This window comes from Hyla sarda, chromosome 3 (genome assembly GCF_029499605.1).
Source record: "Hyla sarda isolate aHylSar1 chromosome 3, aHylSar1.hap1, whole genome shotgun sequence".
Classification (NCBI taxonomy): domain Eukaryota; kingdom Metazoa; phylum Chordata; class Amphibia; order Anura; family Hylidae; genus Hyla; species Hyla sarda.
Genome location: NC_079191.1, coordinates 400,307,369 through 400,443,121, shown reverse-complemented (window position 1 = coordinate 400,443,121; position 135,753 = coordinate 400,307,369). Strand labels below are relative to the sequence as shown.

The 135,753-nt window shown below is 44.9% G+C and overlaps 1 protein-coding gene across 1 annotated transcript; it reads right to left on the bottom strand.

The window, feature by feature from the left end:
- Positions 1–26,090: 26,090 nt before the first annotated feature.
- On the bottom strand, positions 26,091–130,005 carry LOC130362923 (fibrillin-3-like). Its single transcript, XM_056568082.1, has 26 exons — positions 129,946–130,005; positions 115,975–116,142; positions 114,323–114,378; positions 110,350–112,425; positions 109,257–109,379; positions 100,830–102,539; positions 95,375–95,508; positions 83,444–83,611; positions 82,356–82,535; positions 80,919–81,525; positions 80,713–80,823; positions 78,157–78,371; positions 77,997–78,072; positions 76,155–76,442; positions 67,382–67,627; positions 65,659–65,811; positions 55,619–55,794; positions 54,299–54,491; positions 54,015–54,134; positions 53,698–53,814; positions 50,708–50,728; positions 50,171–50,256; positions 41,313–41,496; positions 35,896–36,021; positions 34,636–34,789; positions 26,091–26,537 (listed from the first exon to the last, which is right to left on the bottom strand). Exons 2-26 carry the CDS (start codon positions 115,983–115,985, stop codon positions 26,405–26,407), a joined length of 7,464 nt encoding a protein of 2,487 aa, XP_056424057.1. The 5' UTR covers positions 115,986–116,142; positions 129,946–130,005; the 3' UTR covers positions 26,091–26,404.
- Positions 130,006–135,753: the final 5,748 nt, after the last annotated feature.

The window sequence follows — 135,753 nt, the reverse complement described above, 5'->3', positions numbered from 1 at the left end:
ATGATTCAGGCAGTATAAAGTGATAACAGGTTCTTGTTAAACCTGTACTAAAAAATGGGATAGTGCTTTCTGGTTCAAAGTCTCCAATGAGCTTTAAAGAGTTCCTCTCATGATTTTGATAAATTTTTTAATCCTCCCAGTTCACTGCCCCCATCATGATAAACCACCCCCTGACTTTATTTTTATTATTTTTTAGTTTTCTACCTTGATATTGCACTTTATTTGCTGCTCAGTCTTAGGAAGGGGCATTCCCCAGCAGGTGTGACATCATCTGAAGCCATACAGGGGATAACTTCCTCTCTCATTATGCTACACACAGCCCAGAGCAGTTCAGTGTGAGATGAGCTATGATTGGCTAAGGCTGCACACACACCCCTCAGCAATCCAGACTGCATTTCCTGATTTGCGACTTCTGCCAGGTCAGCAGGAGTCCAATGTCCGTGCAAGAGGTGGGGGGAAATGTGCTCTGGACAAGTAGGGAGACACCTAGTGGCAGCTTTTTAATACACAAATAAAACATAGAAAACTTCACTCTTTTTAAACAAAGTATTTTAGGAAGATTTTTTTTTTTATTTACCATAGGGAGTACAGTAGCAAACATTAGTTTTAATGACAGTGCCCATTTAATTTATTCTAATGCCGGCTAGATCCAAATGGGGCTATGTTCACACCTTTGTTATGTCATCCGTTTACTGCGGATCTTTAAAAATTGATGACTAAAGGATGGCAAATGAAAAATCTGTTCATGACATGCTATTTTTCCATTAAAAAAAACGGAAAGCTATCGGAACACTAATACAGATTATAACCCACTAAATCCAATGGTGATTTAAATGTATCAGTTTTTTACTGTTTCCCTGATGGCCAAATGGATCATAGAAACAGAAAACTGCCTACCTTGTAGTATCACATCAGACTTTGCTTTCCTGGTTCCATTGCTGTCCTCTAGTAGCCATATAAGCAAATGTCCCATTTATCTCACATAAAAACCCACAAGACTCTACAAAAACATCAGACCAGTTACTTTACTTGCATGGAATATTTTCACTTTTCATGCTGCACATTCGGCCTCCTCACTTTCTTCAGCCACCTCTACTGAGGCCTCTCCTGCGAGGAGAGTCTGGGTGAGGCCCGTGGGGCGATGGACAAGAAAGATGCATTAGAATGAAACTCTGTAAATGAAGATGCCCAAGGCTGATATTTTAGCCACAGAAAATGGCTTCTACCCGGCAAATCACTAACAGCAGATATCGTGCTGTAAATGTGATGGAGCTGAAATCCACAATGTAATTATCATATTAGTCCAGTGTTTTTCAACCAGGATGAGTCCAGGTGTTGCAAAACTACAACTCCCAGCATGCCTGGACAGCCAGAGGCTGTTTTGCAACAGCCGAGGGCACCCTGTTTGGAAAGTACTGTATTACCCCCGGTCAAATATAAATTTGACATTTTATAAAGCACCAGCAGAGTACCTGGTGTTGCCCGATCATCCTACCTCAACCTTGGGGGAGAGGAAAAACAACTGTGATGCTCTTGTCCTCATATCTCGTCCTCATATCCCGTCCCCATATCCCGTCCTCATATCCCGTCCTCATATCCCGTCCTTATATCCCGTCCTCATATCCCGTCCCCATATCCCGTCCCCATATCCTGTCCTCATATCCCATCCCCATATCCCGTCCTCATATCCCGTCCTCATATTCCGTCCTCATATTCCATCCTCCTAGTCCATCCTCATATTCTGACCTCATATCCCATCCTCATATCAGGAAAAGTCATCAACTGCCGAGCCGAGAAGTTCGTGATGACCTAATATCCCGTCATCATATCCCGTCCTCATATTCCATCCTCATATTTTGACCTCATATCCCATCCTCATATTCCGACCTCATATCCTGTCCTCATATCTTTTTCCTCATATCCCATCCTTATATCATGTTGTTATATCATGTCCTCAAATCCCAGACAGTCAGCAGGATGTTTAAAAGTCCTGGACAATCTCTGCAGCCTCAGAGTAACGCGATCCTGAGATGTACCAGAGGTTCCATAGAATTGCATGGGACTACAGACAACCCTTCCCCCACTCTCGCAAAGGGGGTAGGTCAGGTTTTTTTTTTTTTTTAACTCCTCTATATTTTTACTTGACACATAAGTAAATGAGTTCCAAGTTTTTATTGAAATATCTCCAGTCAGTTAGAAGTTATGCTAGAATACACACACACACACACACACACACATTGTTTTATATATATAGATTTTGAATTAATTGTGTCTAGAGAAAACGCATGGTTAATAGGGGCACCCATAAGCAGCAAACGCTATAGGACCCTGGGTTTCCTTTCTTTGTACAGTTGCTATGGCTGCGACACAGAAGAGATTCCTGACTGGCGCGAGTTTACCGTGACTACAGAGATTGTTACTAGGGAGACTCCAGAATATGTGCAAAAACCAACTCATGGTACGCACTGAAAATGCTAAAAATACTTGTCTAAAATGACAAACTCCGCCCATTAAAGTTAATTAGAATATCCTATAAATGACTGTGCAATGCATATACTTAGAAACCAATTAAAGCCTACCTGTCATATCACAGAAAAGAAATAATGCTTCTGTATGTTACTCACTAGGTCAAGCACATGCTTTACATCTTTTTTAAGTGTCTAGCTTCTGTATTTGGCTCACAAATCCCTCTGTTCTGCTGCTCACTCATTCTGACAGCCACTGCTCAGGAAGGGGCGTGTCCGAGGTAAGCACTGAGCCCGCCCTCACTCACCATTCACTTCCTCCCTGAGTCTACTGAGCTGCGCTGGCCAGTGACACAGGGAGAAGAAGTCGGGAACCATCCCAATGACTTATGGTTCGGGCAGCATGAAAGCGATGGCAGGTTCCCTTGGAAATGTATTGGTCAATTCATTTACTGCTTTCTTACCTGTAATACACAAATGTGAATGGCAAGGAAACCCCATGGGCTATGAACTGTATAGTCCAGTGTTTCCCAACCAGGGAGCTTCCAGCTGTTGCAAAACTACAAATCCCAGCATGCCCGGACAGCCTTCGGCTGTCCGGGCATGCTGGGATTTGTAGTTTTTCAACATCTGGAGTCACCCTGGCTGGGAAACACTGGTATAGTCAATAGTGATAAATGGCTGTACTAGCTTCTGTTTTCCACTATCACATAGAAATTCGGTGAGCTGACAAGCATGTTGACATTTTATTAATGTTCCTAAACCTAATGGTGTGTCTGGGGCTAAAATGGTCAATGACAAATTGAAGAAAGAAAGAGCCTACGAGCCTACACTTCCCAAGTGCTTCCCAGACCCCAGCTGCGGAGACAACGGAGTTTAATATATCTATTTTAATATATTATAGATGGTAGGTAAATATGCAGTTTTTATAGCACGTTTTATATGACATATACAATGCTTCCTCAAGTTACAATAATAATTGGTTCCATTGTATGTTGAAACCATTGTATGTGGAGACCAGAACTCTATGGAAACCTGGTAATTGGTTCTAAAGCCACTAAAATATCATCCAAAAAAATAGGAAAAAAGTCAGGATTAAAGAAAAATAAGTAGATAACTAAAACAAGTCCTTACATATAAAAGTAATAAAGATCTGCTGGGAGCTGTAAATGTAGAGGACAGGAGCTTCTTCAGGGTCCTGTACAGAACACAGTGTCCTAAAAAAGTAACATGGAGCCGCCCTCACCTGGTGTCCAAAAGAGCAGCTAACCCTGGCACAGGGAAAGAGTACAGAACATGTAATACCTCCCTGTACTGTAGGGGGCGCTACCAGACACCAGTCAGTACATGCACTTCAGTAATACAAGGGTTTTACCAGTGATTGCCCATTCTGATTGGTCGGTTCTTCCAGCCATTGACATGTTTTGCAGATTCCAGCATTGTATGTTGAGTCTGGTTTCAAGTTACAATGGTCCAGAAAAGACAATTGTATGTTGAAACTATTGTATGTTGAGGCCATTGTAAGTTGAGGGATCACTGTATAGTCTACCAGATTGAATCGCTTGCTGCAGTGTGTATATATGTGATTAGTACAAGGTGGAGATAGAAAGCTATGCTGCACAAAGCCTACCAAAATTTCTTTCTTTACACGGATGTGCAAAGTTGCTCATTTGCAGAAGGAAAAGAAGTTGCTCTACATTGCCACCTACTGGAGGTAGCTGTCCTTCAAATCAATGTGAGACCCTAGGCCAAGTTTTCACTATGGAATGTCTGCCTGGAAATATCAGTCGGGTCTACAACTGCTCGGACACGTGCTGTCTCCATAGACGGCAACGCATATCCTTGCAGAGTCTGACAAAAAAATGAACAAGATGAATATTTAGGCGGAGAACAGAATTTAAAGTTTCACCGCAGAAATACTGCAGTGTGTATGGTGCAGCAGGATGCCACTAAAAAAAACAATGGGAGGCTGCTGCACCAGAATTTCCAAGCAGAATTTCCCAGTTTGGAACATAGCCTTAGGCCCCCATTCACATGCCGGGAGATAGACAGACATTCTGCAAGCAGCAGGTGGAACAAGCTGGTGCTAGGACCGCTCAGAAATGCGTTGTCTCGATAGACGGCAAAATATTTGCGTGCGGATTTTGCTGAAAGAATTGTGATGTTCCAGTACGGGATATAGTCCCATACAGTACCTAGGCCCTGTCAGGTTGAGTTCCTCTGTGTCCTAGGGGCCCTCCTGCAGTGTCTCCCCATTCTAATATATATTATTTATAGTGTTATGTGTAAAGGACCTTTAAGGACCTTTGAGTTAGTCACATGATAATGTGTTCACATGATGTGTTTGTTACCCAGAGAGCACCAGCTAACCAGGTGACCTGCAGCTTGACTTATGGGCTTCTGGCTCAGTCCAGCTTTATAAGAGGGGCAGCCATTACAATCTCTCTCTTTTACCACACTTCTGGGATACAGTAAAGACTCGATGTCTCAGAGCTAGTGTCCAGCACATCTGGAGGCCTCAAGCCTACCTACAGCCGCATGCCATTAAGTTTGGAGGGGCAAGCTGTGCATGACTAGCTTGCCCCCTGACTGGTGAGCAGTTAAGGGGTTAAGAAATAATACAGGCAAGGTTTTAGCCCCCTCCCCCGCCTGTAAAACTTGTTGGTAACTGTAGTGGCATGTCCCATGGGTGGGGGGGAAGGAGTGCACCAATCAGGGGTTTAATAGTTTCCCGAGCTTTCAGGGGCCCTCCCCTGGGTATTTATAGCTGTGGTGCCTCCCTTCCCCCCTCAATCTGCCCAGGACCCGGAGTTTTGGCTGCTGGTTGGTATGTGTCTGCCCCCTTATGGCCCGGATGGAGCAGGAGGGTGAGGGCTGGCATGCTCGCTTGTGGCTGAGCTGGCCTCCCCTCCTGTTGCGCCCGAGGCGGGTTCGGGAAGCTGGCGGTCCTCTCATCAGTCCCGCTCTCCTTTCCCACTATAGTCCCTGTGAGCCTTGTCCCGCCCGTTCCTTTGGCCCTCTTCCTTGCCCGTGGCCAAGCCCTCTCCCCTGCCTGTGCCTTGAGCCTTTCCTCGGGCATGCTCCTTATGAGCATGCTCTGCTTTCTTCCTTGTCCCCTCCGTCTCCTTTTCCTTTCTGTTGCGGTCCCCTCCTCCCCTCCGTCGCTGGTGGTGGCTGCTGCTGGGTTGCGGCTCCTGGGTGGCTGCGGCTGTTTTAACCCCCTATGCGCAAATGGACGTTTATTAGCGTCCATTTTCGCGTCCCCAGATATAATGCACGCTCACAAGGCGAGCGCGCATTGTCTCCGCTGGGTCCCGGTTGCTCTTAGCAACCAGGACCTATGCTAATGCCGGACATCGCCTATCGGGCAGATGTCCGGCATTACCTCTTTAGACGCGGCGATCAAAGCTGATCGCCGCGTCTGAAAGTGAAGTTACAAGCATCCCGGCTGCTCAGTCGGGCTGATCGGGACCCTCGCGATAAAATCGCGATGTCCCGATCAGCTGGGACGCAGCAGGAGGGTCACTCACCTGCCTCCCGTGCGTCCCGCTCGTTGGTTGATTGCTCTTCGCCTGAAATCCAGGCTTGAGCAATCAATCCTTGATTGCACTGATCGTTGCCATGTTAATACATGGCAAGTGATCGGTGTCAGGATCAGTGTGTGCAGTGTTATAGCTCCTATGGAAGCTATGGCATTCCAAAAAAAAAAAAGTTAAGTTAATAAAGATCATTTAACCCTTTCAATAATAAACATTTGGTTCACCCCCCTTTTCCCCATTCATACAAAAAAATAAATAAAAATAATTCATAAAATACTGTATATTACAAACATACACATATGTGGTATTGCCGCGTGCGTACGTGTCCGAAGTATAAAAATATAGTATCATTTGAAGCGCTCCATCTATGGCGTACGCGCAAAAAAAAAAAAAGATAAATAAATAATAAAAAATAAATAAATAAAAATAAAATAAAAATAAATAAATAATATAAAATAAATACATAAAATACATAAATGAATAATATTAGTAATAATTGAATAAATACATTTCACAGTCCAAATTAGCGTATTTTGATCACTTTTCCTACCGTATATATGAATAAACAGCGATCCCCAAATCCGCTCAAAACGACAAGGGTACTGCAGACAACTTCAGATCACGACGTAAACTATTTGAGCCGTCATACCGTCCCCATTCATTTACCCATGTCCTCACCCCACCACACTAGCACCCCCTCTCCCCCTTATCTCCCCCTGCCCACTGCTGCCGTGGCTGCTGCTGCCGCCCCCCCCTTTTTCCTCATGCTTTTCCAGTGCTCCCCATGGTTCTTGCAGCCACTGCGCCCGCCTTCCCCCTGCCTTCCCATCACCTCTCCGCCCCAAGTTCCCAAACCTCCCCCCTGCTGCCACTGCTGTCCTTCTTCCTCCTGCCTCTCCAATGCCCCCCGTGGAGGGGTAGGGAGTGCGGCGGAGTGCCGCAACCCGGCGGTCTCCAGTGTGCCTTATCCCATGCCTGCGGCGGTGGTGAAGTGGTTCCTCCAGCTGTTGTCCTTCATCTTCTGGAATTGGTGAGTGTTCTGATGTGGAGCTTGGCCCCTTCCCCGGTTAGTGTGCTTATGCCTGCATTCTGTGCAGTGTTAGTCCTTTTTGTTTCTGTGTGTTGAGTTTGGGTCTCGGATATGGGTGTATGTCTGTGTTGGTCTCTGGTTGGGAGTTGGGTACGTCTCTTCTTGACGGGGTGCTTTGGTATGGTATCATTTTCTGCGGTGCGCGCTTGGGTGAGTGGTCTTTTGGCCTTACGCTCTGGGTGGCCGGGGTTTGGCGGAATTAGCTCCTGAGGCTTGTTCCTTATCCTGAATCGGTGGCTGCCACCCAGTTACGGTTTTGTTTCTTTTGGTTTTCTCCCCCTTTGTTTGGTTTATCTCTCCGTCTTTAGTTGTAGTCTCTCTCCGTTGCTCCGTTTGTCCTGGTGTATTTGTCTGATGTTTTTCCTGTTTTGCTCCATATCTCTGGTAGGCATGGGACTCCTGTATGTCGTGCTGAGTGCTTTAGCTGATGTGGCGGTGGGTAGGTTTCGCTTGAGTCTCCGGTGGGTAGGTTTCGCTTGAGTCTCTGTTTGTCTTGCCTTGTGAGTTCTTCTGTTCGTGGTGGTATTCCGGAGGGTGATTCTTCTGTGCTCTACACTTGTTGGGGTGTGGTTTGTTGCTGCAAGGCTGACACGCAACTTCGTGCCGTGTTCCATATTTTGTGCTCGCTTCGGCAGCACATATGTTAAAATTGGAACGATACAGCGAGGGTTAGCATGGCTTCCGCATGCCACGTTGGCGTTGGTCTGCTACTTTCCTGTGGTCAGGGAATGATTGCGTTTTCTCTGTTTTTGGTTTCCTCGGGGCTCGCTAGGTGCCCTGTTTCCGGTCTTTGCTGGTTTACTGAATGTTCCACGTGGAATATGGTTCTGGGCGGAGTTTTTTCCTGTAGGTTGTCTCTGGCTGCTGAGGGTGTGTGGTATCTGTACCCCTGCATATGTGCCCCGGGTGCGCTAAGGGCTGACGTTTCGGTTGGTTGGTGTTTTTCATGAGTCGTGCAGTGGACAGGCCTGCTTTCAGTCCCCCGTTGCGGCTCATGGGGAGCTCGCTCTGTTCTCAGATGTGGCTGGTTGTTGGTGTGGTGTTTGGTTTTCCAGTGGTGCTGCAGGGTGGTTTACCCCTGGGTCTTGGTAGTCGGTGGGTTTCTGCCATGCTTGGGTTTTGTTTGCGCTTTTCCCTTGGTGTTGGTTGTGGGACTTTGAGTGCTTGCTTTGGCAGCTCATGTTCTGGAATTGTAACAGTACTGTGTGGGTTGGTGTGGCCCCTGTGCTTGGTTACGCTCTAATTTGGTGATACTTTTCTTCTTTTCTCTCTTTCGGCTTTCTTCCTGCGCTCGGCTTGTTGCACCTAGTTCTTCGCTGTTTGGAGTTACGATTTATTTTGGGGCTATGGTCCCTGGGGTCGGTATTGGGTGTTGACGCTTTGTCCCGTTTTTCTCTGGCAGTGGTTCCGGAGGTTGCTCCCTCAGGCGGAGTCGGAAGGTTTGCTCGTGTGGCTGGCCCAAGGGTCATCGTGCAGAGTGGTGTATTTCTTGGTCTGCTTTGGTGGCTCCTGCGACTTGGTCGCACTCGCGGTAAGGTACTTCCGAGTGGTTGGTGTTGGTGTGGAGGCCGGGATGTCCACAGCCGAGGAGGGTCCCGGAGGTTCCAAATGTGTCTGTGGATAGGGGTTTGTTTTTCATACATGGAATGCCCCTTGTAGTAACCTTACGAGGCTCTGATGTTTGATTTTCTATTTCGTTTTAATAGGATGTGATAACGGAAGTTATCTGCTGTGTCACCTATCCAAGGAGGTACGAGATTTGGGCTGTGTTCTCCGTGCATCCAAATAACATTCTTAGTATGTGTCGCTGGGTACTCTTCACCTGTTCATGTGAATCACCTACTATTAAAAAAAAAAAAAAAAAAAAGATGGTCGGCTTTCCCGCTGTGCTGCGATCCAGTGGGGTGCGGTTGCCGCACGGTGCATCGCGGGGGGTGATTTTTCTTTTCTGCTCTGCGGTTGGTGGGATGTTGGTGTATACCTAGGTGCTGGGCCCGCGAGTGGGTGGCCTTGCTGTTGGCGACCGTTTTTTCCTGAGTTTTTGGGTCACTTGGTGGGTCGGATTTTTGGGTCGCTTTTGCGTCGTTTTTCTGATCCGAGGTTTTGCGCTGGCTTTTTTCGGGGCTATGTGGATGAGGCACTTCCTTTCTCCTCATCTCTTTCTATGGGACTTGGGTGTCTGATGTGTTTTTGGGTGCCTATTTCGTGCGTTTGCGGGCCCGTCGATCCAAGACTGCTTAGGCGATTCGGGACATGCAGCTTGGGTTTTTTTTTTTCTTTGATAGGATGGGGTGTTGTGAGTTCGGGATTCGCTCTCTTTTTGTGTCGGGCCTGCGGAGGTGCCTGGGTTTCCGGAGAGGGTAGTGCAGCACGTGGGGCGCTGGCGATCTGCATGTTGTGTATTCAATAGCCATAAAGTCAATAGTTCAAAGCACTGGACAGAAGCTCTGCTTCTCAAGTAACTGATGTTAATATTCACGTATATTGTCCAGTATGTCCCACTGGACCATGTACCCAATTGGCCAATGCACAGTATTGGTGCTGCGACCGAAAAGAAGTTAGTAAGTTATCCACGGTACTGCGACCGTACTTATGCAGTGTCTCTAATGCAAAGGTGAAAGAAACAATCAATTGTAAAGTGAAATAAAGTTATGGATATAGCGATACTGCGACAATTGGGACAATCTCGTCCCGTAGAAACACTGTATCCGATAAAGCAATATTGCGGCTGTCATATGAGAAGGATACAAGCCTGTAGTAGGATAGCTGTTGGCGGTGCTGCGACCGTGCTGGGTACAGCAGAGCGGGAAAGCCACAGCATGTGCTGCGGTCCCATGGTGGGACAGACAGAGGAGGCTCCAGCAGTTGCAAATATAGGTAAGCAGATAAGGGGGAGAAGATGTCAGGTACTATGTACCGCTCACCAGGTGCTTCCTGTAGCTTCTGCGGTGTCCGTCCTCTCTGCAGGTGAAGAAATTATGCTGTACCGGCCAACGGTGACCGGAGCTGGTGGTGATGGACGCGTGTGTGGTCCCGTGCTATTTTCGCCCAATTTGTGTTTCCCATATGTGTTTTGTTTTGCGAGAGACTTTCCGCAAGGTGGTGCGAGTGCTGCGGCACTCTTCGGTGTATGGGCGAGTCTGAGAGAAAGTTCACACGAAAGTTATTAAAAAAAAAAAACAGATCCTGGCGGCAGGTACCTCAGATGGAAATGTGTTGGGCGAATTTCCTGGAGAGGAAATGTGTTGGGCGGATTTCCTGGAGAGGAAATGTGTTGGGCGGATTTCCTGGAGAGGAAATGTGTTGGGCGGATTTCCTGGATAGGAAATGTGTTAGGTGTGTCCGAGGGGCTGAGGTGGCCCCAGGTGTTGGCTATCCAGTATCTCTTGGGTGGGGGTCGGAGCCCAGTGTAGGGCTATCTGGTCTCCACCGTGGCGGTAAGAAGACGGTGAAAGCGGGGTCAACCCGGGGTAGACCTCCACACAGGACGGTGTGGCAGCACCTCTGGGGTTGGTAAGAAGCCAATCGGTTTTTGTTACAGTTAAATTGTTATTTATATAAGTAATTTTATAAATAAAGCTGTGGCCGATTCCCACCCACGGAAAAGTTAAATTGTTGTTGTGTCAGTTATTATTTAATTATTTATTGAAGTAAGTGGGAGGCAGGCGCGTACCTATAGCATTTGGCACCCGGGGCGGACCCTTTGTTTGGCACCCCCCCCCCACACACACACACACGCACGCCCCCCCCCCCCTTAATTACACCCCCTCCCCCCAGGGGCGGACTGACAACACTCGGGGCCCTGGACCGGACCAAAAAAAAAAGGCAAGGGCCCCTGCTAGGCTCTACAGCTCTTCAATCTTCTGCCACGCTCCTATTCCACCTAAATCCCACACACAATAAATTTAAATTTATATACCGTATTTATCGGCGTATAACACGCACCCCCATATTAACAGGGAAATTTAAGTAAAAAAAATAAAATGTAAAATAAATGACTTGGACTTAATGCCACATCATCCCCCCAGCTTCGTTTTCTTCTGCACCTGTTTGGTCCCGTCCCCTCCAGTGCCACATCATTCCTTCCCTTTTATCAGTCCCTGTGCCACATTTACCCCTCTCATCGCCACCCCCCATGTCTCATCATCCCCCCATGTCTCATCATTTCCCCCATCATAGACCACCACTAGCCATACAGACATTAAGCATTTAGTGCCTCCCCCACCATCATTTCCCCCTGTCTTATCATGTCCCCCATCATTCCCCCCGCATCATCCCCCCCACCCTGTCTCATCATCCCCTCAATCTGTCTCATCATGTCCCCATCATTCCCCCCTCATCATCCCCCCACCCTGTCTCATCATGTCCCTCATCATTCCCCCCTCATCATCCCCCCACCCTGCCTCATCATCCCCCCTCATCATTTCCCCCTGTCTCACCCCCCCATCATTCCCCCCCCCTCATCATCCCCCCCCTCATCATTTCCCCGTCTCATCATCCCCCCATCATTCCCCCCCCCCCTCATCATTTCCCCATGTCTCATCATCCCCCCATCATGTTCCTCCTATGGCATCCAGTGGTCTTCAACCTGCGGACCTCCAGATGTTGCAAAACTACAACATAGTTTTGCAACATCTGGAGGTCCGCAGGTTGAAGACCACTCTTCCCCTTTCCTTACTTGTCTGCGCTTCGGGTCAGTGAAGCAGATGAGTTACGTCCTCCCCCGGCTTCTCTTTGCTGCATCACGGATGTCGCTTTTCGGCTGCGACTACAGGAAATGAAGTGATGCCGCGCAGAGAAGCCGGCAGAGGACGTAACTCATCTGCTTCACTGACCCCGCAAGACCCTCCGCCTGACCTGACCTGCGGAAGCGCAGCCAGGAAAGGAAAATAAACAAAACTATAAAAAGCAGGAAAAGGGGGAATGATGAGGGAGGGGGCAGGTTCTCCCGCACTATACACAGGCACTGGTGGATAGTGCGGGAGAGGCTGATTAAAAGGTAGGGCAGATCCGGACAAGGTAGGGCTCATTTTAATCAGCGTCTCCCGCACTATCCACCACACCAGTACCTGTGGATAGTGCAGGAGAAAACAAGTGACAGTGCGGGGAGGAGACGCCGCTGGTCACTGATTTAAAGTGGCAGCGGCCGTGCTGTTAATACTTAACAAGCAGACGCTGCTGCGGGCACTTTAAATCAGTGACCAGAAGATTTATTGGCGTATAACACGCAGGCAGACTTTTTGCCTTAAATTTAATTAATTTCAGTATGTAAGAAACACTTTAAAGTAGGTAAATTTCCATGACCAATAATACTGGTATACAAGGAGTAAAAATATACCACCACACAATAACTGGATAATACCGCCATACTGTACTGAATAAAACCCCTATACACAGATCAGTATGCTATAAAGAATCTGTATACAATATAAGTGATTATATACAGGACCATATGGCGGTAGATAACAGCTGTACACAGGATGTGTATACCATATAAGTGATTACAGTTACATTTTGGGACTCACAATTACTTCTTTTCTGATCAGCGGCGTCCTCTTTCCTTTTCTTCTCCGTTCGGATAAGACCCCCATGTGGATCTCTTAACATATGCAGGGAAAACATGTCAGACTCTGCATATATTCAGGGCCCTCCCCTCCTATACACAATCTTTCCATCTATAGGCCCACAAACTGTAATAATGCCCTCCTTGGTGTCCTGCACAGTAAAAGGGCAGGTAGGTAGGTAGCCAGGTAATCCCCTCTTTCTCATAGGTATATGCAGAGTTACACCCCCCCCTCTTTCCCATAGGTATATACAGAGTTACACCCCCCTCTTTCCCATAGGTATATTCAGAGCTACATTCCCCCTCTTCCCCATAGGTATATGCAGAGCTACACCCCCCCTCTTCCCCATAGGTATATGCAAAGCTACACCCCCCTTCCCCATAGGTATATGCAGAGCTATACCCCCCCCCTCTTCCCCATAGGTATATGCAGAGCTACACCCCCCCTCTCCCTCCCTTTCCCATAGGTATATGCAGAGCACCCCCCCTCTCCCTCCCTTTCCCATAGGTATATACAGAGCACCCCCCCCGCTCCCTCCCTTTCCCATAGGTATATACAGAGCACCCCCCTCCCTCCCTTTCCCATAGGTATATGCAGAGCACCCGCCCACCTCTCCCTCCCTTTCCCGTAGGTATATACAGAGCACCCCCCCTCTCCCTCCCTTTCCCATAGGTATATACAGAGCACCCCCCACCTCTCCCTCCCTTTCCCATAGGTATATACAGAGCACCCCCCTCTCCCTCCCTTTCCCATAGGTATATGCAGAGCACCCCCCCTCTCCCTCCCTTTCCCATAGGTATATACAGAGCACCCCCACCTCTCCCTCCCTTTCCCATAGGTATATACAGAGCACCCCCCTCTCCCTCCCTTTCCCATAGGTATATGCAGAGCACCCCCCCTCTCCCTCCCTTTCCCATAAGTATATACAGAGCACCCCCCACCTCTCCCTCCCTTTCCCATAGGTATATACAGAGCACCCCCCTCTCCCTCCCTTTCCCATAGGTATATACAGAGCACCCCCCTTCTCTCTCCGTTTCCCATAGGTATATACAGAGCACCCCCCTCTCCCTCCCTTTCCCATAGATATATACAGAGCACGCACCCCCCACACTCCCTCCCTTTCCCATAGGTATATACAGAGCACCCCACCCTCCTTTTCCCATAGGTATATACAGAGCGCCCCCCCCTCCCTCCCTTTCCCATAGGTATATAAAGAGCACCCCCCCTTCCCCATAGGTATATACAGAGCACCCCCCCTCTCCCTTCCTTTCCCATAGGTATATACAGAGCACCCCCCCCCCCATAGGTATATACAGAGCACCCCCCCTTCTCTATAGGTATAGGCAGGGTTAAAAAATAAATAAAAAGGATGCTCACCTGATATCCCACGCAGCGATCTCCTCAGCTGCAGGGCCCGCGTCTTCTCCCCTCCACAGTACAGGTGCCGGATGAGGGACATCACCGGCGCCTGTACTGCGTGCTGCGTGGGGGTGGAGGTCACGTCTCCTCTGTGTAGATGCAGATGCGGATCACAGAGAGGGGACGCCTTCTCCTGTATGTGCGTGTATCACGCATACAGGAGAATGTAGCGCTGTCTGCTGGGGATCTGGGACGAGCATCCCAGATCCTCAGTAGTTGCCCCTGCCCCCCCCCCTCCTTGGTACGCCACTGGGGGAGGGGTACTTATAGCCTGCTAGGAGCTAATTGGGTCTCAACAGTCAAGTCTTCTGTGTCTGCTATCACTACCTATAGTGGCTAGACAGCGTGGCTGTCCTAAAGTCTGTCAAAGTCACTAAAGTCCCAGAAAGCTGCAAGGTCCTTCTGGGTTACTGGCCACCTCTCTGGGATCCAGGCCTAGCTGTAAAGACTATTTCCATCTTTCTACATCAGGAAAGCTACCGTTAATCCCAACCTGGTCAAGATGCAGCTTTTTGACAACCAGCACCCCAACCGATCAGCTGATCGCCACTGCCTCGGCTTCAGGAATAAATAAGGTATGTTTATTTTAGATTTTACATGTCTGTGTTGGAAGGAACCAAGAAGTACAGGGACCATAAGGAATCATTGGAACAAGCCAGGTAAAGGATCGGCAGGATTAATATGACTTATTATGTCTTATAATTTTTTTACCATTCTGAGATATTTCACATGGCTTTAAGATTTGGACCAAAGTTTTGTGCTATTAAAGGGGTACTCCTGAGGAAAAAACAATGTTTATACATCAACTGGTGTCTGAAAGTTATACACATTTGTGTATTATTTCTATTTAAAATTTTTTATCCTTCTAGTACTTATCAGCTGCTGTATGCTCCAGAGGAAGTTGTGTAGTTCTTTCCAGGCTGACCACAGTGCTCTCTGCCGACACCTCTGTCCATGTCAAGAATTGTCCAGAGTAGGAGAGGTTTGCTATTGGGATTTGCTCATACTCCGGACAGTTCCTGACACACACACAGGTGTCAGCAGAGAGCACTGTGGTCAAACAGGAAAGAACTACGCAATCCTTTGGAGCATAGAGCAGCTGATAAGTACTGGAAGGATTACAATTTTTTAAATAGAAGTAATTTACAAATCTGTATAAATTGTAGGCATCAGTTGATTCGAAAACATTGTTTTTTTTCCTCCACAGTACTCCTTTTATCAGACTAATAATAATAATAAACTAATAATCAAACAAATGTTCTTCTATTATTTTTATCCATTGTTCTGTAACAAAGTTCAGCTCTCATGTGTTTGAAGGGAGAGCTTCAATTGCTCTTTTTTTTTTACTGGCAGCTATAATAAATGAAACAGCTATTAAGACAAATATTAATATTTTCCCTTCCATAAAATGGAAATTCCAGTTTGTGAACTTTCTCCCCGGTGGAACATCTGACCGGTCCAGAAAACAATGACCCCGGCCTGGTGTGACCCATCTACCATCAATAAAGCAGCTGGCTAGGAGTCACCATTGAACACTAGAATACCCTATTATATGTATTATACTGTATCACATTGTTACTTTAGGTTATCATAGTATTTATGACACATCCAGTCTTCTAGAAATCACTTGACTTTATTGGTGGCCACCATCTAAATACATGGGGCCTACAAAATAGACCAGTGGTCCAAACTGCGGACCTCCAGACTGTGAAGGTCTCCAAACTGTGGACCTCCAGCTGTTGCAAAACTACAACTCCCAGCATGTCCGGACAGCCGTTGGCTGTCCGGGCAAGCTGGGAGTTGTAGTTTTGCAACAGCTAGAGGTCCACAGTTTGGAGACCACTGCAATAGACTTTGTCGCCATGTTACACTGGAAGCACTAGAAGATTTGGGAGCAGTATCTAGGATGCACACATCCCAAATTTGGGAGCAGTATCTAGGCATTCCCCTATTTTCCACACTTTATCCTGCTCCAGGATGCGGAAGCTGGACTTCAGCTGCATGGGAGATATACCAGGTCGCTTCCGCAAAACTGGTTCCGGTTAGGTGGCGGCGGGCCAGAACGGCCCAAGTCCAAGCATCAGGGACACAGATGAAGTAGACTGATGTTATAGGTGGAGATAGAGTTGTAGATATGAGTTGGTTGAGTAGCTCAGGTGTAGCCAGGTGGTGCAGGCTGGATGAAGCACAGGCATGGTCAACAGTCCAGGTCATACACTGTAGTATAGCAAGGTACAGGGGATCTGGCAGAGGCAGGGCTGAAATACCAGGCACCGGAACAGAACACAGATCATATACCGTAGCTTTGCTGTAGAAACTACCATTTTTCCCAGGCAACACAGTAAGGGGTTAGTGCTCACATATAGGTGGTGCCTGGCAGGGATTGGAGAAGGGCAGGAATCAGGAATGGGCATGGACCCTTAAAGAGACAGCCCATGCAGGCACCGGTCCCCAATGGGGTGCACCAGAAACTGCCACTGCCTGTGACTCTGGAGGGATTGACAGCCTGGGCACTACCTATCAACGATCTGCTCCAAAATCTTGCATAGGCCCAGAAGCAGCACTATCCCTGTGAAGCTGTTTCTGGAGGTGCCCAAGCTGTCGATCACACTAGAGTAGGAGTGATTACAGCCTGAAGGGCAATGACTACCCGTGGATGCTGCCCCGCCCCGGGGACTACTTAGAACTAATTCACATACAGTATGGGACAACTTTGAAACCTATTTTCAGCGCTATTGACCCTGAGGACATAGTAAGCAAGATGATTTTACTCTATATAACCTGTTGTTAACGAGTAAAATCTGCTAACAGGTTCCCTTTAAGCATATAGTAATGGACAGATGAATGGGCAATATTGATCTACAAGATCAGACTACACAGTGTTTGTAGTCTGTTACCATGGAGACACATTAGTCTCCACAGGAGCTGTTGACATCAAATAGTAGGAGAGTTTTAACAATTTGCAAAGTTGTTTCATTTTATTTTTGTATTGAAACAATAATACTAATCAAAAAAAAAAAAAATAGGTTGTGAATGTGGAAAGGCAGCACGTAGGGAAAGTACTCATGGGGCTATTTCACAATCCAACATTATTGTTGGAACTGTAGCATTGTACGGCTCAAGCCCTAAGGTTAGTAAGGAAACTCTTATCATTGTAATGTTTCAATAAGAAAACAGGATGGGCGGGGAGGGATGCAGTGCAGAGACTGGTTTGGCTCATATTACTGGAAATATATGGTCAGTGGAGCTGGATACATAGGAAACATAATCATGTTGTTATATGGGGCCCGGTACTGCGCTAGTTGCTATGTAGTAATCTGGTTTACAATGTCCACTGTTTGCGACACTATCTTGTCACAGTTACATTTGGGGTGTCGGGGTGTGAGGTGCTGGGAAGTTGCAGGGCAGATGTTATGGCTCAAGGAGCAGATGGTATTAACCCCTTCTTGTCGTGACACCAGGACGTGGTTTAGCCTTAACCACCCGAAGGTAATACTGCTGATCCTGGGTTAGGCAAGGGCAATGAAGACACCAACGCCAGATTAAAGGGGTATTCCAGGCCAAAACTTTTTTTTATATATCAACTGGCTCCGGAAAGTTAAACAGATTTGTAAATTACTTCTATTAAAAAATCTTAATCCTTCCAATAGTTATTAGCTTCTGAAGTTGAGTTGTTGTTTTCTGTCTAACTGATCTCTGATGACTCACGTCCCGGGAGCTGTGCAGCTCCTATGGGGATATTCTCCCTTCATGCACAGCTCCCTGTACGTGACATCATCATTGAGCAGTTAGACAGAAAACTTCAGAAGCTAATAACTATTGTAAGGATTAAGATTTTTTAATAGAAGTAATTTACAAATCTGTTTAAGTTTCCGGAGCCAGTTGATATATATATAAAAAAAAGGTTTGGCTGGAATACCCCTTTAAGGATAACGGCAGCTTTACTGAGGCAAGACAAGTGATTTAGTCTTTGCAGTACAGCCAAATATCCCAGGGAGGGGACCAGTGACACAGAAGGGCCTCGCAGGCTTGCTGGAACTTGCAGTAGTTAGACTGACTTTAGTGCAGGCCACGGTGACTACAGATGGACTTGAGTTGACAGAGATGGTGACTGACAATAAGATGACTTGACTTACTGATGACCGACCGACTACCATCAATAATGCAGCTGGCTAGGAGTCACCATTGAACACCAGAATACCCTATTACAGTGGTCCCTCAACATACGATGGTAATTCGTTCCCAACGAGCCATCGTTTGTCGAATCCATCGTATGTTGAGGGATTCGTGCAATGTAAAGTATAGGAAGCTGTACTCACCTGTGCCCGCCGCTCGAGATGGTGTCCCCGCCGCTCCCGATGGTGATCCCCCGCCTCCGCTGGGCTCTCCGCTGTCTTCTCCGGTCCTCCGCTGTCTTCTCCGGTCCTCTGCTTTCTTCCGCAAGGCCTTACTGGGCCTGCGTAGCGACGTCATTACGCCGCTGCGTACGCCATTCCTATTGGATGACATGCGCAGCAGCGTATTGACGTCATCGGAGGGGGCCGAGAAGACACCGGAAGACCAGCGCTGGACCCGGAGGGCACCCCGGAGCATCGTGGAGGGGTAAGTAATACTTACCGCACCACATGGGGAACATTAAGCTGCTATCCGGCAGCATCTTAAGCATTTGGCGCTGTCGGATAGCACTTAATGCAATGGCCCCGACATAAAAAAGCATCGTATGTCGATGCTGACATCGACATGCGATGGCCTCTGAGAGGCCATCATATGTCGATTTGATCATATGTCGGGGCCATCGTAGGTCGGGGGGGTCACTGTATATGTATTATACTGTATATTAGGATTACAGTTTCTTTCTCTTATTACATTGTTACTTTAGGTTATCATAGTATTTATGACACTTTCAGTCTTCCAGAAATCACTTGACTTTAGTGGTGACCACCATCTAAATACATAGGGCTACACAATAGACCAGTGGTCTCCAAACTGTGGACCTCCAGACTGTGAAGGTCTCCAAATTGTGGGCCTCTAGCTGTTTCAAAACTACAACTCCCAGCATGCCCGGACAGCCGTTGGCTGTCCGGGCATGCTGGGAGTTGTAGTTTTGCAACAGCTAGAGGTCCACAGTTTGGAGACCACTGCAATAAACTTTGTCTCCATGTTACACTGGAATCACTAGAAGATGAGAAGACTGTACAAGAATCCATTCAACTGCACAATACACACAATAACCAACCCCAGATTAAGGATACCGGCAGCTTTACTGAGGTAAGACAGGTGATTTAGTCTTTGCAGTGCAGCCAAATATCCCAGGGAGGTGACCAGTGACACATGGGGACCCCGCAGGTTTGCTGGGACTTGCAGTAGTTAGACTGACTTTAGTGCAGGCCACGGTGACAATAAGACGACTCCAATGCTCTGGACACAGACACTGAGACGACTTCACTGTACCTCAGCATACAGCAGAAGAGAGAGATTGCAGCTCCTCCTCTTGTTATATAGGGGGGCTATGCAAGGAGCCCATAGGTCACTTTGGAGGGGTCACCTGGTAACTGGAGCCCTCTGGGTAACAATTATGAGGTACTAACATTAAAGGCATATTACACACATAATACCCAACCTATATACATGGGGGGGGGGGGGGGGGATACCTCTGCAGGGGGACCCTGAGGACATGCAGGGACTCTGCCTGACAGGGCAGAAGGACAGTATGAGTCCACATCCCGTACTGGGACATCACACATTGCTAATCGTTAAACTGATGTGGAGAGAACAGCGTCTATTATATTAACAGGTTCACATCAGTCAGAGAAGACAGGGCCTTGAGTTTATGATGGCCGTATAATATACTTATAAAAAGCAGATAGGAGCAATGCACTGGGCAAAAGGGGCATAGACAAGGGCTTGTGAATATGAGTGCCAAGCGAATTGTAGCTACCAGTGCCAAGCAGATGCTGCCAAGGCAATCACAAGTGTTACCCTAAGATTAAATGGGCTCCACTATCTATTGGATAGAGCAGGGTTTCCCAACCAGTGGCTCCAGCTGTCGCAAAACCACAACTCCCAGCATGCCCGCACCTCCGTCCCTGGTGACAGCTGATTGCTGGGGATTTAGAATGGAATTAAAGGAGTACAGCAGCCTTAGACTACTTATCCCTTATGCACAGGATAGGGGATAAGTGCCTGATTGCGGGGGTCTAAATGCTGGGACCCCCGTGATCTCCTGTACAGGCCCCGGCTCCCGTGCAGGAGGCGTGCCCCCTCCATGTATCTCTATGGCAGAGGCAGAAATGCAGCGTTTGTGCATCCCCACCTCTCCCATAGAGCTGAATGGAGGGGGCGCGTCTGTCCACCTCATAGTGAGGTCGACGACACAAGCATTAGAAGCACAGAGCCGCAGCACTTCCGGGTCCCCTCACAGGAGATCGCGGACAGGGGGTGGTCCCAGTGGTCAGACCCCCTGCGATCAGACACTTATCCCCTATCCTGCGGATAGGGGATAAGTTGTCTAAGGCTTCAGTACTCTGTTAAGGGAGCCAGTTTTATTTTTTATTTTTGATCACTAGTCATACATCGCAATTTGTTTTATATTAGCACAACCCCATCCATGTGTTTTATTGCTCTAACTTGGTCATGTGATCAACAGGCTGACTTTCACAAAGTTACAGTGTTTAACGTGTGTCAGAGGATGTCGGTCCTGGGTCAGCTGACTTCCTGTCAACTAAAGGATGACATCATCACCTATCAGATCTCCTTCTGCTGGCTCCCAGACCCTATCCCTCTCCAGATCTGTATACTGCTGCTATCTCTATGGGATCAGGATATATAGTAGTGTCTATTCTGTATTCTACATTTCCGTACATATAGTACAGTGCGTGAGCATTATAAAGAGAAAAAAAAAAAGATTACTGAAATGGATCCGTTAGCTAAGAGCTGAAGACATTGCATTTTTTGCCACGTTTTTTCCATTTTTGACGTTATTCTCACAACATCAAAAATTGTGCTATATATTGTGTGATAAAAATGTGTGAAAAATGCAGTAAGAATTAAATGTGTGAATACAGCTTGAAGATATCCGATTTTTCAGACTACGCCTCAACTATGATTATAAGTCAAATCACTTTTGCCTTGTGGCTAAAAAAAAATGCACTATGAAAAAAAAAAAAAGCATCAAAACTAATGTGAACTGACCACAACCCACTAATCAGTTCACCTGCATGTCCTTCAGCCCCAGCAGCCTAATAGAATGACCAGGTGCAGTGATCAAACACAACACCCAAAACCAGAGGATTCCTGGAAAATGTAGGCTGCATTATAGAATCGCTTCAGTGATGGAATTTCAAACCAAAAAGGAGCCAATCTCATACCTGCTACATCAGCTGAAACAGGTAAGTAACAAGGCATACACAAGAACCTTTACATTATTTAATAATAGCCTATGCCTCTTTAAATCAGTAAAAAAAAAGTTGCTGTGATAAAATCACCTTTGTACTATGAAGACAATTATCTTCTGGCGGCCTCAGTCTATTCTTTCTGCGGATTTTGCTCAGAAATGCATTGCCGGAACTTTCAAATGTGCAGAATGCCCGCCCGTGTTTTCCGCTCATTTTTACGCCTTGTGAACACGGCCTAATACACAACTTTGTATGGGAAGGAAAATTCCATAGGCTGTGAACTGTATAGTCCAGTGTTTCCCAATGAGGGTGCCTCCAGCTGTTGCAAAACTACAACTCCCAGCATGTCCGGATGGCCTTTGGCTGTTCAGGCAAAATTTTATGCAACAAATAAACCAGAGAAATTCCTGAAAATGTGTATCTGCACAAAATGTATCAAATGCCCTGCGTCCATTTAATACATCTGGTGCACCTACACCAAACCAGCCAAAAAATAAAAAAAAAATAAAAAAAAAGCTGTAAAAAAAAAAATGCTTCTCCTACATGATTTGACTTTGTGGCCCGCTACTGTTCCACTTTACAGTATACAAAATCTGCACTGTATTCCTCCACTTGCTTTGGACTTGTTCATCGCTGATGGTGTCAGACATGGACTTCTATTTAAAGGAGAGGAATACCTGCTGTGCAAAGTCTCCGATGCAGATGTGAACATATCCCTAGAGAATCCACACCTGGGTATGTGACTGCAACCTACATAAGTGTTTAGAGATCAACATATGGCATTAGAGATTAGCGAACTTACAGTAAATTCGATTCGTCACGAACTTCTCGGCTCGGCAGTGGATGGCTTTTCCTGCGTAAATTAGTTCAGCCTTCAGGTGCTCCGGTGGGCTGGAAAAGGTGGATACATTCCTAGGAAAGAGTCTCCTAGGACTGTATCCACCTTTTCCAGCCCACGGGAGCACCTGAAAGCTGAACTAATTTATGCAGGAAAAGTCATCAACTGCCGAGCCGAGAAGTTCGTGACGAATCGAATTTACTGTAAGTTTGCTCATCTCTATATGGCATGTTAAATAGGCATTGTACTGTATTGTACTTATAGGTAGACTGTATATGGCAGTATTTCCCAAGCAGTGTGCCTCCAGCTGTTGAAAAACTACAACTCCCAGCATGCCCGGACAGCCAAAGGCTGTCCGGGCATGCTGGGAGTTGTAGTTTTTCAACAGCTGGAGGCACACTGGTTGAGAAACACTGGACAAATGGCTGTCCGGGCAAGCTGGGAGTTGTAGTTTTTCAACAGCTGGAGGCACACTGGTTGAGAAACACTAGACAAATGGCTGTCCAGGCATGCTGGGAGTTGTAGTTTTTCAACAGCTGGAGGCACACTGGTTAAGAAACACTGGGCAAATGGTTATGAACTGTATTGTCCAGTGTTTCCCAACCATGGTGCCCCCAGCTGTTGCAAAACTAAAACTCCCAGCATTGGATAAGGCCGGAGTACTCCTTTAAAAAAACGAATAGAAAAGGTGGCTTTATTATGTTGTTGATTTTCAAACCAAGGGCACAAATCTAATGGAAATGTTGTCCATTCTGTATTGTACATCACTGTACATGCAGTACGGTGTGTGAGCTTTAAATAGGAAGAAAAACATGACGAAAGGAAATCTGTCAGCTGGATTTGCTGCTAAGAGCTGCAGACACCATTGGATAGCTGTTACAGTATAAATGCAAACAGTACCTTCCCCGGAGCTGGTTTAAAAAGCGTCAATCAGGCCGAGGGCAGGGCGAGGCTGGGGAAGGGGGTGGCAACAGCTGGAGGCACAAAATGGGTCGGGTCACCAGCGGATCCGCAGCGTAAAATTCACTGCGGATCCGTTACATGTGACCTAGGGCTGGGCGATATACCGGTTCATACCAAATACCTACATTTTTGTGTTGCACGATATGAATTTTAACCCATACCGCAATACCGGTTTGGCTCCTCCCCCTTGGGAATGAATGAATTATCAGCCGCAGCGTGCTGTCCCCACATTGTGGAACTAATCACATGTGACCCGCGAGCGCTCTTCTGCCGCCCCCCCCCCCCCAATTAATTATTAGCCCAGCGCTGCCCTGTCCCCATCGGGGAACTACTCACATATGTCACCCGCAAGCGCTGCCCTCCTCGTCCTCCTGTTTGTTGCGGCCGCCGGCGCTGACACTCTATACAAGTGGTCTTCAAACTCCAGATGTTGCAAAACTACAACTCCCAGCATGCCCGGACAGCCGTTGGCTGTCCGGGCATGCTGGGAGTTGTAGTTTTGCAACATCTGGAGGTCCGCAGATTACAAACCACTGCTCTATAGTGTATCCCTATGCCCGGGCTGCAAAAGGTTAACAAAATAAACTTTAACTCACCTTCCCCGTCGGTCCGGACTTGCTTCCCAGGTAATGGAACATCGGACAGCCATCAGCCTATCACAAGGCCGCAGCGATGTTCTGCCTTGGCCGGTGATAGGTTGAGCCCACTGTCATGTAAGAAGCAGGCTTCTTACATGACAGTGGGCTTAGCCTATCACCGGCCGAGGCGGAACATCGCTGCGGCCTTGTGATAGGCTGCCGGCTGTCCGACATTCACGTCCCCAGCGTAAGGCCGACGTCGGAACATGCTTTAGTTTTATTGCAGGCCGGGCATGAGGGATACCGCACAGTATAGAGAGTGTCAGCGCTGGCGGCCGGAACAAACAGGAGGACGAGGAGGGCAGCGCTTGCGGGTGACATATGTGAGTAGTACCCCGATGGGGACAGTGCAGCGCTGGGCTAATAATTAATTTTTTTTGGGGGGGGGGAATACCGTGATATACCGTGGAACCGCCATAAGTTACAAAAATACAGCGATACACATATTTGGCCATACCGCCCAGCCCTAGTGTGACCCTACCCTAACAGGGTCTGCAGCTTTTAACAGGAAATAGAGCTGACAGATTCCCTTTAAAAAAAAAAAGTTATCTGGCTTAAAGGGGTACTCCGGTGAAAACCTTTTTTCTTTTAAATCAACTGGTGGCAGAAAGTTAAACATATTTGTCAATTACTTCTATAAAAAAAATCTTAATCCTTCCTGTACTTATTAGCTGCTGAATACTACAGAGGAAATTCTTTTCTTTTTGGAATGCTCTCTGATGACATCACGAGCACAGTTCTCTCTGCTGACATTATTATAATAATAATAACGCTTTATTTTTCGTGCTAACCACTGAGCCACCATGCTTCCCTTAGCATACATCTGCTATGCATCTGCTATGCATGGTTGCTAAAATGGACAGAGATGTCAGCAGAGAGCACTGTGCTCGTGATGTCATCAGTGTTCCAAAAAGAAAAGAATTTCCTCTTAAGCATTCAGCAGCTAATAAGTACTGGAAGGATTAAGGTTTTTTAATAGAAGTAATATACAAATATGTTTAACTTTCTGCCACCAGTTGATTTAAAAGAAAAAAGGTTTTCACCGGAGTACCCCTTTAAATGGGCACTGTCAGATTTTAAAACTTTTTAATTTATGTGCATCTTGGCAAAACATTAACCTTTCTAATATACGTCATAAAAAAAATGTTTCTCCTTTTTATAGAAGTCATGTCTTATAAAAAAAAAAGATCACTAGAGGTCCCCATACCATCCAGAACATTATCCTGTCCGGGGACAGCCTCATCTTTGTCCCGGCTGAAGCACAGGTCGGCAACAAAGTCCAGGGAGTGAGAATGGGACTAGAACTCCTCTGTGCTCACTCCTGTCCTGTCTATCAGATTGTAGTATGAAAACATAGAGGATTAGGTTTCAGAGGCGGCTGCAGTGATTGGATGAAGAGACGCTGCACAACAGACTCAGGGAGGAAGTGAATGCATGGTGAGTGAGGGCGGGGTCAGTGCTTGCCTTGGACATGCCCCTTCCTGAGCAGTGGATGTCAGAATGAATGAGCAGCAGAGCATAGAGATTTGTGAGCCAAATACAGAAACTAGACACATAAAAATAGATGTATAGACTCAGCAACAAATATAAATATTATTTTTTTTTTTTTTTTCTGTGATATGACAGATACGCTTTGAATTTAATTTACATATTCCTCACCGAAACCTGCAGTGGAAAATCCACTCCAAAACCCTCACAATTTGGTGTGGTTATGCTGCTGTGGATTTTCAAGGGAAAAGATTTCTGCATCATTTATGATGTGTGTGGACATACTCATAATGCTGCATATTTACCTGCCCGAAAACTCTGTGACTAAAGTATGCTGCAAATACACCATATGTGCGAGCAAAGATCACGAGAACCATGAAGTAGAACAAAGTTTATTAGAAATTGAAGAACTTTTTATTATACAGTGAATAAGCTTTGTTCGATGAAACTGGAAAACCCCTTTAAAGGGGGTACTCCGCTGATCAGCGTTTGGAACAAACTGTTCCGAACGCTGTAGCTGGGAGCTTGTGATGTCATAGCCCCGCCTCCCTCATGATGTTACTCCCCGCCCCCTCAATGCAAGTCTATGGGAGGGGGCGTGACAGCCGTCACGCCCCCTCCCATAGACTCGCATTGAGGGGGCGGGGAGTGACATCATGAGGGAGGCGGGGCTATGATTACACTAGCTCCCGGCGCCGGCTACAGCATTTGGAACAATTTGTTTCAAATGCTGAGCAGCAGTGTACCCCCTTTAAGGGCTGAATTGTGGTATCCGACAAACAAGCCTTTGGCGCAGTTTAGTTATAACATTATTATAATCCCTTTATGTCACTCTAGTGAATGAAGCACTAACATTGATATACTGTATACTGTAGAGAATATGCTCACCCTTAGAATGACTACTCTTCCCTACAGGTGATGCACTGCTGGAGGTATATAATAAAGTTATAGTTGTTTTGTATTCATTCATCACCTGGCGCTCTTCTCTTAACTGTATTGTTCTTCATCATCTATTTGCATATGGTGGAACTGGAGGTAGAGTGTGCACCTTGTAGAAATACATTGGCTCAGGGCAGACAATCGGGGGGCCACAGAAGTTCTGTTGAGGCATCATGCTTTCATCTGGTGCCGAGGCAATGCTGTAAAACAAAGAACATAAGGCTGTTTATGGGTCTTTTCTACCTCGTAGGGTTCCAGCTTTTGGAACCACCATCGATCAGCTGATTGCAGTTGTTGGGGCTATTGTGGGCACTGAAGCCTCTTCACTTCTTACTAGAAACAGATCCACATATTCATAAGCTGCTGTACCTTGTATTACAGCTCATCCCATTTCCTTGGGTCAATCAGCTGATCATCAGGGGTGCCGAGAGTCAGACCCCCACCGATTGAATATTGATGGCCTATCCTAAGAATAAGCCAACAATTTTAAATTTCTGGAAAATGTATTATATTATCATATATATGCAATAAATGTCCCCTGAATGGGGTATAAATCTTAATCTAAAGACCATTAACGTGCAATCAGTGGGAGGCTGAGCTTCCATTTTTAGGCACAGTTATCAGAAGACTTATCAATAATCTACAGTCATTGAGCTTGGACTCCCATATTGTTGAGTGGATTAGGCAGTGGCTGAGTGACAGACAACAGAGGGTTGTAGTCAATGGAGAATATTCAGAGCACGGTCTTGTCACCAGTGGGGACCTCAGGGATCTGTACTGGGACCAATATTGTTTAATATCTTCGTTAGTGATATTACAGAAGGTCTCGATGGTAAGGTATTGGTTTTTTTGCTGATGACACAAAGATATGTAACAGGGTTGATGTTCCTGGAGGGATCCGCCAAATGGAAAAGGATTTAGGTAAACTAGAAGAATGGTCAGAACTCTGGTAACTGAAATTTAATGTGGATAAGTGCAAGATAATGCTCGTGGGGCGTAAAAACCCTCAGGCAGAATATAGATTATTTGACACAGTCCTGACCTCAGTATCTGAGGAGAGGGATTTAGGAGTAATTATTTCAGAAGACTTAAAGGTAGGAAGACAATGTAATAGAGCAGCAGGAAACACTAGCAGAATGCTTGGATGTATAGGGAGAGGTATAAGCAGTAGAAAGAGTGAAGTGCTCATGCCGCTGTACAGAACACTGGTGAGACCTCATTTGGAGTATTGTGCGCAGTACTGGAGGCCGTATCTCCAGAAGGATATAGATACTCTAGAGAGAGTTCAGAGAAGATACTAAACTAATACATGGATTGCAGGATAAAACTTACTAGGAAAGATTAAAGGACCTTAACATGTATAGAAGAAAGAAGAGACAGAGGGGATATGATAGAGACTTTTAAATACATAAAGGGAATCAACATGGTAAAGGAGGAGAGCATATTTAAAAGAAGAAAAACTACCACAAGAGGACATAGTTTTAAATTAGAGGGGCAAAGGTTTAAAAGTAATATCAGGAAGTATTATTTTACTGAGAGAGTAGTGGATGCATGGAATAGCCTTCCTGCAGAAGTGGTCGCTGCAAATGAAGTGAAGGAGTTTAAACATGCATGGGATAGGCATAAGGCTATCCTTCATATAAGATAGGGCCAGGGACTATTGATAGGATTCAGATTATTGGGCAGACTAGATGGGCCAAATGGTTCTTATCTGCCAACACATTCTATGTTTCTATGTTTCTATGTTATATGTACGGACAGGCTGCTGTAGCTGGATGACCCTTAGGCCACAGTTATATGTATGGACATGTTGCTGTCCTGGATGACCATTAGGCCACAGTGCTTGACAAAGTGCTGCAGTTCCTTCACTCTACGGATCGGAGGAAGCTACAAGGGTCTGACTTCCACAGATCACACATTGAACACCGCCAATATTTTTCCCAGAAAACGCATTGGTTGGTGGTTAAATTCTTACTTGAATTGCTCTTTAAAGGTGCATTCACACGCTATTACTAGCAGCGGGTTGCCCCCTGCGGGAATCCCGCTGCGAGTTACGCAACCATTGATTTAAATGGGTCCACAGACAGTCTGCAATAATGTCAGATTTGCGGTCTGTCAAATGAATGGTAGCGTAACTCACAGCAGGTTTCCCGCAGCGGGAAACCCGTTGCGAGTTACTAGCGTGTGAACGCACCCTAAATGGGTCATTCACAGGTGTTATGAGGCCCAAGCATATCCTTACTAAGCTACCAAGCTAATGCTGTGTTTTTTCTTGCCATAGATAATTAGTGTTACGCCGAGCGCTCCGGGTTCCCGCTCCTCCCCGGAGCGCTCGCTACACTCTCGCTTCCGCAGCGCCCCGGTCATATCCACTGACCGTGTGCGCTGCGATACCGCCTCCAGCCGGGATGCGATTCGCGATGCGGGTGGCACCCGCTCGCGATGCGCACCCCGGCTCCCGTACCTGACTCGCTCTCCGTCGCTCCTGTCCCGGCGCGCGCGGCCCCGCTCCCTAGGGCGCGCGCGCGCCGGGTCTCTGCGATTTAAAGGGCCACTGCGCCGCTGATTGGCGCAGTGGTTCTAATCAGTGTGTTCACCTGTGCACTCCCTATGTATACCTCACTTCCCCTGCACTCCCTCGCCGGATCTTGTTGCCATTGTGCCAGTGAAAGCGTTCCCTTGTGTGTTCCTAGCCTGTGTTCCAGACCTCCTGCCGTTGCCCCTGACTACGATCCTTGCTGCCTGCCCCGACCTTCTGCTACGTCCGACCTTGCTTCTGTCTACTCCCTTGTACCGCGCCTATCTTCAGCAGTCAGAGAGGTTGAGCCGTTGCTAGTGGATACGACCTGGTCACTACCGCCGCAGCAAGACCATCCCGCTTTGCGGCGGGCTCTGGTGAATACCAGTAGTGACTTAGAACCGGTCAACTAGCACGGTCCACGCCAATCCCTCTCTGGCACAGAGGATCCACCTCCTGCCAGCCGGCATCGTGACAGTAGATCCGGCCATGGATCCCGCTGAAGTTCCTCTGCCAGTTGTCGCCGACCTCACCACGGTGGTCGCCCAGCAGTCACAACAGATAGCGCAACAAGGCCACCAGCTGTCTCAACTGACCGTGATGCTACAGCAGCTACTACCACAGCTTCAGCAATCATCTCCTCCGCCAGCTCCTGCACCTCCTCCGCAGCGAGTGGCCGCCTCAGGCCTACGACTATCCTTGCCGGATAAATTTGATGGGGACTCTAAGTTTTGCCGTGGCTTTCTTTCACAATGTTCCCTGCACTTGGAGATGATGTCGGACCAGTTTCCTACTGAAAGGTCTAAGGTGGCTTTCGTAGTCAGCCTTCTGTCTGGAAAAGCTCTGTCATGGGCCACACCGCTCTGGGACCGCAATGACCCCGTCACTGCCTCTGTACACTCCTTCTTCTCGGAAATTCGAAGTGTCTTTGAGGAACCTGCCCGAGCCTCTTCTGCTGAGACTGCCCTGCTGAACCTGGTCCAGGGTAATTCTTCCGTTGGCGAGTACGCCGTGCAATTCCGTACTCTTGCTTCAGAACTTTCCTGGAATAATGAGGCCCTCTACGCGACCTTTAAAAAAGGCCTATCCAGCAACATTAAAGATGTTCTGGCCGCACGAGAAATTCCTGCTAACCTACATGAACTCATTCATCTAGCCACTCGCATTGACATGCGTTTTTCCGAAAGGCGTCAGGAGCTCCGCCAGGATATGGACTTTGTTCGCACGAGGCGTTTTTTCTCCCCGGCTCCTCTCTCCTCTGGTCCTCTGCAATCCGTTCCTGTGCCTTCCGCCGTGGAGGCTATGCAAGTTGACCGGTCTCGCCTGACACCTCAAGAGAGGACACGACGCCGCATGGAGAATCTTTGCCTGTACTGTGCCGGTACCGAACACTTCCTGAAGGATTGTCCTATCCGTCCTCCCCGCCTGGAAAGACGTACGCTGACTCCGCACAAAGGTGAGACAGTCCTTGATGTCAACTCTGCTTCTCCACGTCTTACTGTGCCTGTGCGGATATCTGCCTCTACCTTCTCCTTCTCCACTAAGGCCTTCTTGGACTCCGGATCTGCAGGAAACTTTATTTTGGCCTCTCTCATCAACAGGTTCAACATCCCAGTGACCAGTCTCGCCAGACCTCTCTACATCAATTGCGTTAACAATGAAAGATTGGACTGTGCCGTGCGTTACCGCACGGAACCCCTCCTAATGTGCATCGGACCTCACCACGAAAAAATTTAGCTTTTGGTCCTCTCCAATTGCACTTCCGAAATTCTCCTTGGACTACCCTGGCTTCAACACCATTCCCCAACCCTGGATTGGTCCACAGGGGAGATCAAGAGTTGGGGTCCCTCTTGTTTCAAGGACTGCCTTAAACCGGTTACCAGTACTCCTTGCCGTGACCCTGTGGTTCCCCCTGTAACCGGTCTCCCTAAGGCCTATATGGACTTTGCGGATGTTTTTTGCAAAAAACAAGCTGAGACTCTACCTCCTCACAGGCCTTATGACTGTCCTATTGACCTCCTCCCGGGCACTACTCCACCCCGGGGCAGAATTTATCCTCTCTCTGCCCCAGAGACTCTTGCTATGTCTGAGTACATCCAGGAAAATTTAAAAAAGGGCTTTATCCGCAAATCCTCCTCTCCTGCCGGAGCCGGATTTTTCTTTGTGTCCAAAAAAGATGGCTCCCTACGTCCTTGCATTGACTACCGCGGTCTTAATAAAATCACGGTAAAGAACCGCTACCCTCTACCTCTCATCTCTGAACTCTTTGATCGCCTCCAAGGTGCCCACATCTTTACCAAACTGGACTTAAGAGGTGCTTATAATCTCATCCGCATCAGAGAGGGGGATGAATGGAAAACGGCATTTAACACTAGAGATGGACACTTTGAGTATTTGGTCATGCCCTTTGGCCTGTGCAACGCCCCTGCCGTCTTCCAAGACTTTGTTAATGAAATTTTTCGTGATCTCTTATATTCCTGTGTTGTTGTGTATCTGGACGATATCCTGATTTTTTCTGCCAACCTAGAAGAACACCGCCAGCATGTCCGCATGGTTCTTCAGAGACTTCGTGACAATCAACTTTATGCCAAAATGGAGAAATGTCTGTTTGAATGTCAATCTCTTCCTTTCCTAGGATACTTGGTCTCTGGCCAGGGACTACAAATGGATCCAGACAAACTCTCTGCCGTCTTAGATTGGCCACGCCCCTCCGGACTCCGTGCTATCCAACGTTTTTTGGGGTTCGCCAATTATTACAGACAATTTATTCCACATTTTTCCACCATTGTGGCTCCTATCGTGGCTTTAACCAAAAAGAATGCCAATCCTAAGTCATGGCCTCCTCAAGCGGAAGACGCCTTTAAACAGCTCAAGTCTGCCTTTTCTTCAGCTCCCGTGCTCTCCAGACCTGACCCATCTAAACCCTTCCTATTGGAGGTTGATGCCTCCTCAGTAGGAGCTGGAGCGGTCCTTCTACAAAAAAATTCTTCCGGGCATGCTGTTACTTGTGGTTTTTTTTCTAAGACCTTCTCTCCGGCGGAGAGGAACTACTCCATCGGGGATCGAGAGCTACTAGCCATTAAATTAGCACTTGAGGAATGGAGGCATCTGCTGGAGGGATCAAGATTTCCAGTTATTATTTACACCGATCACAAGAACCTCTCCTATCTCCAGTCTGCCCAACGGCTGAATCCTCGCCAGGCCAGGTGGTCTCTGTTCTTTGCCCGATTTAATTTTGAAATTCACTTTCGGCCTGCCGATAAGAACATTAGGGCCGATGCTCTCTCTCGTTCCTCGGATGCCTCGGAAGTAGAGCTCTCTCCGCAACACATCATTCCTCCTGACTGCCTGATCTCCACTTCTCCAGCCTCCATCAGGCAAACTCCTCCAGGGAAGACCTTCGTCTCCCCACGCCAACGCCTCGGAATCCTCAAATGGGGTCACTCCTCCCATCTCGCAGGTCATGCGGGCATCAAGAAATCCGTGCAACTCATCTCTCGTTTCTATTGGTGGCCGACTCTGGAGACGGATGTTGTGAATTTTGTGCGAGCCTGCACTATCTGTGCCCGGGATAAGACTCCTCGCCAGAAGCCCGCTGGTCTTCTTCATCCTCTGCCTGTTCCCGAACAGCCTTGGTCTCTGATTGGTATGGACTTTATTACAGACTTACCCTCATCCCATGGCAACACTGTTGTTTGGGTGGTCGTTGATCGATTCTCCAAGATGGCACATTTCATCCCTCTTCCTGGTCTTCCTTCTGTGCCTCAGTTGGCAAAACAATTTTTTGTACACATTTTTCGTCTTCACGGGTTGCCCACGCAGATCGTCTCGGATAGAGGCATCCAATTCGTGTCTAAATTCTGGAGGGCTCTCTGTAAACAACTCAAGATTAAATTAAACTTTTCTTCTGCTTATCATCCTCAATCCAATGGGCAAGTAGAAAGAATTAACCAGGTCCTGGGTGATTATTTACGGCATTTTGTTTCCTCCCGCCAGGATGACTGGGCAGATCTTCTACCATGGGCCGAATTCTCGTATAACTTCAGAGTTTCTGAATCTTCTTCCAAATCCCCATTTTTCGTGGTGTACGGCCGTCACCCTCTTCCCCCCCTCCCTACTCCCTTGCCCTCTGGTGTACCCGCTGTGGATGAAATATCTCGTGATCTTTCCACCATATGGAAAGAGACCCAAAATTCTCTCTTACAGGCTTCATCACGCATGAAGAAGTTTGCTGATAAGAAAAGAAGAGCTCCCCCCATTTTTTCTCCCGGAGACAAGGTATGGCTCTCCGCTAAATATGTCCGCTTCCGTGTTCCCAGCTACAAATTGGGACCACGCTATCTTGGTCCTTTCAAAATTTTGTGCCAGATTAATCCTGTCTCTTATAAACTTCTTCTCCCTCCTTCTCTTCGTATTCCTAATGCCTTTCACGTTTCTCTTCTTAAATCACTCATCATCAACCGTTTCTCTCCTAAACTTATCTCTCCCACTCCTGTCTCCGGTTCTTCAGACATCTTTCCCGTAAAGGAGATACTGGCCTCCAAAAAGGTCAGAGGAAAAACCTTCTTTTTGGTTGACTGGGAGGGCTGTGGCCCTGAAGAGAGATCCTGGGAACCTGAGGACAATATCCTAGATAAAAATCTGGTCCTCAGGTTCTCAGGCTCCAAGAAGAGGGGTAGACCCAAGGGGGGGGGGGGTACTGTTACGCCGAGCGCTCCGGGTTCCCGCTCCTCCCCGGAGCGCTCGCTACACTCTCGCTCCCGCAGCGCCCCGGTCAGATCCACTGACCGGGTGCGCTGCGATACCGCCTCCAGCCGGGATGCGATTCGCGATGCGGGTGGCGCCCGCTCGCGATGCGCACCCCGGCTCCCGTACCTGACTCGCTCTCCGTCGCTCCTGTCTCGGCGCGCGCGGCCCCGCTCCCTAGGGCGCGCGCGCGCCGGGTCTCTGCGATTTAAAGGGCCACTGCGCCGCTGATTGGCGCAGTGGTTCTAATCAGTGTGTTCACCTGTGCACTCCCTATGTATACCTCACTTCCCCTGCACTCCCTCGCCGGATCTTGTTGCCATTGTGCCAGTGAAAGCGTTCCCTTGTGTGTTCCTAGCCTGTGTTCCAGACCTCCTGCCGTTGCCCCTGACTACGATCCTTGCTGCCTGCCCCGACCTTCTGCTACGTCCGACCTTGCTTCTGTCTACTCCCTTGTACCGCGCCTATCTTCAGCAGTCAGAGAGGTTGAGCCGTTGCTAGTGGATACGACCTGGTCACTACCCGCCGCAGCAAGACCATCCCGCTTTGCGGCGGGCTCTGGTGAATACCAGTAGTGACTTAGAACCGGTCCAATAGCACGGTCCACGCCAATCCCTCTCTGGCACAGCCAGCCGGCATCGTGACAATTAGGCAACACTCAACATATGAGCAGAACAAATTCTAAGATCTTAATGCTTTCCATAGAAAAACCATAGCATCTTATGTTCATCCATGATCAACTTCCAATCTTACAATATAAGTTATAAACAGAAGGAGCACACAGGATGCCATTTGTAAAAAAAAAAAAAGGTTCTAGGTCAAATGGACCCTCTCGAAAGCCATAGGATTATCACCGGTTATGGCAAGAAATGCAGTCACGTGACCAGAGCAGTCAACAAACCCATCATTTTCATGGAGCCCATCCCAACTTTAAGGTTGGGTGTTCCGTTCATCAAAGTTTACCATTCCTAGCAAAGCCCCATCATATACCATCTATACCATGCTTATTTAGAAGTGATGTGACGAGTACATACATGGCTTCTCCACTTTTCTTCTTAAAAAAGAGGCAGTAGATAAAAAGCAGTAAGATCACGACTAGTGGTATTCCGAAGCCCAGCACTAGGCCCAGGATTAGGTTGCTCTTTTCCTCAATATTTATTTCAGTCAACGCCTCTTCAGTCCTAGAAACTTTTCAAGTGAAAAGCAAGAATTTATTAGGATTTATTATAGATATCAAGATACAGATAGAAACACAACTCAGCTCCTTAGAAATGTTAGCTCATTGCTTATTTGTCACTTTGCTGCTATTCCTTCCAGGATCCAACCACATAAGAGGACCCTTACAAATTAACCCCAGAAAGCAAGAGTAAAGTGCTTCATAAATACCCCCCCGCTGTCTTTTCAGATGATGGCCAGTAAGGCTAGTAATATCTCACTGACATTACTAGCATTAAAATACTGCAGGTCTCTGGGCCTTGACCAGTTTGAGGTTTGGGCACTTCGCACTGGTGAAGCGGCCCTCTCATGTACTAGGCCCTGCTAAAAGCAATTGTTGTGCCCCTGACTTCACTCCCTGTCACTGACAACAATGACTAACCCAGAATATAAAACATTAAAGAGTACCTGTCATTATCTTGTCAAATTTTATTATTCACCCAGTTCATCATAATAAACCACCCCCTGCCTTTATTTTTATTATTTTTTAGTTTTCTACCTATATTGTTCTGTATTTTCTGCTCAGTCAGATTCACAGACTGGGAAGGGGAGTTCCCCAGCAGGCGTGACATCATCTGAAGCCATATAGGGGAGAACTTCCTCCCTCACTCTGCTACACACAGCCCAGAGCAGTTCAGTGTGAGATGAGCTATGATTGGACAAGGCTGCACACACTTCTGCCAGGCCAGCAGGAGTCTAAAGTCTGTGCAAGAGATGGGGTGGGGGGGGGGGGGGGGGGGAGTGCTCTGGACAAACAGGGAGACACAAATAAAACATAGAAAACTTCATTTTAGAAATATTTTTTATTTACCATAAGGAGTGCAATAGCAAAAATGTGTTTTAATGACAGTGCCCATTTAAGGCAGTGCTTCCCAACCAGGGGGCCTCCAGCTGTTTCAAAACTACAACTTTCATGATGCCCGGACAAAGGCCGGAGGCACCCTGGTTGCAAAATCCTGCATTAAGGTTTGGAAGAAGCTAGGAGGTAAATGTGATCGGATTCGTCATCTTCGTGAAACAGTTATTAAATTAAAAGTACTTATTTATTTTTATTTTACAATAAAAAAAGAATCTCTTACCAGTTGCACAGTCGTTCCCTTCCAGCTTTATACTAGAATTACAGACACATCTGTGCCCTCCATATGTATTTTCACACAGCGAGGTGTTGCTGCACTTATGTTCATTGGCAGCACATTCATCTACATCTAGATGTAAAGTAAATGTATCAGTAAGGACATTATTATATTACTGCTCAAAAAGCACTATAAAGTAATTCCACCACATATTACAATATTAAAATGACTCAATTATTAGACACACCTTATACGACTAACCAGAAAACCTGCTCAGTTCTGAAAGATATCACTGCTATATTCTACCAAGATGTCTCCTTTTTTAAAGGGGTACTCCGGCCCTAAGACATCTTATGCCCTATCCAAAGGATAGGGGATGTTGTGGGTCAGAGAGTAATAGTAGGATGTCGTCTGCGAAAAGGCTGATTTTATTGATCCCGTGTTCTGATGCTAAACCATATATTGAACTGTTATTTCTAATTTTAATAGCAAGGGGTTCTACGACAAGTACAAGTAGAAGTGGAGAAAGTGGGCAACCTTGCCTAGTCCCATTGGTTATGGGGAAGGGGTCGGAAAAATAGTTGTTTATGAACACCCTAGCAGACCCTGTGACCAGAGAGGGGAGGACTACGGGATCTAGTCATGAAAAATCCTATTCTTCGCTGCAGAGTTATAGGTATGACTATAAAATACTTTAAAACTGCTTATGTGACGTTTCTATTTTTCAAGATGACCTATAATGATCTACCGGATATGTCTATAATATCCGCAACATCCAAAGACCTGATTCTGCAAATTAATATTTCTACATACAGCTGAGTGATTGCTTTAGTAACCTTTATATAACTGTGTTATATTTGTTATGTATTGTTCCTTGGCCACGTTGTTTTCTTTGGCCAATCTTTCCTTTGTTGTACATTTCTAAAAAAAATCCAATAAAAATTATTTAAAGGGTAGCTCCCACCATCACTTTTTTTCTTTTTTCTGTCCCTGCCTATTGCCCATCTATCCCTAACCCCCTCCCTGCCTTTAATTTTTTTTTTTTTACATATTAAAAAATGCCTTTTTGTCTGCCTGGTAGTGTGTGTTACGCCTAGCGCTCCGGGTCCCCGCTCCTCCCCGGAGCGCTTACGGCGTCTCTCTCTCCGCAGCGCCCCGGTCGGTCCCGCTGACCGGGAGCGCTGCACTGTCATGGCCGTCGGGGATGCGATTCGCACAGCGGGACGCGCCCGCTCGCGAATCGCATCCCAGGTCACTTACCCGTTCCCGTCCCCTGCTGTCATGTGCTGGCGCGCGCGGCTCCGCTCTCTAGGGCGCGCGCGCGCCAGCTCCCTGAGACTTAAAGGGCCAGTGCACCAATGATTGGTGCCTGGCCCAATTAGCTTAATTGGCTTCCACCTGCTCCCAGACTATATCTGATCTCTGCCCCTGCACTCCCCTGCCGGATCTTGTTGCCTTAGAGCCTAGTGAAAGCGTTACTGTGTTTGTCCATACTGTGTACTTGACCTCCTGCTATTACCTTATTGACTACGATCCTTGCTGCCTGCCCCGACCTTCTGCTACGTCCGACCTTGCTTCTGTCTACTCCCTTGTACCGTGCCTATCTTCAGCAGTCAGAGAGGTTGAGCCGTTGCTAGTGGATACGACCTGGTCACTACCGCCGCAGCAAGACCATCCCGCTTTGCGGCGGGCTCTGGTGAACACCAGTAGTGACTTAGAACCGGTCCACTAGCACGGTCCACGCCAATCCCTCTCTGGCACAGAGGATCCGCCTCCTGCCAGCCGGCACCGTGACAGTAGATCCGGCCATGGATCCCGCTGAGGTTCCCCTGCCTTCTATCTCTGATCTCACCACGGTGGTCGCCCAGCAATCCCGACAGATCGCCCATCTAACCCACCAGCTGTCGGAAGTGTCCACCATGGTGCAGCAACTTCAGTCGCAACTTCTGCCTCTGCTACAGCAGCAACCATCTCCTCCGCCAGCTCCTGCACCCCTTCCGCAGCGAGTGGCCACTCCTAGCCTCCGCTTGTCCCTGCCGGACAAATTTGATGGGGACTCTAAGTTTTGCCGTGGCTTTCTTTCGCAATGTTCCCTGCACTTGGAGATGATGTCGGACCAGTTTCCTACTGAAAGGTCTAAGGTGGCTTTCGTAGTCAGCCTTCTGTCTGGAAAAGCCCTGTCATGGGCCACACCGCTCTGGGACCGCGATGACCCCGTCACTGCCTCTGTACACTCCTTCTTCTCGGAAATTCGAAGTGTCTTTGAGGAACCTGCCCGAGCCTCTTCTGCTGAGACTGCCCTGCTGAACCTGGTCCAGGGTAATTCTTCCGTTGGCGAGTACGCCATACAATTCCGTACTCTTGCTTCTGAACTATCCTGGAATAATGAGGCCCTCTGCGCGACCTTTAAAAAAGGCCTATCCAGCAACATTAAAGATGTTCTGGCCGCACGAGAAATTCCTGCTAACCTGCATGAACTCATTCATCTAGCCACTCGCATTGACATGCGTTTTTCTGAGAGACATCAAGAGCTCCGCCAGGAAAAAGACTTAGACCTCTGGGCACCTCTCCCACAGTCTCCGTTGCAATCTACGCCTAGGCCTCCCGCCGAGGAGGCCATGCAAGTGGATTGGTCTCGCCTGACCCAGGAGGAGAGGAATCGCCGTAGGGAAGAAAATCTTTGTCTGTACTGTGCCAGTACCGAACATTTCCTGGTGGATTGCCCTATCCGTCCTCCACGTCTGGGAAACGCACGCTCGCACCCAGCTCTCGTAGGTGTGGCGTCTCTTGATTCAAAGTCGGCTTCTCCTCGTCTCACGGTGCCCGTGCGGATTTCTCCTTCAGCCAACTCCTCCCTCTCAGCCGTGGCCTGCCTGGACTCTGGTGCCTCTGGGAATTTTATTCGGGAGTCCTTGGTGAATAAATTCCGCATCCCGGTGACCCGTCTCGTCAAGCCACTCTACATTTCCGCGGTCAACGGAGTCAGGTTGTATTGCACCGTGCGTTACCGCACGGAGCCCCTCCTAATGTGCATCGGACCTCATCACGAAAAAATTGAGTTTTTGGTCCTCTCCAATTGCACTTCCGAAATTCTCCTTGGACTACCCTGGCTTCAACACCATTCCCCAACCCTGGATTGGTCCACAGGGGAGATCAAGAGCTGGGGTACCTCTTGTTTCAAGGACTGCCTTAAACCGGTTCCCAGTACTCCCTGCCGTGACCCTGTGGTTCCTCCTGTATCCGGTCTCCCTAAGGTCTTTATGGACTCTGCCTGCCATAAGAAGTGCCTCTCCCCCCCTCCCAGTCCAGTCAGGCAAGCCTCGGTGCCTCCTCATGGCCCCCGTCCTGGTGTCACACTGCCCCGTGCCAGGCCTCGCCCTCTGCCCTCCCTCCCCATTCCCACTCCTGCTGTACTGCCTGCCGTTGAGGAATCCCTCCATTCTTTCCCGGTGTCCTCATCCCAGGGGAGGCAGTTACCGGACAAAGAGAAGGGGAGACCTAAGGGGGGGGGTACTGTTATGCCTAGCGCTCCGGGTCCCCGCTCCTCCCCGGAGCGCTTACGGCGTCTCTCTCTCCGCAGCGCCCCGGTCGGTCCCGCTGACCGGGAGCGCTGCACTGTCATGGCCGTCGGGGATGCGATTCGCACAGCGGGACGCGCCCGCTCGCGAATCGCATCCCAGGTCACTTACCCGTTCCCGTCCCCTGCTGTCATGTGCTGGCGCGCGCGGCTCCGCTCTCTAGGGCGCGCGCGCGCCAGCTCCCTGAGACTTAAAGGGCCAGTGCACCAATGATTGGTGCCTGGCCCAATTAGCTTAATTGGCTTCCACCTGCTCCCAGACTATATCTGATCTCTGCCCCTGCACTCCCCTGCCGGATCTTGTTGCCTTAGAGCCTAGTGAAAGCGTTACTGTGTTTGTCCATACTGTGTACTTGACCTCCTGCTATTACCTTATTGACTACGATCCTTGCTGCCTGCCCCGACCTTCTGCTACGTCCGACCTTGCTTCTGTCTACTCCCTTGTACCGTGCCTATCTTCAGCAGTCAGAGAGGTTGAGCCGTTGCTAGTGGATACGACCTGGTCACTACCGCCGCAGCAAGACCATCCCGCTTTGCGACGGGCTCTGGTGAACACCAGTAGTGACTTAGAACCGGTCCACTAGCACGGTCCACGCCAATCCCTCTCTGGCACAGAGGATCCACCTCCTGCCAGCCGGCACCGTGACAGTGTGCTCGCTACCAGACAGACTTCCCCAGCAGGCACCACGTCACTGATGCCTGCTGGGGCCAACACTTCCGCCCGTAGTTCACCTATACAGGGTGCCTCCAGCTGTTTCCCCACTACAACTCCCAGCTTGCCCTGACATCTATTGGCTGTCAGGGCATGCTGGGAGTTGTAGTGGGGAAACAACTGGAGGCATAGTGTATAGGTGAATGGCCGCACATCCTGCTCCCGCCGCGCAGCCCGTAACCCCCCTGGCCCCGCTGCGCCGCTCAACCCACTCCCCCACCTCCCCTCCCCCCGCAAAAGCACAAAAACACATTGAGGAGGGCGACCCCTAGTGGCCGAGTTTAAAAGTGATTTTAAACTGTTTTAAAATCACTTTTTTTAATTAAAGTATATTAGAGATATGTTGTAGTACTTAAGTATTACAACATATCAATTTTTTGATTTCATGACAGTGCCCATTTAAACAAAAGGATAGGGGATAAGATACCTAATCTTTCATGCAGCACCCCACTATTATCAGCCTCCGGAGCAAAGAATCGCTCTGGGTCTGATAAATCACGATCACGGGGCCGGAGTATCATGATGTCACGGCTCTGCCCCCGTATGATGTCACACTCCGCCCCTCAATGCAAGCCTATGGGAGGGGGCGTAGCGGCAACATCTTATCCCCTATCAAAAGGATATCTCCTGCAGCCCCCCCCCCCCCGTTTTTCAGCTGCATAGAGCTACGATCGCTCTGTGGCTGATGACGGACGATGCAGGGGATGGTCGTCACGCCCCCTCCCATAGACTTGCATTAAGGGGGTGGCGCATGATGTCATGAGGGGGCGGAGCCGTGATGTCATGATACTCCGGCCCCTGCATCGCCCATCATCAGCCACAGAGCGATCCGCGCTCTGTGCAGCTTAGAAACAGGAGACCCTCGCCGCCCGCTCCAAGCGTTCGGAACAAAATGTTCTGAATGCTGGGGCAGAGGAGTACCCCTTTAAGGTTCTATTCACATCTCTTTCAGAGAAATACATCAGGATGTTTCCGCTACTTCTAATGGAAGGCTCCAAAGTATTTGACTCTCAAATGGCATATGTTGTCTGTGGGCAGCCATGATTTCCAATGTATACCACACTGTGCAAGTTTTTATGCGAGCTTTAGGAGCCATGATCATATCTCATCAATATCAGCAAAACATGAGTTTACCTTCTACCGATGACAAGTTGAACTGATAGTAGGTTTGCACCCGAGCTAAATAATCCTTAAGAAACCAGTGTGGTGTGTCGCTGGAGACATTGATCCTGTATTCATATAATCCTGGCTTGGTTAAATTCTTGAACTGTAGATTGTAGAACTTGTTGTCGAAGCCAAGTGATAAAATATCCTTAAGCTTTTATATATAAATAAAAGAAATAAAGTTATCAGAAAAAAAATGTGACTCATCAAATATAATTGTCTTGCAATTGTATCTCATCTTTCTCTCGGTGTGGATGTAATATACGGGAAGACAATAAGGGAGGCTGATGACACATCAAAGGAACGGGAGTGAGATGAAAGGACACCAAGGAAGAAAAGTAGGGCGAAATTTGGTCTTGAAATGGGCCTCTTCCTTGCTTCACTGACAGCAAATCTCCTACTACAAAGATCATGTTCTCATATAAGACAATGGAGAGTGAGGTGCTGAATCATGAATCCATATTTTAGCCTCCTATGATGATTTTTATGATTCCTTATTAGGAAATGTGCTTGGTAGAAAGCCAACAGATAGGAACAATACTGTGAATTCATTTTCAAGACCAATGGAATTCATTAACTTTTTAAAATAAATAAATAAAATTGTTACATTCTCCTGAGCTGGAATACCCTTATTGACAGGAGTAATGGCCGACATTTATCATTGTCTTTAGACTGTTTTTTGTGTCTAGAAAAAGCGCAAAAAAGGCACAAGCAGGGTTTATTGGCACCTTTTGGTTTACACATTTCTGCTGATTTAGAGTTGCAATCCACTGATTTTGACAATACACATGATATGGAAGAATTTTATGAACTGGGCAAAAAAAGCGCAAAGCCACTGAAAAGTCTCTAAAACTACAACAGCCCAGACTTAGCTTAGCTTTTTGGTGTATGTGAAGAGAGAAATTTCAGAAAATGTGACCTGCACAAAATGTATCAAATGCTCTGCGATCATTTAATAAATTTGTTGTTCCTACACATCACCAGCACACAAAAAAAGGTGTAAAAAATGCTTCACTTACACCTACAATGATAAATGCTTCACTTACACCTACAATGATGAATGCTTCACTTACACCTACAATGATAAATGCTTCACTTACACCTACAATGATAAATGCTTCACTTACACCTACAATGATAAATGCTTCACTTGCACCTACAATGATAAATACTTCACTTACACCTACAATGATAAATGCTTCACTTACACCTACAATGATAAATGCTTCACTTGCACCTACAATGATAAATGCCGGCCAATGTGTCCCGTGCACATGCACAATAAGAAAATTCCGTTCAGAATTTCCATGGGGAAATTTGCTTGCAGCAGCCATTCATTGTTTTCTATAAGATTCTGCTGTTTTGATCACATGTCGGAAGTTCTGTAGTGGAACTTCCAACACAGATCTGGATTCTGCTGAAAGAATCCGCTTGGAATCCACTCGAAAAAGCCCATTTGGCTACATTTACGCTACATCTGAGCAGATACCTCCAAAAGAATAAACATGTTCTCCTGAAGGGAGAGTCAGATAGTAACTCCGGTTTATTAAAAATAGATGACCTCAGGCGCTCCTTCTGAGAGAAAATGGCTATACAATTGTGCCCAAAAAATGCTGCTATCTCCTATAGAGGTCCCTGTTTTCCTCTATAATAGCTACAAAAAGTCCTCAAAAATAATAGCTGTATAGGATAAGCGCTGTATGGGACTTGAGGGACTGTGTGTTTCTAAAATATCCACTATAATTGTTTGGCAAGCTGCTATAAGGTGTACTTAATGATAAGGTTGCTTACCCTGCAAGAGGTTCTGCAGCGTGTGAGGTGCCAATGCAGGGTACTGAGCGGTGTCCTTGGTGAGGTCCTTTAGCGTCCGTACTGTAGATCAAGCGGATATTCGATGATTTCCTTATTGCGATGTGAACTTCTGATGATCACAAATGAAGGGATCAGTGTCGTCCGATGTTATGGTGGGGAAGCGCCGGGAGAAACAGCTCCGGCCGGTAGCGTCTCTACCCCGCGCGTTCCCGCCGGAGTGTAGAAAGTTGTTTTGGGACTGGCAGCGTGACGTCACTACTGGGACCAGTGAGGGACAGATACAATACTATCCGAAGCTTTTCGGAAGCTTAACGGCTTCCTTCCTCAGGGATGCAGTACTTGGTCCTTCACTTCTATACATACACTCCAGGTAAGGACGACTTGATAATTAATTTTGTGAGTGCGAATTATCGGAGGAATCCGAATAATTCAAAATCCGTATTCAAACCATGGGGGACAATAGTATTTAATTCAAAAATCTATTTTCCCTCAGTACGGGACATCTGTGCAATGTAGTCCCCCCCCCTCCAATTTGGAGTAATTTTTTCTACTGCAAAAAACATGGACCCTGAAAAAAGAGATCCATGCTTTTCCTTATAATGTTTGGACAGGGGGTGTCCTTCAAAGCCCCTTTCGATATTATATATATGCTCCCCTGTGCGTTTATTTAATAGTCTTTTCGTCCGGCCAATATACAGTTTTTTGCAAGGGTATTGGATTCCATAAATAATGCCTCTGGATTTACAGTGCATGTGAGTTTTTATTTTATATTTCTCTTCATCTAGTCCCACCCTGTTGGGAATATACAGCACTGGTTTATTATTTATGGATTTTTTACATGATTTGCATGTTCGGCATGGGTAGAAGCCTAATTTAGGTGTTAATAGGATACTATCATTAATGTTGTTCATTTGGTTCTTATTTTTTTTTCTTTAATTGTGGGTGCCACTATGTTACCTAAATTCTGTGCTTTCTTACTCCCTTTTTTTGGGGAGTAATTCCCCCACCACTTTATCTTCTTGCAGTAGGCTCCAGTGTGTTTGGACAATTCTCCTCCAGATATGGCTGTATTTGGAGTAGGTGGGGATTAGTGGTAATCAGAACCGGTCCTGTATGTCAGTTTTAAGGGGATCCTCCACCGATATTCTTTTGTCTTTTTTATTAATTAATAATGTTTCCCTATTTATGGCTTCCACTTCTTTGCTGGTTTTAGTCAGAGTCTTTTCATCATATCCTTTGCATATAAATTTCTTGCACAGAGTATCGGCTTCCTTCTTAAAATCCTCAGTAGTGTTTTAACCTCAGGAATTGACTTCTAGGGATATTGTCCAACCACAGGGACAAGTGACAGCTATCTCTCTGTATGTAGCTATTGCTATCCGTGGGTTTAATAAAGGTTGATGTCACAATTTTATTATTTTTGATTTGTATATTAAAATCCAAAAAATTAATATGTGTAAAACTAAAACAGGCGGTAAGATCCAAATGGAATTCATTTTTACTCAATTCATCTAAAAACTAATAGTGTTGATTCGCCCCCTCCCCAGATAAAAACAATATCATCAATAAATCGTCTCCAAAGGACCAGACTCGCACACAATTTGCCACTGGGGAATATAATTTCTTCTTCCCAGCGGCCAACATACAGATTTGAATGACTGGGTGCGAATCTGGACCCCATCGCAGTCCCTCACTTCTGGACATAAAAATCTTGATCATATTTAAAATAATTATGATGTAGAATAAAAGATATACAGTCACCAATAAAAGTCACCTGGTCCGGAGGGATGTTCTATAGAGAGAGGTGACATCTAGGGTTCCTAAAATGTACCCCTCTTTCCAATCTACTTCTTTTAAAACTTGTAGGACGTGTGTCGTATCCTTCAAAGAGGCTGGTAGTTTGCTGACAAAATTTTGAAGCTGTAAATCCACATAGCGTGCCAAATTGGCAGTGAGGTATCCTATCCCCGAAACGATTGGTCTCCCCGGGGGATTTTCTAAAGATTTATGAATCTTCGGTATGTGATAGAAGATAAGAATTTTTGGATTAGGAGAAATTATGTATTCCTGTTCTCTTGGAAAATATCCCTAGAAGTCAATTACTGAGGTTAAAACGTAACTGTACTGATTTTAAGAAGGAAGCCGATACTCTGTGCAAGAAATTTATATGCAAAGGATATGATGAAAAGACTCTGACTAAAACCAGCAAAGAAGTGGAAGCCATAAATAGGGAAACATTATTAATTAATAAAAAAGACAAAAGAATATCGGTGGAGGATCCCCCTAAAACTGACATACAGGACCAGTTCCGATTACCACTAATCACCACCTACTCCAAATACAGCCATATCTGGAGGAGAATTGTCCAAAAACACTGGAGCCTACTGCAAGAAGATAAAGTGGTGGGGGAATTACTCCCCAAAAAAAACTTTTTTGTGTTTAAGAAAGCACAGAATTTGGGTAACTTAGTGGCACCCACAATTAAAGAAAAAAAATAAGAACCAAATGAACAACATTAATGATAGTATCCTATTAACACCTAAAGTAGGCTTCTTCCCATGCCGAACATGCAAATCATGTAAAAAAATCCATAAATAATAAACCAGAGCTGTATATTGCCAACAGGGTGAGACTAGATGAAGAGAAATATAAAATAAAAACTCACATGCACTGTAAATCCAGAGGCATTATTTATGGAATCCAATACCCTTGCAAAAAACTGTATATTGTCCGGACGAAAAGACTATTAAATAAACGCACAGGGGAGCATATATAATATCGAAAGGGGCTTTGAAGGACACCCCCTGTCCAATTGATTTTTGAATTAAATACTATTGTCCCCCATGGTTTGAATACGGATTATGAATTATTCGGATTCCTCCCATAATTCGCACTCACAAAATGAATTATCAAGTCGTCCTTACCTGGAGTGTATATATAGAAGTGACGGACCAAGTACTGCATCCCTGAGGAAGGAAGCCGTTAAGCTTCCGAAAAGCTTTGGATAGTATTGTATCTGTCCATCACTGGTCCCAGTAGTGACGTCACGCTGCCAGTCCCAAAACAACTTTCTACACTCCGGCGGGAACGCGCGGAGTAGAGACCCTACCGGCCGGAGCCGTTTCTCCCGGCGCTTCCCCACCATAACATCGGACGACACTGATCCCTTCATTTGTGATCATCAGAAGTTCACATCGCAATAAGGACATCATCTATTATCCACTTGATCTACAGTACGGACGCTAAAGGACCTCACCAAGGACACAGCTCAGTACCCTGCATCGGCACCTCGGACGCTGCAGAACCTTATCATTAAGTACACCTTATAGCAGCTTGCCAAACAATTACAGCAGATAGTAACCCCGGTCAGCTTATTTTTCCCCGTATCTGGTTTTGTGACCAGACTTAAAACTGTAGTATACCACCACAGTTTTAAAGGGGTACTCCACTGGAAAACATTTTTTTATTTTTTTATTTTTTAAATCAACTGGTTCCAGAAAGTTAAACAGATTTGTAAATTACTCCTATTTAAAAAATCTTAATCCTTCCAGTACTTATCAGCTGCTGTTTGTTCCAAAAGGAAGTTCTTTTCTTTTTGAATTTCCTTTCTGTCTGACCACAGTGCTCTCTGCTGACACCCCTGTCCCTTTTAGGAACTTTCCAGAGCAGGAGAGGTTTGCTATGGGGATTTGCTCCTACTCTGGACAGTTCCTAAAATGGACAAATGTGTCAGCAGAGAACACTGTGGTCAGACAGAAAGGAAATTCAAAAAGGAAAGAACTTCCTCTGGAACAAACAGCAGCTGATAAGTACTGGAAGTACTCGATTTTTAAATAGAAGTAATTTACAAATCTGTTTAAAGGGGTTGTCCAGTGCTGAAAAACGTATCCCAAATTCCAAATCCCAAATTCCATTTTAATCCATAACACCATGAGTGTGTTTTTGCTAGGGACAGGAGGCATACGTAGGTACAGTATGGGGCCATGTGCATTCACGATGTGCCTAATTATGGCCCCTTGCAATTCGGAACATGTACATGGCATAACAGTCAAGTCGATAAGGCCTACAGCATTCAGGGACATTTCAGGTATTAAAAAGTCTTAAAATTCCCCTGGTTGCTTCGAAGTAATTCACCACATCACGTTCTGCATTATCTTGTTTTACTCTGAATTTGAAAGCAATAAATCTCTTTGCCATTTACCTAAAAATAACCACACACCCTAACACAGCCGCATGTGGGGAGCCGATTGCTTTGAAGTAATTGATGGAATTCTGAACAACCTTGATAATTGTATTCCTTACCATAACGTTGTTAAGATGAAATCTGGGAAATAAGCTATTTAACCCATACAGACCATATGTGTCTTGTATATTTGAGGCCTCATTTGCAGCTGGGATCTTACCTACCCCTCAGCTATAACAACAATATAGTAGGCTGAACTAGATGGACTCTTTCTACTATATCAGATTGTGGTGACCCACGGTGTATGGTGGGACCACGGGGTGTAACGGTGTAGGTGGATGGGGTAATATGGTATTAACCCCAATGGCAAGGTATTAACAATGTTCGTGACGCCAGAGTGCCGGAACCACACGAAGGGTATCTCCGCTATTCCAATGGCTAGGCAGTGAAAGGAGAGTCCACAACCAGGTTATGGTTTAACGGAGGATTTACTGAGGTCAGATAGGTGTTATTATCTTCACATCTATGCCAGAATCCCAGAGAGGTGGCCAGGAACACAGAAGGACCTCGCAGCTTGCTGGGACCAATAAGACTTGTAATGGACTTTAGAATCTTGACTTTAGGCTGGACTTGTCTATAGGTAGTGACAGCAGAAATAGACTTTGACTTACTGGAATGACTGTAGATTTGAGGCCTTCCAGGTGCTGGACACTAGCACTGAGATCTCTGGTGTTTGCTGGTCTCAGTAAAGAAGAGAGAGAATTATAATGGCCGCTACCTTATATAGAGGGGGGCTGAGCCAAAGCCCATTGGTCAAGCTGCAGGTCGTGTGTTAAACTGGTGCCCTCTGGGTAACATGTGATAACATAAACATAACATGTGACATTTCACAGGTCCTTTAGATGACTTCTCACAGGTCCTTTATACTGACTATACATTAATACACTGACTACAATATAACAATATAGTAAAGGGGAGACACTGCAGGAGAGCCCCAGGTCACTGAGGGACTCAACCTGACAGGGTCTAAGGGTAGTACAGAACTATGTCCTGTACTGGGACATCTCAAGTGTTTCCCAACCAAGGTGCCTCCAGCTGTTGCAAAACTACAACTCTCAGCATGCCTGGACAGCCGAAGGCTGTCCAGGCATGCTGGGAGTCATAGTTTTGCAACAGCTGGAGGCACTTTGGTTGGGAAACACTGTACTATATTATCGCTCAGTTGTGTTATAGTTTTCCTTATAATGTCATTGCTATTACATTGACCAATATGAGGTCATAGCTATATGGTGACTACTTTGATGCCATTGTTATCAATTAGATGTCAGGACTGCCATGGTATTGTCTAAGTTTATTGGCCGAACAGGCTGGTAATCGGGCCCTGTGCAATCAGGCTAATAATAGGGCTCCTTTGTCAACTGATCAAGCCATTCTGAGCTGCTGAAAAATCATCAGCCACTGGCCGCACATCTCCTGTGTACTAGGGAATGTCTGGCTAATGGTTAATCGTTCATGAGGCCCGGCTGCGGTACTGATCAAACCTTGTAAACAAGTGCCAATCACCAAGATTTTGCACTCACGATATCTAATAGGGCCCCAAGACTGGAGAAAAATAGGACAACACTGACCATGCACCATGGTTAGTTAACATGATGATGTCAGCCATATGTTATGATTAGCATTATGATGCAAGAGTTGTCATGAAAGCCATTTGGTTGTCACCTTTCCCTTTACAACAATAAAGATCTTAAGCTAGGTTCACACTGCCATTGTGCTGCGACCGGTTCAGGGTCCATTAAGCACTTTCATTTCATGCTTGATTCATTGTACTATATTACACAGGCATCTGCTGAGTCCGTACCATCACCTATGCTCTTGAATATTGCCTTTTGTATGTTTTTTGAATTCCTGACCTTTGCCTGTTTCCACTACCACTGCATTCTGAATTCTGACATAGACCTGACGGGACCTCCGGTTCTGACCCAGCTTTCTTTTCTGGTACTCTCTTTGATTTTTGATTTTGTTCTGATGCTTCCCTCTGGTTTTGACCCCTGGCAAGACTTTAGAAATTCTTCTGGTTTCTGATTTGGACTTCTACATGATAATTTGGCTCTGACCTGGCCTGTGTCTGCCCTGTGCCCAGCGTAGGGACTGTCACCCAGTTGGGGGCCGCCATGTAGGGTAGATCATCTAAGTGGTAGGGACAGCAGATGGATGTTCAGTGTAGGCCAGCACCGTGCCTTTATTACCTGAGATCTGACATACAAGGAGATTTATCAAAACTTGCACAAACAAACATTGGCACCGTTTCCCATTGTAACCAATCAGATTGCTTCTTTCATTTTTAAAAAGCTTGAATCTGATTTGTTCTTATAGGCAACTGCTCCACTGTTCCTTTGCACAAGGTTGATAAATCTCCCTGTATGTCATGGATCAGGTAGGGAAGGGACAATGCAGACCTATGCTGCCCATCAATCTGATGTCACTACCTGCTTAGATGAGCTATCCTAAATGGCAGCCCTGAACTGGGCAATGGTCCCTACGCTGACTAAGTGCACAGGGCAGACACAAAGTCAACAGGGCGGGTCAGAACCAATCTGTGCACAGGTGTGGTGCAAAAACATCCTTTTTTAAATTCTGTAAACCCTTTAAGTCATGAAAGTCATATCGATGTCAGCACCAAAATGTTTTGCATTTATGATTTCTGCTGTGTGCTGGTCCTAATGTTGTAACCATACATCATTATGTTCATTATGTTGTTATCTGCTGTCCAAGTTTTAAATGTTGTTATTCCAAATAATTTGAGGCATTTATAACAGAAAAAAGGACTTACCCTTTTTTCTAATTGTTTGGTCAACTGTTGCCCTGGAGTAACACTTTGTGTTGTCCAATTCACCGTGCAATTAAATATATTCCAGCCTATGGATATAAAATTCCCATGGATTATCCATTCATAACATCGGCACTGTGACCACTACTGCGACCAGTAGCTAGAACCAGCAGGGGAAAACCACATGGCTGAGAGCTTCTCTCCCCGCTCTGTCTATGGGACTAACACAGTCCTCTTGACTATTATTATGTGACAGTCTCGGTTGGTGGCCTAGAGCGGGGAGAGAAGCGTTCAGCTGTGTGCTCTCCCTCCTTGTTCTAGCAATCGGTTGAGGTCTGAATATTTATGTTGTGTAAAAAGTTTTTCTCATGACAGGTTAAGAAAACAACAGATACTTTATATCATTACATACGATACAATTCTATACAGAATGGGGCTGAATTAAATACAATCATTATTTCTTTATCTTTATTGTGGAATCTATGCCAATAATAACAGTATAAAACAATTTAGGATAATCAAAATAGTTTTAGTTCTTACCTGGTGGATTCGCTGAATTACCTAGAAAGAAAAAACACTTTTCAGCGTTATTCTTAATATCAAGATATAATGGTAATATAAATATGAATTTACCGTAACTATTAAACCTGTGACCTGTGAGTTGACCACTTGGGCTGTAGCACTTTTTGTGTTCATTATAATAATTAATCCAAAGCAAAATGGGTCACCCCAATCTCTTTTATCCATGGGGTACAGGACACTTTTGTCATTGCAAAAAAGCTTTGGCACAAGCTTAAAGGGGTACTCCCCTGGAAAACATTTTTTTTAATCAACTGGTGCCAGAATTTAAACAGATTTGTAAATGACTTCTATTAAAAAAAATCTTAATCCTTCCTGTACTTAGCTGTTGTGTGTTCCATGTTTCCTTTCTGTCTGACCGCAGTGCTCTCTGCGGACACCTCTGTCCATTTTAGGAACTGTCCAGAGTAGGAGCAAATCCCCATAGCAAACCTATCCTGGTCCGCACAGTTCGTAAAATGGACAGAGGTGTCAGCAGAGAGCACTGTGGTCAGACAGAAAGGAAATTCAAAAAGAAAAGAACTTCTTGTGGAGCATACAACAGGTGATACAGGAACAGGAAGGATTAAGATTTTTTAATGAAAGTAATTTACAAATTTGATTAACTTTTTGGCACCAGTTGGTTAAAAAAATAATGTTTTCCAAGGGAGTACCCCTTTAAGAAAAGGAGAGTAGCTTTTCTGTAGATGTCAGTGTATTTAGCCAAAAGTGAGAGTGGAACTGACAAACAAAAAAAATAAAATAAAATAAAAAAAAAACTATGGAAATATTTGCATCTTTTTCTCTCTTTTGGACCCAAAAGAGACTAACAAAAATACTATGTGTGAACCCAGCCTTAAAAGGATTCTGAGTGATCTGGACACCCAAGTATGTCATGGTCTGTGTCTGCCATGTAACGGGGTATTCGCAAGAAGAAGAATTATTACAATGATTTGTGGAAATTAATCTTACAGGTGATTACATCATTACTGTATTTAGGGTAACCGCTATAAACCTAATTTTGTGGCACACTATTTTCAGCCATGCAGTGCCCTGTAAACCACTAGCCCGTGTGAGTTGTACCCGTCCTTCCCTTTAGCTGGTCCCACACACTATAAGTCAAACACAGAGAAACTTATTGCTTGCTGAGCAGAAAGTTAAACTAATGTAGCTAAAGACTGCAATTATCGAGCTTTAAATAGCAGAACACTGGCTTCCAGTACTGGTATATTTCACACTGTGAGAAACGCATTGTGTCCTAAAAATCCTATTTTCTGTATGGCACTTTATACAGGAACACTATAGCATAAATTAAAACAAGCAATGACAGCAAGCACAAGCCACTTACTGCGGGAACGATCTGCCGGTGAGTGACATGTTGGAACAATTCAGCAATATTTAATGAGCTCCATAGAGTATTTGCAGCTCGCAACCCTAGATACATTACCTGTCGCTCTGCTTGTTAAATATACCTAAATGTGGGGAGTAAATGACAATTGTAGGGCTGATTACCTCCACCATCAGTAATTATATGGCTTCTCTAGATGCTGTTTCCTGTAGTATGATAGTGTATTACTGTACAGAGATCGAAAGCAGAAGAAACAGACAGCAACTTGCATGAAGAAAGCAATGAAATGTCTTCAGAGTATCTTCTTTATTAAATACTCACATGTTAAAGGGGTATTTCGGGCAAAAACATTTTATCCCCTATCCAAAGTATAGGGGATATGATGTCTGATCCGGGGGGGGGGGGGACGGGGGGGGGGCGCTGCTGAGACCCCCGCGATCTCCCTGCAGCTGAAACTGAATCTCCAGTTTCGGAAACCTCCGGTTTTCCAGGACTGGGGATGTCACGCCACACCCCCTCCATTCATGTCTATGGGAGGGGACGTGACGGCCGTCACGCCTCCTCCCATAGACATGAATGGAGGGGTGTGGCGTGACGTCGTGATTCAGCACCCGCACCCAAGATTTCTAATACAACACCCCATTCCCCATACAGTGTGTCACCACAGTAGTAAGGTGATTACATGAAGAGGGGGGTTGTTACAGTGTGTCACTATTATAGCCTGTAAGAATCCTGGAACTGTGCAGGATGTCAAGATTTAGCATGGACATTTCTTTTTTTTTTTTTTTTTGCGCAAACACACACTGTTTTTTTGCGTGACACACTGTAACAAACCCCCTCTTCATGTAATCTCCTTACAACTGAGGTGACACACTGTAATAAACCTCTTCCTCATGTAATCTACTTGCTACTGAGTTGACACACTGTAACAAACCTCCTCCTCATGTAATCACCTTACTACTGGGGTGACACACTGTAACAAATCTCCTTCCATGTAATCTCCTTACTACTGGGGTGACACACTGTAACAAATCTCCTTCCATGTAATCTCCTTACTACTGGAGTGACACATTGTAACAAACCTCCTTCCATGTAATTACCTTACTAGGGTGACACACTGTAACAAACCTCCTTCTCATGTAATCTCCTTACTACTGGGGTGACACACTGTAACAAACCTCCTCCTTATGTAATCTCCTTACTACTGGGGTGACACACTGTAACAGACCTCCTTCTCATGTAATCTCCTCACTACTGTGGTGATACACTGTAACAAATCTCCTTCCATGTAATTACCTTACTCGGGTGACATGTGACCTCTCCTCCAGCTCAGCCCCGCCTCCTCCTCCACATCACACAGGTCCTTCAGCCATAGTCTTTCCTTTCCTCCCCAACTAAGCTCCGCCCCAACATGTTATTGTGACATCATCACAGGTCCTACATCTCCAGCATCTAGCAGTCCGGGCCAGGGGAGGAGATGGAGGGAGGGTAAGAATAATTCTTCCTCTGGAAAAAGCAAAGGAACGCCGTTCCTGTGCGTTCCTGCAGGACTCGAGTCCTGGTTCACTCCATTGTAGTCTCTAGTACTATTGAGAACGTTTTTGTAACCCGCACTGTAACTTACCACATTGTGAGTCCTCAACACCTTTGTAGAGACACGAGCATCTGTACGAGCCTGGGGTATTGATGCATTCGAATTTGGCATTTGGACATGCGTACAAGCTCTGGCACTCATTAATATCTAGAATTTAGAGTAACATAAATGTACAATAAAAAAAAACATATATGCAAATATTATATACATTAGTATATTCAGTACTTGTAGATACTTGTGGTAATGCTCAAGGGTAGATCTGGGACAGAGGTAAGCTCCGCTACATCCCTACATGCTACATTATGGCTCCCCAGATACCTCCCTTACTGACAGTCATTTTTGGATACCTGAGCAATTTTTGCCATTGCCGGAAAATCCTTGTTTGCAACTGCACGTGTATGAATTGTTAGATCTGGTGCAATCGGCATTTTCATGACAAGGGAAAGGATACGGAGGCAAGCAAAGATCTGCAGGTAAAAATATATTAGTCAGTACCTGTATATACATGCACTTGTGAAAACATTAGATATATACATGATACCACGGTGTACTGTGTCATGGGAGATTATGGCATTATATGGAAAATAATGAATCGTCAGGGATATAGCTGTTGTGTACATATATAGCTTACCATTTAGAAAGCATTTCTCTCCATCTATACCGTTGGCGACGGTTCCAGCTGGGCACGTACTACACACATATTGGGATCCGGTCTTTTGATTTAGGCAAGCCACCCCAGGGAAACATGGTTCTCCTTGACAAGGTTTTGATTGACTTGAACAAAATGGTCCTGAGAAGCCGTCTGGACATATACAGCCAAGGACCTGAACAAAGAATATTTTTAGCTTCTGTGTGCAAATCAATAATTTTCTACTAGTAAAAATATATTTGATTCAATGTATTATTTTATAAGGAACCTGTCATCACTTTCATGCTGAAGATGTCCAGCAGAAAAAAACAGCCCCCAATCCACAGAAATGGGGATAAGTGTCTGATCGCAGGGAGCCCGACCACTGGGACCCCTGCGATCTCCCATACAGTGCCCCGGCTCTGCTGTTGTAATGACGTTTCACATACAGCTCGTAAGTTGGTCGAAACACGCCCCCTTCATTAATTTTTAAGGAAGAGGCGGAGACACACGAGAGCTGTGTCTCCGCCTCTCCCATGGAGATGCATGACGGGAGCGTGTTCCGACCAACTTACGAGCTGTATGTGAAACGTCATTACAGCAGCAGAGCCGGGGCCCTGTATGGGAGATCGCGGGGGTCCCGGCGGTCGGGCTCCCTGCCATCAGACACTTATACCCTGGACATCTTCTTTAAATAAATTTCAGTAGAAATTATTCCATCTTTCTAGAATGTTTTGTATCATAAGATAAATTATCACGTTGATTCCAAAATTGATGAGCTGGATAGTGAAGAGACACAGATGCTGATCTTAGTAAAGCTGGGTTCACACCACGTTTTGTAACTACGGTTCCCCTATACGGCTGGGAGGAGGGGGCGGGGCTTAATCGCGGCGCCCGCACTCAGCCGTATAGGGGAACCGTATTTAATGCATGTCTATGAGCCGACCGGAGTGAACCGCAGCCTCCGGTCGGCTGCGTTTTCGGCTGTATGCGGTTTCCTGACCGCAGGCAAAAACGTGGTCGACCGCGTTTTTGCCTACGGTCGGGAAACCGCATATCTCCATTCATGTTTATCGAAGGGGGCATGAGGGCTGTGGTCGACGTCATGACTGCCAATGCCCAAACCTGGTGTTCTGAACAAAAATTTTCAGAGTGCCGCCTGGAGATCACAGGGGGTCCCAGTGGCTGAACTCCCTGCGATCAGACATTTTATCCCCTATTCTTTGGATAGGGGATAATATGTCCAGGGGCGGAGTACCCCTTTAAAAGCACATGACCAACTTACTTAACACTATAGTATGACCAGGATTTTGGGGATTCTACCTGATATTTGCTTTCAAAATAGTTCTCAATGATGATATTGTTATCACATGTTCCACCATTGGCGCATTTGCAGACTTGTAGGATTGGTATAAATATGGAACCAGAGAGTTGATCATTCACTTGCAGTATGAGCTGTATAGGACCCACATCCTGGAAAGTCCATGTAAACTGACCATCTGTGGAGAGAGGTGTATTAGTAAGTGAACTTGTCTAGACAATATTTCATGGGACAATCAGAAAGATCTTAAAGGGGTTCTCCACCATAAAGTGATTTTAGTACGTACCTGGCAGACAGTAATGGACATGCTTAGGAATGATCTGCGCTTGTCTTGGGGCTAAATGGCTGTGTTGTGAGATTACCATAACACTGTGGCTAGCTTTTTGTGAACTAGTATTTCCTGTTTGACTTTTCTTTTTTTGACTACAAATCCCACAATTCCATTTTCCTCCCTCCCACACACCAGCCACCCCACCCATTGAAACATAAATGAGCTGCAGACCTGTGATTTTCAATCAGGGTGCCTACAGCTGTTGCATTAGTTGCAGATTGATCCCCCCACCCAATGAAGCAGACAGGCTCCCTGTCATCAGCTGACTACTGAGTCAGGTCTCGGCTGCATTGCAACCTGGGAAAAATCTGAGACAACCGTCATTTTGTATGCTGTTAAAAATAAATATTGGAGTGAAAATCACAGAATTGTGAGAAAACAGTCACACACAGGTACAGACACTATATTATGAACTGCGCTAACTTTACAGCCCCTGTAGCATAGTCAAATAAAAAAAAATCCTGGAATACCCCTTTAAACCTGTAGGATTTAGAAACAAGTAGAGGACTCACAATGAGAGAAAATCTTAACTGGCCTAAGGGTTCATGTACACTGTTACGCCGAGCGCTCCGGGTCCCCGCTCCTCCCCGGAGCGCTCGCTTCTCTCTCGCTACCGCAGCGCTCCGGGCAGCTCCACTGACCCGGTGCGCTGCGATACCGTCTCCAGCCGGGATGCGAATCGCGATGCGGGTAGCGCCCGCTCGCGATGCGCATCCCGGCTCCCGTACCTGACTCGCTCTCCGTCTGTCCTGTCCCGGCGCGCGCGGCCCCGCTCCCTAGGGCGCGCGCGCGCCGGGTCTCTGCGATTTAAAGGGCCACTGCGCCGCTGATTGGCGCAGTGGTTCCAATTAGTGTGTTCACCTGTGCACTCCCTATTTATACCTCACTTCCCCTTCACTCCCTCGCCGGATCTTGTTGCCATTGTGCCAGTGAAAGCGTTTCCTTGTGTGTTCCTAGCCTGTGTTCCAGACCTCCTGCCGTTGCCCCCGACTACGATCCTTGCTGCCTGCCCCGACCTTCTGCTACGTCCGACCTTGCTTCTGTCTACTCCCTTGTACCGCGCCTATCTTCAGCAGTCAGAGAGGTTGAGCCGTTGCTAGTGGATACGACCTGGTCACTACCGCCGCAGCAAGACCATCCCGCTTTGCGGCGGGCTCTGGTGAAAACCAGTAGTGACTTAGAACCGATCCACTAGCACGGTCCACGCCAATCCCTCTCTGGCACAGAGGATCCACTACCTGCCAGCCGGCATCGTGACAGTAGATCCGGCCATGGATCCCGCTGAAGTTCCTCTGCCAGTTGTCGCCGACCTCACCACGGTGGTCGCCCAGCAGTCACAACAGATAGCGCAACAAGGCCAACAGCTGTCTCAACTGACCGTGATGCTACAGCAGCTACTACCACAGCTTCAGCAATCATCTCCTCCGCCAGCTCCTGCACCTCCTCCGCAGCGAGTGGCCGCTTCTGGTCTACGACTATCCTTGCCGGATAAATTTGATGGGGACTCTAAATTCTGCCGTGGCTTTCTTTCCCAATGTTCCCTGCACTTGGAGATGATGTCGGACCAGTTTCCTACTGAAAGGTCTAAGGTGGCTTTCGTAGTCAGCCTTCTGTCTGGAAAAGCTCTGTCATGGGCCACACCGCTCTGGGACCGCAATGACTCCGTCACTGCCTCTATACACTCCTTCTTCTCGGAAATTCGAAGTGTCTTTGAGGAACCTGCCCGAGCCTCTTCTGCTGAGACTGCCCTGTTGAACCTGGTCCAGGGTAATTCTTCCGTTGGCGAGTACGCCGTACAATTCCGTACTCTTGCTTCAGAATTATCCTGGAATAATGAGGCCCTCTGCGCGACCTTTAAAAAAGGCCTATCCAGCAACATTAAAGATGTTCTGGCCGCACGAGAAATCCCTGCTAACCTACATGAACTCATCCATCTTGCCACTCGCATTGACATGCGTTTTTCCGAAAGGCGTCAGGAGCTCCGCCAGGATATGGACTTTGTTCGCACAAGGCGTTTTTTCTCCCCGGCTCCTCTCTCCTCTGGTCCCCTGCAATCCGTTCCTGTGCCTCCCGCCGTGGAGGCTATGCAGGTCGACCGGTCTCGCCTGACACCTCAAGAGAGGACACGACGCCGCATGGAGAATCTCTGCCTGTACTGTGCCAGTACCGAACACTTCCTGAAGGATTGTCCTATCCGTCCTCCCCGCCTGGAAAGACGTACGCTGACTCCGCACAAAGGTGAGACAGTCCTTGATGTCTACTCTGCTTCTCCACGTCTTACTGTGCCTGTGCGGATATCTGCCTCTGCCTTCTCCTTCTCTACTATGGCCTTCTTGGATTCCGGATCTGCAGGAAATTTTATTTTGGCCTCTCTCGTCAACAGGTTCAACATCCCAGTGACCAGTCTCGCCAGACCCCTCTACATCAATTGTGTAAACAATGAAAGATTGGACTGTACCATACGTTTCCGCACGGAGCCCCTTCTAATGTGCATCGGACCTCATCACGAGAAGATTGAATTTTTGGTCCTCCCCAATTGCACTTCCGAAATCCTCCTTGGACTACCCTGGCTTCAACTCCATTCCCCAACCCTGGATTGGTCCACTGGGGAGATCAAGAGTTGGGGGCCCTCTTGTTTCAAGGACTGCCTAAAACCGGTTCCCAGTACCCCTTGCCGTGACTCTGTGGTTCCCCCTGTAACCGGTCTCCCTAAGGCCTATATGGACTTTGCGGATGTTTTTTGCAAAAAACAAGCTGAGACTCTACCTCCTCACAGGCCTTATGATTGTCCTATTGACCTCCTCCCGGGCACTACTCCACCCCGGGGCAGAATCTATCCTCTGTCCGCCCCAGAGACTCTTGCTATGTCGGAGTACATCCAGGAAAATTTAAAAAAAGGCTTTATCCGTAAATCCTCCTCTCCTGCCGGAGCCGGATTTTTCTTTGTGTCCAAAAAAGATGGCTCTCTACGTCCTTGCATTGACTACCGCGGTCTTAATAAAATCACGGTAAAGAACCGCTACCCCCTACCCCTCATCTCTGAACTCTTTGATCGCCTCCAAGGTGCCCACATCTTTACCAAACTGGACTTAAGAGGTGCTTATAATCTCATCCGCATCAGAGAGGGGGATGAATGGAAAACGGCATTTAACACTAGAGATGGACACTTTGAGTATCTGGTCATGCCCTTTGGCCTGTGCAACGCCCCTGCCGTCTTCCAAGACTTTGTTAATGAAATTTTTCGTGATCTCTTATACTCCTGTGTTGTTGTATATCTGGACGATATCCTGATTTTTTCTGCCAATCTAGAAGAACACCGCCAGCATGTCCGTATGGTTCTTCAGAGACTTCGTGACAATCAACTTTATGCCAAGATAGAGAAATGTCTGTTTGAATGCCAATCTCTTCCTTTCCTAGGATACTTGGTCTCTGGCCAGGGACTACAAATGGATCCAGACAAACTCTCTGCCGTCTTAGATTGGCCACGCCCCTCCGGACTCCGTGCTATCCAACGTTTTTTGGGGTTCGCCAATTATTACAGGCAATTTATTCCACATTTTTCTACCGTTGTGGCCCCTATCGTGGCTTTAACCAAAAAAAATGCCAATCCCAAGTCTTGGCCTCCTCAAGCGGAAGACGCCTTTAAACGGCTCAAGTCTGCCTTTTCTTCGGCTCCCGTGCTCTCCAGACCTGACCCATCTAAACCCTTCCTATTGGAGGTTGATGCCTCCTCTGTAGGAGCTGGAGCGGTCCTTCTACAAAAAAATTCTTCCGGGCATGCCGTTACTTGTGGGTTTTTTTCTAGGACCTTCTCTCCGGCGGAGAGGAACTACTCCATCGGGGATCGCGAGCTTCTAGCCATTAAATTAGCACTTGAGGAATGGAGGCATCTGCTGGAGGGATCAAGATTTCCAGTTATTATTTACACCGATCACAAGAACCTCTCCTATCTCCAGTCTGCCCAACGGCTGAATCCTCGCCAGGCCAGGTGGTCTCTGTTCTTTGCCCGATTTAATTTTGAAATTCACTTTCGGCCTGCCGATAAGAACATTAGGGCCGATGCTCTCTCTCGTTCCTCGGATGCCTCGGAAGTTGAACTCTCTCCGCAACACATCATTCCTCCTGACTGCCTGATTTCCACTTCTCCAGCCTCCATCAGGCAAACTCCTCCAGGAAAGACCTTCGTCTCTCCACGCCAACGCCTCGGAATCCTCAAATGGGGTCACTCCTCCCATCTCGCAGGTCATGCAGGCATCAAGAAATCTGTGCAACTCATCTCTCGCTTCTATTGGTGGCCGACTCTGGAGACGGATGTCGTGGACTTTGTGCGAGCCTGCACTGTCTGTGCCCGGGATAAGACTCCTCGCCAGAAGCCCGCTGGTTTTCTTCATCCTCTGCCTGTCCCCGAACAGCCTTGGTCTCTGATTGGTATGGATTTTATTACAGACCTACCCCCATCCCGTGGCAACACTGTTGTTTGGGTGGTCGTTGATCGATTCTCCAAGATGGCACATTTCATCCCTCTTCCTGGTCTTCCTTCAGCGCCTCAGTTGGCTAAACAATTTTTTGTACACATTTTTCGTCTTCACGGGTTGCCCACACAGATAGTCTCGGATAGAGGCGTCCAATTCGTGTCAAAATTCTGGAGGGCTCTCTGTAAACAACTCAAGATTAAATTAAACTTTTCTTCTGCATATCATCCTCAATCCAATGGACAAGTAGAAAGAATTAACCAGGTCTTGGGTGATTATTTACGACATTTTGTTTCCTCCCGCCAGGATGATTGGGCAGATCTTCTACCATGGGCCGAATTCTCGTATAACTTTAGAGTCTCTGAATCTTCCTCCAAATCCCCATTTTTCGTGGTGTACGGCCGTCACCCTCTTCCCCCCCTCCCTACTCCCTTGCCCTCTGGTTTGCCCGCTGTAGATGAAGTGACTCGTGATCTTTCCACCATATGGAAAGAGACCCAAGATTCTCTTTTACAGGCTTCATCTCGCATGAAAAAGTTTGCCGATAAGAAAAGAAGAGCTCCCCCCATTTTTGCTCCCGGAGACAAGGTATGGCTCTCCGCTAAATATGTCCGCTTTCGTGTCCCCAGTTACAAACTGGGTCCACGCTATTGGTCCTTTCAAAGTCTTGTGCCAAATTAATCCTGTCTCTTACAAACTTCTTCTTCCTCCTTCTCTCCGTATTCCTAATGCCTTTCATGTCTCTCTTCTTAAACCACTCATCATCAACCGTTTCTCTCCCAAATTAGTTTCTCCCACTCCTGTCTCCGGTTCTTCTGACGTCTTCTCAGTGAAAGAGATACTGGCCTCCAAGACGATCAGAGGAAAAAGGTTCTTTTTGGTGGATTGGGAGGGCTGTGGACCTGAAGAGAGATCCTGGGAACCTGAGGACAACATCCTAGACAAAAGTCTGCTCCTCAGGTTCTCAGGCTCTAAGAAGAGGGGGAGACCCAAGGGGGGGGGTACTGTTACGCCGAGCGCTCCGGGTCCCCGCTCCTCCCCGGAGCGCTCGCTTCTCTCTCGCTACCGCAGCGCTCCGGGCAGCTCCACTGACCCGGTGCGCTGCGATACCGTCTCCAGCCGGGATGCGATTCGCGATGCGGGTAGCGCCCGCTCGCGATGCGCATCCCGGCTCCCGTACCTGACTCGCTCTCCGTCTGTCCTGTCCCGGCGCGCGCGGCCCCGCTCCCTAGGGCGCGCGCGCGCCGGGTCTCTGCGATTTAAAGGGCCACTGCGCCGCTGATTGGCGCAGTGGTTCCAATTAGTGTGTTCACCTGTGCACTCCCTATTTATACCTCACTTCCCCTTCACTCCCTCGCCGGATCTTGTTGCCATTGTGCCAGTGAAAGCGTTTCCTTGTGTGTTCCTAGCCTGTGTTCCAGACCTCCTGCCGTTGCCCCCGACTACGATCCTTGCTGCCTGCCCCGACCTTCTGCTACGTCCGACCTTGCTTCTGTCTACTCCCTTGTACCGCGCCTATCTTCAGCAGTCAGAGAGGTTGAGCCGTTGCTAGTGGATACGACCTGGTCACTACCGCCGCAGCAAGACCATCCCGCTTTGCGGCGGGCTCTGGTGAAAACCAGTAGTGACTTAGAACCGATCCACTAGCACGGTCCACGCCAATCCCTCTCTGGCACAGAGGATCCACTACCTGCCAGCCGGCATCGTGACATACACAGCAATGCCACATGCATGAACTCTGTAACATACTAAATGGGTTCCTAGAAAGCTGTAACTTTCTAAGTTGTGGCACATAAAATGCAGCCTTCATCTCTAATTGTCAATTATCCTTGAGGTATTGGTGGAGCCCAGCCTCTATTATGTCTTCTATACACTGCACATACAGGAAAAATGATTCAGTTCTCCTATATGTCTATAGCATACCCTTGGAAGCAGCAGCATGAAGGACATTATAGAGCACTGAGCATTGTAAGTGAATCCATTGTTGTGATGTGATATTATACTTACTAGAGTTTTCTGTACCTTCTTTGTGTCTGTCTCTCTCTTACTTTGCAGCTATCTCCTCCACCCCCTCCTCTTTTTATGGACTTCTATGCATAGCAGTAACCTTCAATGAGCTGATGTCTAAAGAGATTTTAAGCAGCATTTTACAGTAAATATGTTTGGGAGGGATGAGGGAAGAGGAAAAGAAGATGCATACGTGGATATATTACAAAGTTTTCAATATTCCAAATTATGAGCTGGATATTGGAGAGTAGTGCTGAGCGGCATAGGCCATATTCGAATTCGCGATATTTCACGAATATATGGACAAGTATTCGTCATATATTTGCAAAATTCGCATATTCGCAATATTCGCGGCTTTATTTACTATGCGCCATAAAATTAGCATGCGCATTCACCATAAAATTCACATGCGCAATATTGCGTGGTAATAGAGCTAAAATAAGGGAGGGATCAATATGTACGAAAATTTGCATGTGCGAATTTTCGGGCGCCCGCCGGTCTGACACAGTAACTAGTATTGAAGCCTTGTTTACACCACAAGCTGGAAGCAGGGAGGGATGATCACTGTGATATGTACTGTGAAAAAAAAATGCCAATATTCGTAATTGCTCAAATGTTACGCTATATTCGCCATATTTGAGAATTTGCGATATTCGCGATAAACATTCGCATTGCGAATATTCGCGCCCAACACTATTGGAGAGACACAGATGCTGATCTTAACTACAGTGAAAGGCAAAGGAGATGCTGCAGAATGTGCCCTGTGCAGCAGCATACATGTAGCAGAAATAGGACACTGGCACATTCAAAAGATCTAAAGAATGGAGACACAGTAAGACAAAAAATATATGTAACACCATTTTAAACAAAGTCTGTAATATTGTCATTTAAGAACATTTATCTTGTTATTATATAATATTAATTGTTGAGGGGGATTTCTCTTTAAAGGGGTACTGCACCCCTGGACACCTTATCCCTTATCCAAAGTATAGGGGATAAAATGTTTGACTGCTGGGACCCCGCGATCTCCAGGTGGCATTCCTGCGTTCTGAACATTTTTGTTCAGAACGCTGGGTTCGGGCAAAAATTAATTTAAATGGGCACCATCAGATACACAAACTTTTGATATGTTGTAAATCATGTAAAACCAATAGGTTGTGAAGTTGCTTTCATTAGAAAATTTTCAGTATTTCATACTGAAAAAGCCAGTCAAACAACTGCCCCCCCCCCCCCCCTTGCCTGCTTGGACACATACTAGTCCTGCTATGTCCATGTGTCATCACCTATGTCATGGACACACTTCCTTGATTGACAGCTGTGAGAGCAGGGCTCACAGCTAGAGGAAAAATCCTCCCACTGTCAGCTTGTGTCCCGCTACTGTCAGTGAGGAGAAGCTGGGAGTTGTAGTTTTGCTAATGCTAAGGGAGATGTGAGCAGACAGCATACTGAAGGAGGGGGCGGAGACCTGCACAGGGAGGCCACGCCCCCTCCCTTTGAGAGGAATTCAGAATAGTGAGCTAAATTAAAAGTGTAATAAAAAAATAAATAAAGGTGCTAGACACAAAAATTAGATGTACATGGCCAGGATTAGGTACTGAGTGATATATTTAAAAAAAAAAATTTGTTGGATCTGACGGGTACACTTTAAGTTTGTCAAAAAATTTGTAACAGTAACCATTCAAAGTATGACCTGCATGATGGTGTCTAAAGAGATAGCCAGTTTGTTTCTGCAAGTTCCCAAATCTGGTAATGACATATCAGTACGTCAGCAATTTTATCACAACCTTCCATGTCCAACTATCCAAGCACAGTGCTTTTGTATCTCCGGTGCATGGAGCATGTGCTGACACGTCACTCCACACACAAGGATAGAGGGGGCCCCATTCTGGAGAATGGTTGGACCCCTCGCAATCAGACACTTAAAGCGTACCTGTCATAGTGCAAAAAAAGAAATAAACTGATATGTTACTCAGGACCCAATCCTGATCATGTGCATATAATTTTTATGTGTCTCGGACCTATATATCCAGAGATATAAGCATTTATCCGCTGGTGAGTTACTCTTTCATTGTGCAGGCTGGAGGGGGCGTGTCAGTCTGTCTCCCTCACAGGAGCAAGCCTGTGCAGTCAGCCAATCAGTACTCTCTACTCTGTAACCCTTTCCTCTCTGGTTTTATGTTGTGTCATGTGTCAGAGGAAGATACTTGGAGCTTGTCTGCAGTAATCAGAAGACATTATGGTGAATTCATAACAGGATAAAATGTATAAATATAAGAAGAGATCTTTATAGAATGAGTGCAAGGATTTTTTAGATAAAAGTACACCATTTTTATGAATACATGTTCTATCTGTTTTATCTTCTCCTAGTAAAGCTGGATGCTAATCAGCATAGCTGTCACTATGTGTGTCATTCATCTTTCACAGACTCCTGAATGTCTGATCAACTTCTTTGTCATTCAGGAGTCCGAGAAAGCTTTGACTATTTCAGCATGCTGGGAGTTGTAGTTTAGTAACAACTGAAGCTGCAATGTTTGTAAATAACTGTTTTAGAGCAGTGTTGCCTCCAGCTGTTTTAAAACTACAGCTCCCAGCATGTCCACACATCCTTTATCTGTAGTTTTACATACACTCAATAGAAATCTCCTATACTGGATACCGGTATGCTTTACGGCCGGTATCCAGTATGCTGTAAAATCTAGACTAGTCTGTCTGGCTAAAAGACAGGCGACCCCTAGTGGTGGCTAGTTTGAGCTTGAATTTCAGGTGAAAATTAAAAAAAATTTAACAGGTGTATATTGTGAAATGTCATATTATAATGAGTCCTGCAATATATGAAAAGTTTCTAACAATGACAGTGCCTCTTTAACTCTATAGTGCGGATATGGGACACTTTTAAAGTACTAAAATACCCCTTAAACGTCAGATAAAAAAAATTGAAAATATCTAGTCACGATGATGTACAAAAAATATGGAAAACGGGAGATTAGTTTTCATTGTCAGGTAACTCCAACCACTTCTTTTCCTTCAGATGTGACCAGAATCAGAAAATAATATATAAATACTGTAAATGTCAGAATAGAATCTAAATATCTTGCAGTGCTTTATGCTTAGGATTGAACTATTCTCAATTGTTATCGATTGAATTATGACTTTTTCCCCATCTTCTCTCCATTTCTTATCTGTCAGCAGCTTTCATACAGCTACTTATAGACATTGTATGAAGACGACTTACTGAATGTGATGAAGGCTCCTGCTGGAATAGGCTTCACAAGTGAAAAGGAAATTGGGTCATTATTAGGATCGGTTGCCTCAAATGTAGTCTTGAAGGTAGTATTTACTTTAATCTGTAGCACCACAGGTCCCAGCATCCGCGGGGCACCATTACCTGCAAGCAAAAAATATATATCCAAAATTTTCGTCATATTTTTGTATGATCTGATTACACAATTAAAGGGGTATTCCAGGCAAAAACTTTTTTATATATATCAACTGGCTCCAGAAAGTTAAACAGATTTGTAAATTACTTCTATTAAAAAATCTTAATCCTTTCAGTACTTATGAGCTTCTGAAGTTAAGGTTGTTCTTTTCTGTCTAAGTCCTCTCTGATGACGTGTCTTGGGAAACGCCCAGTTTAGAAGCAAATCCCCATAGCAAACCTCTTCTAAACTGTGCATTTCCCGAGACACGTGTCATCAGAGAGGATTTAGACAGAAAAGAATAACCTTAACTTCAGAAGCTCATAAGTACTGAAAGGATTAAGATTTTTTTGATAGAAGTAATTTACAAATCTGTTTAACTTTCTGGAGCCAGTTGATATTACATTTTTTTTCCCTGGAATACCCCTTTAAGCTTTTCACATGACGTACTTTTCTGCGGAATGTCCGGATGAACATTTCGTCTGTGGCTAGGGTCGCATAGAAATGCACCATCTCCACAGACAGCAATGCATTTCCGAACAGGTTTCCCTAAAAGAATTAACGTGCCAATTCTTTCTGCGGAGGCCGAAATTTGAATTTCTGCACCAGATGTTTTTGGCAGGGGAATCAGTGGGACTCTGCTCCAACAAAATGTTGCTGTGTGTTTCCCAATGAGGGTGCCTCCAGCTGTTGCAAAACTGAAACTTTCAAAAACAGAACCACCCCAATCCTCAAGTTGTGTCATGTATAACAACTTGGCTCCATTCACTTCACTGGAACTGCGCTGTCATACTGCAGACAAACTGAGGATAAGTGTGGTGCTGTTTTTGGAAAAAATTACCTCTGTTTTTCTAATCCCAGATAACCTTTTAAAGGGGTACTCTGGTGGAAAACCTTTTTTTTTTTTTTTTTTTTTTTTTTTTAAATCAACTGGTGCCAGAAAGTTAAACAGATTTGTAAATTACTTCTATTAAGAAATCTTAATCCTTCCAGTACTTATCAGCTGCTGAATACTACAGAAGAAATGATTTTCTTTTTGGAACACAGTGCTCTCTGCTGACATCACGAGCACAGTGCTCTCTGCTGACATCTCTGTCCATTTTAAGAACTGTCCGGAGTAGGAGAAAATCCCCATAGCAAACATATGCTGCTCTGGACAGTTCCTAAAGTGGACAGAGATGTCAGCAGAGAGCACTGTGCTCGTGATGTCAGCAGAGAGCACTGTGTTCCAAAAAGAAAATAATTTCCTCTGTAGTATTCAGCAGGTAATAAGTACTGGAAGGATTAAGATTTTTTTAATAGAAGTAATTTACAAATCTGTTTAACTTTCTGGCACCAGTTGATTAAAAAAAAAAAAAAAAGTTTTCCACCGGAGTACCCCTTTAAGGGATAACCTCTGTATTAATAATTCTGTTTTTGCATATCTTGACCCAATGTTTGCTAACCAAAGACATGCTGGGAGCTGTAGTTTTGCAACAGCTGGAGGCACCCTGGTTGGGAAACCCTGGCTTAGACAGAGGGTACTACATCACATCTTACCATAGACAGTGGCCAGTTGTTTAAAGTCATTAAAGTCTTTTCTGGTCTGGAGTCCCACAGCGCTACTGTTGGCCAGGAGGTAGTCATGCACGCACAGCAGCGAACCCGCACAGGTGTCATTGGCTGCAAGAAGAAGTGTTGGTGACACCAGCGTCAATATGGCCGACGTAAAGGTTGGTTTGAAGGCTTTCCAAATGTCCACACTTTGTCTGGATCCAAAAAGACTTTCTGGAGATGGTACAATCCCTGCAAATAAAAGGAATTTAATTTTGAAAACCAAGTTGGCAGACTAACCAAGACTCCCCAATATTATATACCAGTGGTCTTCAACCTGCGGACCTCCAGATGTTTCAAAACTACAACTCCCAGCATGCCCGGACAGCCGATGGCTGTCCGGGCATGCTGGGAGTTGTAGTTTTGCAACATCTGGAGGTCCGCAGGTTGAAGGCCACTGTTATATACAATGAAGATCCCTATGACTTGCAACTAGAGTTGAGCGAAATTACAGTAAATTCGATTCGTCACGAACTTCTCGGCTCAGCAGTTGATGTCTTTTCCTGCATAAATTAGTTCAGCTTTCAGGTGCTCCGGTGGGCTGGGAAAGGTGGATACAGTCCTAGGAGACTCTTTCCTAGGACTGTATCCACCTTTTCCAGCCCACCGGAGCACCTGAAAGCTGAACTAATTTACGCAGGAAAAGTCATCAACTGCCGAGCCGAGAAGTTCGTGACGAATCGAATTTACTGTAAGTTCGCTCATCTCTACTTCCAACAATGACACTACAATAAGATACAGTGGTCCCTTAAGTTACAATATTAATCAGTTCCAGGACGACTATTGTATGTTAAAACCATTGTATGTTGAGACCAGAACTCTAGGGAAACTTGGTAATTGATTCTGAAGCCCAAAAATATGAAAAATTAGGACAAAGTGTGGATTAGAGGGGCAGATGTTATTAACCCCTTCTTGTCATTAAGGCAGGGCGTGATTTAAGAAAACGAAGTGATCCAGCACTTGGAAAACAGCAGACTTTATTGTTCAAATGCTCTTAAAATGGTACAAGACTGTGACACTTCACATGTTCTGAGGTTTCTTGACGCGTTTCGAGCGCATGCGCTCTTTGTCAAAAGAGGCGTGGTTTAGCCATAAAGGGGTACTCCGGTGGAAAACTTTGTTTTTTTTTTTTAATCAACTGGTGCCAGAAAGTTAAACAGATTTGTAAATGACTTCTATTAAAAAATCTTTACCCTTCCAGTACTTTTTAGCAGCTGTATGCTACAGAGGAAATTGTATACTTTTGAATTTCTTTTTTGTCTTGTCCACAGTGCTACCGGCTGCCCATATCAGGAACTGTCCAGAGCAGGAGAAAATCCCCCCCATTGCAAACCTGTGCTGCTCTGGACAGTTCCTGACACGGGCAGCAGGTGTCAGCAGAGAGCACTGTGGACAAGACAAAAAAGAAATTCAAAAAGTATAGAATTTTCTCTGTAGCATACAGCTGCTAAAAAGTACTGGAAGGGTAAAGATTTTTTTATAGAAGTAATTTACAAATCTGTTTCACTTTCTGGCACCAATTGATTTAAAAAAAAAAAAAGTTTGCCACCGGAGTACCCCTTTAACCACCCGAAGGTAATACCACTGGTCCTGGGCTAGGCACGGGGGCAATGAAGACACTGATGTCAAGTTACGGACAATGGTAGCTTTACTGAGGGGAGACAGATGACACAGTCTATGCAGTACAGCCAATATCCCAAGGAGGTGACCAGTGACACAGAGGGACCTCGCAGGCTTGCTGGGACTTGCAGTATGTAGAAACACTTTAGTACAGGCCACGGTGACTATATAGAAGACTTGACTGACTTGACAATTGACATGATGAGCACTTTGAGATTACTTGAGCTGACTTGTGGCTGCAGACTTTAGGCTTGAGGCCTCCAATGCTCTGGACACATTCTGAGACGTCTGCACTGGACCTCAGGAACAAGAGCTAAGAGCTTCAAGAGAGAGATTGCAGCCCCCCCCCCCCTTAAAGCAACAGTACACTAGTAATACATACATATACAATAGGGGTTACACTGTAAGGGGGGCCCCGGGAATATGGAGGGACTCTGCCTGACAGGACAAGAGAAATGTACAGGGACACACCATCCCGTACTGGGCCACCACAGTTTCCTTATCCACCAATCAGATTGCTTCTTAAATTTTGAATAGGGCCTCTCAAAAATGAAAGAAGTGATCTGATTGGTTGCTATGGGCAAGTTGTCAACTTTTCCTCTACACAGGTTTTGATAACTCTCCCTCAGTGTCCCAAAAAAAAGTAACATGGAGCCCTCCTCACCTGGTGTCCAAAGGAGCAGCTAACCCCGGCACACGGAAAGAATAGTACAGTAGTACCTCTCTATACTGTAGGGGGCGCTACCAGACAGCCAGTCTAGTCAGTAATACAGTGGTCCCTCAACATACGATGGTAATCCGTTCCAAATGGACCATCGTTTGTTGAAACCATCGTATGTTGAGCGATCCGTGCAATGTAAAGTATAGGACAGTGGTCTTCAACCTGCGGACCTCCAGATGTTGCAAAACTACAACTCCCAGCATGCCCGGACAGCCAACGGCTGTCCGGGCATGCTGGGAGTTGTAGTTTTGCAATATCTGGAGGTCCGCAGGTTGAAGACCACTGGTATTGGAGGTTATACTCACGTGTCCCCGCCGCTCCGGACCGTCACCGCTCATCACCGCTGCCCTGGATGCTGCCCTCTATCGCTGTCACCGCGTCCCCGGGGTGTCCTCAACACTCCGGGAAGGTCTCTGCTGCCTGGGAACGTCGCTCTCCGTTGCCGCCATCACGTCGCTACGCACGCCGCTCCTATTGGATGACGGGACGTGATGACGACGAAGGAGAGCGCCGGCGATGCAGGGGACCCCGAGGTGTACGCTACGGAGCCCCGAGGACAGGTAAGTGATCGTCAGCGGACCACACGGGGCACCGTAAACGGCTATCCGGGGGCAGCTGAAGCAGTCAGCACTGCCAGATAGACGTTTATGCGATGGCCCCGACATACAAAAGCATCGTTTGTTGATGCTGCCTTCAACATGCGATGGCCTCTGAGAGGCCATCGTATGTTGAAATGATCGTATGTCGGGGCCATCGTAGGTCGGGGGGGGGGGGTCACTGTACAGGGGTTTTACCAGAGAAATGATATGGTAAACCTGCCTGCAGCCTGTACTGGGGGTGTACTGAATATGAATTCACACAGCTTCAAAGAAAGTTCTGAAAATCTCTAGGTGCTGAGCGCTCCCTAGTGGTTGCTGCAGGAAACTGCTGTGGTTCTATAATCTATATAGTAAAGCAGAAGTTCACCATGGGCCCTATATGAATATGCTACTGAATACAATAATATCCAGTGTGGGTAATGCTCTGTGAGCTAAACAGCTAGGGCTGAAGACTGGTATATTGTAGCAAACTAGCAGATTAGTACAGCCGGAGTCAGTGCTAGACTGTTTTGCACCCTAAGCAAGAATTTTTTTTGGTGCCCCTGTAGGGGGAGGGTCGAGGATATAGTATTAGCTCCCCCTCTTTACAAAACATTATAATACCGTATGCCTCTAAATAACTCATACAACTACCAAATAACAGCAGTATACTGACAATAATAACAGTATACAAGGAGGAATATTATCACCATACATATTACCATCCTGTTACTGATCAAATCCTGTATACTGACCAATATTACCAATAATATCACTATACAAGGAGGAATATTCTTCCCATACACAGAGGTGGCTCTAAACTTTGTGAGGCATTAGCCGAAACTCGACCGTGAGGCCCTCACTGACGAGATGTCATGGCATAGTGTGGGCTGACCGCACCCTGGGTAAGGCAAAGTATTGTAGGTAGGAAGTTAGGCAGGCAAATTACCCCATAGATATGTAGACAGGTAGTTAGGTAGGTAGTTAGGCAGGTAATCATCTGCAGGTATGTAGATAGGTAGGTAAGTAGGTCATTCCCCTTGTAGGTATGTAGATAGGTAGGTAGGATTTTAGGCAGATGATCCCCTTGTAGGTAGATAGATAGGTAGGAAGTTAGGCAGGTAATCCCCCTGTAGGTATGTAGACATGCAGTTAGGTAGTTCCCCTGTAGGTATGTAGACAGCCAGTAAGATAGGTAATTCCCCTGTAGGTATGTAGACAGCCAGTAAGATAGGTAATTCCCCTGTAGGTATGTAGACAGGCAGTTAGATAGGTAATTCCCCTGTAGGTATGTAGACAGGCAGTTAGATAGGTAATTCCCCTGTAGGTATGTAGACAGGCAGTTAGATAGGTAATTCCCCTGTAGGTATGTAGACATGCAGTTAGATAGGTAATTCCCCTGTAGGTATGTAGACAGGCAGTTAGATAGGTAATTCCCCTGTAGGTATGTAGACAGCCAGTTAGATAGGTAATTCCCCTGTAGGTATGTAGACAGCCAGTTAGATAGGTAATTCCCCTGTAGGTATGTAGACAGCCAGTTAGATAGGTAATTCCCCTGTAGGTATGTAGACAGCCAGTTAGATAGGTAATTCCCCTGTAGGTATGTAGACAGCCAGTTAGATAGGTAATTCCCCTGTAGGTATGTAGACAGCCAGTTAGATAGGTAATTCCCCTGTAGGTATGTAGACAGCCAGTTAGATAGGTAATTCCCCTGTAGGTATGTAGACAGGCAGTTAGATAGGTAATTCCCCTGTAGGTATGTAGACAGGTAGTTAGGTAGGTAATTCCCCTGTAGGTATGAGACAGCCAGTTAGATAGGTAATTCCCCTGTAGGCATATAGACTGGTAGTTAAGCAGATAATCTTATTGTAGGTATGTAGATAGGTAGGGTAAGTTGAAAGTTAGGCAGGTGATCCCCCTGTATCTATCATATGAAGGTAGTAGATGCCCCCAATCAGTGCCTCCAAGAACATAAAAAACCTACTCACCTTCTCTCCGTTCCAACGCTGAAGCCTCTGCGTCCTCTTCATCCGGTTTGAGCTCCAGTACCTCTCAGCGTGCCGCCCTCTAGCAGCGCTCCTACTCTCTCTGAGCAGCTGTCAGGATCATGGTGGCACAGCTCTCCAAGCCGTGCGCAAAGAGATGACATCATCATGCGCAGCTTGAAGAGTTGTGCCCCTGTGGTCCTGAAAGTAGGAGCGCTGCAGGTGTGGGGCACGCTGGGAGGCAAAAGAAGTCTTATTTTAGAGAACTAAATAGCGGGCGCTTTAGAACTGTAAATGAGCAATGGTATTAACGGCGCTTGTTTGCAGTTAAAAATCACCTGTACGGCACCCTCCCTTATCTGGTAGGGGGAATCTGGCCGCTCTAGGCGGCTGCCTATTTTGCCTAGTGGTAGAGCCAGCCCTGCGTACAGCTACTGCTTATTGAATTTTCTGGACCAATGTAACTTAAAACCAGACTCATCATACAATGCAGACAGTCCAGATCTGTGAAACGTGTCAGCGGCTGGAAGAACTGACCAATCAGAATGGGCATTCACTGGTAAAACACCTGTATTACTGAAGTGCATGCACTGACTGGTGTCTGGTAGCGTTTCCTACAGTACAGGGGGGTATTACATGTTCTGTACTCTTTACCTGTACCAGGGTTAGCTGCTCCTTTGGACACCAGGTGAGGGCGGCTCCATGTTACTTTTTTAGGACACTGTGTTCTGTACAGGACCCTGAAGAAGCTCCTGTCCTCTACATAGACAGTGATTACAGCTCCCAGCAGATCTTGATTACTTTTATAAGTAAGGACTTGTTTTATCTATATTAGTTATCTACTTATTTTTGTTTAATCCTCACTTTTCCTATTTCTGGATGACATTTTGGGGCTTCAGAATCAATTACCAGGTTTCCATAGAGTTATGATCTCCACATACAATGGTCGTACTGAAACCAACTGATTGATATTGTAGCTTGAAGGACGATTGTATTTGATTATGTTCACACTAGCCTAATCCTGCCATATTGCAGCTGTAAATGCAGCCCCCACGGATCTGATAACCTGCGCTGTCAGGTGTAATTCTTGCACTATTTTCTGTGTTTTGTACACACTCTTGGTTTTGACTAAAAATAGTAACCAAAATACTACATGTGAACACAGCCTAAGGCTCTTTTCACACTGCATATTGCAAAGTCTGGTGGGAGTACTTCTTGTCGTTTACCTCCAGTGTATAAGTATGGCCACTCAATGGCATCAGTCATGCATAGACTCCTATTTTAAAAATGTATACTGCATGGTATAAGGTTTTCTTTTTACTCACTCATGGTTAATACACACTTACCAAAATTAGTCCTACATTCAGCCCAGCTGCATCCATGCGAAATGCATAGATTGCTGTAACTGGGTCATGTGATTACCAGTCTGACCGCCAGAAAACAGCAGCTCTATCTTTATTCTGCTACTACTATCTATATGGGATCAGGATATACAGTGAGGCAAAAAAGTATTAAGTCAGCCACCAATTGTGAAAGCCTCCCACTAAAAAAGAAGAGAGGCCTGTAATTTTAATCATAGGTATACCTCAACTATGAGAGACATAATGAGAAAAAAATCCATAAAATCACATTGTGTGATTTTTAAAGAATTTATTTGCAAATTATGGTGGAAAATAAGTATTTGGTCACCTACAAACAAGCAAGATTTCTGTCTTTCACAGACCTGTAACTTCTTCTGTAAGAGTCTCCTCTGTCCTCCACTTGTTACCTGTATTAATGGCACCTGTTTGAACTTGTTATCAGTATAAAAGACACCTGTCCACAACCTCAAACAGTCACACTCCAAACTCCACTATGGCCAAGACCAAAGAGCTGTTGAAGGACACCAGAAACAAAATTGTAGACCTGCACCAGGCTGGGAAGGCTGAATCTGCAATAGGCAAGCAGCTTGGTATGAAGAAATCAACTGTGGGAGCAATTATTATAAAATGGAAGACATACAAGACCACTGATAATCTCCCTCGATCTGGGGCTCCACACAAGATCTCACCCCGTGGTGTCAAAATCATCACAAGAACGGTAAGCAAAAATCCCAGAACCACACGGGGGGACCTAGTGTATGACCTGCAGAGAGGTGGGACCAAAGTAACAAAGGCTACCATCAGTAACACACTACGCCACCAGAGACTCAAATCATGCAGTGCCAGATTTTTTGTCCCCCTGCTTAAGCCAGTACATGTCTGGGCCTGTCTGAAGTTTGTTAGAGAGCATTTGGATGATCCAGAAGAGTATTGGGAGAATGTCATATGGTCAGATGAAACCAAAGCAGAACTTTTTGGTAAAAATTCAACTTGACATGTTTGGAGAAGAAAGAATGCTGAGTTGCATCCAAAGAACACCATACCTACTGTGAAGCATGTGGGTGGAAACATCATGCTTTGGGGCTGTTTTTCTGCTAAGGGACCAGGACGACTGATCCATGTTAAGGAAAGAATGAATGGGGCCATGTATCGTGAGATTTTGAGTGAAAACTTCCTTCCATCAGCAAGGGTATTGAAGATGAAACGTGGCTGGGTCTTTCAGCATGACAATGATCCCAAACACACCACCCGGGCAACGAAGGAGTGGCTTCGTAAGAAGCATTTCAAGGTCCTGGAGTGGCCTAGCCAGTCTCCAGATCTTAACACCATAGAAAACCTTTGGACGAAGTTGAAAGTCCGAGTTGCCCAGCGGCAGCCCCAAAACATCACTGCTTTAGAGGAGATCTTCATGGAGGAATGGGCCAAAATACCAGCAACAGTGTGTGAAATCTTTGTGAAGACTTACTGAAAACGTCTCATTATGTCTCTCATAGTTGAGGTATACCTATGATGAAAATTACAGGTCTCGCTCATCTTTTTAAGTGGGAGAACTTGACCAATTGGTGGCGGACTAAATACATTTTTGCTGCCCGGTATAGCAGCTATACACCTCTCCCAAACCTATGTGCACACATAAAATTTTTTGCAATTTTTGCCATGATTTTCCATAAATTATGGTAAATGTGCTATTTACCATAGTTGGGCAAATCACGGTAAAACCTGTAATTTTCAACGTGATTTTTGCTAAACTTGGTAAAAATTTGTGAAAAATGCCGGAAAAGTGCAACATGTGAACACATCCTGAAGACTTCAAATCATCATAAAACATCTTAATTGTGATTATAGACCAAATCACTTTCTTCTCAAAGCAATATTTCCCTTAAAAAATTTGAATAAGAAACACATCAAAACTGAACGTGGTGTGAACTGACACCAACCCACTTATGAGTCTCAAAAGTTTAGGCTTCTTGTTGCCGGAGTATAGTCCAGTGAGGTTGCTCTTATTAGATGAACTGCAGTGATGAGACTCTACCCCCTCTCACTCTTTCTGCAAAGCCAGAGGATTTATGGGAAATGTAGGCAGCATGATGAAATAATTTCTGTTCTAGTATGGCTGAAACCCATGCCTGTCACATAACAGGTAAGTACAATAAACACACAAGTAACTACATTATTTTCTAACAATAACTTATGCTGCACTATATAAGCATAAAAAAGATACATGGCTGACTCCATAACTCACATGCTTCTTACTTTTAAATGTAAATGTTTAATACGCCTTATGAAATAAAAACATATAATTTGTGAAATGTGATGCAGTAATTACACATTCACACATGAAATGGCCAATGATTCTATATCTCAGTAGCTGGCAGCTAGAGTAATGCCCTGCACAGCTGCCTTAACCGGGTTATGTTCTGTGTTACTCGTTCATCATGCTCACTCAAAACTTACATGACAGCCCAAAATTATACAGGATTTCTTCGGCTGGCACGCTGCCTTCTTGGTAAGACAATACATATCCATTCGAATGGGTGAAATCATCTGATTTCTTAGTGCTCCAGTGTCCCAGAAGGCCAAGTGTTTTGTACAGGAACGTTTGGGGTATGTTCACCAGTACTTGTAAAATACCTCCTTCACTCAAACCCACGGACACCTGCAGACCACAGCTGTATACCACCGCAATCCTCTTGTCTTCCAGCTTTAGTACAGCAAAGCTATTTTGGCTAAAGTATATTATGTCTAAAAAGCAATAGGATATGTCATAAAGACACAGGTAAAAAAGCAATAAAGGATAGTAAAGAAAACTGCATAAATGCCAGATAATTGGATTTAATTGCTTAAAGGTGTACTCCATCCCTAGACATCTTATCCCCTATCCAAAGGATAGGCGATAAGATGTCTGATCGCGGGGGTCCCGCCGCTGGGGACCCCTGCAATATAGCATGCGGCACCCACCTGTTACAGCTCCGGAAGCGCTGGAGGGTCTGGCTCCCGACCACGGGAACGGGAGATCGTGACGATCGTCACGATCTTCCGTTCCCGTGGTCGGGAGCCAGACCCTCCAGCGCTTCCGGAGCAGTAACAGGTTGGTGCCGCATTCTTTATTGCGGAGGTCCCCAGCGGCGGGACCCCCGCGATCAGACATCTTATCCCCTATCCTTTGGATAGGGGATAAGATGTCTAGGGATGGAGTACCCCTTTAAGGAGAGATTAACTTTCTGTCTGCTAAAATGATGTACAATTTCCAAGGCAGAGACTTGGGGTAGGCAGGGTAGGCACCTGTCTAGGGCTCCGTTGAGGGGAGGGCACAATTGTTAAATACAACCAATTGCTGTGTCTAAGATGCTTATAATGTTTTTAGTGCTGTGGTCTGATTCCCATTTGTTCACTGATACTGTGTTTGGCATACAGGATTCACTTAAAGATAGGTGCTCATTGTATCCAATCAGTACAAGGGATAGGGGTAAAGGTAAATATGGTGACATTTTAATTAAACAGAGAAGGTGGGTCTGTCAGGTATGAAATAAATGGAGAGGTAAACCTCATACATTCCACCTTGAGATAAAAAAAACTGTATATCACTTTGAGAAAATGTTTATTAGTAGTCTATTGTTCTTGTCATCTCTTTGTACTGTGTGTGTTCATGCTGTTTGTACATATTTGTATGTAATTCAACGTATAGATACTGTATCTATACTGTTATATACGTTGCTTGAGAAAGGCCATATTTGTGCAGCTGAAACGTTGCCTGTATGTGATGGAATGAAGCCAGATATTCATTTCCACATCATTCTGTGAGTGTAGCGGTGATTTTCCTACTTGTTGTGTACTGTAATATATACACTAGGTGTCGCTGTTGTAGCAGAAACTAGGAGGTTATAAAAAGAGCTGCAATCAGGAAGTGCAGTCTACCGCTTACTTATGTGTTTATGTCTGTATTCTAAATTCAAAGCTTCACAACGATTTGTATTGTAAGGTTCAGGTACTGTTGCATGATGTAACTATCCATGACTCCTGAATGGTAAATCTGGTTTGATGTGTAAAAGAACATTCAGGGTCTAATCAATTAGTATAAGGGGTGAAAAGGCCGTAGTTGTACTCAGAGTTTTAAAGAGTCCCTATTTTCTAGTAGACTAGTTATATAAATGATGGGATAGATTTTTAAGTTACACCTCTGGAAAGAGCCCTTCTTTAGAATTCCTGCACAGCAAGAATTCTGGGATTTCTTTCACTAAGTTCCAGCTTTATGAATAATCTATTTTTCCAGTTCCATTTTGCAGTTCCATGTTTTACCTCTCTGGAATTCCACCAGTTTGTCGTGCACAAAGACATTTAAATCTTTTCTACTGTCTGAAATTTCCCATTGTATCTACAAGAAAACAGAACAGAAGCATAAATGATATGAGGATATTATACAGATCTGTTCTGTCCCATCTAGTAGCCAGTTACTTACCTTTAGGGTGCCCTGGTAGAAAGCCGCTACTCGTACAAGTGCTGTGCTGTTAGCATTTCCGCTCTCTGTTTGCAGTCTCTCAGTCTGACCCTGAAGGGTGAAAACATTGGCTCCCATGGCAGATGACAGCCTGACAATGACAAATTCTCCCAGACCTTTGAAGGTATATTCTTGTCCATCAAACATTAAGAAGTGCAAAGTTCCATAAACTAGACCTGTTGTAGAGTAAAGGACATAAAGCATTTTATACACAAAGTCTTCATATTCTGTCGAACAATGTAAAGCATTGTACAGCCAATATACATATATAGACATAGCTGTAAGAAAGGGGTAGACTGCCATATGTCCCGTCATGTAATGGGCCTGGGATCAGACGTTATCCTGGTGCCCGGGCCGTTACATTACACTGACGCCCATTGTTACCGGCTGAGGGGGGACATCCCTGTGGCCAGTGATGAGCTCAGCGCAGTGTGACGTGTCAGGCCCTAGAATACAGAAGAAGACGGGGGACCGGAGGACAGCATCGGCAGAATAGTGGGAGCCCGGGCAGAATAAAAAGAAAAAAAATGCTGGATAACCCCTTTAATCTTCACATCTATACAGGCCACCGTTCCTAATAGAAAAAGCATTATGGTTTCTAAGAGGTTACATTTCAGTTTTGAATCTACATTTGCACCAAATTGGTACGTTCTCCCTGTGTTTTCAGGGGGTTTCTTCTAGATACTATGTTACCTCCAAAAACATATTTATAGGTTAAAGAGGACCCGTATCCTCCCCAGACATTATGAATTTTATTACCCCCTGTTAGCTTAGGATGCCCTGAGTGTAGGGGTGTTCTTATTTTATTAATTTGCCCCACCCCATTCCCTAGATATAAAGTTTTTGTACCATATCTGACTTCAGTAAATCCGTCAGATGGGCGTACCCTTCATTTTAGTGCTGTGTGTGCGAGAGGCAGTGATTTACATAAAGGGTGTTTGCTGTGCGCGGAGCTGCTTCCATGTCTCTTCTGCTGTTACTGGTCCATGTCTTCCTTTCTACCTCTGCTGCTGAGCACAACCATCATTGTAAACTAATCTCGGGGTATCAGTTGGTTAGAAGAGACCACGGCCCTCAAGGTATCCAATGCACTTAAAAACTCTTTATTGCGGCACACAAGTTACATAGGCGAGGTGTGAGCGCGCTCACACCTCGCCTATGTAACTTGTGTGCCGCAATAAAGAGTTTTTAAGCGCATTGGATACCTCGAGTGCCGCGGTCTCTTCTACCTATCTGATGACAAATTGCTACTGACTACCACCCACAGAGCACTGTTTTCCAGCACTTACTGAGAATAGTCATCTCCTGACCGCTAACTAGGTGGTGCCGATCCCAAAGTCTTCTTTTCTACTTATGTAACCTCAGGGTATAGCTATCTGTGTGAGCTGGAGAGATTCCAGGCATTGGACAGAGATGAGATTGTGTTATCGGGAATAGCTCCTGCCTCCTGTTCTGCACACTAAAGCTGTAAGCCCTACCCCTTCCCCCTGGACTCCTAAATAACTCTTTAGGAGTCCGGAGCCCTCTTCATTGTAATATAGCCTGTATACTGGGTTTCTATAACATTCTGTGGGTAATACAGTATATGAGTTTTACACTCATATCCCAGGCTGTAGTACAATGAAGAGGGTCAGATGGCTCTGGACTCTTAAAGAGTTACTTACTGGCAAGGGGTAGGAGAGGAGGGCTTGCAGCTTTTAGCGTGCAGGACACACTCATCTCATCTTGGAGTCTCTCCAGCTCACACAGATAGCTATACCCCGAGGTTAGTTCACAATGATGGTTGTGCTCAGCAGCAGAGATAGGAAAACAAGGAGCATTGATAGCAGGAGAGACACGGAAGCAGCTCCGTGCACAGTATACACCCCTTATGTAAATCACTGCCCCTCGCACACACAGAACTAGAAATGAAGGGTATGCCCATCTGACGGATTTACTAACAGATGGGGTACAGAAACCTTCATATCTTGGGAATGAGATGGTACTCTAATAAAATAAAAACACCCCTACACTCAGGGCATCCTGAACTATTAGGGGGTATTAAAAAATCATAATGTCTGGGGAGGCCACAGGTCCTCTTTAAGTGTCTTATGAAATGTAGCCCAGTGTGCACATGTGTGTATAAGATGAGCCACATTGAGGAAAGTGACGGAATATGTTGGGGAACTGTTAGAAAGTTTCCTTGACAATAAGTTCATCACCGAGCGTCCCTATGCTGAAAACCCTCAGCACAAGAAATCTGTTCAGTGTCTCTGTCCAAGTGTCCTTCCAAATGAATGGTTCTTTGTGTAATACAAGACAGGTCCTCCAGAGTGAGAGATGTTCTTTGTGGCCATTCTCCACTCTGGTCAGGGGATGGGGATCCTGAACAAAGGACCAAATCTATTAATTCAGAATTCTCCAATAGTGTATAGAAAAATCTATTTTCTAAGCCAGGCAACCCCATTGTTGTCTAGTCCAGCTATTAAATCCTCATATTTATCTGTTCATTTTCTTTGTAACGTAAGACGGACTTACCAAGGCCCGGAGAAGAATAGTCATTGCAAGTATCAAGAGGCCTCCTTTGGTAATACAAATGGCATAAATGGGATTTTATACAACACCACTGGAAAGGCAGCAAATCTTTATCTGTGGTGACATGAACACATTTATCATGTACAATGTACAGTATTACATGGTCCATTCATCCATCCATGTAAGAAACTAGTGTAAATCATACTTACTTATGTGTTCTTGAATCCCATTAACATTGGTGTCATATACAAAGTATCGGTCAGTAAAGCCATATCTCAGGTATCCATCTGCATCATACACACACCTACGTCCGGCAGTGTACTGATTTGGCAGCGTAGACTGAAACGTTGTTCCGTTACTTTGCAGTCTCCTTAAAGCCAAAACAAGGTCTTTGCTGGTGGATGAAAGGATCTCAGGAATAAATGTGTAATCTTTAGCAGCTTGGGATTGGAGGCACGGACATGATGGCAATCCAGCATCCCATGAGGAACTGTCTGGTTCAGAATAATACCAACTCCAGCACTTGCTTTGGTAGTTGGTCATGTTGGGATTGGATGGAGTATCTAACCGGTAGGCCCAAACACCCATTTTATTGGTGTTTCCCAGAACCATATGCGGGCGATATACCCCTCCTGACCCATAGGTATTGTTCTTAAGTGCATGAGGATCATTGAGGTAGATTCCTTCTCCATTGGTGTATCCAATCAATGCTCGATGATATACTCTTTGTGCAGCATACCATGACATGTTATAGTATTTTATTAAGGCAAAAGACAATGTTCCATCAGTGGTCAGCACACACTGGAATGTATTAGTCTACATGAACAATATAAAAAATAAAACACATGGAAGCAATGTCTGCAAAAATATAAACATTTGCAAATACTGTACTAACAGATCACATTTTCTAGTAATTGGGAAGACCAGTAGATCCTGATGTCAGACTACGAGACTGTTCTCTTAAGGTCCCATACACTGTCAATAACTGATGGCCAAAAGTATTTTCTGCTGACACCTGTCTCTCCTGTTCTCCACATACACATGAACACTCAGCTTGGCCAAGCGTTCATATGTTCTGAATGGGGAAAAGGGAGGTAAGCCACTGCCAGACACCTTTAGCAGCGGCTTGTTTTCTAAGAACAAAAGGATCATGCAGCTGAAATTGTACGGGATATTTGTATGGGATATTTTGGATTATAAGGCCTCATGCAGATGGCCATATTACTGCTCTGTTCCACCTCCAAACAATACAGAGCTGTAAAGGAGCACCCATACACTTCTGCAGGGCTCTACTGTATCTTCATATCTGATGTCATATATTATATCTTAGTCTATGATTCTGTTTGAAAATAGATGGTTTGAGGCCTCCCTTCCCTTTATAAAAAAAAAATTCTATATCTAAGCATTTCTTTTCAATAGCTGCAGGGCAATGTGAGGTACCAGTCGTATGTTATCAAGAAGTAGGGGACAGAAGAATATTTATTACTGCAGGATCAGGTTTGTTTGCGGAATGTAACAGTGGTGATACATAGACTTGCATAGGAGCTGTATACACAAAACTGTGAAATGTTTGTTAATCAAGTCCATTCACAAGCTTCTTCATTTTTTGTTTTAGATGCATTAAAGGAATTTAAAAAATGGCTTACCTCATTAAAGGCGACTTTTTGGAAGGACACTGGTAACACTTGATCCCATGTTATCTTCAGGATCCATTTTGAGGTATAGTTGGCAGTAAGATTCTTACGGAAATAACTGTTCACTTCTTCATTGGTTCTGTTGAACACTATTTGTGAGTAGAAGTTTTTCTGATCTATCTCAGAATATACCTTTATCCAGAAACATAAAACGTGATATAATGGTTTAGGGTTTTCTTAATGATTTTTTAATAAAGCACATTCCTACCCAAATAATAATAAAAAAATACATGTACGTATCTTATCGGATCATATTTTCTGTACAGAACTGCAACTTATCATCAGCCGTTTTGGATGCTATAGTGATCTGTGTCTGGTCACCTAGTCACCCTCCTCTGTATAATTATGCACAGACACTTCCCTGTTCTCAAAATTAAATAATTGTAAATAGTAAGAGGTTAAAAGGGTTATGCCAAGAGTAAAATGATACCCTGTCCACAGGATAGGGGACAACTAGTGGGGTCTGACTGCTTTAAAGGGGTACTCCGCTGCTCAGTGTTTGGAACAAACTGTTCCGAAAGCTGGAGCCGATGTCGGGAGCTTGTGACATAATAGTCCCGCCCCCCTTGTGATGTCACACCCCGCCCCCTCAATGCAAGTCTATGGGAGGGGGCGTGACGGCTGCCACGCCCCCTCCCATAGACTTGCATTAAAGGGGCAGGGCGTGAGGTCATGAGGGGGCAAGGCTATGATGTCACGAGCTCCCGGTGCCGGCACCAGTGTTCGGAACAGTTTGTTCCAAACACTGAGCAGCGGAGTACCCCTTTTACTTCCACTTATCCTGAGGACAGAGGTCGATGCTCCATGCTCTATAGGACATACAAACATTGCTGAGCACTGAAGTCAGTGCTATGCTTGGAAATCCCATAGACAGTGATGGCTAAACATGTACGCTGTTCCTTTGTTAATTCTGGGGACAACTTGGCTCTGCCCAGGTTCCAATGGTCGGAACACCACTGATCAGCTGGTTAATTCCTATCCTGTGGACTGGGAATACCTTTTGATTTAAATTAAGTCGCAAGTAAGAAAATGCTACAAACCTGATACCACAAGGTCCCATTTCCCAGTGTGAGGTCTGCATCATCCCAGAAGACCGCAAGCATGGATACCTTCTCATCTCCTCGAAACCGCATTTCAAAGGGATTGGGAAACAAATATTTCTCATTGACGTTCACATGCTGCATCTGGACCAGCCCATTGTCTGAAAACTGAACGAGAAGCATCCACAATTATTTACTTAAAGGGGTACTCCACTGCTCAGCATTTGGAACAAACTGTTCCGAACGCTGGAGCCGGCACCAGGAGCTCGTGATGTCATAGCCCCGCCCTCTTGTGACATCACGCCCCGCCCCCTCAATGCAAGTCTATGGGAGGGGCCTGTCTCGTCCCTCCCCTAGACTTGCATTGAGGGGGCAGGCGGGACATCATGAGGGGGCGGGATTATGACGTCACAAGTCCCGGCGCCGCCTCCAGCGTTCGGAACAATTTTTTTGTCAAACAAATCAGGCTGTTTCGACCTGCTAAAACTCATTGGCCATTACATGTTGGTGTCTCTCCGGTAAGCTACTGTGAGTGACATCACAAGTGTGGTAGTCTCTGCCTTGACATCACCAATGAGTTTTAGTCATATAAGCATCTATGACATCACAAGTTGGTTTCAGTCAAGAAAGCTATTATGACATCACAGGTGACTTCCTGTCAGGTAAGCTGCTATGATATCATGGGTGTGGATTGTGTTGGGCAACGGCTGTGACAAAGCAAATTGGTTTTAGTGACATCACAAATTTTGAGATTTACTCAGTCAGGTGCACTATTGGCAAGGAAAGGAAGGAGGGGGGCAGCTAGAAAAAAATATATATGGACATGGGTGCTTAACCAACATTAAATAAAGCCAAAGCGACAAAGAAACCAGAAATAATGTACAAATGGAAGCACACCAAAAGTATTCAATTTAAACAAAGGTAAACAACCTTTATTAGGAGCATAAAATAAACACAGCAAAGGAAAAAATTATAATATAACAGACACGAAAAGTAAATTAAAAACACTTAAAATGGCCCATATTGGGCCACACCACACAGATGAGACATGGTGTATGTCTCATCTGGACCAGGGCCAAAGAGGTATGGCTCTCCAACCAACAACAGAATTAATGCAGGTACACTATGCCCCCGTCTGACCTGTATCACTCAAGCTCACCATAAAGTGACGTATGCAACAGATGTAAAGAATATATATGTATATAGAAAAATTTCACAGTGAACATCGGAAAATGACATTCAGTATCTCTGTAAATAAAGTGCCAAGCAGTCAGCAGATGTGGACAAATGAACGAGAGATGCCAGCAAAGTATAGGGTCAGATATGAGGCAAGGCCTGCAAAAGGTAGGAGCAAATATCACCCATACGGCCGGGTCCAAGAACCTCCACGCGTTCCGTCACTGAGTAAGTCACTCAGTGACGGAACCATTCAGACCATTACTTACAACTGAAAAAGACTTAAGACATGCTGAAAGAAATGCCAAGAGTTCTAAACACATTAACATCCATTATGGAATGCATAATCATCTGGTATTGATATTTTTCCCATAATTAAAATTCCATCCAGAAATAGCATTTTTTCCAATTTGGCTTTTTTAGATCATTTTTAATGTTTAATATGTGTTAGCCGGAGTCATCTAAACAGCTATTCCCTCCATTAGGCTAAGTGCACATGAAAACCAGAACTAGATGTAACTAGAAAACAACAGTAATAGAATTTACAAGTAAAATCTAATTAGACCGGAATCAAAGAGCAACAAATAGCAGTCATGTAAAGGTCTCGGGAGATTATCGCCACATATGTCAAACTTTCTGTCCTGATATTTCACTTAGAAGGACTGGCGCTTTGGCTTTAAAGGGAACCTGTCATCACTGTCATGCTGCCTCAACCACAAGTTATCAAGGCGGTCCCTGGAGGCTTCTCCTCGATCAGCCTTGATTGACAAATCTCTCCCTGTATGGGTATAGCGCTATTTCCCAATCAGGGTGCCTCCAGCTGTTTCAAAACTTCTAGCATGCGCGGACAACCAAAGACCATACATTTTGTAGGATCACAGAAACGCTTGTGCCCCAATTCAAAATCCGTAACAGGGCTCCATCCCACCCATCTTTACTTATTTATAGTGGTTTTCCCCAACGTGGCAGAAAAGTTTATCGTCAGGCACCATTATTTTATAGATTAAGCTAAAGCTGTGAAAATCCAAGAAGATTAGTATTTTCAGATATTGTTAATCCACTGCATCATTTATCAGGTGTGGTGTGGAGCTGGGGTGAGTCCTGTTTTCACTGTAAGTGTCTGCTGCTACATCTCTTTCACAAAGTGGTTTCTTTTACTTGCATTAATGTGTTCTATTGTGTCTCTCTAGCCTCAGTCCTCTGTATATGTTTAACCATGGGAGCTTTTTTAGCCCTTTGCTGGTATTTACCTCTTACTATTCATGTATACACCATACATGCACAGTGGTGATCTATTCTTCAGGACCTTCACCCCAGTATCCCGTTTTTTCCATTATATTGTCCCTTTGTGTGATTCCTTATATGTACTTTTTTTAATTTTGCTTTTTATATCAATAACGAATTAATATTTTAATCTTTTTGAATTGTTTATTGTTTGGAGGTTTTTTCTTGTGCCTTGTGCACATACTATCAGTCTATTTCTGATAAACCTCCATTTCTATATTTTTTGCGCTGGAGCCTACATTGGGGAAAGGGATTTAATAGGTTCATTGCATCATTTATCAGTCAACGTCACATTTGCTCCTTATTCAGGTATTTGGTCTGAGAGAAAAAACAACCTCTTGTTGATATCTCAGTGAGCTGCTGCCAATGTCAAGTGTGTAAGTGGTGCTTACTGAGATCCCCTTTAAGAATGATTACAGAATGTAATGAACAATAATAGTCTTTAGTTCTTCCCAAGGAGGTGGAGTGCTTGATGGTTACGAACACAAAGTTTGGCAAAGTAAGCTTGATGTGTCACGTTGGGCAGAGATAGAGTGAAGCTCTATTCTAGCCCGCACCCTCTATCCCTACTTACTTGCGTACCCATCCTAAACAATGGGTCCACAATCACTAGGACGGTCCCTTCCTATATACGTGCAGGGACCAACAGAGTCAAAATAATATAATACAAAACAGTCAGAGTTGGAGAAAAGCTAGAGGTACACAAAATTAACAGAAATAAAACTAGACATACACACTGTAAAGTGAGGACAGACTAGCCGGGGTCAATAACAAGAGAAAGTAGAGTACCAAAACATAAAGCAGGAGAGAAGTCAAAAATGATAATAAAGAACACCAAATATTTGTGTCAAGGGGTGTGCCTAAAATGTTACTTTTATTAGATACTCTTAAAGAGTACCTGTCATCAAACCATATTTTCTAAACTAACTCAGATGATATTCCCTAAGTACTCCTAACACCACTCTTGCCCTTAAAAAAAAATTCTGGGCTTTAAAAAGCTCTGTATCATACCTTTCCCCTTGCTCACATTGTGTGAGCTCTTGGCAGAAAAAAGTGGGAAAGTTCCCCAGCAGGCGCGACGTCACTGAAGCCTGTGAGATCTGTGTCTTGCCATGCCCCACATGCACTTCCTGAGTCTGGTCTCCTGTCAGGTCGGGTGGAGACCAAACTAACTGTTTGACTTGTGCAGGGAACAGAACAGAGCCACCTAGTGGATCTTTTTTCAATCACATTAAAACCATAATAAAGGTTAAAGGGTAGCTCCCACCATCCTATTTTTTTTCCTGTCCCTGCCTATGGCCAATCTATCCCTAACCTCCTCCCTGCTTTTAATTTTTATTTTTACTATAATAAAAATAACTTTTTTTCTGCCTGGTAGTGTGCTCACTACCAGTCAGACTTCCCCAGCAGGCACCACGTCACTGATGCCTGCTGGGGGGGGACTTCTGCCCTTAGTTTATCTACACAGGGTGCCTCCAGCTGTTTCACCACTACAACTCCCAGCTTGCCCTGACATCTATTGGCTGTCAGGGCATGCTGGGAGTTGTAGTAGTGAAACAGCTGGAGGCACCCTGTGTAGATAAACTATAAGTTAGTGCCATGCGGCACTACAGCGCAGGGAGGGCAGGGAGGGAGCGAGAGCAGCCTAAATGAAAAAGGACTGATTGCCAGGCCAAAATCAGTCCTTTTTCAGGCGTGACGTCACGCCAGGCTGCAGCCAGCCACTAGGAGGGAGACCCCTAGTGGCCGGTTTTCAAATGTAAATTACACCCTCATAATAAAAAATAAATAAATAATGAAACTATATTAGAGATATGTTGTAGTACATATGTAGTACAACATATCAAAAAAAAAAGTTGGTTACAGTACCCATTTAAAATTAAAATATTAAGGTAAATGTGCCTGTGTAGCCAATCACCATATTAGTCAAGAAACAGCAACATGAGATGTGGTTGATGTTCACAGGATAGCACAAGTGGGCTCTGCTTGGTCTTGCCAGCCCAATCGTGCCACCTGCGCATCAATTACTCCCACCAGAATAACCGCCAAAGCGTTTCTGCCACTTATTATAATGGCGTCCTCAGGGAGGTATGGTAGTAAGTTAGATATAGAATATAGCAACCACAAGATATAAATAATAGATATACAACTTGGACATTGGCAAAATTTCACTGCGTTCCGTTTTGGGGTCCAGGGCACTTATCCTGTAAGAGAAAGGCTATCCCTGATGTTCCAGTTAGGAAAAATATGGGAAATGTAGTTTGCCTGTAAAACAGATAGATGCTCTGTCCCTATGAATCACAGTTGCCCAGGATGAACCATCCATGGTTCCCTCATGTCCAGAGTGGATCTCAAGAGCACAACCTGCTGTAGCACAGGGAGCTGAGTGTTATCAGCTCGACACGCTCGTTCCAGCCAGAAGTCAAAAAGCAGAGCCAAAGATCAAAACCTGAAGTCAGAAATACTATAAGAATGCTGGTTACTAGACAAAGTCTTTCACTGGCAACTAAACGCAGAGTTGAGCTGGACTTAAACGCACACCCCACAGGTGCAGTCTCAGCCCGATTAACTGCTACAGCCCAGATTGGCTAGGGCAGGGATAGGCAACCTTTTGGTAGTGCTGTGGTAAAAAAAAAATGTTGAAGTCACTTGGTGTGCCGTAAATATGGGTGTGGTTTACTCTGGGTGGGGTTTGTGGGGATGTGGCTTGTCACAAGGTGTTTTTTTTCTGAATGTCTCCAATTTATTGTCCCTGCTGTAAGGAACTTACAGTGAGGACAATACAAAGAGAGGGGATTGCCCACAACAGCCAAAATTATTTGTTTAACATGGATAAGCATTTTAATTCAGACCCCAGAATCAGACCCCACCATAAAACAAACCCCAGAATCAGACCCCAGTATCACCGCCCTACATAATACAGACCCCAGAATGAGACCCCACCATAATATAGACCCCAGAATCAGACCCCACCATAATATAGACCCCAGTATCACCACCCTACATAATACAGACCCCAGAATCAGACCCCACCATAAAACAAACCCCAGAATCAGACCTCAGTATCACTGCCCTACATAATACAGACCCCAGAATAAGACCCCACCATAATACAAACCCCAGAATCACCACCCACCATAATAAAGACCCCCAAATCAGACCCACCATAATATAGACCCCAGAATCAGACCCCACCATAATACAGACCCCAGTATCACCGCCCTACATAATACAGACCCCAGAATAAGACCCCACCATAATACAGACCCCAGAATAAGACCCCACCATAATATAGACCCCCAAATCAGACCCCACCATAATATAGACCCCATAATCAGACCCCACCATAATACAGACCCCAGAATCAGACCCCAGTATCACTGCCCTACATAATACAGACCCCATAATCAGACCCCACCATAATATAGACCACAGAATCAGACCCCACCATAATACAGACCCCAGAATCAGACCCCACCATAATATAGACCCAGAATCAGACCCCACCATAATATAGACCCAGAATCAGACCCCACCATAATACAGACCCCAGAATCAGACCCCAGTATCACTGCCCTGCATAATACAGACCCCAGAATCAGATCCCACCATAATGCAGACCCCAGAATCAGACCCTACCATAAAATAGACCCCAGAATTAGACCCCAGAATCAGAACCCACCATAATACAGACCCCAGAATCAGACCCCAGTATCACCGCCCGCATAATACAGACCCCAGTATCACCGCCCCGCATAATACAGACACCATAATCAGACCCCAGTATTACCGCCCCGCATAATACAGACCCCAGAATTTGACCCCGGTATCACCACGCCGCATAATATAAACCCCAGAATCAGACCCCAGCATCATTGCCATGCATAATCTGTAGATGACTGTTATTGGGATCTGTAGATGATACACTGTTATAGGGGGATCTGTGGATGACACACTTATGGAGGGATCTCTGGATGATGCATTTATGGGGATCCTAAGATTATACACCTTTGTGGGATATACAAATCACACACTGTTATGGGGGTTCCTTAGATAACACACCTATAGGGGGATCTGTGAATGAAACATTAATGGGGGATCTGTGAATGACACACTTATGGGGGAGCTGTGAATGAACACTGTTATGGGGGAGCTGTGAATGACACACTTATGTGGGAGCTGTGAATTTCACATTTATGGGGGAGCTGTGAATGACACACTTATGGGGGAGCTGTGAATGAACACTGTTATGGGGAGCTGTGAATAACACACTTATGGGGGAGCTGTGAATTTCACACTTATGGGGGAGCTGTGAATGACACACTTATGGGGGATCTGTTACTGACACACTTCTGGGGGAGCTGTGAATGAACACTGTTATGGGGGAGCTGTGAATGACACACTTATGTGGGAGCTGTGAATTTCACATTTATGGGGGAGCTGTGAATGACACACTTATGGGGGAGCTGTGAATGAACACTGTTATGGGGAGCTGTGAATAACACACTTATGGGGGAGCTGTGAATTTCACACTTATGGGGGAGCTGTGAATGACACACTTATGGGGGATCTGTTACTGACACACTTATGGGGGAGCTGTGAATGAACACTGTTATGGGGAGCTGTGAATGACACACTTATGGGGGAGCTGTGAATTTCACACTTATGGGGGATCTGTGAATGACACACTCATGGGGGAGCTGTGAATGACCCTTATGGGGGAGCTGTGGATGACACACTTATGGGGGAGCTGTGAATTTCACACTTATAGGGGAGTTGTGAATGACACACTTATGGGGGAGCTGTGAATTTCACCCTTATGGGGGAGCTGTGAATTTCACACTTATGCGGGAGCTGTGAATTTCACACTTATAGGGGAGCTGTGAATGACACACTTATGGGGGAGCTGTGAATTTCACACTTATAGGGGAGTTGTGAATGACACACGTATGGGGGAGCTGTGAATTTCACACATATGGGGGAGCTGTGAATTTCACACTTATGCGGGAGCTGTGAATGACACACTTATGGGGAGCTGTGAATGAACACTGTTATGGGGGAGCTGTGAATGACACACTTATGGAGGGATCTCTGGATGACGCATTTATGGGGATCCTAAGATAATACACCTTTGTGGGATATACAAATCACACACTGTTATGGGGGTTCCTTAGATAACACACCTATAGGGGGATCTGTGAATGAAACATTTATGGGGGATCTGTGAATGACACACTTATGAGGGAGCTGTGAATGAACACTGTTATGGGGGAGCTGTGAATGACACACTTATATGGGAGCTGTGAATTTCACATTTATGGGGGAGCTGTGAATGACACACTTATGGGGGAGCTGTGAATGAACACTGTTATGGAGAGCTGTGAATGACACTTATGGGGGAGCTGTGAATTTCACACTTATGGTGGAGCTGTGAATGACACACTTATGGTGGATCTGTGAATGACACACTCATGGGGGAGCTGTGAATGACACACTCATGGGGGAGCTGTGAATGACACACTTATGGGGGAGCTGTGAATGATGACACACTTATGGGGGAGCTGTGAAGAGCCAGGAGCTGAGCTAAGTGTATTCCACAGAAACATACAGACGACTTACTGGTCTGTAGCAGTGACCCCTGATCTCCTTCAGATATCTCACTGCGGCCAGTACAGAGCTCAGAGCGATCACCCTCCATGCTGCCGACAGACAGCGTAGCACGGCAGCTGAAAGGTGACAGGGGAGGAAAAGAGAGAAAACTCTCTCTCTTAAGTTGTTCCCAGCGCAGCACAGCAATAACCGGACAGGGAGAGGGAGGGGGAGGTATACATCTTTCATCCCGGCCGGATCTTTCAGCAGCCGCTTAAAGTGACAGTGTCCCGGGACTACCTGCAGGTCGGCACTCGCTCGCGTGCCACTCAAATGCACCCTGCGTGCCATGAGTGGCACTCGTACCAGGGGTTGCCGACCCCTGGGCTAGGGTGTAGCCAAGCAAGCCAAGCCAAACCTCAGGTAGGGTTAACCCTTTGAGTACTTACATGATGGTTACTACTTGGACTATCTTTCTTAAATGATAGCCCCTAATTGGACAACAGTCCCCACATTTGGCTACAGTAAGTGCACAGTAAGGCAGTGAGAACCCAAGAGGGTAAAGCAGGAAGCAGGCCAAAGGGTTAGAAGCAGGATAGCAACACAGTACAGAATCAGAACCAGAGGCAAAACACGCACATAGGCAGAGGCTATGTCAGGTCCAAACAACAGTCAGAGTCAGGAAACAAGGTAAACAGTCAGGATCCAGGGAAGGCTAAATATTGGGAAAGGCAAGTGAAGGCTATAAAAGATCAATCATGGGCATTTATGGCCGGCAGATACTCATTTACATACACTCACATTTAGGAAGCATTGGACATGAGTGCTGGCTCTTATATACCTGGCTGCTCAGCCTCCTGATTGGCCAGTATCCCCTGCTTATTGCAGGGTCAACAGAAGCTAGGACTGGACGCAGCACAGGTAAGTTCCTGGCATATGTTACCAATTGTGTTAGTAGTTTAGGGAGGGAAAGAAAGGTGCTGAGAATAAAGCCATTACCATGTGTTCTGAGCCACTGATAGAGACTTATGAAATGTGTAAGTGTATTTCCATATTGAGACAACTGTAAGGAACATTTACGGTTGTATTGTAAGCAATATCAGCATAATATACACTCACTGGCCACTTTATAAGTTACACCTTGCTAGTACCGGGTCGGACCCCCTTTTGCCTTTATTCTTCGTGGCATACTTTCTACAAGATGCTGGAAACAATCCTCAGATATTTCACTCCATATGGACATGAAAATGTGATGTCCCAGTACGGAACTGGTTATTAGTCCTATCAGCTTGAGGCTCTGTACGTCTTCAAGGCTCACCTGCAGTGTTCCCCCATAAAGTGTATAGGTTGTACATAAAGTGTAAAGGACCTTTGATATGGTTACATGGTTATTAGTCACATGATAATGGTTGTCATATGATAAGTAACATGTTTTGTTACCCAGAAAGCACCAGGTGACCAGATGACCCACAGCTAGCCTATGGGCTTATTGCTCAGCCCCCATTTATAAGAGGGGGAGGTACTACAATCTCTCTCTTGTGTTTCACTTTCTGCTGAGGTCAAGTCCAGTCCAGACGTCTCAGCGCCAGTGTCCAGCACATCTGGAGGCCTCAAGCCTAAATTGCAGCCACAGAGCTGTAAGTCAAGTCATCTCTGTCTGCTGTCAACTCAAGTCTATTATAGTCAGCGTGGCTGTGCTAGAGTCTGTCAAGTCACTGCAAGTCCCAGCAAGCTGCGAGGTCCCTCGTGTTACTGGTCACTTCTCTGGGAACCTTTCTACCCTGTGAAGACTGTTAGACCTGTTCAACTTCAGTAAAGCTACTGTTAACCTTAACCTGGCCTTGGACTATTATGTGCCCCTGCCTATCCTAGGAGTAACGGGATTACCTTCGGGTGGTTACATAGGTAAACCATGCCCTGGTGTCACGAAACTAAGGGGTTAACACCATCTACCCCTGGGCTACACCATCTGCCCCTACTCCTCACATCGCACGCCCATGGCTCACCACAATGACATCACACAGTTCCTCCATATAGACATAATGACATCACACAGTTCCTCCATATGAACATGATGACATCACACAGTTCCTCCATGTGAACATGATGACATCACACAGTTCCTCCATATGAACATGATGACATCACACAGTTCCTCCATGTGAACATGATGACATCACACAGTTCCTCCACATGGACATGATGACATCACACAGTCCCTTCATATGGACATGATGACATCACACAGTTCCTCCATATGGACATGATGACATAACACAGTTCCTTCATGTGGACATGATGACATCACACAGTTACTCCATATGGACATGATGACATCACACAGTTCCTCCATGTGGACATGATGACATCACAGTTCCTCCATGTGGACATGATGACATCACACAGTTCCTCCATACGGACATGATGACATCACATAGTTCCTCCATGTGGACATTGTGACATCACACAGTTCCTCCATGTGGACATGATGACATCACACAGTTCCTCCATGTGGACATGATGACATCACACAGTTCCTCCATACGGACATGATGACATCACACAGTTCCTCCATGTGGACATGATGACATCACACAGTTCCCCAATATGGACATGATGACAGTTGCTGCAGATTTGTTGGCTGCACATACATGATAAGAATCTCCCGTTCCACCACATCCCAGCGGTGATCTATTGGATGAGATCTGGTGCCTGTGGAGGCCATTGGAGCCCAGTGACCTCATTGTCCTGTATGAGATGATGTCATGTGACATGGAGCATTATCCTGTTAGAAGTATCAGAAGATACAGGGGACACTGTGGTCATAAAGGGATGGGCATGATCAGCAACAATACACAGGCAGGCTGTCGACTTTAAATGATGTTCATCTGGTACTAAGGGGCCCAATGTGTCCCCACCACCACCAGCCTGAACCGCTAATACAAGGTAGCATACTTTTATGTTTATGCCAAATTCTGTTCCTGCTATCTAAACACAGTTGGAATCAACAGACAACGTTCTTCTAGTCTTCCATTGTCTAATGTGTCTAATTTATGCTGCTGTAGCCCATCTGCTTCAAGAGATTGTGTGTTGAGCGTTCAGAGATGGTATTCTGCATACCTTGGTTGTAACGATTGGTTATTTGAGTTCCTGTTGTCTTTCTGTCACTTTGAACCAATCTGCCCATTCTCCTCTGACCTCTGAAATCAACAAGGCATTTTTGTCTGCACAACTTGATGGATATTTTCTCTTTTTCAGACAATTCTCTGTAATACTTGGGGATGTTTGTGGGTGAAAATCCCAGTTGATCTGCATTTTCTGAAATAGTCAGATCAGCCCGTCTGGCACCAACAACCCCAACACATTCAAAGTCACTTAAATCCCCTTTCTTCCCTATTCTGATGCTCGGTCTGAGCTTCAGCTGGTTGTCTTGACCACGAATACATACCTATGTTAGCCATGTGACTGGCTGATTATCTATTTGTGTTAATAAGCGCTTCAACAGGCGTACCTAATAAAGTGGCCAGAGATTATAAATGTCTAAAATCACATCTACTCAGATAAGAACAAATGGAAATGATATGGACTATGGGGGAGATTTATCAAAACCTGTGCAGAGGAAGAGTGGTGCAGTTGCCCATAGCAACCAATCAGATTGCTTCTTTCATTTTCCACAGGCCTCTAAAGAGGCCTGTGGAAAATGAAAGAAGCAATCTGATTGGTTGCTATGGGCAACTGCACCACTCTTCCTCTGCACAGGTTTTGATAAATCCCCCCCTATGGGTATAAAGTGCTAGGAAGTGTTCTGTGATACAACTTTATTATATAAAGATGGCGTTGATTGTATACCGTACTAGTATGTTGCGAGTTCATGATACTTACATAGATTTTGTGATATGTCTGCCCAAAAAAAGGGAATCCCATAGATGGTATGATGTATGGAGAATTTGCATCTTTGCCTAGTGCAACAACTTTTTTGTCACCCACATCGTTTCCAAATGGATACAGTAACATTTCTGTAAAAAAATAAATAAATAAAGAAATATATATGAATATATATATATGTTACATGCCGTCACATACAGTACTCAGTAATAATGTTATCTAAAAAAATGTAATTATAAGGGTTAGGAAAAAAGGGTCTGTTCTTTTCCAGAAACAGTGCCACACTGGCTTCTAGGCTGCATCTGGTATTGCAGCTTAGCCCCATTTAATTCAATGCTGCGGTACCAGCTGTTTCTTGTTTAAATAACCTCATTATACTCCCGTGGAAAACTTTTTTTTTTTTTTAAATCAACTGGTGCCAGAAAGTTAAACAGTTAAACAGTTAAACATTTGTAAGTTACTTCTATTAAATAATCTTAATCCTTCCTGTACATTTTATGGGCTGTATACTACAGAGTAAATTCTTTTCTTTATGGATTTCTCTGATGTCACGACCACAGTGCTCTCTGCTGACCTCTGCTGTCCATTTTAGGAACTGTTCAGAGCAGCATATGTTTGCTATGGGGATTTTCTTCTGCTCTGGACAGTTCCAAAAATGGACAGCAGAGGTCAGCAGAGAGCACTGTGGTCAGGACATCAGAGAAATCCAAAAAGAAAAGCATTTCCTATATACTATACTGCCCATAAAATGTATTGGAAGGATTAAGATTTTTTAATAGAAGTCATTTACAAATCTGTTTAACTTTCTGGCACCAGTTGGTTTAAAAAGAAAAGTTTTCGACGGGAGTACCCCGTTAAAGAGCATCTGTCACCTAGAATAGGCTTGTGAAGCTGCATACACAGGGAGAGATTTATCAAAACTTGTCCAGAGCAAAAGTTGCTGAGTTGCCCATAGCAACCAATCAGATTGCTTCTTTCATTTTGCAGAGGCCTTTTCAAAAATGAAAGAAGCGATCTGATTGGTTGCTATGGGCAACTCAGCAACTTTTCCTCTGGCCAGGTTTTGATAAATCTCCCCCCATAGTGCAGTAGGGATTCACAAACCTGCTCGAGCCATACCTGTGCTTATATTTGAGGCTCCTTTATAAAAAAAAACGATTTTGTAACCTGTCCCCAAATTAGCCCGAACAGTTGGCGCCAGGGTCCACTATGCTTCGGGCCTGCAACACCTCTCTTCGGCTACATGCTTGACACCAAGAATGCACCATTAAAGGGGTACTCCAGTGAAAAACTTTTTTTTTTTTTTTTAAATCAACTGGTGCCAGAAAGTTAAACAGATTTGTAAATGACTTCTATTAAAAAATCTTAATCCTTCCTGTACTTATTAGCTGCTGAATACTACAGCGGAAATTCATTTATTTTTGAAACACAGAACTGTCTGCTGACATCACGAGAACAGTGCTCTCTGCTGACATCTCTGTCCATTTTAGGAACTGTCCAGAACAGCATATGTTTGCTATGGGGATTTCCTTTTACCCTGGACAGTTCTAAAAATGGACAGAGATGTCAGCAGAGAGCACTGTGCTCATGATGTCAGCAGACAGCTCTGTGTTTCAAACGGAAAAGGATTTCCACTGTAGTATTCAGCAGCTAATAAGTACAGGAAGGATTAAGATTTTTTAATAGAAATAATTTACAAATCTGTTTAACTTTCTGGCACCAGTTGATTTAAAAAAAAAAAAAGTTTTTCACCGGAGTACCCCTTTAAAAAACAAGTGTGATGTAGGGGCAAAGAGACAGTGTGGCCCTAGAGCATAGCAACCCCCGACTTACAGTCGGGTAAGTCAGGTCAACTTGCAAACGGGTTACAAAATCATTTTTTGAAAGGATATAAAGTAGCCTATATTATCAGCACAGGTACAGCTAGAATAGAATAAGTGACAGATGCTCTTTAAAGGGGTACTCCGCTGCTCAGCGTTTGGAACAAACTGTTCCGAACGCTGGAGCCGGCGCCGGGAGCTTGTGACGTCGTGGCTCTGCCCCCCTCATGGTGTCACACCCCGCCCCCTCAATGCAAGTCTATGGGAGGAGGCGTGATGGCTGTCACGCCCCCTCCCATATACTTGCATTGAGGGGGCGGGGTGTGAAGTAATGAGGTGTGGGGCTATCACGTAATGAGCTCATGACGTCACGCCCCGCCCCTCCCATAGACTTGCATTGAGGGGGCGGGGTGTGATGTCATGAGGGGGCGGTGCTATGATGTCACAAGCTCCCGGCGCCGGCTCCAGCATTCGGAACAGTTTGTTCCAAACGCAGAGCAGCGGACTACCCCTTTAAGTTCATTAAGTTGCCTGAACAATGACATCAAATATGTGTCTTGGTTACACTTTCTCCTCCCTATAGTTTTATCAGGTAAGTATTCTACAAGTGCTTCAAGAATATGTTACCTCATTTTTATGCTAACTGGCTGTACAACAACATGTAGTCAATGGATTGCTGTTCAAACTAATCTCACATAGTTTCTATGGCATTAAAGGGGTACTCCAGTAGAAAACTTCTTTTTTTTTTTTTCAAAAAATCAACTGGTGCCAGAAAGTTAAACAGATATGTAAATTACTTTTATTAAAAAAATCTTAATCCTTCCAGTACTTATTAGCTGCTGAATACTACAGAGAAAATTCCTTTCTTTTTGGAACACAGAGCTCTCTGCTGACATCATGACCACAGTGCTCTCTGCTGACATCTCTGTCCATTTTAGGAACTGTCCAGAGTAGGAGAAAATCCCCATAGCAAACATATGCTGCTCTGGACAGTTCCTAAAATGGACAGAGATGTCAACAGAGAGCACTGTGGTCCAAAAAGAAAATAATTTCCTCTGTAGTATTCAGCAGCTAATAAGTACAGGAAGGATTAAGATTTTTTAATAGATGTCATTTACAAATCTGTTTAACTTTCTGGCACCAGTTAATTTAAAAAGAAATCCATCGAGGTAGACAGAGGCTGCTAGGGACCACTTTGAAGACTCATGAATCAAACAGCATGACAGTGACGACTGTTAATACTAAAAACTTTTGGGCCCTCTTTGTACCTGCATTCTCCACTATTGCTAACATATGGGAGTAATGAACAAAGGACTCCCCCACTGAACACAGATTTCTATAACAGGGTCAATGATTTAGAATTTTTTTATTTTTTTTATTGAATGGAAAAAAAAATGCTTGTTCCAGTACAGAATATTAAAGGGGTACTCCGGTGCTTAGACATCTTATCCCCCTATCCAAAGCTATCCACAGCTATCACACCCCCTCCCGTAGGCTTGCATTGAGGGGCGGAGCGTGACGTCACACAGGGGCGGAGGCGTGACGTCACACGCCGCCGGCCGTGTGGTCGCCGGTAATCAGACCCGGAGCGAACACGCTCCGGGGACTGATTACAAACGGGGTGCCACGTGCAAGATCCCGGGGGTCCCCAGCGGCGGGACTCCCGCGATCAGGCATCTTATCCCCTATCCTTTGGATAGGGGATAAGATGTCTAAGCACCGGAGTACCCCTTTAAGCCAGATAACAATATGGGAATGTTTGAGTGGACTTTCACATTGACAATCCTATGCGATCTGCCAGCAGTGAGTTACAGAGCAGGATAAACTGAGCAGTTTGCTATATAGTTCTGTGGGGAAAGATTCAGTTTAACTTACATTTTTATTAATTTTAAAGGGGTACTCCGGTGGAAATTTTTTTTTTTTTTTTTTTTTTTTATGAACTGGTGCCAGAAAGTTAAACAGATTTGTAAATTACCTCTATTAAAAAAATCTTAATCCTTCCAGTACTTATTAGCAGCTGTATACTACAGAGGAAATGCTTTTCTTTTTGGATTTCTCTTCTGTCATGACCACAGTGCTCTCTACTGACCTTTGCTGTCCATTTTAGGAACTGTCCAGAGCAGGAGAAAATCCCCATAGCATACATATGATGCTCTGAACAGTTCCTAAAATGGACAGCGGAAGTCAGCAGAGAGCACTGTGGTCGTGACAGAAGAGAAATCCAAAAAGAAAAGCATTTCCTCTGTAGTATACAGCTGCTAATAAGTACCGGAAGGATTAAGATTTTTTAATAGAAGTCATTTACAAATCTGTTTAACTTTCTGGCACCAGTTGATTTAAAAGTTTTCCACGGGAGTACCCCTTTAATCCCTCTTCATTCTATGCTTATGTGTCCAGCAGGTGTCTCTCCCAGAACTAACTGTCAAAAGCTGATGAGGACTGCCCACCGGACTCCTAAGACCAGACTAAGCTGTTATTCTGAATCTTTTCCCCCATTACTATATCAATCAGATCAGTTCCTCCTGTGCTATAACATGCTGCCCTCAGATAGCATGTTCCTCATCAGAGGTTCCCTTTAAAGTGTCACTAAATGTCACTAAATGTCAAAAGTTTGTCAAAATATGCAGATCACCACCAACTGCTACAACAGGCTGGGAGAAGTGATCAGTTAAGTGCTTATCTCCGCTCTTTCGCTGCTCGCCCCATAAGACAGGCTTCCTAGAATTACTATAGAGCAGTAGTCTCCAACCTGCAGACCTCCAGATGTTGCAAACTACAACTCCCAGCATGCCCGGACAGCCGTTGGCTGTCCGGGCATGCTGGGAGTTGTAGTTTTGCAACATCTGGAGGTCTGCAGGTTGGAGACCGCGGCTATAGAGTCTGCCTCCTGCACCGAGATGGGGAGAGAAGCTCCTACCTGAGCGCTTCTTCTGCCTTGTCCTAACGATCGGTGGAGGTCTGAGCACCCAGACCCCAACGGATGAAAACAATTGACATGTCAAAAGTAACAGTGACACTTTGAAATAAGTCACAGGGGGGGGGCTGTGACTTATTTCAAAGTGTCACTGTTTCCAATTGGAAAAAGGACCGGGGTTCTTCGGCGCAATCCGTAGAAGAATGTTCACATACAGCAGTATGTTTAAAACAGTTGATCCATTTATTTATATAGCCAATAAAACAGACGCGTTTCGAGACTAGAACGGTCTCTTTCTCAATGTTAAAAAATGGCATTTTTAACATTGAGAAAGAGACCGTTCTAGTCCCGAAACGCGTCAGTTTTACCGGCTATATAAATAAATGGATCAAATGTTTTAAACATACTGCTGTATGTGAACATTCTTCTACGGATTGTGCCGAAGAACCCTGGTCCTTTTTCCAATTGAACCCCCCCCCCCTGTGATGCATCTCAGTTCGGCAGGAGGAATTCGACTGCCGAAAATCCGGGCGGCTGCACCGTAACTACATACTACTTCTGGTGGTTGTGTCTGGTACGCAACCCAAAAAGGTGAGCAGTTCTGAATTTACCCTCTAAAAGCTGCAAAAATTGCTTTGAAATACTGTTCCATGAGAATTATTTTTTTTTTCCAGACATATCCATGCACTTTGAAATGAGTAAAATTAGAAGCACACACCATTGTCTATACTGTCCCGACAGCTGCCATTTTGACAACTGCACTCATATGATCCTGGGAGGTTGATGCAAGAGGAATTTTTCCCGCAAACATCAGATAAGCCACATTCATCAATATCTTCACAGATCTGTCCATCGCCTCGAAATCCAGGTTTGCATTTGCAGCTGAAACTTCCTATTGTGTTTTTGCAGAGGGCTTGTGGATGACAAACACTGTTTCCCACCATGCATTCATTAATATCTGTGCAGATTCCTCCACTGGACACAAAGCCTTCAGCGCACCTACAGAAGTAGGATCCCGGGGTGTTCACACATACAGCTTGTCTGGGACAAATGTTTGCAGCCATAGTACATTCATCTAGGTCAACACATGCGTTGGCTTTTTGAGCGTACCCCGGGGGACAGGTGCAATGATATGAACCTGGAACATTTACACAAATGGCGGAGGAGTCACAATGGAGTGTTTTGTTTAGGCATTCATTGATATCTACACAGGAATCGCCTTGGGATGTGTATCCTTTGTCACATACACAATGGAAAGAACCCGGTGTGTTGCTACATACCATGTGGGCAGGACAAGCTGAGCTATTGAGACACTCATCGACGTCCTCACACGTCTCCCCATTCCCGGTGAATCCAGGATGACACGTACAATTATATAATCCTGGTGTGTTAGTACAGGAGGCCTCTTTACCACATACCGTTTGGTTGGACAGACATTCATCAATGTCTATACAACTAGTACCATTGCTGAGAAAACCTTTCTTGCACTGGCAGGTGTAGTTCCCAACAGTATTAATGCATATGTAATTTAGGCTGCAATTTGATATACCCAGTGCACATTCATCAAGGTCTCTGCAGGTATCTTCGCTATAGTAAAAGCCTACATCGCATTGACATACGTAGGATCCTATTGTGTTGACGCACTGAGAACTATTGTGACAAATGCCTGTTACATTCTCCTGCATGCATTCATCTACATCTTCACAATATGAGCCGTTTCCAGTATAGCCCTCAGAACAGTTACAAGAATACGAGCCAAGGTTGTTAGTGCACAAGCTATAAAGAGGGCAGGTAGTAGGATTTAGGCATTCATCTATGTCATTACAGGTTGTTCCATTGGACTCGTAACCTTCCCAGCATGAGCAATGGTATGAGCCAGCACTGTTAAAGCAAGTCGAATTCTCAGGACAGGAAGAGGGCCCTAGGTCGCACTCATTGATATCTACACATTCTGTACCATTTCCAATAAAACCAGTTTGACAACGGCATTGAAATGAACCATGTGTATTAATGCACCTGGCATTTGCATGGCAAAGGGTCTGGTTGAGGCATTCATCCTGATCTGTACAGATGCCATGTGCATATACAAATCCTTCTTGGCAACTACAGATATAAGAGCCGAAAGTGTTCCCGCAGTAGGAGTTGTTACCACAAACATGTTCTTCCAAACATTCATTTATATCAAAGCAGGTGAAACCGTCCCCTTCATATCCATCCATACAGGCGCAATGGTAGGAACCTGCAGTGTTGGTACATTGCGAAAAATTACTGCAGAAGCTCATATAGTCCTGGCATTCGTCAATGTCCCAGCATTCCTTGCCATCTCCCATGAAACCTTCCAGACATGAGCAGTTGTAGCCTCCAGGCCTGTTTGTGCAGGTAGCTTTCAGGTGACATCCTCCATTAAGTGTCTGGCATTCATCAATGTCTATAATTTGTTACCAAAATAAGTGTCAGCACATGGTGACATGCTCCGTATAAATACAAACTGTTCATGAACAACAAAGAGTCACAGATTTCAATGAGCAGAAAATTAGAATTTACTAAATATATAAAAGATTCATTTAGGCTATAATGTATTATGTTGATTTCAGGGTATGATTTACACTAACCATTAGGGACTGTAGTGGGCACTATCACATACCTTGGTCACTAGAAAATGGTCTATACATAATTGTAGAGAACAGGTTCTGTTCTGAATATGAGCTACAAGAAATCGGAAACTGCAATGAATACTAACCAACTGAAAATTGGTCATTTTGAGGAATTTATTATGGATTCTGTAAGAACAGTGGATTGTATAATATATTGTAGGGACCGTAATGGGCACGATACAGTACCCTGTTCATTAGACATTGCAGTCTATATACCATTATAGAAATATCAGAAATGGTATCTATCTTAAATATCAATTCCAGAAATAACTTTTTAAGGCCTGCATTTTATCATGGGCAGACAAAAAACAGGTTACGACGTTAACACAGATATATGAATAATACTCCAGAATGTTGATGTCATCACCATCTTTCTTTATAATACTCAAAATATGTGACTCAGGTACAGATACAGGTTTAATCATAAAAGTGAATAACAGAAAACTTTGTTTTATCTCCTATAATTATATAGGAATGTACTTTACTTGACAATTTCCGTATTTTTCCTACACTAAAAAGTTATTATAGAATACAGAGACGTATTTAAGGTGGTTGGGAGGAGAACACAGCAAAACCTGATCCCAAGGGGATTTGGGGGATTTGTTAGGTTCTGTTCACAATGGCATCATGGCTTATATTATTAAAGGATCATATGACATATGATTCATTGGATCATGATGGATCTCATTGACTTGTCCTTGCAACACCAGTATAGCACAGCAGACTACCAGATTTTGGCTGCCAGAATGGACCCTAACACTAGGGGCAAAACTATAGGGGTCCAAAGGGTGCAGTATCATCCAGGAGCCTGAGGGGCCCATAGGGACTCTCTTTCATATAGGAGTAGACCAGTGCTATAAATAAATCATTATAGCTGAGGGGCCTGTAACAGTGTTTGTATTGGGGCCCAGGTTACACCACTGCCTAACAGAGTGTGAACACAGTCTTACATAAATCCTTTGCAGTCCACATTCTCTTAGACTCTATGTATCATGAGTATTTTAACGATTAAAATAATAAATAATCAACTCTACTCATATCACCCCCATATACAGCACTCGAGCTCCTAAACCAAAATCCAAGCCTAAAATTGCCTAAAGCAGTATTTCTAAGCCACATACCCCTTAACCCCTTAAGGACGGCCCATTTTTTTTACCTTAAAGGGGTTGTCCAGGAAAAACTTTTTTTTATGTATCAACTGGCTCCAGAAAGTTAAACAGATTAGTAAATTACTTCTATGAAAAAATCTTAATCCTTTCAGTACTTATTAGCTGTTGAAGTTGAGTTGTTCTTTTCTGTCTAAGTGCTCTCTGATGACACCTGTCTCGGGAACTGTCCAGAGTAGAAGCAAATCCCCATAGCAAACCTCTTCTACTCTGTACAGTTCCTGAGACAAGCAGAGATGTCAGCAGAGAGCACTGTTGTCAGACAACTCAACTTCATCAACTGATAATTTTTGAAAGGATTAAGGTTTTTTAATAGAAGTAATCTACAAATCTATTATAGCAAAACAAAAGAACGGAATGGAGAGGGCACTCAAGAAGCGCTACTACATCTGAGACAGGGTGCAGAACATCAGTGGCCCATACAAGATCTCCTGCGGGGTGCACATACGACAGATGTGAAGCATCAATACAGGTAAAAAACAAAAGCACGTATTCGCACTCACCACTCAGCAGAGATCAGTCGGCATGGGGATCCGATCCACGGAAGGCTGGGTCACAGCATCGGGGCAGTAAGATGGGCTTCTTCCGGCCTCTGAGGCTGTAAGAAGCACACTGACTTGTGTGAAACAGCCGGCGTCGCCTCCAAGCGCCCATCTTACTGCACCGATGCTGTGACCCAGCCTTCCGTGGACCGGATCCCCACGCCGACTGAGCTCTGCTGAGCGGTCAGTGCGAATACCCTGTACATTCACATTGGGGGAGGGGGCAAACATCCAGCTGTTGCAAACTCCAAGCATGCCCTTTGGCTGTCCGTGCATGCTGGGAGTTGTAGTTTTGCAACAGCTGGAGGCACACTGGTTTGGAAACACTAAGTTAAGTAATAAACTTTCAAGTGTTTTGCAACCAAACTTAGTGTTTCCAAACCAGTGTGCCTCCAGCTGTTGCAAAACTACAGCTCCCAGCATGCATGGTCTGTCAGTGCATGCTGGGAGTTATAGTTTTGCAACAATTGCAACAGCTGGAGGCACTGAGGTAGGAAACGGACAATGTTTCCCAACTAGTGTGCCTCCAGTTGTTGCAAAACTACAACTCCCAGCATGCCCAGACTGCCCAGGCATGCTGGAAGTTGTAGTTCGGCAATATCTGAAGGATCAGATGTTGCCGAACTACAACTTGCAGCATGCTTTGGCAGTCTGGGCATGCTGGGAGTTGTAGTTTTGCAACATCTGGAGGTCCACAGTTTGGAGACCACTGTATAATGGTCTCCAATCTGTGCTCTTCCAGATGTTAGAGAACTACAACTCCCAGCATGCCTGGACAGACTGAGCATGCTGAAATTTGTAGTTTTGCAACAATTGGAAGAGCACAGATTGGAGACCATTATACAGTGGTCTCCAAACTGTGGACTTCCAGATGTTGCAAAACTGCAACTCCCAGCATGCACAGAAAGCCAAAGGCTGTCTGGGCATGCTGGGAGTTTCAGTTTTGAAACTCCCAGAGGCAGCGGTGAGATCGCTTTACGGCGATCTCACTGCTGCCAATGAAGATGCCGCCCTGCTGCTGGAAACTCACCGCCGGGACGCAGCGCCGCCGGGACCGCCTGGAGGACGCCGCTCGCTCTGGGACCGCTTGGGACACCGCATGGCCAGGTAAGTGACGCCGGGGGACGGGTCAGGGACACTTAGCAGAACGGTGTGTGTTCCGATCCCCGTGATCGGGACTCACACCGCGCTGCTAAGTATTCTGATAGCGAAACGCTGCTATCAGTTAGTCAGATTTGACCAGCTGATAGCAGCGATCGCTGGGGGGGGGGGGGGGGATGAAACCCCCCCGTGGTCGCATGGTAAGATGGCTGGCTATCAGTGACCACCATCTTACCGGGCGCTGCGGGATGCCGCGAGTAGCGCAAAAATGTTCATGACGTACCTGTATGTCATGGGTCGGGAACACCTTGCCACTCATGACGTACAGGTATGTCATAGGTCGGGAAGGGGTTAATGACCAGGCTCTTTTTTTATTTGACGTGTCTCTTTAAATAGTAATAACTTTAGAACGCTTTTTCTGAGCAGAGCAATTCTGATATTGTTTTTTCGTGACATATTGTACTTTATATAAGTGGTGCATTTTTGTTGACCCATGCAGCATTTTTTTGTGAAAAACTCCAAAATATTGTGAAAAACTGGAAAATTTCTGCCGTTTTTTTTTTATGGTGTACACTGTGCGGTAAAAGTGAGGTTATATTTATTCTGTGGGTCAGTACAATTATGGTGATACTCATTTTATATGGCTTTCTAGGTTCTTTTTCCTTTTCTGAGCAAAATTTTTTTTCTGCCATTCATTATCCAACAGCCGTAACTGTTTTATTTTTCGTCTGACGCCATTGAGTGAGGGCTTATTTTTTGCAGGATGAGCTGTACTTTTCATTGGTATCATTTTTGGGATACGTGCTACCTTTTGATCTTTTTAATTCCGCTATTTTTACCAAAATTGGCAAATTTTGTGCTTTTTGTTGTTGTTGTTTTACAGCATTCACCTTGCTGAATAATTTACATTATAGTTTTATAGTACACATCATTATGGACGTGGCAATACCTATTATGTATATGATTTGTGTTTTTGATTTTTTTTATGATAATACAGGGATTTTTTGGGGAAAGGGGCATTTATTTATTTATTTATTTTTTACTTCATACTTTTATTTAAGAACCTTTTATTTTATTTTTTACAGTTTTTACAGGTTATACTATGCTACAATACATTTGTACTGCAGCAGAGTATGACCCGATCAGCTGCACACAGCACAGCCTGTGCGATCCAGTCTGTGGCTGGATCTCACAGGCTTCTGTAGCAGGCAGACACGAGGTCATGATCTGACCTCCTGCTGCCATAGCAACCAACCGCGACCCCCGATCGTATGCTGGGAGTTGTAGTTTTGCAACAGCTGGAGGCACCCTGGTTGGGAAACACTGCAATAGAGAGATATAGAAGGTAGTTCTGAGATACATATACGACAGGTTAGAATCTAAAGGACGTCTACATAGCTCTGTGTTAAGGTCATTGTTGTGAAAAACTAGTAAAAAAATCTTTTGTAGTAAAGGAACAAGGAAGTTTTTATTTTATTGCCAATTGTATTTGATTATACAAGAAGTGTCATGGGGTATCAGTGAAATCACAGTTATGACTGTGTCAGGAGATCAATGGATACTTTATGAAAGGGGTACTCCTCCCCTAGACATCTTATCCCCTATCCAAAGGGGGGATATGATGTCTGATCGCGGGGGTCCCTCCGCTGGGGACCCCGGCGATCTCAGCTGCGGCATCCAAGACATCCGGTGTAGCGAACTTCGCTCCGTGCCGGATGACTGGCGATGCACGGCAGAGGCTCGTGATGTCATGTCACGCTCGTGACGTCACAGCCATGCTCCCCTTAATGCAAGTCTATGGGAGGGGGCATGATGGCCGTCACACCCCCTCCTATAGACTTGCATTGAGGGGGCGTGGCCATGACATCACGAGCCTCTGCCGCTGCACCTGTCGCTCTAAACGAATGCGGTTGCAGCAAGGAGATCGCAGGGGACCTGCTCGATCAGACTTCTCATCCCCTATCCTTTGGAAATGTGCAAGATGTTGCTTTTTTTAACCTCTTATTCCTATACTGGTATTTTCTTACTTGAATGTATAGGCTCAAAGCCTGAGGCTGCACTACTGAGAAAGTGTAATGACAGCATCGCCAGTCCTGATTCCTGCCAAGTGCACTGTTGTCATGGGGGACATTGTATTCACTACTGACATCCATGTTCCCCTATGTACAAGCACCACTGCCACTAGTCAAAGCTTCTATAACGTCAATATTCATGTGGATGTTCGTTTTGATCTATGTTTCTGCAAAAAGGTCAAACTGAACAAGAATTTTTTTTGACCAGAACCTCTCAATGCAGTTGGGGTCAGTAAGTTCATGTATTTATATTTCAGCATAGAAGCTGGATAACAAAAATAGATTTTCCCATTTCTAATGTACACTGCATGGTAGGTCTGAACAAGAGACTATATAGAAACGCAGAATGTGTCGACAGAAAAGAACCATTTGCCCCATCTCTATAGACGGCAATGCATGTCAATTCTTTCTGTGGAGGGCGGAATCACAATTTCCGGAGCAGATGTTTTTGCCCTGTAGGGTAATTCTACCGTGTGCACGATACAGCAGAATCCCACTGAAATCAACGGGACTCTGCTGCATCAGAATTTCCGAGTGCAATGTTTCCACCCGATTCTGCTTAGGAATTCCGTCATGTAAATAAGGCCTTGGGGAATATGTCATGAGAAAATGAACTATTGTTTAAATTAGGTTTTTGTGTTTACTATATTTTTTAAGAGTTTGTTGGTGAAGTTTTTTTTCCTAATTTTCCATTTTTCTATACATATTTTACTATCATACTGAAATCTTGCAGATTCTATTTTGGCGACTAAGATTACAACTAAGCAGAGATTTCCTGTATTGTATAGATCACTTTCCGGCAATGCCCTTCTTCACAGAACAGACAGGAGTACAGTGAAAGGTGACACCAGTAAAATAGATAAGCATAATAGTTTTTGCTCAGAGATCAGCTTCCCCCTCCCTTCCTGTAGAATGACCTCTGAAAAGGTCACAATTCATCGGAAAGAGACAGCTCCTGTACATTGTCGTCTATGTCCATGGGTCCTGCCATAAAGCATATCACTAAATGTTGTTAAAAAAAACAACTCCGCCAAGATGGCTATCTCTATAATAATGTACAAAAAAATGAAATAAAAAAATAGGATTTTTTTTTTTTTTTTAAAAGAACATGTTCCAGTATCTGGATCTAATCAGGAAGAACAATGTTGGTGACACATTCCCTTAAATTCTGCAGCGACCACTTCTACAGGAAGGCTATTCCATGTACCCACTACTCTCTCAGTAAAGCAATACTTCCTGATATTACTGCAGAAACCTTTCCACTCTATTATAAAACTATGTCCTCTTTTGTGTGTTTTAAAAAAAATTTTTTTTAAATATGCTCTCCTCGTTTACCGTGTTATAGTATAAAATATTTTACTTAAAAGGAACCTGTCATCACTTTCATGCTGCCTGAACCACAAGTCATCAGGGCAGTCTTTGGCAGCTTCTCCCGTCCCCACCCCAACAACCTTGATTGATATATTTCTACTTATACTAAAACAGGGAGAGATCTATCAATAAAGGCTTTGGAGAAAGGGGAGGGGGAGCTGCCAAAGACCACCCTGATGACTTGTGGTTCAGGCAGCATAAAAGTGATAACATCATTTATTACATTACCATTAACTTACCTGTACAATTTACTCCATTCCCTTGATATCCATTTCTACACTTGCATTCGTATCCACCAAATGTATTGTAACAGTCAGCCATGGCGTGGCAGTTGTGGTTGTCAGTGGCGCATTCATCTATGTCTGCGAGATCAGAAAGAAAACATGTTACATGATGTAAATATATGCAATATACAGAGTACAAACATCTCACATGTTACTTTATCCTTTTCACTTTATACTCCAAACTCTAAAATAGGCATCATACAAATTTCCAGTCAATAGCAACCAATGCACAGATGAGGCGAGTTTGTCATCCTGGCACAGATCCTCATGATATCGCTATGGGGGAGATTTCACAATTCAAGTGCGTTAGATGTAATTGGTGTACGGTTTGTGGTGTAATTGCATTGAAGATAATGATGTTTGTTTTGTCTAATCCAGACAATTGCATCGGCACAGTGGTGGTGCCAAGGTATTAACTTGGCTATTATAATGCTCAGATAGGCCATCATTTTATGATCAGTGTGGATCTGACCTATGGGTCCCCATTGGCAAAAATAATAAAGCTAAACCAGCTGCATCCCTTTTCCCTGCACAGTGGTGCTCCCAGCCACATAACTACAATTAACCCAATACATCTGAATGTATACGGTAGGTACTTTTGTTCTTAGGAATGGTTGGTATCCTAGAGGCCAGATGTCAAGTCCTTTGCACATCATTACATAAAAAAGTGGAGAAAGGGTTAAATGGTAGTCCGGTGATAAAACCAATCTTATTTATGCTCCTGGTCCCCGTCTGTCACCTCTATTTCCAGATGGGATGCATCTTCCTCACAGGAACTTCCCTGCTCAGCCATTCACTGACCACAGTGGTATCTGGTCTCGACCAGTGATCGATTGAGCGGGTAGGTCCTGCTCCAACATCTTGTCTTGGAGGCAAGGAGAAGAGATGTGCACCTAGAAACCAAAAGGAGTTCTGATGAGAGCTGTGGGGGACCAGGGTAAATAAGTATCACTTTTTTTTACATTTTTTTACAGCAGCCCCAGCCTAAAAAAAACCTTTGCCACAATACCCCTTTTTTATATTATTTCCACAAGCCAATAGATCTTACCTGAGCACTGAGAGTTGTTAAACCTGAAGCCTGGCTTACAGATGCACATATATGACCCCACGGTGTTCACACAGATTGTCGTGTTATCTTTGCACACATCTTCTAGGCATTCATCGACATCTTCACAATCTTCACCATTGCCTTGAAATCCAACATCACATGCGCACTTGTATCCCATGACTGTATTATGGCAAAGAGCCTTAGGGTGGCAAGATGGCTTGCAAGCTGAAGATGGCCGAACACAGCTGCCATTGAGGGCTAGGGTCCCATTCAGACAGGAGCAGACATAGGACCCCAGTGAGTTGATACATACGGTGCCTTCCATACACGTGTGATTACTTTCAGAACATTCATTGATGTCTTCACATAGAAATCCATCACCAGTAAACCCAAGAAAACACTGACATTTATAACTCCCTGGAAAGTTAGAACACAAAGCGTATTCATGGCAAGTTAATGGGTTTCTGCATTCATTAATATCAGAGCAGTTATAGCCATTTCCTTCAAACCCTTTGTTACAGCTGCAGTCATACGCACCAAATCTATTAGTACATGTAGCCTGTGCATGGCAAGGGCTGCTCAGACACTCATTGATGTCATTACAGCTAAGTCCATTGTTATTACTGAATCCAGATCTACATTCGCAATAGAATGACCCAAAAGTATTAAAGCACTGGGCATTGAGTTGGCAGACCCCAGCCACCGTCTTGCATTCATCGACGTCTTGGCATGACGTATTGTTAATAGCTTGAAAACCATTGGCACAAAGACACCGATAAGACCCAGGTGTGTTCAGACAGGCTGCTCCATACAGGCAATTGCCATTATTCTTGGCACATTCATCAATATCCGTGCATTGTCTGGCTCCGTCACCAGAAAATCCACTGGAACAAGCGCAAGAGAGAGATCCAGGGAGGTTGGTACAAATGGCCTTGTCATGGCACCCTCCATTGTTTTGCACACATTCATTTATGTCTGTACAGGTTATTCCATCTCCTGTAAAACCATTTTTGCATGAACATCTAAAGCCTCCTGGGAAATTCTGGCAAGAGGCGTCTTGACTGCAGGTCCCAATGCTGCATTCGTCTATATCAACACAGCGGCTCTGATTTAACATGTAGCCTGAGGGACAGTCACACTGGAAAGATCCTTCGGTGTTGCGACAGGTGGACTCACTGGGACATGTGTTATCTTGTAGACATTCATTTATATCAGAACAGGCAAGTCCATTACCAAAGAACCCTCGTTTGCATGTACAGTTATAACTGCCCAGGAAATTGCTGCAGATGGCCTGTGGGTGGCATTTGTTGGCCGTCACACATTCATTGATGTCTACACAAGTCAAGCCGTTTCCATTAAAACCATCCAAACAACTGCATCTATAAGACCCTGGCGAATTAGTGCAAGTAGAAAATGGACTGCATATGCGGTTGGCACATTCATCAATATCCACACACCTGTTGTCTGTATTTTGATACCCTGAAGAGCATGTACATTGGTAGGATCCTGGTAGGTTTCTGCACCCAGTGAATCCAAAAGCACGGGAGCAAACCCCAGGGGTCTCTGTGCATTCGTCTATATCTAGGCATAGATAGTTACCATTGCCTTTGAACCCACTATTACAAGTGCAAACATACGACCCAGGATTGTTGAAACAGGTGGCATTCCAGTGGCATAAACCAGCTCTTCTACACTCATCTATATCTGTGCAATTTAGTCCATTCCCTGTGTATCCCGTTTTGCATTGGCAAATCCTGTCTCCGGGCGTGTTGGTGCAAACTGCATCAGGGTGGCACCCACCATTATTGTTGGCACATTCATTAATGTCTGAACAATTAAAGCCACCTCCGGTATAGCCGGACCTGCACTGGCACAAGTAACTACCAAGGGTGTTCATACATGTGGCTTGTTGGTGGCACTGATGCAGCGAGGTGGAGCATTCATTTATGTCAGCACATGTTTCTCCATTACCAGAATATCCAGCTTTGCAAATGCAGAAATAATCCCCACCAATGGTGCTCAAGCAGTCGGCATCTTTGTGGCACTTAAGACCTTTTGATGTACAGACATCATTTGCTGAAATAGAATGGAAATGCTTTATGTAAGTATGTAGTTTGTACATAAGAAAGTTTATGAGGACGTACATCAGTACTCCTCCTTTTCTTTCACTCTTCTACCGTTCTCTGGCCTTGTTCACACGACGGAACATTTTCGGAATGTCTGCAAACATGCTCTGCTGGCCCTGGACCATTCAGAAAAGCGCCATATCCATAGACATCAATGCATTTCCGTGCAGATTCCACCGAAAGGATGAACATGTTCATTCTTTCTGTGGAGAGTGGAATCGGAAAATCTGCAGTGTGCATGGTGTAGCAGAATCCCATTGAAAAAAATTTGACTCTGCTGCAATTGACTTTACAAGAAGACTTTTTCCAACAGATTCTGCTTGGAAATTCCTCCATGTGAACATACCTTGCGGTATGAAGACGGTGCATTTCTGAGTGGTCCTAGTGCCGCTGAATCAAGCAAATGGTCAGAATGTCCGCATGTATTTACTGGACGGACATTCATCCCATTTTTGGCCTTGTGAACATAGCCTTAAAGGGGTACTCCAGTGGAAAACAATTTTTTTTAAATCAACTGGTGCCAGAAAGTTATCCAGATTTGTAAATGACTTCTATTTAAAAATGTTAATCCTTCGGGTACTTATCAGCTGTTGTATACTACAGAGGAAGTTCTTTTCTTTTTGAATTTCTTTTCTGTCTGACCACAGTGCTCTCTGCTGACACCTCTGTCCATGTCAGGAACTGCCCAGAGCAGGATAGGTTTGCTATGGGTATTTTCTCCTACTCTGGACAGTTCCTGACATGAGCAGAGGTGTCAGCAGAGAGCACTGTGGTCAGATAGAAAGGAAATTCAAAAAGAACTTCCTCTGGAGCATACTGTAGCTGATAAGTACTGGAAGGATTAAGATTTTTTTTAATATAAGTAATTCACAAATCTGTTTAACTTTCTGGCACCAGTTGATTTAAAAAAATATATAGTTTTCCACCTGAGTACCCCTTTAAATGTGATGGACATACCTCTTCATTTCTCTGTACTGTGCCACACTATACCCTACACTATTATACTACATATTTTACGCTACATTCCATACCCATTCTTCCCTCAAATGTTCAGTTCTGGAAGCAGAACTGGTTAGCCACCCTTCCCCTGCAGTAGGCCCTGTCGCTTTCTGCAGCTCCTCTCCCAGCTCTATCGGTCACCTATCTTAAAGAGGTGTTCTGGAGATATTTGAAAGAGCTCAGAATTGGAAAAGAAAAAGAAAAAAGTACTCACCTGCACCAATCCCTCACTGATGCTGTTATGCTGGTTTTCCAATCACTTTCTCAATACATAGGAAATGCCTGTTAAGCCAATAGCTGGCCATAGCAGTGAACTGATCAGCCTCAGTCAGTCAGCATTTCCTATGTATTGAGAGGAGAGCAGAGGTGGCAACAGGGGATGGGCCACGGATGAGTATAGTTTTTTTTTTATTTTTCATTATTTTCTTTTAATATAAAATACAATTTCTGGACAACCCCTTTAAGGAGCTAAATCAGTTTTCCAAACAGAGTGACTCTAGCTGTTGCAAAATTACAACTCCTAGCATGCCCGGACAACCTTTGGCAACATCTGGAGACATGCTGTTTGGGAAACACCTGGCTAAACATTTGTCTACATATTTACTGCACATCCCACCCTGCAGAAAAAGAAAAAAAAAAACACTGCAACCACTTCACACTTGAACAATGCATTGATGCAAGTCAATCACTGTATAAGGCATGCAGAAAGACAACTCCCCCCCCCCCCCCCCCAAAAAAAAAAAGCATTATCTGAATAATAAAAAGATTTATAGGTAATAAATCTTTCACGCAGTATATTCCTTATCTAAACGACAACTCATTAATATTGTTATTAATATTGTTCTTACCTGCTAAGGCGTAATGTCCAACCATTGACGTACAAGTCAACAGAATCAATGTAAACCTTATAAAAAGGATGGAAAAATCATCATTTAATATCATATCTACAAGGACTTCAGACACACAGGCCAGTTTCTGCTCCCAACATATGAAAAGGACAATAGATTATTCTATTGACTACAAATAGCATTGTTTTGCATGGAAATTTATGGAAATTGAAAACCGCCATGCTGGCACCATAAAAGAGCAATAGTCCTTTAAGGTCTCAATATAATAACAACTGGAACTGGCCACACTGGAACTTGATGGACCGTTGTGCTGTTTAAGAGCAGAAAATACATCAGAACTCATACGGTAACTGTACAAAACATCATATGGAAACATATAGTTAAAAGTATGGTGCCATACGGAACCTCACAAAGGAAGTTTAACTAATGTATATATTTGATTTTTCATACACTTGAGCATGAAATTCAGGGTACACATTCATGCTTCCTGTACAGTTGGAAATGTTATTGCTGAGTTTTGTTGTGCCTGCAACTATGAGGACCAACAGGTGATAAATGCCCATTGATGGCAACAGGAGACAGTGGACAAGAGACATCTGGCAGCAGCAGACAATGGGCAAGAGACATCTAGTAGCCAGAGACAGTGGGGAAAAAACATCTGGCAGCAGGAGACAGTGGGCAAGAGACATTTGGCAGCAGGAGACAGTGGACAAGAGACATCTGGCAGCAGGAGACAGTGGGCAAGAGACATCTGGCAGCAGGAGACAGTGGGAAAGAGACATCTGGCAGCAGGAGACAGTGGGCAAGAGACATTTGGCAGCAGGAGACAGTGGGTAAGAGACATCTGTCAGCAGGAGACAGTGGGCAAGAGACATCTGGCAGCAGGAGACAGTGGGAAAGAGACATCTGGCAGCAGGAGACAGTGGGCAAGAGACATTTGGCAGCAGGAGACAGTGGGTAAGAGACATCTGTCAGCAGGAGACAGTGGGCAAGAGACATTTGGCAGCAGGAGCCAGTGGGCAAGAGACATCTGGCAGCATGAGACAGTGGGCAAGAGACATCTGGCAGCGGGAAAAAGTAGGCAAGAGACATCTGGCAGCGGGAGAAAGTAGGCAAGAGACATCTGGCAGCGGGAAAAAGTAGGCAAGAGACATCTGTCAGCAGGAGACAGTGGGCAAGAGACATTTGGCAGCAGGAGCCAGTGGGCAAGAGACATCTGGCAGCATGAGACAGTGGGCAAGAGACATCTGGCAGCGGGAAAAAGTAGGCAAGAGACATCTGGCAGCGGGAGAAAGTAGGCAAGAGACTTCTGGTAGTCTGTTCTTTACCACTGTGAAGACACTAACAAAATAACACTGCACAGCACAAGAAGAATGTAGACAACCAAGGCCAAATTTGCAGTAGTTAATTAACAAGTTACTTGACCTAACTAGATTGCTCTTGTTAGCTCTCCCTGCTGGTCAACAGTGGGAAATATGACAAGTTATTTAATATTTAATATTTTGTGACAAGTAAAAAATGTTTTCAAATATTTCCAATAATATTTTAAAAATGTAAAAAATGTATTTACCCTTTGGTGGTGAACCTAGTGGTGAAGATGATCTTCATGATATCTGTGAAACTTACAAGATAACTTAGCAGGATAGACTTACCAACGCATCATGCCTGACTGGAAGAATATCTCTGGGAACCGTGGATAGTGATATGAAAGAGTTCCAAGCTTTAATAAAGACTTTAAAGAGACTTTTGATTTTATGGAAGATTCAAGAAGTACAAATCCAGGGGTCCAGAACTGAACATCCTCCCTGAATCTGTGATTTCTGAAGAAAAGAAATAGAATATATTTTTTTCGATGTCCAGTTGGTACATTGTGTTGCATTTTTACAGGTTTAATACACAATCAGAAACCATGTGGATGACCAGTTTTATGGAGGCCTGTCAGATGTTCGCCATCTATTTGTTTTCTGCTTTGTATACTCTTTGTATGTTCTTTATAGGAAGCAAAAGCAATATGTCAGGCTGGCAGACAGCTGTCTGGGGTAGAAACAAAAATAGAAAAAAGGGTTCTCAGCTTACCTGAGACGTGCACGGCCAACCTCAGTCGTCAAAATAAAAAATACTTGTAGAAAAGCCAGCACTGGTGGATAAACCATATAGAATGTATTTAAAGGGGTAGTCCCATGCCCCAGCATTCTGAACATTTTGTTCAGAACGCTTGAAGCAGACGACCATGATCGTAACGTTACGGCCGCGCCCCTCATGAAGTCACACCACACCCCCTCCATTCATGTCTACGGGAGGGGGCGTGACGACCGTCACGCCCCCTCCCATAGACATGAATGGAGGGGGTGTGGCGTGACGTCACGATCATGGCCGCCCACACCAAGTGTTCTGAACAAAATGTTAAGAATGCTGGGGCATGGGACTACCCCCTTAAAGTTTCTTAAAAGTCCTGGTAAGGTGGTAGAGAGGCACACAGACATACAAAAAACAAAAGGAAAAGATAACTACATCCATAGCTAACGCGCTTCAGATCAGATGACCCTCAATTATACAAAGATTAAGATATAACTCTGTGTGTCTTTCTGCCATCTTCCTTAGACTTCTTAATGGACTTTAAATATATTTTTCATGTTTTATGCTGCCTTTTCTACATTTATAAAGTAAGCCCTTAAAGCAGAAAGTCCTTTTTGTGGTTTGGTGCCTACAGGTTATGCCCAACTCCAGGGACCTGCACACATAAATGTGGCGTCGGGGGGGCCTCGGGGTTGGGGGTGAGGTGCAGGGTAGATGTTATTAACCTCTTCTTGTCATGACGCCAGGGTGTGGTTTAGCCTTAACCACCCAAAGGTAATACCTTTGGTCCTGGGCAAGTCACTGGGGCAATGAAGACACCGACGCCAAGTTACGGACAAACGGCAGCTTTACTGAGATTAGACAGATGGCACAGTCTTTGCAGTACAGCCAACATCCCAAGGAGGTGACCAGTGACACAGGAGGACCTCACAGGCTTGCTGGGACTTGCAGTAGTAAGACAGACTTTGGTGCAGGCCACGGTGACTAAACAGTAGACTTGACTTGACTGACTTGATGACTGACAATTAGATGACTTTATCTTACCTGCAATTGACAGGTGGCTTCAGACTTTAGGCTTGAGGCCTCCAATGCTCTGGACACATACACTGAGACGACTTGACTGCACTGGACCTCAGGAACTAAGAGAGATTGCAGCCCCTCACCTGGTTATATAGGGGGGCTGTGCAAGGAGACATAGGTCACTTAAGGGGTCACCTGGTCACTAGTGCCTCTGGGGTAACAATCACATGGTATAACAATTAAAGAAACAGTACATTAATAATATCACAACTTATAAACACAGGGGATAATACATAAAGGGGGCCCTGAGGACATGGAGAGACTCTGACTGACAGGGCAGGAGAAGTACAAGGAAACACCATCCCGTACTGGGCCACCACATGAACATAAAAGGGGGCTTGAGCCGCTGCCTTTTTCTGTACTTGCCCTAGTAACAGGCACATTATTGCATTTTGCCCATAGTACAGGGATAATACACATGGATGTCACAGTACAGGCATACTAAGCACAGTGACTTGCCCTTTTTTTTTTTTACTTGAGCCCCAGCCCTCCAAAATGTCTGTGCACGTCCCTGCCCAACTCCAAGTAGCTGTTTTCATTGCCCATCAGTCATAGGCTTGCTGCTCGCGCACAGTTGTATGGATGCCCCTTAACCCCAACTAGAGAAAGGTTCTAATGTGAAGCCAAAACGTAGCAGCTTTGTCACAGATGGGTGGATAGACTACACTTTTTGCATTATTTTGCCTTTTGGAGTGGCGCTTCCTTCTTGGATTTACATAGTCTCTCTGGATGGGATGTAGGGTCCTGGAGCTGAGCACCCTATCTGGACTGGAAGTCCCATTGATTGAACTATAAGTTCTAGTACAGTGAGGGGACATTGTACCTGGAACCTTGCAGGTGCCTTTTTACCCAGAGTCGAAGGGTTTGGTTTATTGGGGGCCTCCCTCCTTTCAGAAAAGAGGTTGTGATGGACCGCATCCTCGTGCACGTTTTATTGTTTGGACATTTGCACTTTTTATTTGCACTTGGGTGAATTGAGAGCATGTACCTCGGCTCTTAAAAAAAAAAAAAATTCTTCCATTTTTGGATTAACCACAACTAGAGGTGTTGTGCCGAAGCACTTCTAGCCTTGCAACATCTACCCCCAAGTGCTAGGCACAATGGGGGAGATTTATCAAAACCTGTCTAGAGGAGAAGTTCCTGAGTTGCCCATAGCAACCAATCAGATCGTTTCTTTCATTTTTCAGAGGCCTTTTCAAAAATGAAAGAAACAATCTGATTGGTTGCTAGACAGGTTTCAATAAATCTCCCCCAATATTCTGGCACATTTTGACCGCCACCTCCTCCTCTTGCAGGATGAGAGTGCAGGAATACCATGTCTAGTGGAGACATCATTGAAGCAATGGTTTACTAGCTCTACTACTCTATGTGCCAATTGGCGCCTGTACTTGGTGGGTACAATGGCATAAATATTACAATGCAGTGTCATACCCTCAACATTATTATTGCAATTAAGGGGACAAAAAACACACTCTTAACCCCTTAAGGACCCAGCCATTTTACACTTTAGGACCAGAGCGTTTTTTGAACATCTGACCACTGTCACTTTAAACATTAATAACTCTGGAATGCTTTTAGTTATCATTCTGATTCCGAGAATGTTTTTTCGTGACATATTCTACTTTAACATAGTGGTAATTTTTTTGTGGTAACTTGCATCATTTCTTGATGAAAAATTCAAAAATTTGATGAAAAAATTGAAAATTTAGCATTTTTCTAACTTTGAAGCTTTCTGCTTGTAAGAAAATGGATATTCCAAATACATTTTATTTTTATTCACATATACAATATGTCTACTTTATGTTTGCATCATAAAATTGACAAGTTTTTACTTTTGGAAGACACCAGAGGGCTTCAAAGTTCAGCAGCAATTTTCAAATTTTTCACAAAATTTTCAAACTCACTATTTTTCAGGGACCAGTTCAGGTTTGAAGTGAATTTGAAGGTCTTCATATTAGAAATACCTCATAAATGACCCCATTATAAAAACTGCACCCCCCAAAGTATTCAACATGACATTCAGTAAGTGTTTTAACCCTTTAGGTGTTTCACAGGAATAGCAGCAATGTGAAGGAGAAAATTCAAGATCTTAATTTTTACACTCGCATGTTCTTGTAGACCCAATTTTTGAATTTTTGCAAGGGGTAAAAAGGTGAAAATTTTTACTGGTATTTGAAACCCAATTTCTCTTGATTAAGCACATACCTCATATGTCTATGTTAATTGTTTGGCGGGCGCAGTAGAGGGCTCAGAAGGGAAGGAGCGACAAATGGTTTTTGGGTGGCATGTCACCTTTAGGAAGCCCCTATGGTTTCAGAACAGCAAAAGAAAAACCACATGGCATACTATTTTGGAAACTAGACCCCTCGGGGAACATAACAAGGGGTAAAGTGAACCTAAATACCCCACAGGTTATTCATGACTTTTGCATATGTAAAAAAAAAAAAAAAAAATGTTCTTAAAATGCTTGGTTTCCAAAAATTTTACATTCTTAAAAAGGGTAATAGCAGAAAATATCCCCCAAAATTTGTAACACAATTTCTCCCGAGTATGGCGATACCCCATATGTGACCCTAAACTGTTGCCTTGAAATACGACAGGGCTCCAAAGTGAGAGCGCCATGTGCATTTGAGGCCTAAATTAGGGACTTGCATAGGGGTGGACATAGGGGTATTCTACGCCAGTGATTCCCAAACAGGGTGCCTTCAGCTGTTCTAAAACTCCCAGCATGCCTGGACAATCAGTGGCTGTCTGGCAATACTGGGAGTAGTTGTTTTGCAACAGCTGGAGGCTCCATTTTGGAAACAGTGGCGTACCAGACGTTTTTCATTTTTATTGGGGAGGGGGCTGTGTAGGGGTATGTGTATATGCAGTGTTTTTTGCTTTTTATTTTATTGTGTGTTAGTGTAGTGTAGTGTTTTTAGGGTACATTCACACAGGCGGGAGTTCACAGTAGTTTCTCGCTTGCAGTTTGAGCTGCGGCAGAAAATTTGCCGCAGCTCAAACTTACAGCCGGATACTTACTGTAAACCTCCACCCATGTGAGTGTACCCTGTACATTCACATTGGGGGGGGGGGAACATCCAGCTGTTGCAAAACTACAACTCCCAGCATGTACGGTCTATCAGTGCATGCTGGGAGTTGTAGTTTTGCAACAGCTGGAGGCATACTACTTTGGCTGGGAATGCTGGGGATTGCAGTAATGCAACAGCTGAAGACACACTGGTTTGCTATTAACTCAGTGTTTCACAACCAGTGTGCCTCCAGCTGTTGCAAAACTACAACTCCCAACATGTCTGGTGCATGCTGGGAGTTGTAGTTTGCAACAGCTGGAGGCACACCGGTCGTGAAACACTGAGTTAAGTAAAAAAAAAAAAACTCTGTGTTTCACAACCAGTGTGCCTTCAGCTGTTGCAAAACTACAACTCTCAGCAGTCACCGACAGCCAACGGGCATGCTGGGAGTTGTAGTTATGCAACCAGCAAATGCACCACTACAACTCCCAGCATGCACTTTAGCTGATTGTGCAAGCTGGGAGATGTAGTTATACAACAGCTGAAGGTACACTTTTCCATAGAAAAAATGTGCCTCCAGCTGTTGCAAAACTATAAGTCCCAGCATGCCCATAAGGGAATGCTGGGAGTTGTGGTGGTCTGCCTCCTGCTGTTGCATAACTACAGCTCCCAGCATGCCCTTTTTGCATGCTGGGAGCTGTTGCTAAGCAACAGCAGGAGGCTGTCACTCACGTCCAACAATCCACGCTGCAGGTCAGTCCCTCGCCGCCGCCGCTCCTGGGGCCCCGATCCCAACAGGGACGCCAGGGATCGGGGTCCCCAGCTGCCGGGGTCCACGTCCCGCACCTGCTCAAGTCCTCCGGAAGAGGGGCGGAGCGGGTTGCGGGAGTGACACCAGCAACAGGTGCCCTGATTGGTCGGCCGGTAAACCGGCCGACGAATCAGGGCGATCGTGCCACCTCTCCCCTGCTGGCTATGGCTGTTCAGGGCCGTCAGAGACGGCCCCGAACAGCCAGTAATTCAGGGTCACCGGGTCACTGGAGACCCGATTGACCCGGAATCCGCCGCAGATCGCTGGGCTGAATTGTCCTGACCCCCCTGGGCGATATGCCGTGATGCCTGCGATCTGAAAGTAGCGATCTGATTGGTTGCTATGGGCAACTCAGCAACTTTTCCTCTGGACAGGTTTTGATTAATCTCCCCCTTATTCTCATCGGGAATGTGGAGGGATGCCTGGTGTGGAGAGCCGTATTCTCTGCTTGGCAGAGGAGGAGCTTGCAAATGTGTTATTTTTATACGACCTTTGACATTTACTGAGATTGGCGCAGTAAATCTATTGAAAAGGGAAAGCAGGTGGCACTATACTAATTTTACCTAAGTGTCCATACAAAAATGTTCAGAACATAAAGCTGTATTTAAAGAGTACCTGTCACCAAACTAAACTTATATATATATTGTTCCTTATTTTATTATAAGACACTTTGCTATTTACTTGCTATTAAAATTCTCAACCTCTATGGGAGAGATTTATCAAAACCTGTCCAGAGGAAAAGCTGCCCAGTTGCCCATAGCAACCAATCAGATTGCTTCTTTCATTTTTAACAAGGCCTCTGCAAAATGAAAGAAGCGATCTGATTGGTTGCTATGGGCAACTCAGCAATTTTTCCTCTGGACAGGTTTTGATAAATCTCCCCCTATATGTTTTAATGTGATTGAAAAAACGGCCACTAGGTGGCTCTGTTCTGTTCCCTGCGCAAGTCAATCAGTTAGTTTGGTCTCCCTCTGGTCTGGCAGGAGACCAAACTCAGGAAGTATGTGTGGGGTCATGACGGGGCACAGCTCTCGCAGGCTTCAGTGATGTTTCGCCTGCCAGGAGCTCACATTATGTGAGCAAGGGGAAAGGTATGATACAGAGCTTTTTAAAGCTCAGTAAAAAAAAAAAAAATGGAAGCGTACCAGTCAGATCTAACAAAAAACTTTTTTTTATGTATCACTCAGTACCTAATCCTGACCATGAACATCTAATTTTTATGTGTCTAGCACCTTTATTTATTTTTTTATTACACTTTTAATTTAGCTCACTAGTCTGAATTCCTCTCAAAGGGAGGGGGTGTGGCCTCACTGTGCAGGTCTCCGCCCCCTCCCTCAGTATGCTGTCTGCTCACATCTCCCCTAGCATTAGCAAAACTACAACTCCCAGCTTGTCCTCACTGACAGTAGCGGGACACAAGATGACATTGGGAGGATAGTTTTTGTACCTGACAGTGCCCATTTAAGGGCAGGAGGGGTGTTAGGAGTAGTTAGGGAATATAATCTGAGTTAGTTTAGAAAATATGGTTTGATGACAGGTACTCTTTAAGAATTAGCATTAGCCCATTGTTTTCCAAACAGTGTGTCTCCAGCTATTGTAAAACTATAACTTCCAGCATGCCCAGGCAGGCTTTGGCTTTCAGGGTATGCTGGGAGTTGTAGTTTTGCCACAGCTGCAGACAGACAGTTTGGAAAACACTGAAATAGCCCCAAGTTATATAAAATAGTCTGCAGAAGAATATGCACATTTACTTCAAGCAAGTTGAAAACTAAAATATGATAAGGAATTGTTCAAAAAAATACAGTTTTGGATTATGATATTAAGGACATGGGTAATTTTTTTTTCAACATATGTTTTGCTGCTGCCTTTAAGGGGTACTCCAGAGGAAAAATCAACTGTTGCCAGAAAGTTAAACAGATGTGTAAATTACTTCTATATAAAAATCTTAATCCTTCCAGTATTTATCAGCAGCTGTATGCTGCAGAGGAAGTTGTGTTGTTCTTTGCAGTTGACACACCCCCTCCATAAATCCCATAGAGGTACATGAAGGGGGCGTGTTGGCTGCGGACTCCTGCGGGGGTTGGAACAGCCGCTTCTGCCAGACTGCCGGGGCCCCTTTTAGGAGATCATGGGAGGGGGGGGGTCCCAGTGATCGGACCCCCCGCGATCTATAAATCTATGTATACTTTAGATAGGAGATAAGTTATTTTTCACTGCACTACTAATTTAAAGGGGTTATCCAGGAAAAACTTTTTTTTATATATCAACTGGCTCCAGAAAGTTAAACAGATTTGTAAATTACTTCTATTAAAAAATCTTAATCCTATCAGTACTTATGAGCTGCTGAAGTTGAGTTGTTATTTTCTGTCTCTAAAGAGGCCTGTGGAAAGTGAAAGAAGCAATCTGATTGGTTGCTATGGGCAACTGCACCACTCTTCCTCTGCACAGGTTTTGATAAATCTCCCTCATAGTACTTAAAGAGGACTTCCAGGCCCTAAAAACATATCCCCTATCCACAGCATAGGGGATAAGTGTCGGGTCCCAGGAGGTCTGACTTCTAGCAACCCCCATAGTCTCCAGATCAGGGACCTGACTCTCCCAGCTGTATGGAGAGGTGGGTCGGCATACATTTCATACATAGTCACTAGAGATGAGCGAATTTACAGTAAATTCGATTCGTCACGAACTTCTCGGCTCGGCAGTTGATGACTTATCCTGCATAAATTAGTTCAGCTTTCAGGTGCTCCGGTGGGCTGGAAAAGGTGGATACAGTCCTAGGAGACTCTTTCCTAGGACTGTATCCACCTTTTCCAGCCCACCGGAGCACCTGAAGGCTGAACTAATTTACGCAGGAAAAGTCATCAACTGCCGAGCCGAGAAGTTTGTGACGAATCGAATTTACTGTAAGTTCGCACATCTCTAATGGTCACTTGAGTATCTCCCATAGACAATGCATTGAGTGAGTGCCATCCCACAGGTCCATGCAGCAGGGAGAGTCAGAGCTCTGTTCGGGTGGGTTCACACCACGATTTTTCTGTACAGTTTTTCGATATGTTTTTTTTTTTTTTAAACGTATACGACCGTACAGCAAACCGTAGCCATAGACTTCCCATTCAAAATCGTATGCACCGTATTGTGTACGGTTGTCTCCGTTTTTCAAACCACGCGGTTTTTAACTTTTTTTTTTTCTGGACAGAAAACTGTGGCCTACCACGGTTTTTGGTCCGGGTGAAAAACCGTATTAAACCGTATACGATTTTTTTTTTTAACATGGGAGTCAATGGGAACCGTACAGACCTGTATGTGTGTACGGTTCCATCTAGTTTTCACAGTTTTTTTTTCTTGGAATTTCAATCAAACAAGTGAAACTTTATTCATAATGGAGTGAAAAGTTCAAAACGCATACGTTTTTTTTTCTTAAAAAACGGATGCAACCGGACATCATTTTTCAAACCGTATACAGATAAAACTTACAGTACTTACTGTACACACATTTTGATACAGTTTAGTCAGGTTTTGAGGAATCCGTTTTTTTTAAATAAAAAACCTGATATAGGAACTGTATTGCAAAAACTTGGTGTGAACCCCCAAGAGATCGTGGCGGGTCCCTGTGGGGGGCTGGAATAACCCAATAACACCAAGTGTCAATAAACATAGAATATTGCTGTCAGATAAATACCACTGGTCCATCTAGTCCGCCCTTATATTATTCCCTTTTATTGTAGGATAGGTAGATGTTTATCCCAGGCAGGTTACAATCACTTACAATAGTTTTGCCAACCACATCTGCTGGGAGTTTGTCCCAAGCACCAACTACTCTTTCAGTAAATGTTGTATCATGTATAGTGGCTCCTATACTTTCTATATCAATTCCCAATTCTCAAGATCTCTGCTTGCTTATGTCCTGATCGTGTAATAATGATCACAGTAGAATAGACATAATATAAGACATTATATCATTTTCATTACACATATAAACATGGCTATGGATAAATACTGTGTACTGGACCATGTAGATCACATACACATAAAAACCAAACCAACTCACCAGTCACCTCAGTTGGGTGTTGCGGGAGCGAAGGACGGAGGAGCTGGAATGGATTCATGTCTCATCTCAGACTCAGTAGTGAATCCGTCTTGTGACCTTTTAGGTAGGTTTCATTGTCGTATACAATACAGAATGTCCCTAAATCTGAGAATCCAGCCTTTTGTATAGTTGATATTCTAGCTGAGTCCCTAAGGACATCGTGACTCCCATATAATCTTTGTTTTCAGGTTCTCACGGTATAGTTAATGGGGATGACACCAATGATGGGAAACACAAAGGTGAAGGCTCATCTCTGGAAATGCTTCATAGGATACAATACTGAAATAAATAGAGATTCATTATATCACTAGCTGAGTATCCGGCATTGGCCAGTCTCCCTACCTAAGCATTATGGGAGAGGAAAAGCAATAATGACACTCTTGTCCTCCTATCTCGTTGTCATATCCCATCCTTATATCCCGACCTCATATCTTGGCCTCATATCCCAACCTAATATCTCCTCCTCATATCTCGTCACGACAGTTCGCTCACCGGAGTGAACAGAGCTGGACGGAGCCAGCTCCCTGTGCCACAGCAGGTTGTCGCGCCCGCCCCGGTAACCAGGGACCCGTGGACCAATGGACATAGTCCTGGCACACAACATAGGGGCAGATATTTTTCACTATCTATGTATTTTTGCTGCTATTTGTTCCCTACAGGAAACATAGGGACAGTACAATTTCTTTTGCAGCAGGACGGACTGTCACCTATGCCAAGGACTTATATAAGATTATTAATACCGATCTAGTATATTGCCTCCCTGAGGACGCCATTCAAACGTATGGTAGAAATGCGTCGGTGGTATAATATATTGCCAATTGATATTGGTAACAAATAGTTACTATTCATCTGTGGCACAGGTTGAGCGTTTTTTTTTGCTCCAAGCATGATCCTGCTCCCTGCGGTCTGTAAATACCTATTTTAATGGTGTTGGAATTAAAACACATATATGGGTGATTTTTAATGATCCCAATAAAAGTTATATTTTAGGCACTACCCTGAACACATTTATTATTTTGTTCTTTTGATTTATTTGAATGCTGGGTGGCATTTGCGCCAGAGTGCGGTCTGACGTGGGACCTAAACATATCTACATATAGTGTTAATTCCTCCCGACCACAGGGACGGAAGATTGTGACTAGAGATGAGCGAACTTACAGTAAATTCCATTCGTCATGAACTTCTCTGCTCGGCAGTTGATGACTTATCCTGCATAAATTAGTTCAGCTTTCAGGTGCTCCGGTGGGCTGGAAAAGGTGGATACAGTCCTAGGAAAGAGCCTTCTAGGACTGTATCCACCTTTTCCAGCCCACCGGAGCACTTGAAAGCTGAACTAGTTTATGCAGGAAAAGTCATCAACTGCCGAGCCGAGAAGTTCGTGACGAATCGAATTTACTGTAAGTATGCTCATCTCTAATTGTGACGTCACGACTCTGCCCCCGTGTGACGTTATGCCCCGCCCCCTCAATGCAAGTCTATGGGAGGGGGCGTGACGGCCGTCATGCCCCCCCCCCCCATAGACTTGCATTGAGGGGGCGGGGAATGACATCACACGGAGGCGGAGTAGTGACGTCACGATCTTCCATCCCCGTGGTCGGGAAGAATTAGCATGCGAGTCTCCAGCGTTTCCGGAAGCAGTTACAGGTGGGTGCTGCTTGCTATATTGCGGGGGTCCCCAGCGGCAGGACCCCGGCGATCTGACATCTTATACCCTATCCTTTGGATAGGGGATAAGATGTCTAGGGGCGGAGTACCCCTTTAATATCCCATTCTCATATCTAATCCTCATAACATGTCTTCCGCATTCTGCACCTGCCTGCTGGACGGTTGACAGGATGTTTAAAAGTCTTGGACAATCTCTGCTGGCTGAGAGTAACACAATCAGGAGATGTACCGCACATCCAATAGACTTGCATTGGAGATCAGACAAAAACCCCACCCTCACAAATGGGGGTGGGTTAGGCTAGATTTAACTCAGATTTAGTTGACATATAACCAACATGTATATCAAGTTTCATCAAAATATCTCCAGTCATTTGAACTTTATGCTAGAACATACATGCATATATACAAATGTTCAGAAATAACCTTATATAATAGAACCTTTTTGCACAAACTCTGTTTTCTCTTTTCTCAGCAGCAAATAATGTCTGCATTCTGCAATATTACCAGCAGATGTCACTGCAGTGCTATAGATGACTGAGAGCCAAATGTACACATCTTCAGTCCTCATACTTCTTCTCTGCGCACTATATGGATTTTCTAGGGGATTTTTTCTGCTGATAGGCTGTGATTAACCCCCTTAACCCCTTAAATGGGCACTGTCATGAAATCTAAAAATTCATATGTTGTAGTACTTAAGTACTACAACATATCTCTGATATACTTTAATTAAAAAAAGTGATTTTAAACAAGTTTAAAATCAATTTTAAATTCGGCCACTAGTGGTCGCCCTCCTAGTGGCCGAATGTATTCTGCAGTGACGTCACTACTGGATTTCAACTCATTTCAGCCTGGCAATGAGTCGAAATCCAGTCACTGCGGTGCTTGCTCCCGCCTGTCAAACAGGCGAGAGGGAGCACGCTGATAGCTGGGGCTGCACGCATTGGCCAGCTCCACTGGCCTCGCGCGCGGCCCCGCCCGCCCATGTTACCCTGTCCGGAGGCAGCTCATTGATCCTCCGGTAAGTCTTCACCACTGGAGGAATGGGGTGGGGGAGGCAGGGTTCGGGGGAGCACCGCCGCTCAGCACTAGAGGTATGGGGGTGGGGAGCGGGGTTCGGGGGAGCGCCGCCGCTCAGCACTAGAGGTATGGGGGTGGGCAACGGGGTTCGGGAGAGCGCCGCCGCCGCCGCTGCTGCTGCTCCCGAAGTAGCACTGCTGCGCTGGTTAAACAAAGTTATTGTTTTCACCACAGGGTGCCTCCAGCTGTTTCACCACTACAACTCCCAGAATGCCCTGACAGCCAGTAGATGTCAGGGCAAGCTGGGAGTTGTAGTGGTGAAACAGCTGGAGGCACCCTGTATAGTGAGCTAAGGGCGGAAGTGCCGGCCCCAGCAGGCATCAGTGACGTGGTGCCTGCTGGGGAAGTCTGCCTGGTAGTGAGCACACTACCAGGCAGACAAAAAGGGATTTTAATATAGTAAAAAAAAAAATGTAAAGGGAGGGAGGGGGTTAGGGAGAGATGGGCAATAGGCAGGGACAGAAAGAAAAAAAAATGGATGGTGGGAGCTACCCTTTAAGGACGGACCCATTTTTTACCTCAATGACCAGGCTCTTTTTTTTTTTTTTTAATTTGACATGTATCTCTTTAAATGGTAATAACTTTAGAATGCTTTTTCTGAGCGGAGCGATTCTGAGATTGTTTTTTCGTGATATATTGTACTTACCTAAAAATATTGTGAAAAACTGGAAAATTTCTAGCGTTTAAACATTTTTTTTATGGTGTACACTGTGCGGTAAAAGTGATGTTATCTTTATTCTGTGGGTCAGTACGATTATGGCGATACCCATTTTATACGGCTTTCTATGTTCTTTTTCCTTTTCTAAGCAAAATTCTTTTTCTGCCATTCATTTTCCAACAGCCGTAACTTTTTTATTTTTTCGTCCGACGCCATTGAGTGAGGGCTTATTTTTTGCGGGATGAGCTGAACTTTATATTTGTATCATTTTTGTGCTACGTGCTACCTTTTGATCTTTTTTATTATGCTATTTGTACCAAAATTGGCGAATTTTGAGCTTTTTTTTTTTTACGCCGTTAACCATGTGGGGTAATTTACATTATAGTTTTATAGTACACATCATTATGGACGTGGCAATACCTATTATGTATATGATTTGTGTTTTTGATCTTTTTGGTGATAATACAGGGCTTTTATTGGGAAAGGGGCATTTTTATTTTATTTTTTTTATTTTTTTACACTTCACACTTTTATTGAACACTTTTAACAGGTTAAACTATGCTGCAATGCATTTGTACTGCAGCACAGTATGACCTGATGAGCTGCAGACACTACAGCCTCTTGCTGGATCTCACAGGCTTCCGTAGCTGTCTGACAGGAGATCATGATCTGACCTCCTGCTGCCATAGCAACCAACAACAACCGGCGATCGTATCGCGGCGCCGACGTCGGTGAACAGGGGGAGAGCGCTCCCCCTGTCAACACTATAGATGCTGTGATCAGGATTGATCACGGCATCTACGGGGTTAATGCTGCCGGGACCGGCGCAATCGCGGCTTCGGCAGCTGTGGCGGGACTCCGGCTGTGATTAACAGCCGGGTCCCTTCGCCGATCTCCTGCACTGCCTGCGACATTTTGGGGGTTTTAAAACCAATTACCAGGTTTCCATAGAGTTATGGTCTCAACATACAATGGTTTCGACATACAATGGTTTCGACATACAATGGTTTCGACATACAATGGTCTCATTGCATTATGTGAAATTAAACATGTAAGTGTACCAGCATTTACGAAAATGTCCTGTTTGACAGATATAGGTTTACTAAACCCTCATGTGCCGGCCTTGTTTTGACTACTGTTGCCTTTGGTTACGACCTACTGAGGTGGTCACACGCGCTCCATTCAGGTACATCTCCTGCAAGTAATGGCAGTTGGTCTCCACTGTGCATGTAAGTAAGGGGGATTGTGGGAAAGTGAGTGCTCTGTTACCTGGCAACAGCAGGGTCACAGTACAGAGCGGAAACCAGGAAGTGATCAGACCCATGGGGGAGAAGAAGAGTACAGGGATATAAATTACTTATACTTTACATACAGTATATGTATGTGGTGTACATCTGATTTTACCAACTTTGCTTCGTGGGACAACACCTTTAAGTTTCAGCTTTTCATGCCCATCCATATTATTTACACAGGGACACAAAACTCTTCGGTCTTCGTCTTATGACTTGAATAGAGGTCAATGGTGGCAATACGTGCGACTTGAGACCAAAATGTCTTCAAAGTTTGGAAAACACTGATATACCCTATTAGGGTACGTTCGCACATACAGGGTCTGCTGCATATTTTCTGCAGCTGATTTTGCTTCCCATTGAAGTCAGATCCTGTACGTGTGACCCTACCCTTAACCCCTTAAGGACTCAGGGTTTTTCCGTCTTTGCACTTTCGTTTTTTCCTCCTTACCTTTTAAAAATCATAACCCTTTCAATTTTCCACCTAAAAATCCATATTATGGCTTATTTTTTGCGTCGCCAATTCTACTTTGCAGTGACATTAGTCATTTTACCCAAAAATGCACGGCGAAACGGAAAAAAAAATCATTGTGCGACAAAATCGGAAAAAAAACGCCATTTTGTAACTTTTGGGGGCTTTCGTTTCTACGCAGTGCATATTTCGGTAAAAATTACACCTTATCATTATTCTGTAGGTCCATACAGTTAAAATGATACCCTACTTATATAGGTTTGATTTTGTCGCACTTCTGGAAAAAATCATAACTACATGCAGGAAAATTTATACGTTTAAAAATGTCATCTTCTGACCCCTATAACTTTTTTATTTTTCCACGTATGGGGTGGTATGAGGACTCATTTTTTGCGCCGTGATCTGAAGTTTTTATCGGTATGATTTTTGTTTTGATCGGACTTTTTGATCACTTTTTATCCATTTTTTAATGGTATAAAAAGTGACCAAAATACGCTTTTTTGGACTTTGGAATTTTTTTGCGCGTACGCCATTGACCGTACGGCTTAATTAATTATATATTTTTATAGTTCGGACATTTACGCATGCGGCGATACCACATATGTTTATTTTTTATTTTTTTACACTGTTTTATTTTTTTTATGGGAAAAGGGGGGTGATTCAAACTTTTATTAGGGAAGGGGTTAAATTACCTTTATTAACACTTTTTTTTTAAATTTTTTTTGCAGTGTTATAGGTCCCATAGGGACCTATAACACTGCACACACTGATCTCCTATGCTGATCACTGGCGTGCATTAACACGCCTGTGATCAGCATTATCGGCGCTTGACTGCTCCTGCCTGGATCTCAGGCACGGAGCAGTCATTCGTCGATCGGACACCGGGGAGGCAGGTAAGAGCCCTCCCGGTGTCCGATCAGCTGTTCGGGACGCCGCGATTTCACCGCGGCGGTCCCGAACAGCCCGACTGAGCAGCCGGGTCACTTTCACTTTCACTTTAGAAGCGGCGGTCAGCTTTGACCGCCGCTTCTAAAGGGTTAATACCGCACATCGCCGCGATCGGCGATGTGTGGTATTAGCCGCGGGTCCCGGCCGTTGATTAGCGCCGGGACCGACGCGATATGATGCGGGATCGCGGCGCGATCCCGCTTCATATCGCGGGAGCCGGCGCAGGACGTAAATATACGTCCTGCGTCGTTAAGGGGTTAAGCAGTGTTGCCCAACCTGCAGATCTCCAGCTGTTACAAAACTACAACTCACATCGTGCCCTGACAGACTTTGTTTTGTCAGCAGCTGAGATGCCCTTAAATAAAATGTTTCTAGAAGAGCCAGAGGCTGTCAGGGTTTGTAGTTTTGAAAAATCTGGAGACCCACAGGTTAGGGAATGCTGCTTTAGGGTAGACAGGTTCTATGTGTGGCAGTGTTACATTCAGGGGCGCAGTGTGTGGCAGGGTTATATTTAGGAGCACATGGTGTAGCAGTGTCACATTCAGAGGCACAGTGTGTGGCAGTGTTACATTCAGAGGCACAGTGTGTGGCAGTGTTACATTTAGAGGCACAGTGTGTAGCAGTGTCACATTCAGAGGAACAGTGTGTAGCAGTGTTACATTCAGAGGCACAGTGTGTAGCAGTGTTACATTCAGGGACACAGTGTGTAGCAGTGTTACATTCAGGGGCACAGTGTGTAACAGTGTTACATTCAGAGGCACAGTGTGTAGCAGTGTTACATTCAGAGGCACAGTGTGTGGCAGTGTTACATTCAGAAGCACAGTGTGTAGCAGTGTTACATTTAGGGGCACAGTGTGTGGCAGTGTCAAATTCAGAGGCAAAGTGTGTGGCAGTGTTACATTCAGAGGAACAGTGTGTAGCAGTGTTACATTCAGAGGCACAGTGTGTAGCAGTGTTACATTCAGGGGCACAGTGTGTGGCAGTGTTACATTCAGAGGCACAGTGTGTAACAGTGTTACATTCAGAGGCACAGTGTGTAGCAGTGTTACATTCAGAGGCACAGTGTATAGCAGTGTTACATTCAGGGGCACAGTGTGTGGCAGTGTTACATTCAGGGGCACAGTGTGTGGCAGTGTTACATTCAGAGGCACAGTGTGTGGCAGTGTTACATTCTGAGGCACAGTGTGTGGCAGTGTTACATTCAGAGGCACAGTGTGTAGCAGTGTTACATTCAGGGGCACAGTATGTGGCAGTGTTACATTCAGAGGCACAGTGTGTGGCAGTGTTACATTCAGGGGCACAGTGTGTGGCAGTGTTACATTCAGGGGCACAGTGTGTAGCAGTGTTACATTCAGGGGCACAGTGTGTGGCAGTGTTACATTCAGAGGCACAGTGTGTGGCAGTGTTACATTTAGAGGCACAGTGAGTGGCAGTTTTACATTCAGAGGCACAGTGTGTGGCAGTGTTACATTCAGAGGCACAGTGTGTGGCAGTGTTACATTTAGAGGCACAGTGTGTAGCAGTGTTACATTCAGAGGCACAGTGTGTAGCAGTGTAACATTCAGGGGCACAGTGTGTGGCAGTGTTACATTCAGAGGCACAGTGTGTAACAGTGTTACATTCAGAGGCACAGTGTGTGGCAGTGTTACATTTAGAGGCACAGTGTGTAGCAGTTTTACATTCAGAGGCACAGTGTGTGGCAGTGTTACATTCAGAGGCACAGTGTGTAGCAGTGTTACATTCATGGGCACAGTGTGTGGCAGTGTTACATTCAGGGGCACAGTGTGTAGCAGTGTTACATTCAGGGGCACAGTGTGTGGCAGTGTTACATTCAGAGGCACAGTGTGTGGCAGTGTTACATTTAGAGGCACAGTGTGTAGCAGTGTTACATTCATGGGCACAGTGTGTGGCAATGTTACATTCAGGGGCACAGTGTGTGGCAGTGTTACATTCAGAGGCACAGTGTATAGCAGGATTATACTTAGGAGTACTTGGTGTGGCAGTATTATATTTAGGGGCACAGTGTGTGTCAATATTCAGAGGAACAGTGTATGGCAATATTGTATTCAGTGGTGCAGTGTGTGGAGCTGTTGTTTTTAGAGACAACATTGTAAGTTACTATAAGGAGCTTGTCTAATATAGAGGATGAGGATCTGCAGAGGTGATGTGATAAAGATGTCCGGGCATCAAACAAGTTATTGTGGTCTGGACCAATTCAAAAGGAAAATAAACAATTCAGTACCTATCATTGTGTATTCTGTGTCCCATCAGTGCTGTCATCACTTATAAGGTCTAGAGCTAAAACAACAACTCCCAGCATATCCTTACCATTGCCCAGGTCTGGGAACTGTAGTTTCACATGGTAAAAACCATGGTATGCACTAACCTGACTTGGAAGTTGGTATATTTGATAATTAGAGTAGTCATTTTCTGTGGCGGGCTACACCGCGGGAAGTCAGGTAGGGAACCTGTTAAAATTGCAATCCCACCCCGATTCCTACACAATGTGAATTAAAATGCGCATAAAAATGTTTGTAATAAACTTTTGTTAAAAAATATGTAGTTTTATATGTTTATTTTTTGTTTGAAATCCTGGCCACTAGGGGTCTCCCTACTGGTCCAGACTGCATTTTCCCCGCTCGCACGCACTGAGTTTGCACTTCTGCTGGCCGGGCAGAAGTCCAAACTCCGGAAACACAGTCTGGACATAGCTCGTTCTCTGCCTGTATATGAAACAGGCACAGACCGAGCTCCCTGAACGGGAGCCATGCACTAGCCCAATATGAATATCCCCGCACTCTGCCTCTCCTGATTCACTGAGCCCGCAGTGCCTTCTATAATCTTGATTACAGTAGGGCACGGAAGCGCTGTGCTCCGATCTTCCTCCTCTTTGTATGGCACGTTCTGTGCTACACAGGGAGGAGACTCACAAGCTGCCTGTCGTGCTGGGGGCTGAATCCACTCCCGAGAGGAGCAGCATAGATGAAGAAGGGAATAGATGAAGAAGGGCGGAAGTGAGCACAGGAAGGCTTCAGATGATGTCATGCCTGCTGGGCCACGCCCCCTTTCTCCCTTTCTTACAGGCCGGTAAAAGTTACAAAGGGGGGTTTTAAAAAAAAAAGAAAAAATAAGGCAGCATTAGTGTCAGCATGAGTCAGGGACAGATGTTGGAGGGATTTAGGGACAGATTAGTATATGATAGGTACTCTTTAAGTTACAGTGTTTTTTTTTTTTTTTTATAGAAAAAGGGGGTGATTTACATTTTTATTGGGAGGAGGGTTATATTTAACTATTTTTTTGACTTTTTAAAAAAATTTTGGGCTCTTCTAGGAGCTCCCCTAGAATTTCCCTTCGGGTCAGACATGGACGAGTAATTACAGTGAGGTCCTGATTGGGGTGGGGCTTAACTTCAGGTGATTTCCTGATTGGGGTGGGGCTTAACTTCAGGTGATTTCCTGATTGGGGTGGGGCTTAACTTCAGGTGATTTCCTGATTGGGGTGGGGCTTAACTTCAGGTGATTTCCTGATTGGGGTGGGGCTTCTCAGGTAAAGCTTTGCCCACTCAGGGCTTTCCCTCTGAATTTTTCAGGCGGCCTCACATACAAACATGCTCCCTGGTACAGCTGCAAATTCTGTCAATTTTTACCACACAAATTGCACCAACTCTTTCCCAAATTTCTACAAATGGAATGAAATGTATATTTCTTGTCAGTTCTTTTTCTAATATCCTGGAAAAACTCTACATCTAGTCAGGTGCCAGTCTTAGAACGGTTGAGAGAGATTTTCTTTGAATCTATGTGGTAGAAATTTCTCTTCTTCCTAACATATTGTGTATCACGAAACAGGGACCGAAATCTTAAGACAGTCCCGGAAAACACAGGACAGTTGGCATCTTTTATCTATAATCTTTAAAGGATCAAAAAATAGGTCTGCAAAAAACTTATATCTATGTATGCAGCAGGGGAAGAATGGTAAAGTGTATATTACATTCTGCCAGTTCTTCTAAAACTGATTCCTATGAGGCATCTGGAAGACAACAAGCTGCAGTAACCACCAGGAGCCACCGGGGGGCCTACTATCACAAAGAAGAAAACAAGACGACAGAATGCCTGCACAGCCTGTTTATATAGAAACAATAAACAATTACCATATTTTTCGCCATATAAGACGCACTTTTTCTTCCCCAAAACTGGGGGGGGGGGGGGGGGGGGGGAGTTGGTGCGTCTTATATGGCAAATACACATTAAAACCCTG

Coding starts and splice junctions, on each gene's coding strand:
- LOC130362923 (XM_056568082.1), bottom strand. Junction 112,426..114,322: donor TGGACATTACGCCTTAGCAG/GTAAGAACAATA, acceptor ATTCTATTTCAG/CAAATGATGTCTGTACATCA. Junction 55,795..65,658: donor AGGAGCCTTCATCACATTCA/GTAAGTCGTCTT, acceptor CTCTCTCCACAG/ATGGTCAGTTTACATGGACT.